The sequence below is a fragment of the Phocoena sinus genome, chromosome 7 (genome assembly GCF_008692025.1).
Source record: "Phocoena sinus isolate mPhoSin1 chromosome 7, mPhoSin1.pri, whole genome shotgun sequence".
NCBI classification, from domain to species: Eukaryota; Metazoa; Chordata; class Mammalia; order Artiodactyla; family Phocoenidae; genus Phocoena; species Phocoena sinus.
The window spans coordinates 7,984,903-8,127,327 of NC_045769.1; the positions used below are offsets into that span (position 1 = coordinate 7,984,903).

The window sequence follows — 142,425 nt, forward strand, 5'->3', positions numbered from 1 at the left end:
GATGGAAGACCACTTGCAACAGACCACAGTGAGAGTGACTGTTTTGTGTCTGGAAAGAATAGCTGGAAAAACCTATAAGGCTGGGAGGTGTTTTTGAGAAATACGTTTCCAAAAATTTCCCCAAAATGTGTTCCACTAAATATTACCAAAAAAGGATTTGGTGGTGAAATCAGTGTTGGGAACAGGCTTCCTCCCCCAGGCCTTCTTTGAGACCTTAACAATGAATTTCCAGTGAGGATATGGGATGCAGGATGTGCCGAATTTATTTAACAACAGAACCCCTTTTCCACAGAGCATCTATCAAAGGGTTTCATGAAACATACTTTGGGAATTAAACCCTCCAGCTGGGCATAATGTTATATGGGGACATAAATCATAAAAAGGGAAACAAGAGTGTTTTGTTAACATTTGATCAATGGTAGGCAGCTGTTGGACATTTTGGAAAAAGGAGAAATCCATTTTTTAACCATGGCACTGAAACAGTATCACATTTTCCCTGAACCACCCTAATTCTAGCCCCTCAAGATCTACCAGCTATGCAACCTCACATTCCACAGTCACATACATTAAATCTACTTTTATTTTGTTTTCTAAAATGTGCTTTTTCTCTCTTTAATATCAGTCCAGAACCTCCACCTCCCCTTAAAAAAAAAACACCACCACACACACACATACACACACCCCACCCTCCAACCAGGTGAAACTCCCCGGCGATTAGTCTATAACAAATATTGACACGAGGGGGGAAAAAAGCATGTTGAAATGTATTAGAATCAGAACCTGTACAAAAAAAAAAAAAAAAAATTAAAATATAACCTGAAACTGTTCAAGTTCAGAAAGGCTAGTCAAGTCCTTTTCTCTTGCCAGGAGAATGCCATCATCAGAGGGCTCTGGGTCACCAGCCAGGGAGGGTGGGAAGAAAGAAACAGAAGCAGCAACAGATCCTTCACCAGATAGAGGGGCCTCAACACCACCATCCCCACCACGGATGCAGCCGGGAAGAATTAAACATCTCGGGAGAACAAGTGTTGGCAGACAGCCCCAGTGGGCGGCCGGGGCCTTCACACCAAAAACCAGTCTGAGTAGTCAGAGGCAGCAGGGAGCGAGGCCAGCGGAGAACACCAAGCCGGAAGAAACTTCCGTCACCCAGCAGACCCGCAGCGACCCCTACGGGTGCTCAGATTCCAGAGGTTAACAGCCCGGTGCTCCCAACTAATGAGAGACTGGAGCTGGGCGTAAGAGGCTGAAAACCCGCAGGTTTAGTAAACATAGCCCAGCATCACATCCCTCCATGGCCTGATCTGAGCTGCCAACAAGGGATAAGGCAGGAGAGGGAAAACAAAGCATTCTGATACCTGGCTAGAGCGCCTGCACCATGGTGGGCACTGTGGCACATGGGGCTGGAGAAGGAGTGCCTCCCGTCACTCAGAGAGGGGCCTCCTTCGCAGTCATCCCTGTGGGCCAGTTAAAGCTGCTTCCAGCTTATGACCAGCCTGACAAAATGACACGAAGCAAAAGAAAAACTAGGAGGGATACAAGCCCTTAGACAGAGACAAGAACCTCCTGGAGGGAAGCTGGGCAGTGTCTGGCCCTGTTGGGATGGCATCCGTGGAGCCCCTGAGTCTGAAGGGAGCAACTGGGGAAGAGGGAGTGGGGGAGGGAAGGGAGTTAATGGTTCTTCTGGAACAGTACCAATGTGGGGGGAGGCGCTGGTGAGGGGATGGGCAGGTCTGGAACTCATGGAAGGTAGAGAGGGGAGGAAATAGGCCCTTGGTGTCCCCTCCCCACCTGACCCAGGCCTGGTGAGTGCCAGCTGCCCCAGCCGGCCCTAGTGGCGGCTGGAGACCAGACCTTTCACTTTGGACATCTTCTTAGTGGGCTGCCTCTGCTCAGCATGGGGGGGACACTCTCGTTCAGCCAACTGTTGCTCCATCTCCTGAGCTGAGGAGGACGCGGTAGCTTTGAGTGTCTTCTTGATGTTGGTAACCTGGAAGGAGACACAGAATTGGTGTGGTCAGCTTGTAAGCGCCAGAAACTCACTGCAACTTGTTCTCGCTATAAGGGGGGCCACTCAAGGGAAGAAGCCAGAATCCTCTGCAAGAAAATCTGAGATTATCTTCAGAAACTCAGATGAGGAGAAACAAGCAGGGGCTGCTCATGGAAGATACATGGAAATGAGTCAAGCAAAAAAGTGGAACTAATGCTTTCTTGGTTGAAAATGGGGAATAAGCCAAGTGGTAGTGGACCATTTGGCAAAAAGGTACAACACAGCAAGTGAAAGAAAGCACTGGTAAAAATGGCCATAGAAAAAGAAAGGGTGACACAAGATGCTATACTCAGCTCATTACTGTTCACATATGAAACCACAGATATTTTCACCAGAATTTTGGGAATACAATTCCCGAATTCCCACGAGCCCTTCTTGAATAAGCAACTAGAGGATAAACTTCAGCCAACTAAGTGACAAATGACGAAAAATGTAGTAAAAGAAAAATGTGACCACAGTACTGTTTTCAGCGTTCCTTTCTTCGATTAACAGGGGACACAGGTTTGAGCCCTGGTCTGGGAAGATCCCACATGCCGCGGAGCAACTAAGCCCGTGCGCCACAACTACTGAGCCTCCACTCTAGAGCCCGCGAGCCACAACTACTGAAGCCCACGTACCTAGAGCCCATGCTCCGCATCAAGAAGCCACTGCAATGAGAAGCCCGCGCACCGCAACGAAGAGTAGACCCAATGCAGCCAAAAATAAACAAATAAAATTTTTAAATAAATAAATAAAAGAGATTTTTGTTTCACTTCAGTGTATTTTGAAGGCCTTGGGGGAGAGATTAAGAAATGTGATTTCTTCGTTATCACTGCTTTATAAAATAACAAGGTTTGTCCAGTTTGATATGTTTTCTAAGCATTCATTCAAATGCCTATTTACCTCCTCAAGCAGCTTTTTCGTATAGAAACTATCAAGCTATTATTTCAGGTGCTCAGTGACCCTGGAAAGCCAGAAAAAGAAATGAGCTTACCCCAAGGAAAAACCTGGTTTGTTCTGCACTTCTGACCCGCCCCTCAAGACCCTGTACCTTCCTTCCCTTCCACAACATGTGCCCTCCACTAGAGCCACGCTAGTCCCCGGCCTCACACCCAGAAGCAGTCATTTCTTCTGCCTTGCTGCCTTTCCTGCACCCTGTTATTCCAGCCTGGGCAAGCCTCCTCCTTCGCTAGCCACCTCTGACCCTACCTCTTCCACAAACCTGTCCTGACCACTAGCCTCCCCTCAACCTATACTGCCTGGCAGTGCCCTCTCACCCTCAGATGGTGGCCTCCTGTGTGCTGTGTCTCCTCTGTGTTTCAGGAGTTCACATCTAGCTTCCAGTAAGACTACGTACTGACAAAGTTGAATCCTCCACAGTCAGGTAAACACGCCACAGGGAAAATGAGGGCTTCTTGGGCAAGTGTCTCTTAGCCTAAGAAATGAGGCCCTTTAACTTAAACAAGGCCTCAGCCTGGATGCAGGGGATGACGTGGCTCACAGTGGGCCCTATTATGGATATGTCATGCTCCATCAGTTTGATTGTTAGCATTTTAAACACAGGGAACTCACAAAGTAGACTGCCGAGCCAGTAACAGACTCTCATAGTTAAAGGGGAGTTAAGAGTCAACTAGCTTTTTGTAATAGCTGTGCAGGTCTACCTGCAGATAGCTCCTTCCGGGACCCAAGAGTGGCCACTCATGTAGGTCCACCAGTTAAGCCCATCTCAGCTTCAAGAAACAATCCTGAGAAGTCTAACTCCTCTTTCACAGAGCCGCCCTTTAAACGACGACTAATATCCCGCAGACTTGTCTTCTTTGGCCTAAATGCCCCTGATCCTTATTTTCTTCCTTGAGTAGTCTGGCTTGCAGGCCATCCCCATCCCATTACCCCAGATGACCTAGAGTTTGTCAAGCCCCTCAAATCATGGGCCTCAGGAATTTTCAGGTGGGACTGCGCCTGCTAACAAAATCACAGCCTAGTTCTACTAGAGACTTTAAATATTCAGGCAAAAGGAGAAAGAAGAGAGTCTTAGGGTAGGAAAACCTCTTTGAGCTATGGGGCAGAGCAAAGGGAGACAACAGAAGTAGAGTGCACAGTGGGGAAAGGGTTACATAGAAGCGAAGAACGGGGAGATGGAGAGAAGCACTCCCGGAAGCACCGAGAAGCACACTCTTGGCGCACCACACAGCCAACAGGCTCAAGATCTGTCACTAACTTAACTCCTGGGGCATTTTCTACATAAAGAAAAACAGAGCTTACTTTGTCCAGTTATGCTCTATTACCTACCTGACTGGAACACAGCCTATTTTGTGAATGCAGCAAGAACTACAGATTGACATTCCAGAGAATATCAGACTTATAAGCACACTGAAATATAAAGAAAAATACACTCCAAAATCAAATGTAAATGAGGAGGTGCTTTGTGGAGGTGATCATTACCTCCCCTCCAGAGTATCTGCTCAGAGGTAATGACACAGCTCATAATGTTATTGTTCTATCTCCTCCAGGTATGCTGGAATTGTAACTAATTATGCACTATTTCTGTGAAAAACTAAAAAGAGAGAATATTCTTAGGCACTTTGTGATAGGGCTGACTTCGTTAAGAGGGAAGACTCTTAAAGCTAATACTCAACAGAAGATAGCTGCTGTTATAAGATTTTGGGAGAAAAACGTCAAGTTTTCCCCTCTGGGAACAAGCAATCCAACTTAAGGACAAATAAAGAAAAGATCAACTCAGTTGAGAAAATGAGTATAAAAGTTAAGTCAAGGGCTTCCCTGGTGGCACAGTGGTTGAGAGTCCGCCTGCCGATGCAGGGGACATGGGTTCGTGCCCCAGTCCGGGAAGATCCCACATGCCGCGGAGCAGCTGGGCCAGTGAGCCATGGCCGCTGAGCCTGCGCGTCTGGAGCCTGTGCTCCGCAACGGGAGAGGCCACAACAGTGAGAGGCCCGCATACCATAAAAAAAAAAAAAAAAAGTTAAGTCAAGAGTAACGGAAGCATAAATACAAGCAGAATAGGACAGAATTACAGCTGTGTTTGTAGTAGATCTGTTTTATTTTCAAGTCAACAAATATTTAGTGACCACCTTCCACGTGCCTTCAGCCGGGGGACGGTCAGCATCCTACACATCGTAGCCAGATCATGCATTTGTGAATGGAAAAACTGTCAAGGCTCTGGGCTTTGACCACGCTCCCACTCTTCTCATACTTGTCTGTTCTAGATTTCCTAGAAGATTATTAAATTAGTAAACTGTTTTAATTGGTAGTGGAGGTGACCTTGGAGGTTTCCTCAAATTTCTTTCTCTCAAACTTAATCAAATCCTTACTGCCACCTGGTGGCAGCATCAGGCTCTGCCAGCTGTGTTTTCCAGCAGTGGGCCACTGAGAGCTAATCCATGTGTGCTGGCTCTCATTTAATAACCATAATCTAGGGAGCTCACACCGCTGTCTACATATTGGTCGTGCCTCAACATTAGGCAGTGTCTTCTTTCATCAGATGCTATTTTTTCTGGAAATAAACTTGAGCCATTCAAAATTCTAAAACTAGTATCATTCAGTTTTGCAAACGACCACAGTCAAGCCCACCACCTGCCACACAATTAGCAACAGTCCAAGCACAATGGGGCAGCCAGTAGCGATCAGACTCCTCCTCCTGGGCCACCAACCAGGTTTAAGAGTGTTTCAGGCTATCCCAGGTCAGGTGGGCGTTTCACCTGCAAATCTACTGTTTCCAGGGTTTGATGTACAGGGAAGAATCAGTGAATACTGTCCTACTTTGCTCAGACATCAATCCCAGGTCAGAGAAGAGACCAAAATATTCAAGAAGGGGATCACAGAGCTTGTTAGAGAAGCTGCAGGCTTACTTTCCTAATTGCATCTGTCTTTGACTAATGCTAAATTAAATATAGTTCACACTTCTTTGGCTAGAAGTAGAGTTAAAAATTTACAGTGGATGGAACATTCACAGAGTAGGTATGCATATATATACAGGGATGTGTGTATCTGAAATAAATGCACTCTAGTTCATGAAAGCAGTGTTCAGCAGTCCACTGACACTTATAGGGTGTGCCTGAAATATAAACACTCATTTGAGCACCTATTATGTGCTCATTAGGCATGGGACAAGAAGCTGGGCTTACAAAGACCACGTTTTATTTTCAAGGAGTACATACAACAGAGCAGGGGAAATCTTCAAATTTTACAAATCCCCCTTAGAAAGGCACAACTACTTATTTCTTATGTTCCTTAGCTGTAACTCTGGGTCCCATTCTGCTACACTCTAGGATACCTGACTTCTAAAATTCATTAAATACCATTAATGCTTCAAGCTCCATCACGCTAGAAAAGGACTTTCAGTGCTAAAATTCTGATCTTCAGGGCTCCAAACAAATTGGGAGATGGCTCCACAGGTGTCCAGGCTATAGGCAGACAAACGCCCACTAACTCAAGGGCTGGAGCCTGCGTCTCTCCCAGAGGCTAAAAATGTCCTGAACAACCAGGCGTCTAACACCACAATCACACACTTTTATCTTCACCTGCATTTCATCCACCAAATCTTTTCCCTTTTTTCCTTTTTCAAGATGAAACATATCATGCATTTTAAAAGGTTACAACATACACATACAGATTAGAGAAGAATACAAGGAACACTGTGCACCCACCACACGACTTAAGAGGCAGAGCAGCACCGGGGCCTTGAAGCCCCATGTGCCCCAGCCCAGCCGCACCCCGCCCTCTGCCCCGCCTGGTAACCACCATCCCTCCATCCATCTTTAAGACCCATCCCCAAACTCGTTTCTTTTGCTCTACAGCTGCAAAGTGCGTGTAAACTGAGGAATTACAACATTCCGCTCTCCGAGCCCGCTCACGCTCTGGTGACCAGGAATCAGAAACGAGACGGACAGCACCAAGAGGAGTGCCTGGGTCACACTCACCTCTACCCCAGCACCTCACCCAGTGCCCACAAGCGAGTGAGTGCTGTTTCATCTACGCCAAGATCACAAGACAAGGGACAAACAGGGATACCCTGGAGTGGGGACAGGCGTTCTCTTCCTCACCTCAGCCTCTACCTGCTGCTGAGTTCGGCTGTGGTTCTCCTTGTACTGGTTGGCTCTCAGAACTTGCTGCTCGATGCCCAGCAGGACTGCCTCGCAGCCATCGCACCTATATAAGAGATAACCAGCCCTGAGCCCCAGAAAAGCCTGGTAGTTGTCCTGCAGCCTCCCAAATCTCCCTCCCTGATTCCTTAGAGACTTCCTGTAACACTCCGTCTGCCAGGGCTCTTGCCCCTTCACTCCTTCCAAAAGACAGGTGTTTCTGAATACATAACATAGGGCATATGGAAACAAACATGGACGATGTGGGATGGTTTCTTAGCATACAGCTTTAATTTCCAACCTTTGTATCCCATGGGAAGGCTTCGCGGACTGTGCAATTAAAGGAATTAGGAGGGACTTCACAGATGGCACTGATCAATCAGCTTTCTCAACAGAAAAATTTACTTTCTAAAAGCATCCTATTTTGAAGATTGCCCTTTTTCTCAGAAGTGTGTTACTTCCCAACTGCCACCCCCTCCTCATTATATCATTTTCCGCACTTTTTATTTTGAAAATTTTAATACGTTAAAAAAAAAGTTGAAGGTATAGTACAATAAATAGCCACATACCCTCCACTTTAGAGTCAACAGTTGGGAACATTCTGCGTATTTGTGGTGCCACTCTACATACCAATTTTGTTTCAAATCTAACTCCAATGCATAAAAACAAGTTGTAGGAATTCGTACTAGTAAACCTCCTGGAATGGGGGCTAGAATAGGCCCTCTGGATGCAAACACGTTGAAGCCAGACTGTGGAGGTGAAAGACGGTGTCAGTCATCTCAAAAACGGGAAAAGACAGCCAACTTTAGTGGGACTGGAAACCTAGATTTTGTATGCCAGACCATTTTCATGTTTGGGGTGTTTTCTAAGTTTATTTCCCATTTAGTCTGACTTCACCGTCTTAAAATCTTTTGAAAGTTCCTGCTTGTGTCAGATGTTGTAAAGGGAAGGGGTCTGGAGTCACACTTGGGACAGAACCTGGGGTAAACGGTGGGCAAGTACATGCCTGGGGATCCAACAGTAGCTGAAGTGAGGGAAACTTAGGGGGCTGTGGGCCCCCAGAGGGTCAAAGCTGGGCTGTACATCCCTGGATACACACCCCTAGAGGCTAAGCCAGAGAGTCAGTCTGTACATCCCTGGATACACACCCCTAGAGGCTAAGCCAGAGAGTCAGTCTGTTTAAAGACAAAATGAACCCCAGCCCTCTGCACAGTCTGCCTACTCTGATTCATGGCCTCCGACGTGCCATGTGCCGCCTGGGAACACACTCTCCTCACCTCCAATTATACTCTCACCCTGGTCCTCCTTCACAACTCAGTCTTGAATCACACCATGACAAATCCGTGTAGAACGTGCAACAGCTCTTGCGAACATCAAATTCCATTAAAATGGAGTACATGCAAATGTTCCACTTCCTTTCATATACCAGAATATGGTTATCAAATATTCTGTATATGAGTCTGTGTTCCAACTTAGAATAACCCATTCCTTGTCTTTAATATCCTTCACAATGTTTTACAAACACTAGCCCAATGTTACTGATGCCGAACTTGGTTCTCTTATCCAAAGAATCTTACCAACACTAATTCCCAAGCTTGGTCAAACACTGAGGGTGAGTCTGCAAAGCACAGGATCAGTGTCACACAGCGAGGCTTCAGAGGCTCCACCTGCCAACTCTGGGCATTTTACAGCCTGCTACTAAATAGCCCCCAACTGCATAGGACAAGAACTATTTTACAACCATGGCACTAGGAAGCCTGAAGTGATTCCTACTGCCACACAGCTGTAGTCACAAATGCAGCCCCACTCCCTAGCTTGCTGTCCCAAGGCCCCAGCTCCCAGGCAGCCCCAGCTGATACCTGGAGACCACATTTCCCCAAACAGAGGCATAGAGGGCATGCTAGGTATCCCCTCCCTAAAGGGGGGGGCACCTCCTTCTTTGAGCCTCACCATTCATGCAAGGTCTTGACAATATTATTGATATCTTTCTTTCGGATGTCACGGCCAATGCAGAAATCCACTTCTAGCAGCTGGTTTCGCTGATCCAGCTTGCCCTGGATGATATCAGTGTAGACAGCCTCGATGATGAGGTCTTCCAGTTCCCGGAGATTCCGCATCTCCAGGTCCTTCAGCAGCACGGAGTAGGGGATACACTATAGATAAGGTACATGCGATGTTTACAAAAACCATTGGTAAACATTAAAGAAAATTCAAGTTATTACTCAGATAGCCAACATATGCCTCAGGGCTTTGGGAAATGCAGTCTAGTGGTAATTATTAACATCTATGGCAACAAGAGATGGATAAATGAGCTGAGACCTGTGGGATCCAAACAAGACCCACAGCATCTAGGAATGTGTTCTCCTCCAACCCCTGCCTCCTGGACTTTACTCAGCTTCCAGCTTTCATGCTCTGAAGCACACTCTTAGAGATCCCAAAGACTCTTTCTAGAGGAAAAAGGGATATCCTCAGTATCTGGCACTCTGCTGCCTTTTGGAAGCTGGCAGAATTTGTATAAGACGCCAGATCATCAAAAAAAACTCCAAAGAATCTCAGACACTGGACACACAAACTGGCTGCTTGCCCAGCAGAGCACAATTAAAAATCTTACAGTCTAATGCATCCACCTACAGGTGGCCAGTGGATACTGCAAGCTCAGAGGTCATCCTGAAGTTTACATGTTTTCTTGGTCTCTGACAACCAATGTCAATTCCCCAACAGTAGTCCTGTAATGGACTGTACCAACATTTGGCACGACTCCAAGACAACTGGATATCTAAATACCAGTTTTCTGTAAATCCTATGACACATCACTATTAGTTTGAAAATTAACACAGCAATCAAATCTGCAGAAACAGGAGGAAGATATATGAGGAGAAGAGGGCAAACATACCTGGGGGGTTTTCTATGACTAAAGGTCTGAAATCCAGGGTTGGTACAGGGGCTTAGAATGACAGGTTGGACAAACGATTAATCTCCAAAATATACAAGCAGCTCATGCAGCTCAATAGCAAAAAAACAAACAACCCAATCCAAAATGGGCAGAAGACCTAAATAGACATTTCTCCAAAGAAGATATACAGACTGCCAACAAACACATGAAAGGATGCTCAACATCAGTAATCATTAGAGAAATGCAAATCAAAACTACAATGAGGTATCACCTCACACCAGTCAGAATGGCCATCATCAAAAAATCTACAAACAATAAATGCTGGAGAGGGTTTGGAGAAAAGGGTACCCTCTTGCACTGCTGGTGGGAATGTAAATTGATACAGCCACTATGGAGAACAGTATGGAGGTTCCTTAAAAAAACTAAAAATAGAACTACCACACAACCCAGCAATCCCACTACTGGGCATATACCCTGAGAAAACCATAATTCAAAGAGTCATGTAACACAATGTTCACTGCAGCTCTATTTACAATAGCCAGGACGTGGAAGCAACTTAAGTGTCCAGCGACAGATGAGTGGATAAAGAAAACGTGGCACATATATACAATGGAATATTATTCAGCCATAAAAAAGAAACGAAATTGAGTTATTTGTAGTGAGGTGGATGGACCTAGAGACTGTCATACAGAGTGAAGTAAGTAAGAAAGAGAAAAACAAATACCATATGCTAACACATATGTATGGAATCTAAAAAAAAAAAAAAAAGGTTCTGAAGAACCTAAGGGCAGGACAGGAATAAAGATGCAGAGCTAGAGAATGGACTTGAGGACACGGGGAGGGGTAAGGGTAAGCTGGGACAAAGTGAGAAGGTGGCATGGAAATATACACACTACCAAATGTAAAACAGATAGCTAGTGGGAAGCAGCCGCATAGCAAGATCAGCTCGGTGCTTTGTGACCACCTAGAGGCATGGGATACGGAGGGTGGGAGGGAGACGCAAGAGGGAGGAGATATGGGGATATAAGTATATGTATAGCTGATTCACTTTGCTGTACAGCAGAAACTAACACAACATTGTAAAGCAATTATACTCCAATAAAGATGTTAAAAAAAAAAAAAAGAATGACAGGTTGCAGAAACGAGGGAAAAAGTCGCTCCTACTCTTTGCTACACTTGAGAAGTTCATGATCAGGACAAAAAAAAAATTCAGGTCCTCATTTCCTAACAAAATAGGCCTCCCACCTGAAGTGCCCAGCTGAGAATCAGAAATTTGTGATTAGGCCAGATAAAATAATTTTATCACGTGAAACAGCAATCCAAGAACAAATATACATCTCTCCAGCTCAATCACAGGGGGGAAATGCAAAAAGCAAACTTTTTCAAAGGCACAGCCCCACAAAAACTTATAGACATTTAGGCTGGGATTGGGCAGAGAGCCACAAATCAACTATAAATTAATCAAACCTGGATCTTCTTTGTTAATGGCTATGAGCAGTTGGTTGCACGTCTTCTTCTAAAAAGAAGAACTCAGAGATATAGTGGACTGGTATCTTACAGAAGGTTAGGGTGAGAAGTTAGCATAGAAGGCAAAAATTCCAATAAGTATAATTAACCTCGAAAATCCCCAGAGGAAGGCAGCATATTAAAAAATCTATCTCTGAGTAAGTTCAACATAGCAAGTTTTTCCTCCAGCATGGGAACAGTTCACTGTGCACTGAGCAACAGCTGAAGCAGTTAACTTGCCTTGAGATGCCTTGCTGTTTGAAAAATCTGTCTCTTGAAACAGCAGTCTCCTTTAAGCATGGCAAAATGCTCACAGCACGTGGGGTACCACGGCATGCCAGAACTGAGACCTGCTGATTCACAATCACTCCTGGGCATACTTTTCCTAAATGGAATGGTGAGTAATTATCTACACTATTTTAACTGTTATGTTTTTCTCTTTTGTCCTTTGCCAGGCAAATTTTATGCATTTATGATGCAACTCTACTGTGTGTAGCTGGGAGTTCCCACCCTGATGCCAATGCGACACCTGCCTCGAGGTAAGGAGGAAGACAGGAAAGGGTTTGGACCGTACCTTCATCCTTGACGCCAAGCTCACGATGGTAAGGTGTTTCAGCTTGTTCTGCTGAGCTGTGCTCAGTTCTGGCAGGCTCTCCTTGTTGGCTGCTCAGTCCCACCCACCACAAAAATCAAGACACAAAATAAAATTAGGATTTCTTCATGGAATAAGCACACCAACTCCCCACATCAAACCTGCTATTGAATCACTGTCATGACTCTGCACTTATTCACTAGGCAAATGTTCCATAAGCACCTCCCATCTTCTCTGAAATACCATGTGCTACCAAAGAAGACAAAACTGAATCTCTACACACAAGAACCTTAGTCTCCTAAGAAGCCAGGCATGAGTGCACGAAACAACATGACAATTCTCTTACTGGAGTACTATTTTCAACATGTCTTCACTGAGCCTGTTATGTGCAATGCACTGTCTTAAGTGATTCAAGGGGAAGAGACGGGGCTTGTCAGGGCTACTACACTCCGCAACTCCAGGAGCACCAACTACCACCCAGAGTTGTGCAACTCGATGGCCCTGGACTTGTCCTCAGTCTTACCATCCAATGTTTCAACAGCTACAAATGCAAGAGAACTACCAGAAGAAAGATACAAACTACCAGAAGAGAACAAGAGGGTGAGGAGGTGGGGGAGAGGCAAAAAGGGAAACAGAGAGAGGGGGAGAGAAAAAAGAGAGAGTGCAAGTGAGTGCAGTCACACTGGGGAACTGGGGAGGTAAAGGAGACAAAAAGAAAGAAAGGTGGACTATGAGATGATCCTTGAAGGACAGGCAAAACTTTAGCAATAACAATAATAGCAACAGCAATGGCACCAGCCAAGGCAACGTACATGGCAAGCTTTACTTAGTGTAAGTGCACACACAGATCCATTCATATACACACACATCCAGTTAGTCCTCACAACAGCCCCACAAGACAGATTCCAAATGTCTTCAATTCCTTATCCATAATGCTGGATTCCAAAAAGGTGAATCCATACTGCTTTTTCTCCCTTGAGCACGGTGCTGAAATTCATTTGGTGGCAAATCATGACCTAAATTGAGTTAGGCTTTTTATCCCACTTGTTGTGAATATTCATTTATTTTGCTGCAAAACTGTGAATGTGATTGACTACCAGTGCCACCCACATCTCTCGAGGGTGTTACATAAAAAAGTATATGCATCATATTACCTTTTTAAAGTCCCCAAAATTCTAAATTATGAAACATCTAGCCCAAGAAGTGCAGATAAGGGATTGTGGACCTTTTTATTACTCCCATTTTACAGATAAGGAGACTGAGGTACAGAAGACCATTTAATTTACCAAAGAACACACAACTATTGAAGTGGACACAGAATATAATGCAAGAATCCTAGTTCTAAAAAAAAAAAAAAGAATCCTGGTTCTGGAGTCTATAAAATGCTGCTCTTTAGTGAGGATGGAAACAAAGGATACACACACTGGAACAAAGTGAAGGTCAGAAAAAGCTGGCAAGTGGCTAACTGTCCAGTCTGGCAGCAGCACCGAGTAAGTAGAAGTGACCATGGAGAAAGAAAATGAGAAAAAAGGGGAAGTCGAGGACATAGTAGAGAAGACCCTGAGTCATACCACTAAAAAAAACTGCCAGGCCTCTGTCATTATCACTAAAATAAACTAGGGAAACCAGACAAAAATGGCTTGGGTGGAAGGTAGGTTAGTGTTTGGACATTCATGCTCCTCGCTCCTGACATTTAAGATTCTAATTTATCAATACAATGACTCAAATGATCCACAAAAGAGAATGGGGTGAGTAGATTATTCGATTATGGAACATTAAAAATGACTACAAAGACTTAAAACATGGATAAATGCCTATGAGATAAGTGAATAAAGCAAGATATAAAATGGTATACATAATCTACTTACACCTACATATCAGAAAGCACAAGCCCAAGGAAGAAAAGCCCAGCACCATAATGCTAACAGTAGTTTAATGGGAGTACACGTGACTTTCTTCCCTGTTTTCCAAACTTTCTTCAATATGCTGATAGTATTTAGATAATATTTACAACGCTTAAATACTTTACAAAGTATTCTGACATTTCACAACACTCCAAGTGTTCTACAAACACCAGTCCTCAAGAATCTCATCTGGAAAATAAACAAGCGCTATGTTTATGGATGAGCATAAACATAGTCCCCATTTACCCACTGGGAAATAAAAGGTGGGAACGAAAGTCCTCATGGGAGGTCACTTACAGAGCACAGTAAAATGAGAAACAGCCAGGTTAGGAAGATACCACCCCATGTTTTATATCCCAGACCTCAGTGACCCTCATGAAGGCAACATATCCAGACAGAGCAACAAAATTAAGAAAAGTCTTTGGAGGATCTTAACCAACTCACCTATGTAATCTGGGTATGTTCCATAGGCAAACAGATTCAGCAACTGCAAATAAGCAGCATTACCTCCTTCTGCAAGCTGAGGAGGAAAAGAAAAAGCAGTTCACAGACCGAGCTACCAATCACTGCAGTGTTCAAGAAGAGGGCAGGTGATCACATGCCACAGTTCTGACCGTTTTATTGCTTGGTCCCTCCCAACTCTTCGAGTCTTCGGGAAAAAATAAATAAGGCCCCAAGTTTAATTTTTCTCTCTCAGGAATACATGCTTTATACTGCACAGAGCATGCCCAGGAGCTACTTTTGTCACACAGACGCACACACACACAAAGCAGTAAGCACTGGGAGCAGTTCAGGATTGCTCAGGATTCCCCTGCCATCAAAACAGACTGGAGGGACTTCCCTGGTGGCACAGTGGTTAAGAATCCGCCTGCCAATGCAGGGGACACGGGTTCAACTCCTGGGCCGGGAAGATCCCACATACCACGGAGCACTAAGCCCGTGCGCCACAACTACTGAGCCTGCACTCTAGAACCCATGCACAACAACTACTGAGCCCGCGCGCCTAGAGCCTGTGCTCCACAACAAGAGAAGCCACTGCAATGAGAACCCCGCGCACTGCAACGAACAGTAGCCCTCGCTCTCCACAACTAGGGAAAGACCCGTGCACAGCAACAAAGACCCAACACAGCCAAAAATAAATCAAATAAATAAGTTTAAAAAAAAACAGACTGGGGCTTCCCTGGTGGCGCAGTGGTTGCGAGTCCGCCTGCCGATGCAGGGGACGCGGGTTCGTGCCCCGGTCGGGGGGGATCCCACATGCCGCGGAGCGGCTGGGCCCGTGAGCCATGGCCGCTGAGCCTGCGCGTCCGGAGCCTGTGCTCCGCAACGGGAGAGGCCACAACAGTGAGAGGCCCGCGTACAGCATAAAAAAAAAAAAAAACAGACTGGAGCAGCCTTGTCAATATACCAGCTTGGCGGGTACAGCACAAGCCACTATCAATCCAAACTGAAAAAAGTGTAGGGTTGACTCCAAGCTTCAGGACTACATGTGGACTGTGAATGCTGGAGATTAGCACAGCATAAGGCATGACAGAACAGCCCAGCTGCGACAGGAAACCAGGATACCAGCCCCAAATAAAAGTTTTCATTAGAATTACTTATTCCTCGCTAATGCTAATGGCAAAGCGTCATCTGGAGAAGAAAAACGAAAGAGATACTGTTCTGCCAGGAACTGCTCTACTCTGCTCTGCTGCCACTTACCGTAACTGGGTGTCTCCCTTACTCACAAATATCTACCTGTTACTCTTCCAATTTACCAAACTCAATAAAGTCTAAACAGGAACCAAGTGGTATTCTGTGGACACTAACAATACCACTTGATTTTAACCATCTTTTAAAAAAAGCTTCCAAAAACTACGTCTGTAATTTCTGACCACTGAAAGGCAGCTAGCTTATTCCCAGCTCACATATGGAAAAAAACAAACTATGGGAAGATAAGGGTGATTTGCTAAGCACTCCAACGAGAACTCTAGCATCTGAATACCCCAGCCAACTGTCCCAGGTTACCGAGAATCTCCTGAGACCCTGAATCATAAGTGGAAGAGACCATCAAATCTAGCCCCCACTTTTCAGAGACGATTACAAAACTAGCCATAAAAGACTATTTTCTCTAAAGCAGACACTCCAAAATTTCTCCCACTGGCCTAAGTCAACAAGGTCTTTCTGGCTTTAATTTTCATCCTTCTCCTCTTACCCAAACTTCCATATGAAACAACCACCTGGCATATTCATTCAGGCTTTTCACAAACTTGAAGAAACACACTACCCTTTGGTCATCTCTTCTTTTGAAAAATGATGAGCTACCAAGCCATGAAAGAGCAGGGAGGAAATTTAAATGCAATATTACTAAGTGAAAGAAGCCAATCTGAAAAGGCTCCATATGTATGATTCCAACTACACAACATTCTGAAAGAAGTAAAAAGATCAGTGGCCAGGGATTAGAGGGGAGGAAGGGATGAAGAGGCAGAACAGAGGACTTTTAGGGCAGTCAAATACTCTGTATGATACTGTAATGGGACATGTCATTATACATTTGTCTAAACCCACAGACTATAAAACACCAAGTGTGATCCCTAATGTAAACTATGGTCTTTGGGTGATAATGACGTTCCAGTGTAGCTCCACACTGGTGGCGGGTATTGGTAATGGGGCAGGCTATTCATGTATAAGAGCACAAGGTATATTAGAACTCTCTGTACCTTCCTCTCAACTTTGCTGTGAATCTAAAACTGCTCTAAAGAAATAAAGCCTATTAAAAAAAACAACTCAGTTTTCTTAAATTTCCCTCACAGGATTCCTTTTCTATCTCTGGTAATTAAATTTTTACTGAAAGCCTACTGTGTGTCAGGCTACATAATAAGCTCTAAGGAAAACAATGGTGAGCACAATTGACCTTACCCTCACAGAGCTTACAGTCTAGCAAGCCAGGCTGACATTAAATAAAAATTTACAATTAAAAAATAAAACCAGGGGCTTCCCTGGTGGCGCAGTGGTTGAGAGTCCACCTGCCGATGCAGGGTACGCGGGTTCGTGCCCCGGTCCAAGAGGATCCCACATGCTGCGGAGCGGCTGGGCCCGTGAGCCATGGCCACTGAGCCTGCGCGTCCGGAGCCTGTGCTCCGCAACGGAAGAGGCCACAACAGTGAGAGGCCCGCGTACCGCAAAAAAATAAATAAATAAATAAAACTAGGTCTTCCTGTTTCCAGCTGTTGCAGGGAGAGGAAATGATGCTACATCCACACATCTGCAATGGATGATCATGGGGAACTGCTCAAGTTTACTAACCAAGAGGAATAAGCAGATGTACAGCAGCAAGTCCAGTAACGTGAAGACCCATACTCCTTCTGCTACAGCAGGCTGATTCACAGCAGGGCTACAGGCATGGAGCCGGCAGCCAATGGCAAAGGTGTCCTAGTGTCATGAAGAAAAGAACTGGCCAGCAAAAGTCAGCCACCCCATATGTGCGGACCACCGTCAACAAGAATGCCTGGGCGACGCTCAGTAGCATCGTGCACATGATCCTCAAGAACAAGTACTGCCCAGATCTGCACATGGTGGCCGTCAGCAGAGCAGGCACCACCCTGGGCAGCCAGGAAGAAGCTGTGATGGTGAAGAGGAAGCCAACGCACCCTACCAAGAGCTCCTGAGCACATCCTCCAAAGTAAAAAGATGTCACCAGATTTTTCGATCAATCAATATAAAAGTATCAATCAATAAATATAAAAATATCCAAAATGGGAAGTAGAGGTTGAAAAAGTATAGGTTGCTTTACATGTCTGTTCCACCTGGTTACTCTTCCACCAGATCTTCTCATTTTTAAGGCACAACAACCAAAGTGATACCCAAGGTTTTAATAACAACATCAAACAAGCAAACAAAGCAAAAAGGACCACTTCCCAGCTTTTCATGTCATATCTGTTTTTTTTTTTTTTGCCAACGTTGGGGGAAGATGTGGAATCTTTTTTAATTTTTTTTTATTTTTGGCTGTGTTGGGTCTTCCTTTCTGTGCGAGGGCTTTCTCTAGTTGCGGCGAGCGGGGGCCACTCTTCATCGCGGTGCGTGGGCCTCTCACTATCGCTGCCTCTCTTGCTGCAGAGCACAGGCTCCAGACGTGCAGGCTCAGTAGTTGCGGCTCACGGGCCTAGTTGCACCGCGGCATGTGGGATCTTCCCAGACCAGGGCTCGAACCCATGTTCCCTGCATTGGCAGGCAGATTCTCAACCACTGCGCCACCAGGGAAGCCCTGTCATATCTTTTTTACACACCTTCTTCAGCACAACACTGCCCTTTTCACAGGAACAATATATTCTTTTTTTTTTAATAAATTTATTTATTTTTGGCTGCTTTGGGTCTTCGTTGCTGCGCACAGGCTTTCTCTAGTTGTGGCAAGCAGGGGCTACTCTTCATTGCAGCACACAGGCTTCTCGGTGAGGTGGCTTCTCTTGTTGTGGAGCACGGACTCTAGGCATGCCAGCTTCAGTAACTGTGGCACGCGGGCTCAGTAGTTGTGGCTCGTGGGCTCTAGAGCGCAGGCTCATTAGTTGTGGCGTACAGGCTTAGTTGCTGTGACATGTGGGATCTTCCTGGACCAGGGCTCGAACCCATGTCCCCTGCACTGGCAGACGGATTCTTAACCACTGCGCCTCCAGGGAAGCCCAACAATATATTCTTTATTCATGCCCATCTCATGTTCAATAACAAACATTTTCTGCTATGTATGTACCTGACCAATTTTCAATGTCTATATTTGCACTGGAGGTTTTTTGTCCCTAAGAATGACTGTTAAACATCAGTCCATGCTTATACTCTACTTTTCTAATTCATCAGGTTCAGTTGGATTTTTTCCCCTATCTTTCAAATTACTAGCAACCCAATCAAGATTTGCCCCAAATTCAGATGAAAATATTGACCAGAAGGAGCCCAGGACATTATCCTTGCTCTCTTCCCCTGCCTCACCAATTCCTCAAAAGGATATCTCATGGGTCCACAATGCTTCAGCACAGAAATTCCTTGGAAACCTGGAGAATCACAGGAAGGCTGAGAACAAAGAAGATAGAAAAATTGTTTAGAAACTGTTCTTACCTCCTGCACATTGGCCAGCTCCAGCAGTTCTCCGAAGACATATACTCCAGGAGCCTCCAAAACTTGGCTTATGAGAGCAGTGAGGGCTGAGCCACTGGTACCTTTGGCTAGTAAGATAAACTGTTCCAGGAGGTTACTTGAGGGTTTCTGTTCACCTGCCATTCTCTGGTCTTGAGATCTGTCCAAAGAAAAGTATTTCGTTCTTCCTTCTCCTTTGCAAAGTCTATGCCTATTTAATGCTGGATCAGACATCAGAATACTTTAATTTTACAGTATTCAAAAAGGAAAAAACAGCTCCTCAGTCCAGATCTCACTTTGTGAGATGGGTAGCGTTTAACTGGGAGTTAAACGGATTTTGTCCTTATTCTGAGGTTTGAAATACATTTAGTAAAAGCCACTTCATTCCATCTGGCCCTTTGCCAAAGGCAGCACCTTCTAAGCCCTTAAACCTAACCAGGACCTAAAGAAACACACAGGAGTATCTCAGTAGGTGTCTAAAAATGAGGTAGATATAGCTACCTCATTTTTAGACTCTGGTTAAGAAGCAGAGAATCTTGCCAAAACACAGAGGCGGCAGATGTAAGCAAAAGCAATCAGTTACAGCTTCGGTGTGTCATTAGAATCCCACCTATAGCCAGATACAGATAAGGAAAGACAAAAAGCAGACAAGAAAGATGGCCCATTTATCAAATAAGTCATTGATCAGATAGAAAAAGAGGAAATCATCTTGAAAGATAAGCAGCAACATATTCAAACTAAGAAAATACACACATACATGCTGTGTAAGTCCATGAGGAAAATCCCTTTATTTGGCCTCCTACTGATATTTGACATTTTACCAAACACGACTTCAGAATTTGTACAAAATCTCAAGAAAACAATAAAAAGATTTGAGAAAACAATGAAGATATACTATTGCCACTCTGAAGGCATTAGGACAGGAGGGTCCCTCAACTGTATAATCTACTTACTACAAGCTGGGTGTGTGAACACACACACTGCGTATCTATTCTACAGGAGTTCTCCATGAGAAAAGATTACTCCTCAAAAAATGATAATATACTGGGCAGTGTGACAAAATGAATAAGTATAGTACAGTGAAAAACACAATAAATCAGAAAAGGTTAGCTTCGTGCAAGAGAAACTAAGTTTTCCTTTGGAGGCAGGCATCAAGAGTGCCAGCCCTTTCACAGTACTACAAAATCAAGTATGTCGCTTCATCCAGGGTTACCTAAGAAGGTCTTGTCGGAAACAGCAAAAATGAAGTGCTAGGGAATAAAGGTTGCTGAGGGAAGGGGAAACTGGGGGGAGAGGGTAGGAAGGAGATGTCGGGGGAAGGTGATGGTTAGGAGAGGAAAAACAACCTCCTTCCAAGTGGACACGTGCGAACACATTGAATGACAGGGCGTGGAGATGGAGAAGGGGTAGAAAAACGGACAGAACTTCGGTCCCTCAAAAAATCCTCGGCCTAAGGAGCAAAGCCCGCGGGGGCAAAGAGATGAGGAAGCGCCGATAATCGCTTTCTTCTGGAGTGGGAGAGCCCGAGGAGGCGGCTAGGAACTCAGGGGAAATGAATTCCCGTCCTAGGGGGAGGCGCTATTTTGATGGACGGCAGAGGGGCAAAGGAGCAGCCTTTACGGGTGGGGAAGCGAGAGCAACCGCGATGCGGATGCTGAGAGTCGCGGACTGGGGTGGACTTCAGGGTGGGTGGCGTGTTCCAAGCAGAGCCGCGGGTGCAGGGTGATGAGCCACGGGTCGCGCTCCCCGGAGCGGGGGCGGGGCGGTGTGGCCGAGGGCTTTTCCCACGGCTGGCGCTAAGCCTGACGGCCCAGACGAACCTGGCACGCCGGGCCCCACCCTCTCGCCGGCCCCTACCTGTCCTCGCCGCCTCTCCGTCCTCTCGGTCGCTGGCTTGGCCTCCCGGCGCCTGCCCGCAGGTTGTCAAGCGTCCATGATCGGCCCGGCGTCCGACGCTTTTCTGCCTCCGCCGACCCGTTGCCCTTGCGGCTCCCCCGGAAGCCTCCCGCCGCTGCATTCGAGTTCCGCCCACACTAGGTTCCCCCGCCGCGTTTGCAGCCTCAGACCTCCAGGGCGGCCCCGGCCGGGGAAAGTGGGTCCCGAGCTGGGCTGTAGCCCAGGACAGGGTGGGGGCCCTGAGGAGAGGAATATAGCCTAGGCAGTACTTGGTCCCCCAACCATCGCCATCACCATCCTGGGCCCTAAATCCATCCTCTTTGTCCGAGCTTTACCCTCAGAAGTTCCGTAGGGCGACTGTGGCTACCCTCGGGGTACAGAGACATACTAAGCCTAATAACTACCGTTTACTGAGCGTTTTTCCATGTGCCAGGTGCTGTACATTGTCTCACTGAATTCTCATAATAACTCTAGGCCTGTCATACTATTCCCATTTTTCAGGTGACATAACTAAGCCTAAAAATCCAAAAGCCAGGGACTTCCCTGGTGGCGCAGTGGTTAAGAATCTACCTGCCCATGCAGAGGACACAGGTTCAAATCCTGGTCCGGAAAGGTCCCACAGATCATGGAGTAACTAAGCCCGTGAGTCACAACTACTGAGACTGCATGCCACAACTACTGAAGGCTGTGCACCTACAGCCCGTGCTCCACAACAAGAAAAGGCACCACAATGAGAAGCCCGCGCACCGCAAAGAATAGCCCCTGCTCGCCACAACTAGAGAAAGCCCTCGCGCAGCAACATAGCCCCAACACAGCCATTAATTAATTAATTAATTAATTATTTAAAAAATCCAAAAGCCGGTAAGTATGAAAGTCTGCTTTGAGGGCTTCCCTGGTGGCACGGTGGTTAAGAATCCACCTGCCAATTCAGGGCACACGGGTTCGAGCCCCGGTCCGGAAAGAGCCCACATGCCACAGAGCAACTAAGCCCATGTGCCACAACTACTGAGCCTGCGCTCTAGAGCCTGCCAGCCACCACGGCTGAGCCCACGTGCCACAACTACTGAAGCCCGCACACCTAGAGCCGGTGCTCCGCAACAAAAGAAGCCACCGCAATGAGAAGCCCGCGCACCACAACGAAGAACAGCCCCTGCTCGCCGCAGCTAGAGAAAATCCACGCGCAGCAACGAAGACCCAACTCAGCCAAAAATAATTTTAAAAAAAAAGTCTGCTTTGAAATCCAGGCTATCTGAAGCCAAAGACCATGCTCTTCATCTTTATTCAGAAAATATTTTAAAATAAGCAGAAGATGGGTTGAGCCAACAATGGTTCTGTGACCAAAATGACATTCGTGGCGTTGCATTTGGTACTTACCAACTCCCCTGGAAGATGGATAAGAATGCCATGTAACTGAACACTTAGGCTGGTTCCTTTAAAGTATACACCACAGACTTTCAGGTCTTGAAGATGAGGAAAAAAACCCTATTTACCTTTCGTGCATTCGAGTGCAGAAATTAGACAGATACAAAGGAGCCGAGCACCAACGCATTCATTTATTTTAAAATTTTCTTTAGCACGTATTATGTTCTAGAAGTTTATATGAAGATAAGACAAGGTTCTTGCCCTCAAAAAGCTTCAATGTGTTAAGTGCTATGAGAGAGAGATGACAATACTTCGGAAGCACAGAAGGGAATGTGTTGGGGAAGAGAAAGTGGGCATCTTATGGGCAAAAAGGGGAAGAAAAGAGGGCAGTGACCATAGTCACAGAGGCCTGCACTGTGCAGCATACACTAATGCAGAGAAGAAACCCACAGTGACTGGAACCCAGGGTTCAAGGGTAAGAAATGAGGGCTACAGAGCTGGAGTCAGGTCATCAAGGTTCTTGGAAACCACATGCACAGCCCTATACTCAGTAAAAATCTAAATACAGCAAAGTTCCTACCTGGGAGAGCTCAAGGTTCCTGGGAGATACAGGTCCATCTGGCTAGGACAGATGATGCCACAAGGAGCCTCAGGGGTACAGATAAGGCTCTCCTGGCTGTGTCCTGGAGAGAGGTGATTTAAGGAAGGCTTCTGGAGGAAATGAGGCTTGAGTTGAGCCTGGAAGAAAGAGCAAACTCTTTTAGAGTTTGTTTGTTTGTTTTACCTTAAGGGCCCTGGGGAGCTATTTAGGGTTTTTAAGCTGTGGAGGGGTCTGAATAATTGCCATTTTGGACACTAGCTGCTATAGGAATGTATTGGATGTGGAGAGAACTGGAGGCTGGGAAATGCTTGAGGTGACTGATGTATTCCAGTTAAGAGATTGTGAGATCTTGAACAAAGGTAGCTGCAGCTGGGCATGAAATAGAAGGGACATTGTTGGAGACAATTAGATACCTCAGAACCTATCAGACCTGGTGACCAGTTGAATGCAGGGATAGAAAAAGAAGATACCCCCCAGGATTCTGGCTGGGGAGGCCAGAGCTGTCTGGGGGTGGTGTTAGAGGACAGGGCTGCAGAGGAGAAGGAGCAAAGTCGGTGGTGGAAGGAGAACAACTAAGTTCTGTTTAAGCTCATAAATATTCCAGCTGTGCCTCCCCAGCCTCCAGAATAATGTCCAGACTCCAAGGCTGCAGTTAAGGCCCTTCTCAGTATGCCTCCCTCCTACCTATCCAGCTTTGTCTCGCCCCACCTCATTAGAGCCCAAACTCCATGCCTTCCCGGCCTAACAGGACTCACATCTTCCCTCTCTGACACCAGGGCCTATGCTCAAACTTGCTCTCTCTTCCTTTTCGCAGTGCTCTTCCCTCATATTTGTCTGTTCAAATTCCACCAACCATGTAGGCAAAGATTTAAACAATGCAAAAAGCACTAATCATAAAAAGGAAGCATTGAACTATGGCACTTGACTAAAATTAAGAACTTCTCTTCTCAGAAGACACGAGTACAAGACTAAAGAGGCAAGCCACCGACTTGGAAAAGATATATACAAAGCATGTATCGGACAAGGAACTCCATATCCAGACTATATAAAGGACAACAAATCAGTAAGAATTAGCCCAATTAAGAAAGTGGGCAAAAGACCTGAACAGGCACTTCACAAAAGAGGACATCAAGTAGCCAACAAGCATATGACAAGGGCTCAACACCAAAGACAATGTAAATGAAAATTATAATGAGATACCACATTTAGCCAAAATGGCTAATATTTTAAAAACTGACACCACCCTCTATTGCCAAGGGTTAAGAGTCAACTAGAACTCTCTTATGTTGCTGGTGAAGGTGAAGATTGGTACAAACATTTTGGAAAACTGGCAATATCTACTATTGCTGATCGTATGCTGTCCACACAAGCCAGCAACTCCTCTCCTAGAAATAAATGCATGAGTCCACAAAAAGAAACATTGAAGAATGTTCATTGCAGCTTCGTTAATAAAAGCCAGAAACTGGTAAATGAAAACCAAAATGCCCATGAACACTAGAGAAGGTAAATGGTGCTACATACATACAATGGAACACTACTTAGCAATTAAAAAAAAAAAGATACTGCTACATACAACATGGATGAATCTCACAAAAATATTGATGAACAAAAAAGGCCAGACTCATATTGTACTTACTGTATGATTACATTTAAATGAAATTCAAGAACAGCAAAAGTGATCTATGGTAATAGAAGTCAGAAGAGTGGTTATCAGGATGGAAGGATGCAGCACTAACTGGGAAGGGGCACCCTGGGAGGGGTGCTGGAAATGTTCAATATCTGGATTCGGGGGTTGGTGACAGGTGTATACATATGCCAAAACTGTGCTCTTGCTGTATGTGTTACACTTCATTAACAAAAAAGATTTACAGATAAAACTTTTTAACAGAAAAAAGTCCTACCCATGCCACTTCCTCCATCAAGTTTTGCCAGCTGAAATATATCTTTCCATGGGGGCCTCTGTAGCCTTCTAATGTCCTTGCTTTTGTGCCATTCATCACAGTTCATCTTGAATTTCAGTGGAGTCTCTTTTTTTCCCTAACTAGATGGTTATCTTGCTTGTGGCAGTGACCATGCCTTTCACCTTCTACCAACAGAGAGTCTGGCAAATAACAAAAGCTGAAAAAGGTGTTTGTTGAATTACATGGAAGGAAAACTTGGGTGGGTGCCCAGATAGGTGAAAGGGGTACAGGAAGAGGAAGGAAGGCCTAGGAAAAGAGATAGCAGATCTCCAAGGAAACCTTAAGCTACAATTTTACCTAGTTTCTGAAATCATATTAAATGTCGCCTTGAGTAAAAAAGAACAAATCAAAATACCAAGTCTTACCTAGACTGAGGATAAACAAACATTGCACTCCTTCACTTGCAGGAAAGCCACCAAATAAATGTTTACCTAATGTCGACTGAAGAAAAACGCACAACCTAAAAGTTGTGAGTTATGTTTTATTTGGGGACCTTACTGAGGACTATAGCCCAGGAGACAGCCTCTCAGATAGCTCTGAGGAACTGCTCCGAAGAGGTAACAGAGGAACCAGGATACAAAGGAGTTTTTGCTGAAAAGAAAATATGTAACTGAACATCAAAAGATTACTGCTAATCAACAAAAAACAGACATCTCAAATAAATGATTTTAGTGCTTTTCTATGTATGGGAAGATGCAAGTGTCTGAGCTCATTGAAATTATTCCTTAGATATGCGTCTTAATTATCTGGGGCAAGTATCCTGTTTTTCTCCATCCTGAATTCCCCTCTGGGCCCATCTTCAAGGGTGGCTTCAGTGGCTGATGGCTTGATGGTGGCCAAAATTTGTTGTTGTTTACTGGAATGGCAGGCAACATTGTTTACTGAAAATGGCAGACAACACCTCTGGGTGTTTCAACCGTGATGGGAAGACTTCACCAAGGAGAGTAAGATCGCATAGCCATGCTGCTAAAAATATCATCACCCTAGTGTAGTGGAAAAAGCCCAGACTGCAGGAGACTTAGAACCGAATTCTAACTCTGCCCCAACTTGCTGTGATCCCTCAACAATCTCTTTGCCTCTCTGGGCCTCAGTTTCTTCATATATAAAAATAACAGGGGTTGGATTAGCAAATTCTCTGAAGTCTAACTGTACTGATATTCTGAGTATACAATCGATATCTCTCTCAGTCCAACGCAGGACCACACCAGAAACCCCTGCAAAACACCTAAACGGCGCCCCAGGCCAACGAACAAGTACGACTTGAAGGAGTCGTTTGTTATATTATCTTTCATAATTTAATCAGTGTTTGTGTTTGTTGTTTCGTCCTTACCATGATTTGCAGGAGATTTCTGAGTTCCATGCAAATAGAAGTTACCTCTCTGTGGGCTGTCATCTTTTGAGGCTGAAGAGGATCTTCCCGCCTGGTTTCAAGTCTAGGGATTCAGAAACCACGAAACCTACAAGCAGGTTTATGAACTTGCGCGCACTGCGCGGCACACTGGAATCTAAGTTACAGAGGAATTGAGTGCAGGGAATGCTGGGATTTGTAGTCCCCGGGCTTTCTGTTGCGTGTTGGGATCTGTGGTCCCCCGGGCTCTCCCCTGGAATGCTGGGAAGTGTAGTCTCCGCCACATCTCACAGGGCAACCTGCCGTTATCTCAGAGCCCTACTGTGCCCAGCGGCAGGAGCGGCCTCGAAGCGAGCCTCTGCAGATCTGAAGCCAACCCTCCGCAGGGTCAAACTCTAGGCAACAACACCAAATGAAAATTTTGTCCTACGGGACTTCCCGGGGAGGGCCCTTCCCATTGACGCTCTCCGTCCCCCTGCGAAGCCGCTGAATGTTTCTATTGGTTGATCAAGATGCCAATCGCCGAGGTGGGCTTTCCATTGGCTTCAGAGCGGGCGCTCCGAGGCTAGAGGGAAGGAGAAGGGATCAGGAGCGGGAGCTGAGGGAAAAGAGGTCGGTCCGGGTCTGGACGCTGTCGCTGCTCGCCCGAGGTCTGCAGGCCGGGCTGCGGCTCAGTCCTCGGCTCCTGGGCACAGTCTACGAGGCTCCGCCGGGCCAGCGTGGGAGAGTCGCAGGCGGCGGCCGCCGCATCATGTCAACCAAGGACGAGCGGGCCAGGGAGATCCTGAGGGGCTTCAAACTGTATCCTCCCGGGAGCGGGGCTGGGCCGGGAGGACTTGGGAGGCGGCCGCTCACTGAGGAGACCGGCTGGGGGCCGGCCGCGCCAGGTGGGCACCCGAGGAGAGGGCGGCGGGAAGGGAAAAAAGGAACGCCGTCCCAGGCCGCCGGCGGGACCGGGCGCGGGAGGCGGGGAAAGGGGCGTCCGGAGGGAGGGAGGGGAGTTTGATGGGGGCCCCGTGGGTAGAGGCGGAGGAGCCGCGGAATTGGGCTGAGAGAGGGGCCGGGCGTCGGAGACAGGTGTCGGGAGGCGCGCTTGGGTCCGAGAAGAGAGGCCGGGAAGGGTCTGCGGCCCGCAGGGGAGGGCCGAGGGGGCGCGGTGGGCTGGCCTCGAAGCCTAGCTGCCTCTTTGGCGGGAAGCCCACCAGGGCAGCAGGGAAAAGTGACTTGGAGCGAGTGACCTTGTGTGGGACAAATGCAGGCGCTGGTGTTGAACTCTCTCGGGTTCTCCCCTCCTATTCCCGCCCCCCAACCCCGGTCTTGTTTCCACAACTTCTCTTGCTCACTTGTGGCTCTTTCCAGGGTTGGAGTGGAGGAAGGTGGGGAGTGAGAAGTCCGAGGTGGACCTCATCGTAACTCTGTCTTGGCCCTTGGAGGCACTGGACGGTCGCTGCTTCTCCCTCAGCTCCTCAGTTTTCTTTCCAGCGAAATGAGAGCCCTAAATTTGTGCGTGCGAAGCCTTGAGGAGTTATTATGGTTTTGCACTGGGACTCCTGGCAAAGGTGTCTGCTCCCTCGATTTTGTGTGGTTGACGCGTAGACATGGTGGAGCTGTCCAGCAATTATTTGATGACGTTGGGGACACGGTAGCATTTAGCAGGATATCGAAATCATTGCCTCAGGCCTGTGGTGGTGCCGCGGGTGCAACCTTCTCCCCTTCCGTAGTGAAGCTTTGTGTTTTAATGGAATGTTAATCTGTGACCATATGATACAGATGAAAAAACGCAATCTCGTTCGTTCCAGTCTTACATTTTCCTGCTGACCTTAATCTCTTCTTACATCCTATGGCTACAATATGGAACACTCTTAAATTTGTCTCTCAGTGACGATGTAGGGTTCCTCTCCTGGAGGTTTCGTCAGGCACTCAGTTCTCTGAGCTGCCAGTGTGTTTCCACAGTGTCCATTTCACCCCTGCAAATTTTAATTGCTTTGTCATAATCAGAAACCAAGTTGGTAGTAAGTTTTAGAACACGACAGCAAAAAAGTTACAGGAAGTTTTGGATGTACAAATGAAACTTTTCAAATGGAAGCTGACCTGCTGTGTTTTTTTTTTAAGGGAAGGCCTTTACATACTGCCATTCATGATGGACTTTCAGTACTTTTATGCAGTGATGTTTAGTAACAGCCTCTTTTATAGCTCCATGTACCTTCCCGTGTTTCTCTTCATAATAGTGCCTATAAGTAGATAGGCATGGCTGAAGTAGTAGAAAAGCTATGACATGGATTTTATTTTTCCCTTAAGTAATTTATATTATTACTTAACGTTTATGCTGTAAACAGTAAACTGGAGACTATGGAGAATTGAGAGATTTCACAAGCCATGTTTTTGTCTGGAGTTAACATTGTTGCTGAAAGTAAGAGTCTTTTTAATGGCTTTTGAACACCCCAAAAAGGTAAAGTTTGAGCTTCTCACCTTCAGTCTTGTCTCTTGAACCTTGTTCAAGAGAAACTTTGGCTCTTGAGAAAGAGGCTAAGGGACAAATATGGAAAAGAATAGAAAGCAGAATCTGTGTCGTTTAGTGCATCAAGAAACAGGTTTTCAGGGAAAAATTGACCTGGGCTGATTAAATCACAAGGGAAGCAGCCACCAAAAAACAGTTAGCATGGGAGCAAAGGAATGCTCATCCTCTGGTGGCCTTTATTGACATCTGAGAATTAAGAGAGAAAAGGAAAGGAGTTCTAGGATTTGTTACTACCTTCAGGAGAAAATAAAATTAACATTTTAGTAAGAAACTACCTGACTACTGTCCACCTTTTATTGCATAAATTGTTTTTCTGAACTTTCACAGCATCTGTTTCTGAAGAGTTTTTACTACAAAAAGAAATCACCATTTTATTCTTCTACCAACAATGTTGATAATACTCATTTGCCACATTGACTATGTTGGTCTTTTTTATTTTTGTCAGTTTGAACAACAGATGACATCTTGTTTTAATTTGTATTTCCCTGATGCCTGGATCCCTGGAGAGGTCATATAGGATAGTGGTTCGGTGCTATACTGGCCTGTAGAGCTATACTCTCAGCATTGGAATTCTAGCCCTGCACTCCTGGTTGTGTGTCCCTGAGCAGCTTCTTTAACTGCTGCCACAATTTTTTCCACTGTAAAAAGGGATAAAAATAATACCTTATCTCCTAGGGTTGTTGGGAGGATTAAATGAGTTGATATTGAAAGCACGTAGCCAAGCTCCTGATGCCTAGTAAGCATTATGTATTAGCTATTATGGTTGTCGTTGTTGTTAGTAGAGAAGTCACAGAATCTTCTGTTTGGCCATTTCTTTTTCTTCATGAATTGCTTATTGATATTGAATTGTTTATTTTTCTTACTGCTTTGTAGGTGTTCTTTCTTGTAGTATCAATCCTTTGCCTGTATTGTACGTTGCACATCTTTTCTCTCAATGTATTGCTTGTCTGTTTTTTGTTGAACAGAAATTTTAAATTATCACTTCAAATTCATCAGTATTATTCATGTGGCTTCTGAATTTTGTGTCTCGTTTAAGAAGACCTTCCTTATCTTCAGGTTAATTAAATAGCCTGTTTTTTTCTCTTTGTAATGTTTAGCTCTTTAATCCATCTGAAATGTATTTACACAGATGGTATGTGGTAGAAATCTAACTTCCTTTGCTATTTGGATAGCCAGTTGTCCACTCTGTGTACTAAGTAGTTAGGCCATCCTTTCCCCTCTGTTTTGAAAGCTATCTTTGTCAAATACTAAGTCTCCATAAGACATGGGTTTATTTTTGGAATATTTCTGTTTCATCGGTCTGTTTATCTCTTCCCATTCCTTTCCTGTACGCATTAGTTCAATTATTATAGTTTTATAGTATGATTTAGTACAGTTTACAATAGGATTGATATGTCATGAACAGAGTTATGTGTTTGAAGTCATATTATAAGTACCTTGTAAATATTCATGCCCTTTTTATACAAATAGAAGCTTGCCCATATGCCCATAATAGATACTCAGTAAGTATGAATAACATACTTCATAAATCAGGGATAGTCTTTGTGTCTGAGAGAATTCAACATAAACTTTTATATTTGTCATAAGTCTTTTCAAAAATAAAATATTTAAAATTTTTTTTTTTTTTTTTGGCCACACGGGCTTGTGGGATCTCAGTTCCCTGACCAGGGATCAAACCTGTGCCCCCTGCAGTGGAAGCTCGGAGCCCTAACCACTGGACCACCAGGGAATTCCCAAGATTTCTTTTTCACATCATCTCCACCCCACTGCTTTTAGCTCATACACATTAAGAATCTTACATTTCTTTCTTGTTTGTTAAAAACATAACATTTTGTAGTTATAAACTAAAGTTTATAAAGTGAATGAAATATTACTTGGGGAACAAATATGATTCTCCTGCAAAGTTTTGAATTTGAGTGTTTTAAGTAGCTGTTATGGAGATTTTGTTTGTAAATCCTGCGTTCCCCATTTCATTCATTCAACAAAGGTCTTTCGGGAGACTTCTGAACAGGCACTGTGCGCTTAAAGGACGTAAAAATGAATGAGTCACAAACCCTTCTTTCCAGAAGTCTAACCATCTTTGTGTCTGTTTAGAAGGGATATCTTCAAGAGCAATGCATTTTTTAAAATAGTATTGAATTTTTCTTTTACAAATTCAAGCTACCTAGAAATGACCTTTGTTAATATTTCAATATAGCCTTCTGATGTACCTAATGTTTTTCCTTTTATTAAAATGGGGGGCTTCCCTGGTGGCGCAGTGGTTGAGAGTCCGCCTGCCGATGCAGGGGACACAGGTTCGTGCCCTGGTCCGGGAGGATCCCACATGCCGCGGAGCGGCTGGGCCTGTGAGCCATGGCCGCTGAGCCTGCGTGTTTGGAGCCTGTGCTCCACAATGGGAGAGGCCACAACAGTGAGAGGCCCGCATACCGCAAAAAAATAAAAAATAAAAAAAAAAATGGAATCATAAGTATTATTTTAAAGCTTTTAAACTTAATAAATTTACCACGTTCATAATTTTCAAAGATAGTTGCTTTCAGTGACGTAGATTTGTCACTAAAAGTCTTCTTATACTAGTTTTCTAGTATAGGCTGTAATGCCGTGTTCGGCCTGTTCAAATTACTTTTTCCTCAACATAAGTCCATAACTTTACTAAATTATACCAAGAAACTGACACATTGCCATAAGAAAGGATTATGCTTTTATGATTTCATTATTTTTGATCCATCTGGAATTTGCTTGGGTATAAGGTATGAAGCAGATTTAATTTTTTTAAAGATTAGCTAATTGTCTCCATTTCTTTCTTTACTTATACTCCAGATATTAATATAATATCCAGAATATAAATGACTGCCTGCAAATCAATAAGATAAATATTTAACTCAAAGTGGGCAAAGGATATGAACAAATAGTTCACAGAAGAAAGATGCAAATGACCAATGAATAAATTCAGAGATGTTCAACCCTATTAAAATAACAGACTATCCCTTTTTTCCCAATTAACTGACAAAAATTTAAAAGACTGATAATATTCAGTGTTGACAACTATTGTGGAAAAGGGATGCTTCATTTGCTCTGTGTGTGTGTGTCTGTGTGTTTGTGTGTGTGTGTGTATGTGTGTGTGTGAGAGAGAGAGAGACCTTTATGGAAAGTAATTGATATCTATCAAAAGTTTTCATGTAAGCTCAGTAAAGCAGAGAGCTGTCACCAGTGGACTCTAGGTTCAGACTTTATTACCCGCACCACTGTGAGCCGAGGCAGAGCACTCAAACTCTGAACCTCACTATCCATTTCATTTCTTTAGAGGGTTGACTGCTGTATTATTTTTTTATTAATACTTAATATTATTAACGATAATAATAGCGTTAATATTTCTGTAAAACCACTTATTTTTCTGAGGTATAACCAATGACTTCATGCTATCATTCTCTTTCTAACTGAGCAACTGTAATATCTGTTTTGCCTCTGAAGAAACTAATCAGTTGAGAAGCATTGTTGTGTACCTACTGTTTAGCTTGTTTTCTAGCAGCTAATCACATTCCAATTTATGGCAGGTGAGCAAAAAAAGAACCAGTTTGGCTCAGAAGGTTTCTGAAAGCACCTTTCACTTGTGTTCTTGCATTTCCTCTCCATAGTTTGCTCCTGGATCTCCCACATTCTCTTTCTCACAGCACCTTGATCTTTAACTTTACCTCCAGTCAAAAATAGTTGGCTTTACATCTTCTATTCACTTAGATTTCCTTGTTAAGAATAGTAGACTGTTGAACTTTTCTTGAATGTCAGTATTGCCTAAGAGGTGCCTTGGCCAAGTGTTAAAAATGAGTCTGGGGTTTATAATTCCTAAAATACAGTTTTTATCTTATCAACTCAAATTTTGGGAAAGCAACCAAAACATACCACCCATACAGCCAATAAATACACAGAGTGTGTTGATCACAGATTGTCTAGTAATAGACTTCATGTAGATTGTGATCGATAGTTTGTGCTCCAGAATCCTCCTGCATGGGCTCCGAGAAGTTGTTATCGTTATCCTGAATGGATTAAATGACTATAACGTCCTATTGATTTTGTTATTTAGGATTTTTAAACAGGAATTGCTGCTTTTGCATTTGGGGGAGGAATTTGGAATATAATTAGATACTTATAGTCTTCTTCAGACCTTCTAAATTTCTTCCCAGGATTGTGTTTCTAGTGAAATATTATATTAACCTCTGGAAAAATGAAACAGAATATGGTAAGACTCTCATGGAAAGTTCTGGTTGTATCATCACTGTATTTGGTAAAGGACTGTCAATAGGGCTGAGGTTTGCCAGCTCTAGGTTCTTATTAGGCTTGACCTCACTTTTGCCTCACAGGCTTCACTTGTTAGCACTCTGCATCCACAAATCCCCATGTTAGAGGAGGCCTTGACTTCTTAAAGTATGGACCTGTCCCTATTCCTGAGCTTTAGCATCATAGGAAGATATTGTAAAGGGAAGGCCATCTTTCTGGTAATCTGACTGTTCCAGCCATTGCTTGAATGTTTAAAACTCAAATTATCAAGATTTTAGGAGCAACATTCTTCTTTTGCTTTTGATCTGCTGATAATTTTGAAGCTGAGAGGAAAAGCAAATATATTTTCTTATAGTCCAATATCCATAAAGATCTCAGTGGATTGGACTAAATAAGCACGCTGTTTATAGAGGAATTTGCTTAGGCTGCTGTGGGGGGGAGGGGTACAGCAAAGTGGAACTGGTCCAGAGGAGAGGCACTTGAAACATGTCAGTGCAATAACTGGAGAACTGAGGAGGATTAACCTGAAGATGAGTTGGGCAAAGGATATGAGTATTCTAAAGTTTAAAAAACTGTTCTAGGGGCTTCCCTGGTGGCACAGCGGTCAAGAATCCGCTTGCCAATGCAGGGGACACGGGTTAGAGCCCTGGTCCAGGAAGATCCCACGTCGCGGAGCAACTAAGCCCGTGCACCACAACTACTGAAGCCTGTGCTCTGCAACAAGAGAAGACACCACAATGAGAAGCCTGCTCACCGCAACAAAGAGTAGCCCCCACTCGCCTCAACTAGAGAAAGCTCACGCGCAGCAATGAAGACCCAGTGCAGCCAAAAAAAAAAAATACCTGTCTAAAGAAGAAAAAGTAAATGTGTTCTGTGTGGCTCTCAGAGGATACAAGGTTAGAAGTTACAGGGGACAGAGTTTAGCCCAGTTTTAATAATTAGAGTTACCTGAAGAAAAAAATTATTTCAGAAAATATTTTAAGCACCAGATGGATGCCTGTCCATCAGGAGTATTGCAGAAGGAAATTATGTATGCATCAGATAAGGCATTAGAGTAGATGAACTCCAGAAGGACTCAAATCCTTTCAACACTGCAATCCTTTGATTTGGTGACAACCTTTCTTAGTTAACAAGGACTCTTTTCAGCAATATTTCTATTAAGGTATGTACTACACCTAAAATAGGCAAAACATTTTTTGTGTGACTTGAAATAATTAAAACATGATATTGTTTCCTTTTTGTTTTTCAGACAACTCTTTTTAGATTAATACTACTCAGTATTAATGATGTATTTTGTTTAGTGCATTGCGGATCCACTGATTTCAAAGTTAGGGAGAGCAATTTTTGCCTCTGAATTTGGATAAAGTCTAGAGAACTAAACATAAATAGCTCTAATATAAATAACACTTTAAATATAGCCACAAGAAGAAAGGGGATAACCTAATAATATTTGACATTCTTGTAGTCTTTTTCAGTTTTTCAAAGCACTTTCACATATTATTACAATATTACAACTCTACACATTATTATCCATACTTTATAAATGGGGGAAATAAGGATTGACAAGGTTGTCACTCAGATGAAGTCAGAACCTTAATTTAAACCTTGGTTTGTCTTTCTACAAACTACTGTTTTGTGTAGTACACCCTGATTCCTCTCTGGAGAATTTATTTTTGTTACCGTATTATCGATTTTGAGTTTAAAATTTTTCCTCAGTGTTTAAGTCACAGATTTATTTTTCACTTGAACATTATTCTCTTCCATAGCGATCACATCCCCTATATTCTTCTTTGTTTTTCCTCACCTCTCAGATACAGAGGGCAGGATTTAGCTTGGGGTAAGGAAGAATTTTCTAACAATTAGCGTTAGCTGAAAAAAAGACATTTTTCCAGAAACTATTGAAGCAGCATGTATTTTTCTGCTAGGACTGCCACAACAAAATACCAAAATACAGCAGACATTTATTTCTCAACAGTTCTGGAGGCTAGGAAGTCCAAAATCAAGGTACTGACTGATTTGATTCCTGGCTTACAGATGTCCGCCTTCTCCCTGTGTCCTCACATGGTAGAGAGTGGATGGGCAAATTGTAGGAGTCATAACTATTATACCATGTGTGGCACCGCTACCTGTCTGACTGTTCTACTTGGAAAGGGTGGTTAATAGATCACTGCAAGGAAAAGAAAAAAAATTTTTTAAGGGACTAAATGTGAGAATCAAGCCTGATCACTTACTTTCATGGAATAAGAAGTAAGAGATTTAAAAGCCTTTGCTTTGGGGCTTCCCTTGTGGCGCAGTGGTTGGGAGTCTGCCTCCCGATGCAGGGGACGCGGGTTCGTGCCCTGGTCCGGGAGGATCCCACATGCCGCGGAGCGGCTGGGCCCGTGAGCTGTGGCCGCTGAGCCTGTGTGTCCGGAGCCTGTGCTCTGCAACGGGAGAGGCCACAGCAGTGAGAGGCCCGCGTACTGCAAAAAAAAAAAAAAAAAAAAAAAGCCTTTGCTTTTGAGCCACCTTCTGTGAGAAGGATAAAGGCAGAGGCCTTACTGCTGCCACTTATCTGGTGGTTCATTCAGACATGTGTTTACAGGGTCTATAAGTGCCAGGTAATTTGCTAAACCCAAGAGATACGAAATGATAAGCCAGTTTCTATATCCAAAGAACTTTTATGAGGGAGGGAGGGAGAGACAGAGACAGAGATGTTAACAATCAAAATATAGTGTGATTAGTGCCTAGTAGTATGAAGTACTGTGGAACCTCAGAAGTAATGTGGGACCTGCTGCTGGAGGTGTTCTGGAAGACTTCAGAATTGTCATTTGAATCGCATCTTGGATGATGAGTAGCTGTTGAGCAGTTTAGTTTTAAGGATACTGGGGAGGACTTCCCTGGTGGCGCAGTGGTTAAGAATCCACCTGCCAACACAGGGGACATGGGTTCGATCCCTGGCCCAGGAAGATCCCGCATGCTGCGGAGCAACTAAGCCCGTGCACCACAACTACTGAGCCTGCGCTCTAGAGCCCGCGAACCACAACTGCTGAGCCCGTGTGCCACAACTATTGAAGCCTGCACGCCTAGAGCCCATGCTCCACAACAAGAGAAGCTACCGCAATGAGAAGCCCGCGCACCGCAACGAAGAGTAGCCCCAGCTCGCCACAACTAGAGAAAGCCAGTGTGCAGCAACGAAGACCCAACACAGCCAAACATACATACATACATACATAAGTAAAAATAAAGATACTGGGGAGTAAGAGAGGAAGGAAGGTGATGGCATGAAAAATGAGGAAAGAGAGGGTTTCAGAGGGGAGTTGGAGTCAAGAATGAGGAAGAATGAGGATCAAAAACAAGTCCTTGGGCTTCCCTGGTGGCGCAGTGGTTGAGAGTCCGCCTGCCGATGCAGGGGACACGGGTTCGTGCCCCGGTCTGGGAGGATCCCACATGCCGCGGAGCGGCTGGGCCCATGAGCCATGGCCGCTGGGCCTGCGCGTCCGGAGCCTGTCCTCCGCGACGGGAGAGGCCACAACAGTGAGAGGCCCGCGTAACGCATAAAAAAAAAAAAAAAAAAACAAGTCCTTGAAATTGCTGGAAATTTCATTCACTCATTGAATATTTGAGACTACTGGAAGTCCCATAATACCTTGTAGGTCACTGGTGATCTTTTTGAGAATAGCAGATTTTGAGAATAGTAGGTGTTTGGGGAAACAAATTAACTATCATTTGCCAAGATTAAAAAATGGATACTAAAAAAAAAAAAAAAAAAAAAAAAAAAATGGATACTAGATGAGGAAATAAATTCAGCAAGAATAGATTACTCTTCCAAGAAATCTGGTGATTTGAGAAAGCAGAGATTAGAAGAGTAGGTAGATTTTACTAAAGGATGGAAGTCACTTATTTAAGCTTATCCAGCTTTGTGCAAGTTGCTTAACACCTGTAAAACAAAGATGCTTGCTCTGTCTGCCTTACAGAGGTGTTATGAAATTTGAGTGGAATAATATATGCCAACTAACTTTAAAAACTATAGCTCTATAGCTGTATTATGCTTACTATAACATTGTTAAAGTTACTTATTTATCTTTGTTTTGAAGTGCAGGGTTGCTTTCTATTTTGCAAATTTGTAGGTTTCAGGTTTCGGGGTGTTGATAAAGCCAGAGTCATAGTGATCCTTTTTTTTTTACTCCAGATTAGACATCTGAAGCCTTTTTCACAATTCTGGGAAGTAATTATGGCTGTTGGAGTGATAGCAAAATAAGCCCCCTAGGGCTTCCCTGATGGCGCAGTGGTTGAGAATCTGCCTGCCAATGCAGGGGACACGGGTTCGTGCCCCGGGAAGATCCCACATGCCGCGGAGCGGCTAGGCCTGTGAGCCATGGCTGCTGAGCCTGCGCGTCTGTAGCCTGTGCTCCACAATGGGAGAGGCCACAACAGTGAGAGGCCAGTGTACCGCAAAAAAAAAAAAAAAAAAAAAAAGCCCCCTACATGACACGTATGTTCCATTTGAAAGCCAAAATCATCTTTGGCTTTGCTTTTTTTTTTTTTTAAAGATGGCTGTAATTTGAGGAAGTTGATTTCTCAGTACTGTAGCATTTTTAAAGCTAGGTAAAATTCAGGATCTCCGAATGTGGATTTCGATAGGATTTAAGGTAATATCCCCATTCCTCTGAATAATGTATAAGAAACAGTTGCTGATCCTTTTGGGAATGCACCTCAGGAAAGTGCCTTCTGTTATCTCTTCTTTGATCAGGTGGTTCTGGGAAGCAAATAAAAATGCAAAGGGAGTCTCTATGAATCTCTTTGGTTATGTCTATTCTAGTTTGTTTCTGAGCAGTTTTAGGCACATAACTGCACATATATCAGTAGAATAATAGACCTACTAGAAAAAGAAAGGTTTGTTTCACTGTTTGACTTTGCTAGTGAGAGGACTGTGTTACGTTTCAAATAGCGATCTTTTTCTCATTACTAAATTTCTTGCCTCCACTGGTTCCCAGACCAGTTTGAATTTTGATTGTATGCTTTCCAAGCATAGTACCTCTGCCAGGGCCAGAGTATCATTTCACAGGCATATCACCACTGACTGCAGTGCTGCATATTATGTGTCAAGGATACTGAAACCAGGTTTCTCAGGGATCCGTTTATATTTTCTCACCTTGTCCCCATAAATAGGAAAAGTACCACAGGGAAAAATCACTGGGAACTTATTGGTCAAAGAAAGATGTTTAACTGCCCATCAATTAGAACCGGTTCTTAAAATATACTAAAAAATAGGATGCTCTGTATAACCAATGCTAGTGCAGGAGGAGCCTAAGAGGAGGGCTTTGATATTTAAGAATTAATGAAAGCGGGAGTAGGAGAAGGAAGTGAGTTCAGAGAGTGAACAAGGAAGAGAGAGTTTGAGAGGGGAGAGATCATAAAGGCAGAGTGTTAAAGGACAGAGAACAAGAGCAAAAAGAAAAAAACACAACCAAAAACTAGGTAAGTGGAGCCAAGGAAGGCATTCCTATGATGAAAATGTTCGGGATACCACTAAACAGAAACTCCCTTTGTTTCCTGCTGGTCATTGCAGCTGCTTCCACCCCAGAGGAATGAGAGGGGGAAGTTTTTCTTCATGCCTGTGACCTTGGTATTGGAGCTTTGCCTCCTATTACTCAGGTCTGCCATAGTAGACATTAGCATATGTCATTTGTGCTTAGTCAGCCATTCTGCCTGAAAATCCTAGCCACCTTGAAACTCCTCAGACTACAGGTAATGAGCCACATGCCCATGTATAATTTACAGGTACTCTGCCAAGTCGTGAATCCAACTTCAGAATGGGCTTTTAAACTCGAATGTGTTTTTACCTGCAATTTAGCTTCCTGACTTAACTGTTCTCCTTAAGGAGAATGGGGGTTTTTTGGTTTGTTGCTTTTTGGTTTTCGCTGAGCTCCATCTCTAATCTGGCCTTTCCATAGTCTGCTGAACCCTGAATGAGCAGCTCTCCTTGTTTGGCTTCTAGACACTCTTCAGTGAGCCTTGATTTCTGGTTGCTCAGCCTGAATGAGAATTCTAATCAGCCCATCTGACTCGCTCTCTGATGCTCAGTGTGGTTCAACACATATTTGAGAGGCAATTATGTGCTGAGCACTGAGAAGAGAAGGATAAATAATATAGTACCAATGGAATTTGACTTGCAGACTTATATGCATGGTACGTTCTGATAAGTACTGTGACGCAAGTATAAACAAGTGTACAGGTGCACTGAGGAGGAATCAAAACTTTGCCTCAGGGTGTACCAGGGAACGTAATCAGAGAGGTTGACATAGCACTGGGTCCTTAAGGAGAGTACTGGAGGGTGGGATGCCCATTCTGGTGGGAGCGGAGCAGCGGTCTGCTAAATACTCAAGCAAAAGAAGATATTGTCTTTGGGAAGTAGAGCAATTAGGGATGGCTGGAGGATAGGCTGTGCCTAGGAGCTAGGGTAGGAGGTGACTGGAGAATGCAAAGGATGGCAGAGACTAGACTTGGTGTCTTCCTCCCTCCAGTAAGCCTTGAGTTACCCTCTTAACTTCTTCACTCCAGACTTATAGCAGTTCATTATACTTGCTACCCTCCTGGTTGCCTGTTGATTTCCTGTTCTTTATTAAATTGTCCTTTCTACTTGACCTACCTTCCTATCTCACCCTTCTCCATTCTTCTTTTAACATATTATTAACTTACAACCTTTTTTAAAAATCAGTATTCCCAAACCTATTTACAAAGCCTGAACTTATATGTTCCTCAGAAATGTGTGTGTCTGAGGATGGAAGGATTTTTTTTTTTTTTTTGGACAGTCACATAGGATTAACCGTGCCCATGTCAAGCAAGAGTAGAGGTCTTTCTGTCCTCTAGAACAATGCTTCTTAAACTATTACTGGTAGCAAACCAGGTTTTTACTTCTAATCCTTTACAGACTGATATTTTATTTTTACAGACTGATTATTTTTATAAAATAACTAAAATGAATTATTAGAAAAATGACATAGAAAATAAAAGTCAAAATTTTTATTTATTTATTATTAGAATCAACATTCAAATTACTCTGCTAAATTGCTATTAAAAATTTTAAATACTTGTCACATATATGCACTACCAAATGTAAAATAGATAGCTAGTGGGAAGCAGCCTCATAGCACGGGGGAGATCAGCTCAGTGCTTTGTGACCACCTAGAGGGGTGGGAGGGAAACGCAAGAAGGTGGGGTTATGGGGATATATGTATACGTATAGCTGACTCACTTTGTTATACAGCAGAAACTAACACACCATTGTAAAGCAATTATACTCCAATAAAGATGTTAAAAAATGAAATTTAATTTAAAATAAATAAATAAATAGTTGTTGCAAACTGGTAACCAATGCCTTCACAAACCAGCACCAGTCTGTGGACCATATTTTGAGTAACACATCTGTAGAATCCCCAGTACAACGTGTGCCTGATACACAGTAGAATTCAGTGCATGTTTGGGGAATAAATATGTGGATGAGATGGTTAGCGTGATTATAGTATAGGAGGGGAAAAATGATAGTGGCAGCTCTCTTTGGAGAGTTGAAGGGAAATGATTTAGTGAGAAAGTAAAGAGTACTCTAGAAATGTTATCCTCCATGTAAAATAAACTTTTTGTCATCACTCTCAGAGCATTGTTCCTTTGGCTCTCTAGTGAGGCAAATATGTACTAGTAAATCACCTGTGTGAATTTATGAGAAATATTAGTTTTGATCTTGCCAAAAAATATAAAAGTTACTCTGAATGTTTGCAGAAAAAATGTCAACCTGCTTATCTGAACTAGGTTTTAGGAGCAATTCTACAGTTGGCAAGGATTGATTTCAAATACTAACCCCTGCTCTTTAAATGAAAGTATTTCTCTGTGTTATAATGTGAACCATACTGCCAGATGCTTTCCCTGCCTGAGATTTTCTCATTTCCTTTTGCATGTTCTCAGAAGATTAGCTGAATAGGATAAGAAGTCTTTATATCAAAAACTTTGTAATAAATAAGACTTCTATGTCAATTAAGGTAATTTCAGATTGCCTATAACACTGCAAATTTTCAGTACTTAAAAGCAAATTGTAAGGTCTTGAATCCCTTTCAAATAAGGAATTCATGGCATCATTCAGGGAATAGAAAAGCAAGAGGTGTACTTTTTAGTATTTGAACACATGGCTGCATTTCAAGGAGATCATTAATTTGAAATATTTAATTAATTAAATGCAACTTATAACAGGGAAGTTTTATTATCATAAACAGAGTTTTGTTTCCATTGTGGATCAGTAAAGTCAGCCCTCCGTATTCGTGGGTTCCACATCCTGGGGTTCAACTGCATATCAAAAATATTCAAGAAAAAAAATTCCAGAAAGTTCCAAAAAGCAAAACTTGAATTTGCCATGCCAGTAACTATTTACATAGCGTTTACATTGTATTAGGTATTATAAATATTCTAGAGATGATTTAAAGTATGCGGGAGGATGTGCATAGGTTGTATGCAAATACTATGCCATTTTATAAATAAGGGTCTTGAGCATCCACAGATTATAGTATGACAGGGGTCCTAGAACCAACCCCCCGCAGATACTGAGGGACAACTGTACAGCATCAGTAACTCAATACATAGTCCTTATTCTCTACTAACCATATCCCAAGAGAACATTGTTAGGAGGGGCAAAAGGACAATTTCTGTGGAATATTTGGGGATCTGCCTGCCTTTCTCATCCTCTCATCAGTTTCCTCAGCTCTTCTAGCACTGGAGGCCTGTCCTCACAAAGGTACCCAGCACCTTGCAGCTGCCTGAAGCCACTTCTTTCCAAGAGTATGTAGTGTGGACAGGCCTCTGCCTGAATGCGAGCTATGTTTACTAGCTGTGAGTTCCTGAGAAAGGTGTTCAACTTCTGAGAGCAGTAGTGTTTCATGTGAGTGTCATTATTAAGTGAGATAAGATTGAAAAATAGAAAAGAGAGGGGCTCTAAGGACAGTGCTTAGCATGTGCATTGAATGTGGGTACTCAGATATTAATTCTTTTACCCTGCCTCCTCTTTCTTTGAAAGACTAGCTTTAAGCAATTAATGTAGCCAGATGCCAGATAAGGCTGGAAATACTATTCACCTTTTCCCTGGCCTTGTGTCTGCAGTTATCAAGTTGAACAAGACTGCTAGGAAGCTAGCTCTGAGAAAGGCAAGAGTTAGGACTTTCTTTATCTGTCTGCACTGGTAATGAATCATAGATTAAGAATTATTTGACCTTTACAGCATTGTTAGGCTACTATAATCAGTGGGGTTTCCCTTAGCCTTTGGAGATTTTATAGAAGCTCAGAAGAGAGACAAGAACCTCAATCTGAAACTGATTTCCCCCAATCCTGACTGGACTGGATTGTCCAGCAATACCCCTTATCATTTGAATGTAGAAGGGACCAACCCCTCAACTAGTACTAAATCTGTTATCTGGACATTCTTGTGCCTTTATTGATTTTATATAGTTAGAGTGGTTCAGTAATTTCTGGAAAGCTTGCCTAAGCTAAAAAAAAACTGTGTCTCTAGGCACAGAGCCTATCCTCTGTAAATATGTCATCTATCCATCAAGGATATGTAAAAGATCGAGAATCAGGGACCCCCAAAAGTAAATGAGTTCTGACCTGTGGAATACACTAACAGCATTATCTGAGCTGGCGTTCCACACCAGAAGGCATCCTGTATTCTGCAGTGTTTGAAGTGCCTTTCTAGCCTTGGGTCCTGGAAGAACTGCTTGTCCTGTACCACAAGCTTAGGGATCATGACTTACTCTTCTTCTGTCCCCCAGTCTTGAGTGTAGTTTCTCCCTGGTACAGACTGGGCATGCAGGAGGCCTGTTTATGTCATATAAATGTTAAGAGAATGGTGGTTGAAATCAGGTACTCAAAAACCAACTTTATGACTTATTGGCTTTGTGACCTTTAAGCATGGTACTTGCCATCCCTAAACCACAGATACCTCATCCATACAAGGGCTATAATAATAATACCTATTTCATAGGGTTGTGAGGATTAATTTAGATGTGGATAAAGCAGTTAGCCGGTATCTGGCACTCAACACATGTTAACTATCACCATTATACAGTAAATAAGTGCTGAATATAAGGATCAGTGGGACTATTATGGTTGTGCGTGATTCTGCCAAAGATTCTTACATCCAAGAGATGTGTAACGTGAATCATCTGGCATCAGAATTCTTGCATTTCTTGGTAAAGTCTTCCCCTATAGTTTCTTCTGTTTATTTAAATAGAGCTTTTCTCAGATACGGCCCATTTGATAATGTCTGATAAAGTGTACCAGCTGATTCATATAATGCCCCAGATAATTTTATATGAAAGTTTTCCTATTTTATTGGTTTTAGAAATTATTTTGAAGGAATAACAGTCTGATGGTGACTTATGAATACTTTTATATTAAATACTTTGTCATTCTAAAAAATATGCTAAACATTTCTAATTTCCATGGGAAAGCCCTCAGGGAAAAAAAAAATCCCTCCGCCGCCTTTTTGTTACATCTCTAGTGAAGTTTAGAAATTCGAAGAAGAGTATTGCCAAGAAGCTGCAAAGAGACCGCATGTTTGAGCTTCCCATGTTCTTTCTGCACACAAAGAGCAGCATTTGGGCAAATAGTCCACTGTTTGTTGTTGGTTCCTAAAGCACTGCCAGGGGAGACTTATGCTCCTGGGGTCTCTTATGTCCCAGGAGGGAGATGGTGGAGGATGATTATTAATCTACACCAACTTCAGTTTATTAGCTGTACTGGTTCCCAAACATGTTTTTGACAATGAAATATTCTGCAAGTCCTCTTGTGGTGTTTCTCTATCCATTTCCAGCACGGCAGCCAAAGATTTTATTTTTTCCATAACAATTTTTTACACATTTGATTTTTTTTTCTCATACTGCCCACCTCTCTTGTCTTCTAAGCTTGCTTGCCCTCCTTTGTGCACACAAACTATATAAGCTCCAACGACTGTTTTCCCCTGAAAAATGTAGTTATTCCAAACTTTCTTTCAGTCCCCTAAAATCTTATTTCCTAGAAACATCTTTTTCTCCTCATATCAATTCTTTGTTCATCCGCTGTAGATTACCCCTCCCTGTCTGGTGGCATAGAATATGGGCTTCAGTGGCTATAATTTTTTTCTTTCCATTCTTTAAAAGCGTTTTCTTTCCCAGAACCCTACAGCTACTCAGAGTATGGTCCCTGAGCCAGTGCAGAATCTCAGGTCCTATCCTGAACCAGAATCTATATTTTGACAAGATCCCCACATGATTTGTATGCACATGAAAGTTTAAGAAAGCACTGCTGTAAATCATATTTTACTCAGAAGGGGGAAAGCTGGCAAGTAGTGGTTCTCAACCCTGACTGTTCAGTGGAATCACCTGGGGAACTTTGAAAAATACTGATGCCTAGGTACCATCTTCAAAGATGCTAGTTTAATTGGTCTGGGGGGTGGTCCAGAAATTGGGAATTTTAAACATTCCCCAGGCACTTCTAATACACAGCCATGGTTAAGAACCACTCTAGTGCATGAATCTTAAAATTTGCCCTAGTTTCCTAGAATAGCATTATATGTAAATCAGTGCAAAACTAATGACTAAGTAAAAGACTATGTTTTTTACATTTATTGGGAGGACATATATATACACATAGAAAAAATTGGAAATATAAACACTAAAATACTAAATGGTAACCTCTGGTTTATAGGATCACAGCTATTGTTTTTTTGTCCTCTATTTTCCAGACTTTCTATAATAGCCATGAATTCTTTTGGTAAAAAATCCTCATATGTGTATATATACTTTTTAACAAATGTGATCACATTATATGTATTTTGTAAACCTCATTTTAAAAAAATGTTTATCCTTTTTCACACATCAGTATATTACAAATATTTTCTCATAGCATTAAATATCATTTACATAGGCTTTTATATTGTTTAAAGTGAATCTTGACCCAGGATGACTGGATTTTTACTTAAAAGATACGTTTATATACTGACTAGAGTCTTTTGAGAGACTGACTGTTTAACTCTTGGAAACCTTTAGTGCTTGGAAGCTTTCCTTGTCCACAGAAGGGAAGATGTTTAAATGGAGATGTCAGAACTGCGGTGAGGTCAGATCAGACCTTCCCAGAGGCTTTTGCAACTGTCATCAATTGAGTACCAGCATTTTTCTGAGCACTTAAACCTAACACATAGAACTTGACTTTACCATCCCAGAAGATGCTGTACCCTAGGGAATCCTTAATGATGTTTGTCTCGCAACCTATGTGTCCTATTGGAGGGCATTATATTTCTGAACTTCCTCTTCAAATCGTTTTTGGTTTAGTTGGAATTGTGCTTCAAGACAATTAATATCTATTACAGTTTGAGTTTCCTCTGCATTAATGTGTACATTTTGCTATGAAGAGCTGGAATATCCTTTGAGCAACATCTTGAAAACATCAGTGGTGTATAGTTGGCCAGGCTATGTTGTAATTAAAGAAAGTCAAGTACCTCTTTTTTCCTGAACTTGGGAATAAATACCAGTCCTCCAGCTTCAAAAAAAAATGATCTGCCTTTTCCTCTTGGCTGTTCTATTCCTGACCCAGTCCAGTTGCATTGTATGGGAAAGGAATAATTTTGCTAGTGGTCTCTTTACAATCAGAAGAAAGGAGATACATTCTACAGTTGGGGAACCTTTTAAAAGATGCACAGTAGCTGACTCTGCAGGGGAAGAGTTCTGCTTGTCATCTTTTTTACTTCATTTAACCTTTTCTCTACCAGAATCTATACATAAAAGGTTCAGAAATGTACAGTTTTTAATTTCAGAGAAATAGGCTTAATGTTTTATTCACAGGTTTGTAGTTCTGACTAACAGGCTTTTAAACTTAGCAGTTCTTCTGAGGAGAAAGATTCCACAACACTTCACAACCTAAAGATTTCAGGAGCTGTACCTACTGACTAAGGTCATGAGGGGATGTGTGTTCCTTTGAGTAGTGTTTGATCTGAGTTTGTGCCTAACCTGAGACAGGAGTGCTATCGACCTTGGCTATCTTGCCTGGTTATGCAAATCAGGAAGAGAGGCGACACCTGGGTATGGCACAGTATTGAAAGATGATACAAGTTAGTGAGTGGATATTCAGCTTTGGAGGCATGTTTTAGACACTGATACTTATCTTATCTCACAAGACCTGATCACAAGCAAGCCATAGACGATACTTTGTACAAGCCTCCATTATAGATAGTACTTCTCACATTGCATTGTAATTATTCTTTTACCTGGTGGTTTTCCCTACCTGGAGGAGAACTCCAGAGAGCATGTACAGAGTCATGTCTTATTAATCATAGTATATCCTAGCCCTGAGCCTAACACTCATAAATGTTCAGTAAATGTTAGGCAAATGAAATGTCCAGTCAGCCATGTTATAATCCAAAACCCTTTGGTCATTCAAATGTGGATTAACATTTTTTTTTTTTTTTTTACCAATTGTAAGTTGATCATTACTTCACACCAGTAACTGTTTAACAACTGTATAGTAGATGACTATTCTGGACATTCTGGAGGGAAAATAAAGAGGAAATAATTAGGAAAACTTCTATCTAAAATTACATCAAAATTTGGGGATTCGATTTTTAGACCACATTTATTTATGTTCAGAATGGCATTGTGTTTTGGAGGATGTGCATATACTGCACTATGTGTCATTATGGTACCTTAACTCTTAAATAAGATATGAAAACACAAATTAAGAAAAGAATATTTCCCTGGCCACTGATGTTAGTATATAAGATAAATTAAATAGATGAGACACATGTTTGATGTTTGGATGCCTAGCAAAATTATTGCACAAAAGCATTATTTTGACTTCTTAGCTATTAGTCAGAAACACTGTAGTAGTCAGCTTAGAATTTGTTCATCCTGAGTAATTGTTTTTTTTGGGTTTTTTGGTCATGCCATGAGGCTTATAGGATCTTAGTTCCCCAACCAGGGTTGAACCTGGGGCCAAGGCAGTGAAAGCACTGAGTCCTAACCACTGGACCGCCAGGGAACTTCCCGAGTAATTGTTTTTTTATTTTTTAAAAACGAAATATATGATTGAGATTAGTGTAGAATAAATATATGTTATACTACATATTAAACTATGTTTCGATATGTACCAAATTGCTATTTCAAATTAGTTCCTAACACTATAAGAGAAAATTCAACAAGAAAAAAAGTGTATTTACTAAAGGAATATTACTAAAGGAATATTCTATACAAAAGAGCAATTTTTTTAAAAATTTTTTTTAATTTTTGCGGTACGCTGGCCTTTCACTGTTGTGGCCTCTCCCGTTGCAGAGCACAGGCTCTGGACGCGCAGGCTCAGCGGCCATGGCTCACGGGCCCAGCCGCTCCACGGCATGTGGGATCTTCCCGGACCGGGGCACGAACCCGTGTCCCCTGCATCGGCAGGTGGACTCTCAACCACTGCACCACCAGGGAAGCCCAGAGCAATTTCTTTATAAACTTAGAAGGTGGCTTAGTAGAGCAAGACCTGGGTTCTAATCTGTCTATACTTCTCACTAGCTGTAAGGCTTTAAGTGCCTGTTAATGTCTCTGAGGCTGTTTCTTCATCTTTAAAATGGGTGTGATACTTGCTTCAAGAGGGTCAGCTGAGATAATAGGTATAAAACTGATTTATGAACTTTAAGGTACTATGCAAATGAATGATGGATTTCATTGATGGCCTTAGTAGATTTGATAGCCTAATTCTGTATTTTTTTATTATTATTAAAGTAATGGTTCAGAAAACATTAGGGTGGAAGGTGGATTTGGCATGAGAAATTACTACTAAGCTTTTCCTATATCTAAAGAGTTCATATGCAAACCAACCCCTTTTTGTCATTTATAAAATAAAACTTCAAAAAAAAGGTAGAACAGGTTGTGTTAGACTCTCCCGCTCGTGTTTTTTAAATTTTTTTCTAAGTTTATTGAGATAGAATTGATATATAATATGTTTTGGTGTTTTTATTGAAGTATAGTTGATTTACAAAGTTGTGTTAGTTTCAGGTGTACAGCAAAGTTATATATATATATATATATATTCTTTTTCAGATTCTTTTCTATTATAGGTTATTACAAGATGTTGAATATAGTTCCCTGTGCTATACAATAGGTCCTTGTTGTTTATCTCTTTTATATATAGTAGTGTGTATATGTTAATCCCAAACTCCCAATTTATCCCTCCCGCCATGTGTTTTTTTGTTTTTCAGAATAGATCCAGACCAAGAATATTTTAACTTTCTGCTAGATCCTTTCTAGTCCTACAGATTCCTTTTCCACATACTTACCAAGTGTCTGATTCTTTTCTGGATTTTTGCTTTTTGAAACATTTTATGACCCTTTCATTAATTTTGAAGGCTTTTTCTGATATCTCTATAGTTCTTTTTAAAGTACGTATTTAATAGCTTTATTAAGATACAATTCATGCATTTAAAATGTACAATTCAGTGGTTTTTAGTGTATTCACAGTGTTGTGCAACCATCAACACAATCACTTTTGGAGCATTTCATCACCCTGAAAGAAACCCCTGTACCCATTAGCAGGCATCCCCCGTTTCCTCTACCCTCCCACCCCAGCTCTAGGAAACCATTAGTCTACCTTCTGTCTCTATAGATTTGACTATTCTGGATATTTCATGTAAATGGGACCAAAGAATATTTAGTCTTTTGTGACTAGCTTCTTTCACTTAAGGTATTGTTTTCAAGGTTCATCCATGTTGTAGCATGTATCAGTACTTAATTCCATTTTAATTCCAAATAGTAGTCCATTGTGTGGATATACCACATTTTGTTTATCCATTCATCAATTGATGAACATTTGGGTTGTCTTCACTTTTTTTGGTTATTATGAGTAATGCTGCTATGAACATTCATGTACAAGTTGTTGTGTGAACATATGTTTTCATTTCTCTTAGGCATATACCTAGGAGTGGAATAGCTGGACCGTATGGTAACTCTGTTTAACCTTCTGAGAAACTGCCAGACTCTTCCAAAGTGGCTGCACCATTTTACATTTCCAACAGCAGTATATGAGGGTTCCAACTTCTCTACATCATCATCCACGCTATGTCTTCCTGAGAATACTTTCCTAGAGGGTATAAAGTAGTATCTCGTTGTGGTTTTAATATGCAGTTCCCTGATGACTAATGATGTTGAACATCTTTTCATGTGCTTTTGGCTATTTGTATATTTTCTTTTTTTTTTTTGAATTTCTTTTTTTTTTTTTTTTTTAATTTTTCTTGCAGTACGCGGGCCTCTCACCGCTGCGGCCCCTCCCGTTGCGGAGCACAGGCTCCGCATGCGCAGGCTCAGCGGCCATGGCTCACGGGCCCAGCCACTCCGCGTTATGTGGGATCTTCCCGGACCGGGGCACGAACCCACATCCCCTGCATCGGCAGGCAGACTCGCAACCACTGCGCCACCAGGGAAGCCCTGAATTTCTTTTTTTAATAAATTTTTTTTGTTGTTATTTATTTTTGGCTGCGTTGGGTCTTCATTGCTGCGCGCGGGCTTTCTCTGCTTGCGGCGCATGGGGGCTACCCTTCATTGCGGTGTGCGGGCTTCTCATTGCGGTGGCTTCTCTTGTTGTGGAGCACAGGCTCTAGGCGTGCAGGCTTCAGTAGTTGTGGCTCGCAGGCTCTAGAGCACAGGCTCAGTAGTTGTGGCACACGGGCTTAGTTGCTCCATGGCATGTGGAATCTTCCCGGACCAGGGATCGGACCCGTGTCCCCTGCATTGTCAGGCGGATTCTCAACCACTGCACCACCAGGGAAGCCCCTTTTTTTAAAATTTTATTTTGTTTATTTTTTCATACAGCAGGTTCATATTATCTATTTTATACATATTAGTCTATATATGTCAATTGCAACCTCCCAATTCATCCCACCACCCCCACCCCGCCACTTTCCCCCCGTGGTGTCCATACGTTTGTTCTCTACATCTGTATCTCTATTTCTGCCCTGCAAACCAGTTCATCTGCACCATTTTTCTAGGTTCCACATATATGTGTTAATATACGATATTTGTTTTTCTCCTTCTGACTTACTTTACTCTGTACGACAGTCTCTAGATTCATCCACGTCTCTACAAATGACCCAATTTCGTTCCCTTTTATGGCTGAGTAATATTCCATTGTACATATGTACCACATCTTCTTTATCCATTTGTCTGTCGATGGGCATTTAGGTTGCTTCTATGACCTGGCTATTGTAAATAGTGCTGCAGTGAACATTTGGGGTTCATGTGTCTTTTTGAATTATGGTTTTCTCTGGGTATATACCCAGTAGTGGGATTGCTGGGTCATATGGTAGTTCTATTTTTAGTTTTTTTAAGGAACCTCCATACTGTTCTCCATAGTGGCTGTATCAATTTACATTCCCACCAACAGTGCAAGAGGGTTCCCTTTTCTCCATATTTGTATATTTTCTTTGGAGAAATGTCTGTTCTGATTCTTGTCCATTTTTTAATTGGGTTATTTGTCTTATTATTGAGTTGTAAGAGTTCTTTATAAATTCTGGATACAATTCCCTTATGAGATTTATGATTTGCAAATATTTTCTCCCATTCTTTGGGTTGTTTTTCCATTTTCTTTTTTTTAAAATATTTATTAATTATTTATTTGTTTTTAGTTTTGGCTGCGACGGATCTTAGTTGCAGCACACGGGATCTTTGTTGAGGCATGCAGGATCTTTCCTTGTGGCATGTGGGCTCTTCGTTGGGGCCCGTGGGCTCCTCTCTAATTGTGGCCCATGGGTTCCAGAGCGCATGGGCTCTGTAGTTTGCAGCATGCAGGCTCTCTAGTTGAGAGGCACGAGCTCAGTAGTTGTGGCACACGGGCTTAGTTGCCCTGCAGCACGTGGGATCTTAGTTCCCTGACAGGGGATCAAACCCATGTCCCCTGCATTGGAAGGTGGATTCTTTGCCACTGGACCACCAGGGAAGTCCTTTGTTTTTGCATTTTCTTAATGGTTTCCTTTGAAGCATAAGAGTTTTTAACTTTGTTGAAGTTCAGTTTATTTTTTCTTTTGTCACTTGTGTTTTTCTAGTCTGTCATATCTAAGAAGGCTTTAACTAGCCCAAGGTCACAAAGAGTTACTCCTATATTTTTTCTAAGAGTTTTATAATTTTAACTCTTACATTTGGACCTATGATCCACTTTGAGTTAATTTTTATGTATGGTGTGAGAGTTGGGGGTCCAACTTTATTTATTTTTTTGCATGTAGATAGCCCATTATCCCAGCACCATCTGTTGAAAAGACTATTCTTTCTCCCATTGAATTGTCTTGGCACCCTTGTTGAGAATCATTTGACCATAAATGTGAGGTTTATTTATGGACTCTCAGTTCTAGTCCATTGATATATATGTCTATCCTTATGCCAGTACCACACCATCTTGATTACTGTAGCTTTGTAGCAAGTTTTGAAATCAGGAGGTGTGATTTGTCCAACTTTGTTTTCTTTCTCAAGATTGTTTGGCTACTCTGAGTCCCTTGATGTCCATATGAACTTTAGAATCAGTCTTTCGATTTCTGCAAAAAAAGCCAGCTGGGATTTTGATAGTGATCAAGTTGAATTTGGGAAATATTGCCATCTTAATGATATTTGAACAGTCCTCATAATTCTCTTTTGACCTACAGGAGAGAATAACAAAAAGCATTGTAGAGAAAGAAGTTCTTTGCCCTCCTTCCACAAGCAAAGAGCCTCTGAGCAGAATTTGGCAAGTGGATGAATGAAGGGCGAAACCTCAGAACCCCTGTTGGTCGTCCATCAATCCCAGTCTCCCAACTCAGGGAGTTAACATACACTGAGCCTTAGCTCAGTGTATGTTAACTCTCCGAGACATGAGAAGTCTGCTTTTTGTTGTTGTTGTTTTGTTGTATGGCTGTTGGTTTCTTTTGTCTGGTTGTTTTAGAGGAGTTCTTTAACCTTTATCAGCCAAAACAGTTTTATCTTTAGTTAGGGAGATAAAATTTGCAGGTTTCATTCAGAGGAAATGCTTTTTCACAGTCTGGAAACTATAGGCTCCTAAAGAGGCCTAATGTGTAATGATTCCACTGGAAATCAGTCTGTAAACATAATTATAGTATCAGTTAATATAATGGTTCATTTTTGTCTTTCTTCAATTCTTACCAAAAAAGAAAAAAGAAATTCTAATTGCATGTACTGGCACTGTCATCGGAGTGAAGAATAAATTAATAGTGAGGTCTGTCCTTCCCTTGCCCTTTAGGGTTTTGTCTTTCTGACTCTTAAGACTCACACTCTTTTAAACGTTACCTTTGGGAAAAGTTGGCCTCTTCTGTACTCAGAAGGCAGAAGGCTTGGCTCTTTCTATTGAGAGCCTCTCTTCTTTTCTCCTCAGAAAGGATGCTTTTTGCTGATGGAAACCTGGTTTTTGTTCTTGATGCCTTATGGCATGATTTCTGACTCTGGAAATGATCTTCCTTTCTTCTTGTAACAAAACATGGGGCTGCAAGTATGCTTTCTTTCTGAAAGTCAAAGGGTCATGGTGGTCCCTGGAGGAAAGCCCAGGCTCTGGCTGTTTGGAGAGTGATGCTGAAGCCGGATCTAGTGACAGTGCTCAGTTCTCCCTGGGAGAAATCTCTAGGTGAGGGAAGACCAGACCTGACTCATTAGGACTGCCCAGCCATCATTCATGAAAATCCTAGGCAATTTTCAATCTTAAAAATAGACCAATCAAAGAATCACCTGCATCTTCCTTCTACTCTTTACTAGCTGTTTAATATTAGGTAAGGGTTTTTTGTGGTTTTTTTTGCGGTACGCGGGCCTCTCACTGTTGCGGCCTGTCCCGTTGCAGAGCACAGGCTCCGGACGCGCAGGCTCAGCGGCCATGGCTCACGGGCCTAGCCGCTCCGCGGCATGTGGGATCTTCCCAGACCAGGGCACCAACCCGTGTCCCCTGCATTGGCAGGCAGATTCTTAACCACTGCGCCACCAGGGAAGCCCTAGGTAAAGTTTTTAATATCTCCAAACTTAGTTTTCCCATCCAGAAAGTGAAGTGATAGAGCGGTACCTAACTCATGTGGTTTTGTGTTTGTAAAGCACCTAACACAGGGCTTGGCACATTGAGTGTTAAGAAGTATAAAAAGTTTAAATATAAGAGAGAAAACAGCAGTGCTCACAAGCTATTACCAGCTAGTAAGAAAAACTTTACACTCAGAGAAAAGAGGGTGTTTGGACAATAATAATGAATACTAATCTAGTGAGTTTCCAGGCACTACTACTAATCTACTCTGTTTCAGGCACTGTATTAGATTTACGTACGTCAGTTCTTACTGAATCTTCACAAAAGTCGTAAAAGTATGTATTACATTTTGGAGTTGAGGCGAACTAAGCCTTAAGAAACTAAGCCCAAGGTCACAAAACCATTAAATGACAGAGCCATGATTATAATCAGAGCTGTGAGTTTCCACGCCTGTGCTTTAACCACATTGTATACTGATGAGGGAATGAAACTGAACGTGAAAGGTTGCTAGACTATGGAGAAGTAAAAAGGAAAGGGTGTTTGAGTGTGAAGTCAGCTTAGGAAAAGCACAAAAAAGGTTTTGGGGGTGGTGTCACATATAGGGACAGGTCTGTGATTGAACCACTTTGGCTGGAGCAGGTGTTTTTGAAGTGAACCGGAGACACCTCAGGGTGGCGGGTGAGTGTGTGTGTCTATACTTGATCCAGTGACAGTAGAAAGCACTGAAAGGTTTTTGAGCAGGGAGGAGACATGATCCAAGTGATACTTTAGAAACAACAGTCTGGCAGTAGTATGCAGATTGGATAGGGGGGAAAAAATATGAAACTGCATTTTAATGGAAGAAAATAGCAGGACTTGGTGACTGACTGGAAAGGAAGGTCAAAAAGGTCAATGCCCAAAGAAACAAAGCCCTTGGGCAACTTTGGCACCAAAATAATTTTGTAAAGTCGGAAACCTTGAGAATAGGCTATAAATGACTCAGTGACTCCATAAACTTCCTGTACCCTCCCAAAATGCAGGCTCCTCCAGGCACCAGTCCTTTCTGGTAGTCTCATCCCCTTGCCTTACACTCCACCCAGTCCTCCCCAACACCACCCTGTCAGAAAACCCTTTTCCAGCCTAAAAACAGTCTCTTCCCTTCAGGAGCTCTTCGTGGAGCCCCCGCTCCCGCCTGCTTGCCTCTCTGAAACCTGATCCTCCCCTAGGGAGGCACCTCCCTTGGAAACCCCGGGGAGACAGCTCCTTCTCCCTCACCTTCTCTGAGGGCCAGGCTCAGGGGGCCCGTTTGACAGGTGAAAACTTGCATTTCCCCCATGTTTTGCCCAGTGTTCTTTTGAGCCATTTTGTCTTTTTCTTACATAAGTGCTCCTTGTATAGTAAAGACCTTGTCCCTTTGCTTGTCATATTATAATTTTCTAGTTTTCCATTTGACTTAACTTTGTTTATGATGATTTTGAGGTAGCAGGTGTTCTATGGTTTTACTTTCTGAGATACTTTTTAAATTAAATTAAATTAACTCAAGTAATAAACAAATATATTCTTCTTGTAAAAACTTAAAACAGTTTGAATAAACTAGTCTGCTTTAATCTCTGTCCCCAACCCTAGTACTCTCCCTCTCTGGCTGAAACCACTCGGGTCTTGAACTATTTTTTTTCAAATTGTACACTCTTTACTCCTTTTATGATTTTTTTTCTTTTGCATGTCTGTTTAGAGGGCTTTTTCATCCTTAGGTCACATAAATATTCACCTATATTTTCTTTATATCTAATTCTTGAGGCCAGTTGTAGTGTGTTATAGTAAAGAATGTGAGATAATTAGTCATTTTTCTTCAGTGATTTGGAATATAGCGTATAGTATAGAAGTTTTAATATACGCTGGGGTCACGGCTATGTTTTCTAGTATATCGGTCTGCCTATTTTTATGCTAGTTCCATAACTAATTATTGTAGCTTGAAGTATTCGTTAGTGTACTTCCCACTGCTACCACCACCTACATGTTCTACATGCTTTTTCATCCTTGAGGTTTTTGAGGGGCCTCCGTGTTGCATCCTCCTTTGCCATACCGTTACCAACTCTTTCCCCTCCTCTCGAAAATAAAATTCTTTTTTTCTCTTAAATTTTTTTATAAGGTACCATTACTTTTCTAGTTACCTGGGTCCAACCACCACCAGCTGTTTAACTCAGCAGCTGGTTAACTGGTTAACTCTTCTGCATCTTTCCCCCACCCCGAAACCTATAATTCTCAGCATGAGAGAGAAACCACAAAGGAGGACAAGAAATCTCCTCCTTGTGACCCTTTCTGCAGTTTCTCTCTAACTTCATTTGGAAATAAGGCCTCTGTTTGCCTTATTTCCCTATTGAAATCTTTGTTATATTACTGAATATCATTTACTTTGTTATCACTAAGGAAGAAAACTAAGTGATAAAGTTTAAACATAAGTAAAGTAAAACAACAATGGGATATCGAAGGCCATAAAGAAAAGCACAGCCTTAGAGTCTTAAATGCTGTCTTAGAAACTAGTAGTGTGGATGTACACATGGGTGTCTGTTTCTTTATCTTTAAACTTCGTTTTGAAATAATTTGAGCTCACAAGAAGTTGTGAAAATAGATCAGTGAGTTTCCTTGTACCCTTCACCCAGTGACCCTCAATGATAACAGCTTACATAGCCACAGTATATTATCAAAACCAGGAAATGGACGATGGTACAGTACCATGAACTGTTGTTTTCCCTGGGTAACATACGTTCTGGGATTACCCTGAGAGTCCATTTGCTGAATAGCCATGCAAGACAGTTGTGGAACCAGCTGCTTTTCAGCTCTCGTGTTTACAGTCAGACTCAGCAATGTGTATTAAAAGAAGTGAGAAGTGGAGCAGAGAAACATAGAGGGTAACAAGGAAGCTAGTGGACCTTCTTGTCAAAGCCAGCTCTACAGAATTTCCTTATTTTCCTTCCTCTGACAGACATTTCCATGTTCCCCAAGTGGCCAACCAAAAGTTTCATGGAATAGCAGATTGCTCGTCCTGTTTGGTATGTTCTGTCCCCAGTTTTACCCTGTTTCCAGGAGAGGAGCCAGTAGTCAAGTTAGGCAGGGGAGGGAATCCATAATCTCTGCTGTTGTTTCAAGTGAAAAGCAAACCCTGTAGCCTCCCCTGTGGCTTCTGTCTGAGACAAAGGAAAATAATGTGACAGGAGCAAAGTGACAGCAGCCTCCTCTGCCAGCGAATGCTAATATAGCAGAGAATTTCAGGTTCTCTTGGTTGTATAAAGTTAGTGCTGCCCTGGAAGTTGTTTCCCATATAGATAATTTGGTCTTGGCCCTTGCTTGAGGCCATAATGAAAGTGTATGCTAAGTATAAGGTGTCATTGATGTGACAGTGATGCACTCCAGGTTCTTTGGCTTAAAAACACGAAAAAAATGTAACTTTATGAAGACATCAAAGGAATTCTTTTTTTAAGAGAGAGGTCTTGTGTGGTAGGGAAAGATATATTACAGTGGTGTGACAAATTAAGTTCTAGCTTTTAGGTGGTTCAGATCTGAAATATGATTGTATCTAAGTGGGGTATAATCTTCAGAAGTTGTTAGCCAATATGACTGACATTCTTTCCTATCACAGTGAAGACGTACCATAGATGTGCCCTGCCTGAAGAAATCACAGTAAACAGAAATTCACTTATAACTCTCAAATTAGGGCTTTAAACATTAATATTACAGAAAATTCATAAGGTAACTAATTTGGTGCATTCCTGCAGAGCGTTTTAAACCACTTAATTTTTTTAATTAAAAAAAAACCCTTTGTTTTCACACAACTGTTTTAAATTGCTAACATTAAATTCAGCTGTATGAAAAAGCAGGCTCACTCTCTGTTTTTCTCTTTTTCTCTCCGCCTCTCCCCCTCCCCCTTCTCTCTCTCTCTCTCTCCCCCCTTCTCTCTCTTTCTCTCTCTCTTCTCTTTCTCTCTTCTCTCTCTCTCCCTCTCTCCCTCTCTCCCCATCCCTCTCCACCTCTCCTCTCTCTCTCTCCCTCTCTTCTCTCTCTCCTCTCTCCCTTTCCATCTCTCTCTCCTCTTATATTAAGGAATCTCACAGGATCTTAGATGTGGTACCTTTTTCTAGTTAAATGTGTGCATTCAAATGACCAGCAAACAGATATTTATCTTTACAAACTATCCAATCTCTAAAAATAGTATGAAAATATAAAGAAGACTGTGCTATTTATTTATAATAATAATTGCCCATTTAAAAATGATTCCTGGGCTTCCCTGGTGGCGCAGTGGTTGAGAGTCTGCCTGCCGATGCAGGGAACACGGGTTCGTGCCCCGGTCCGGGAGGATCCCACATGCCGCGGAGTGGCTGGGCCTGTGAGCCATGGCCGCTGAGCCTGCGCGTCCAGAGCCTGTGCGCCACAACGGGAGAGGCCACAGCAGTGAGAGGCCCGTGTACCTCAAAAAAAAAAAAAAAGAAAAATGATTCCTTATTGTAAAGCAATTATACTCCAATAAAGATGTAAAAAAAAAGTTATTCCTTTGTACTCGATCACATTTCAAGCTAATAGAGCTAATGGTCTTTGTTGTTTTCTCTGGCATAGTTTAGGAATGTGCCCCTGTTTTGACTTTGGTAGCATCTTTAAGAGATTACATTTTCCAAAGTTTATAATTCTAAATTGTTACTACAATGGCAGGAAAAGATTATTTCTAGAATTTGATTATTTTTTAAGGAAGACTGAAAACGATAACCAAGTTCTAAGTGAATAAGAACAGTACAGTAGGGACCCTCCTGGCCGTCCAGTGGTTAAAACTCCGCACTTCCACTGCAGGGAATGGTAACTAAGATCCCGCATGCCACAAGGCACGGCAAAAACAAACAAATAAAAAAACCCCAACTGTACAGTAACTCTAAGATACCTGTTAATAAGTGCCATGAAAAAGAGATAAATTGTACTTTACAAAGTGGAATAAAAATAAAATGCTAATTAAGAAATTAGTCCCTTTTTTGCCTTAATTCAAGCATAATCCTAAAATAAAAATTCTTCCTAAGAAACTGTACCCTATAAAAAACGAATATTGACTACCATTATGTAGAGTACCCTAGACCTAATAATTTGTAAGCGATTTCTTCATTGTTCATCCTTCTTAGCCCTATTACCCCCCCCTCCAAAATAAAATTTTTGCTAATTACTTTTGGCACACTGGAAAGGTACTGATTGATGTGACACAAAAGCCAGGAACTCACAGCCAAAGATTTCCCTGTTTTTGCTATAAACTCAATGAGTGGGGACACTTCTGCCCTCAAGAAACCCATAATCAAATTAGGGAAACAGTAACTAGTACACAAAACACCTGCTAAAAGCCTATGAGAGTTCAGAATAAAGGGAAGTGTAATGGGGAGCAAGTACTAGAAAATCAGACAGAGGAAGACAAAAATAGGCATTGAGGAGGGCCGTTTGGCAAGTAGAAGCTCATTTTTAAATCTTGATTCGTTCGGAGATGTCTGGTTATAGTGTCTGTTGTAGCCAGGAGGTACAAACATGTGGCCTGGTAATTCTGCCCCTCTGTTTAAAGAAGCCGCACACAGTGCCTTTAGTGAAGTGAAACTAGTGACACCAGCGTTGACATGGCAGAAGCTGCTGCAAAGATTAATCTGATCAAATTCAACAGGTCCTACTGGAATTCTCTCCTTCTGCAGAAGTTACTATATATTAGAGTAGTGAGGAACCCAGGTCCAAATCATCACTAAAGAGAAAAGCTTCCAAAGAAAGAAAGAAATTCAAATGACCTAGGGCATGAAAAATTAGGCCTGTCCTTTGGTTAATAATTAGGAAGTGATTTTTACCAAAGTTATTTGTGCTTTTATTTTTAAGTAATATACAGATTAAAATTTTTTCAAACAGTATAAAAGGTTATATAGTGAAAACTAAAACTTTCTTGCAGTTTAAAAGCTGGACTGTTTTTTTTTTTTAAATCAAGTGGAGGAATAAATTATATATGAAATAGGGAGCCTCTACAGGCTTTAAGTGGGAGGAATAAAGCAATGACAGAGGAAGTGAAGATTTCTGGCAGTTTGCAGGTTTGGTCAGAGAAGGAAGAGAATTCCTATAAAGCCTTCTGGATTTTTCATCATATTAGACCTTTCCCACTCCTAGATTATAAAAAAGATTCCCACATTTCCCTCTGTATTTTTCCCCTTCCTTCCTTCCTTTTTTAACTCTGATCTATCTGAAATACATTTTAATGGAAGGAGTGAGTTAGAGATTTAATTTTTCTGTATGGCCACCCTTTTGTCCTAACACTATTTATTCACTAGTCCACCTTTTTTGCCGCTGATTTTAAATGTCTCTATTAATATATACTAAATTCCGTATGGTTTTTTCTATTCTCTTCCATTGGTCAATTTTCTGTTCTCTTCCATTGACCTGCCTAGTCACGTTCAGCTCTACACACTATTTTAATTACTATAGCTTTATAAGTTTTAATATCTGGAAGGATGTATTTCTTGTTACCCTTTTCTTGTTACTTTTCAGGATTTTCCTGATGATTCTCATACTGTCCATATGAATTTTAAAATCAGTTTACCTGGTTTTTTAAAAATCCTATAGTTACACTTATTTGGATTGCATTAAATTTACAGATTAATCTTTATGACATTAATTTTGCCATCCAAAATTAGGGCCTTTCCATTTATTTAATATTTCTTTTGTGCCTCTCAGTTGCATTTAGAGGTTTTTTTTTCTTGCAGAGCTTACAACTTTCTTGATATGTTTCTTCCTAAGTATTTAACTTTTTTGTTCCTTTTGCTTGTGAGATTTTTCATTCCATTATATTTTCTGCTATTTGTTAATATAGTATTAATTTGGGGCCAAGCATCCTTATTTGTTTATTATTTACAGTAGGTTTTCTTTTGATTCTTTTGGGTTTTCCAGATATATAATCATATCACTTGCAAATAATGATAATTTTATTTTCTCTTTTCCAATTTTTATATTTCATATTCTTTTCTCTTATAATTGTATTGTCTAGTACCTCCAGAATAAAGTAAATAATAGTGGTGCTAGAAGGTATCTCTGTCCTACTTCTGACTTCAAAGGGAATGCTTCTGGTGTTTCCCCATGGCTTACTTTATACTAGCATCTTTATTTCTCCTTACTCAACACTTCTTGACCCATTCTCTTCCTTGAAAACAAAATATTTCTTTTCATCCATTGTTAAAAATGTATATTCCTCTTCCATAGCCTAATAGTCACCCTCAACTCTGCATCATCCAAAGACTGCAAACTCAGGATACAGGAGAATGAGCAAACTAAGGGAGACCTGAACTACTAATGGTTGAAAGAATTAAAAGCTGTATTTTACCTGTGAATCACTTCATGAGCAGTCAGCTTCACCTAGAATAGGAGCCAGTGACTGAAACCAGAATTGCCATTGGCTTGAGCAGTTTGGTGTTTCTAGAAGTGCTGAAGACTTAAGAGTTTTTCTGAGTCTTTTTACAAATATGTTGTTTTTCATTTCATTAAGAAAAAAACATGGTAATTTTTAAAGTTGTAATAGAAACAAGGGTGAATTTTAATCTTTGGAGGAAAGGGTAAGAAGGAGCACGAAGACTAAGACAGTTGTTTTATTGTCGCTTTGTTCCCTTTCATGGGGAGGCAGCGGGAACAGTGGAAGAAGCTTCAGCTTCAGAGTCTGACCATCTTTCCAAATCCTGGGCTGCTGCCTCTCAACTGTGTAATGTTGGTTACGGTACTGAACAGCTCTGCTTTGTTGCCTTTCTCTTAGTCCCATCACACGATGAGAAGCTGCCATTTTTGGGAACAAGTTTTGCTCTACAACATTTACGGCATTATATGAAAAGGACAAAGGGTGTTTCCTTCTCTCGATGGAAGTAAAGACTGGTCACACTTGATGTATTTTAGAGAGATTTTCTTGAGGTGATATGGGTGCCTTTGCTCTGCAATTGGTACATCTGGGGCAATTATAGCCAGCTTCTGCCAATGATAATTATTGTGTCTTTGTTACTCCCATTTTCCTCCGTCATGGTTACCTCCACAGGGGTCCTCTAAGCTAAAGAAAGGTTTCTTCCCACCTCCTTTTATCAGCTTGTCTGATGTGGCCTTGTGGTGATCATAACACTTGATTAGGTCCCCAAAAGGCCACTCAACTCTCTTGATCTCTCTGGTTCTTCTCCTGAGAGACTTCAAACAAGTGCCCAAGCTGACCAGAGAGCATAGAGTTGCATAGGGCATAGTATATTCACTGTGCCTAGATGAGAATGGGGTACAGGAAGGGATAGGAAGGGCTGTGAAGCAGAAAGGGAGACTAGAGAGATGTTTGTGCCACAATGTAAAGAATTTTAAATGCCAAGCTAAGAAGTTAGGAAGTTTTCTCTGAAGTGAGTCTTTTGAAGGTTTATGAGGAGGAAGTAATGATATGATCCAGCTCGTACTTTAGGAATGTAACTCTAGTCACAGTGTATTAGATTGTAAAGGCTAGACAAGTGGAACTTCAATTTCATTGCACATAGAATTGCTTTTTTTTTTATTTATTTATTTTTGGCTGCATTGAGTCTTCCTTGCTGCACGCAGGCTTTCTCTAGTTGCGGTGAACAGGGGCTACTCTTAGTTGCGGTGCACAGGCTTCTCATTGAAGTGGCTTGTCTTTGTTGGGGAACACAGTCTCTAGGCACCCAGGCTTCAGTAGTTGTAGCACGTGGGCTCAGTAGTTGTGGCTCGCGGGCTCTAGAGCGCAGGCTCAGCAGTTGTGGTGAACAGGCTTAGTTGCTCTGCGGCATGTGGGATCTACCTGGACCAGGGCTCGAACCTGTGTCCCCTGTATTGGCAGGCAAATTCTTAACCAGTGTGCCACCAGGGAAGTCCAGAATTGCTTTTTAAAATGAGCATCCCCTGGGACTTCCCTGAAGAACAAAAAAACCCCAAAGTTAGCAGAAGGAAAGAAATCATAAAAATCAGATCAGAAATAAATGAAAAAGAAATGAAGGAAACAATAGCAAAGATCAATAAAACTAAAAGCTCGTTCTTTGAGAAGATAAAATTGATAAACCATTAGCCAGACTCATCAAGAAAAATAGGGAGAAGATTCAAATCAATAGAATTAGAAATGAAAAAGGAGAAGTAACAACTGACACTGCAGAAATACAAAAGATCATGAGAGATTACTACAAGCAACTCTATGCCAATAAAATGGACAACCTGGAAGAAATGGACAAATTCTTAGAAAGGCACAACCTGCCAAGACTGAATCAGGAAGAAATAGAAAATATGAACAGACCCATCACAAGCACTAAAATTGAAACTGTGATTAAAAATCTTCCAACAAACAAAAGCCCAGGACCAGATGGCTTCACAGGCGAATTCTATCAAACATTTAGAGAAGAGCTAACACCTATCCTTCTCAAACTCTTCCAAAATATAGCAGAGGGAGGAACACTCCCAAACTCGTTCTACGAGGCCACCATCACCCTGATACCAAAACCAGACAAGGATGTCACGAAGAAAGAAAACTACAGGCCAATATCACTGATGAATATAGATGCAAAAATCCTCAACAAAATACTAGCAAACAGAATCCAACAGCACATTAAACGGATCATACACCATGATCAAGTGGGGTTTATTCCGGGAATGCAAGGATTCTTCAATATACGCAAATCAATCAACATGATACACCATATTAACAAACTGAAGGAGAAAAACCATATGATCATCTCAATAGATGCAGAGAAAGCTTTCGACAAAATTCAACACCCATTTATGATAGAAACCCTGCAGAAAGTAGGCATAGAGGGAACTTTCCTCAACATAATAAAGGCCATATATGACAAACCCACAGCCAACATCGTCCTCAATGGTGAAAAACTGAAAGCATTTCCACTAAGATCAGGAACAAGACAAGACTGCCCACTCTCACCACTCTTATTCAACATAGTTTTGGAAGTTTTAGCCACAGCAATCAGAGAAGAAAAGGAAATAGAAGGAATCCAAATCGGAAAAGAAGAAGTAAAGCTGCCACTGTTTGCAGATGACATGATACTATACATAGAGAATCCTAAAGATGCTACCAGAAAACTACTAGAGCTAATCAATGAATTTGGTAAAGTAGCAGGATACAAAATTAATGCACAGAAATCTCTGGTATTCCTATACACTAATGATGAAAAATCTGAAAGTGAAATCAAGAAAATACTCCCATTTACCATTGCAACAAAAAGAATAAAATATCTAGGAATAAACCTACCTAAGGAGACAAAAGACCTGTATGCAGAAAATTATAAGACACTGATGAAAGTAATTAAAGATGATACAGGTAGATGGAGAGATATACCATGTTCTTGGATTGGAAGAATCAACATTGTGAAAATGACTCTACTACCCAAAGCAATCTACAGATTCAATGCAATCCCTATCAAACTACCACTGGCATTTTTCATAGAACTAGAACAAAAAATTTTACAATTTGTATGGTAACACAAAAGATCCCAAATAGCCAAAGCAATCTTGAGAACAAAAAACGGAGCTCTAGGAATCAGGCTCCCTGACTTCAGACTATACTACAAAGCTACAGTAATCAAGACAGTATGATACTGGCACAAAAACAGAAAGATAGATCAATGGAACAGGATAGAAAGCCCAGAGATAAACCCACGCACATATGGTCACCTTATCTTTGATAAAGGAGGCAGGAATGTACAGTGGAGAAAGGACAGCCTCTTCAATAAGTGGTGCTGGGAAAACTGGACAGGTACATGTAAAAGTATGAGATTAGATCACTCCCTAACACCATACACAAAAATAAGCTCAAAATGGATTAAAGACCTAAGTGTAAGGCCAGAAACTATCAAACTCTTAGAGGAAAACATAGGCAGAACACTCTATGACATAAATCACAGCAAGATCCTTTTTGACCCACCTCCTAGAGAAATGGAAATAAAAACAAAAATAAACAAATGGGACCTAATGAAACTTCAGAGCTTTTGCACAGCAAAGGAAACCATAAACAAGACCAAAGGACAACCCTCAGAATGGGAGAAAATATTTGCACATGAAGCAACTGACAAAGGATTAATCTCCAAACTTTATAAGCAGCTCATGCAGCTCAATAACAAAAAAACAAACAACCCAATACAAAAATGAGCAGAAGACCTAAATAGACATTTCTCCAAAGAAGATATACAGATTGCCAACAAATACATGAAAGGATGGTCAACATCATTAATCATTAGAGAAATTCAAATCAAAACTACAATGAGATATCATCTCACACCAGTCAGAATGGCCATCATCAAAAAATCTAGAAACAATAAATGCTGGAGAAGGTGTGGAGAAAAGGGAACCCTCTTGCACTGTTGGTGGGAATGTAAATTGATACAGCCACTGTGGAGAACAGTATGGAGGTTCCTTAAAAAACTACAAATAGAACTACCATATGACTCAGCAATCCCACTACTGGGTATATACCCTGAGGAACCATAATTCAAAAAGAGTCATGTACCAGAATGTTCATTGCAGCTCTATTTACAATAGCCAGGACATGGAAGCAACCTAAGTGTCCATCATCGGATGAATGGATAAAGAAGATGTGGCACATATATACAATGGAATATTACTCAGCCATAAAAAGAAACGAAATTGAGCTCTTTGTAATGAGGTGGATAGACCTAGAGTCTGTCATACAGAGTGAAGTAAGTCAGAAAGAGAAAGACAAATACCGTATGCTAACACATATGTATGGAATTTAAGAAAAAAATAATGTCATGAAGAACCTAGGGGTAAGACAGGAATAAAGACACGGACCTACTAGAGAATGGACTTGAGGATATGGGGAGGGGGGAGGGTAAGCAGTGACAAAGTGAGAGAGAGGCATGGACATATATACACTGCCAAACGTAAGGTAAATAGCTAGTGGGAAGCAGCCGCATAGCACAGGGAGATCAGCTCAGTGCTTTGTGACCGCCTGGAGGGGTGGGATAGGGAGGGTGGGAGGGAGACGCAAGAGGGAAGAGACATGGGAACATATGTATATGTATAACTGATTCACTTTGATATAAAACAGAAACTAACACACCATTGTAAAGCAATTATACTCCAATAAAGATGAAAAAAAAAATCTACCTAACTCTTATTTAATACATATCAGTGTAAAATGTGAGTGAAGTAGAAAACCAGAAGGAATTGAAGTTAGGTTTTATTTGAAATGCTAAAACTAAGGGAGCCATCCCTGCCTTGATTTTTTCTAGGTTAAGCTACTCAAACCCCTAAATACAATTTCTGCTCTCTGTATATCTGATATTTAGTATATACATATTTGTAAGTATAAAGTAGAATTAGATCTTACCTGTTCTCTTAAACAGATGAAGATGGGAAAAGAAATGCTGTTTAATATATGAGCAACAAAAAGCACTGCAACAGATATTCTAGGAATTCTAAGGTTTTGAGTGAGTAAAACCAAAATCAAACATTAACTAGGGCTTCCCTGGTGGCGCAGTGGTTGAGTGACCACCTGCCGATGCAGGGGACGCGGGTTCGTGCCCCGGTCTGGGAAGATCCCACATGCCGCGGAGCGGCTGAGCCCGTGAGCCATTGGCCGCTGAGCCTGCGCGTCCGGAGCCTGTGCTCTGCAACGGGTGAGGCCACAACAGTAAGAGGCCCGCGTACCGCAAAAAAACCCACAAAAACTATTAACTAATACCACTAACTTTTAATTTTTCCCTATTGAATATTATACAGCGTTTAAGATAATGTGCTTTTATTAGAGAATTTGAAATAGCTCAGAAGAACTTCCTTTTTTTTTTTTTGCTTTTTCCAATCCTGAATAATTATGATATAATAATGTCCTACATTTGTATCATGTTTAACAGTTTATAAACCATTTTTGTAGGCATTTCATATAATCCTGCAATAACCTTAAGGCTTTGGTATTATCGGTAGTTGACAAACTAAAACTCAGGCAGGATAAATGACTTATCTAAGATCACACAGCTATTATGTGGTAGAATTGAACCCTAATCCAGGTGTTCTGCTCCAAACCAATTTTGTTTTCTTCTCTGTCAGCTTTTCCTTGTGACTATATACTAATATACATTGTGGTCTCTATCTTCCCCCCACAATCCAAATGAATCCCTGAGACTTATAGGTGAACACCTTAAATAAATATTTTTAAATAGATCACTTAGTGTTGAAACACTTTCATGTTGCAGATAAAAATTTAGGTATCAGAGCACAGTCATTTGATAATAAAACCAACTGGACTGATATAAATAAATAATTGGATTTTAAAATAAATGGGAGAAAAGACCAATCTCCACTGCATAATTCCAAATAATTTATATAGTTATTCTTACCATGGGGAGGTGGAGTATAACTCCCACCCCTTAATTTAGGCTGTGTACAGCAACTACCTTCTAAGAGTAAAATATGGAAAGAAGGGGAAAAGACTGTTTACAATGGAGAAGACTGACAAGCACTGCCTCAGCCAAGCGATTGAGGTCAACAACAGTGATGTCATGTTGATAGTATGTGCCCTTGACACGATGTGATGAAAATGGCACTTTACATCAGTGATCTTCCTCCCCAAAACCCACAATCATGAGAAAAAACATCAGACAAACCCCAACTGAGAGACTCTCAGGAAATACCTGACAAATGCTCCTCAACAAGGTCATCAAAAACAAGGGAAGTCTGAGAAATTCTCACAGCCAAGAAGAGCTTCAGGAGACATGACAACTAAATGTAATGTGGGATCCTAGGACAGAAAAAGGACATTACATTAAAACCAAGGAAATCTGAACAAACTGTAGACTTTAATTAATGATAATGTATCAGTGTCGGTTCATCAGTTGTGACAAACGTAAATGTTTATAATAAGGGGAACTGGTGTGGGCTACATGAGAACTCTACTATTTTACAGCTGTTCTGTAAATCTAAAGCTATTCTAAAATTAAAAGTTTATTCAGGGACTTCCCTGGTGGCGCAGTGGTTAAGAATCTGCCTGCCAATGCAGGGGACACGGGTTCAATCCCTGGTACGGGAACATCCCACATGACACGGAGCAACTAAGCCCGTATGCCACAACTACTGAGCCTGCGTTCTAGAGCCTGCGAGCCACAACTACTGAGCCCGCGTGCCTAGAACCCGTGCTCTGCAACAAGAGAAGCCACCACAGTGAGAAGCCCGCGCACCGCAACGAAGAGTAGCCCCTGCTCTCCACAACTAGAGAAAGCCCACACGCAGCAACAGAACCAATGCAGCCATAAATAAATAAATAAAGTTTATTTTTTAAAAAAAGACTAGAATAGAATAATACTTGGTAAACCAATTCCCTTCTTGGTGAATTGCTATGAATCAAAATGTTATATCTCTTCCATCCTTAGATTGGTGTCAGAATGGGAGTTAATATCATTAGAGAATTATCTCAATATCATTGCAAATTATCCAGCTTGAGTATGAATTATCTTGAAGGAAATGAATAAAGTTCTTTGGTTTTAAGTAAAGAAAACCCACAAAATTATCAGAATAATGCCCAAATATAAGGTGATCCTGAGTATAAGGCAATTTCTTATCTTTCCAATGAAAAAATATTTTTACATACATATTTAAGATCATAATTTTAATAATATATGAATTTAGAAATATTATTTCCCTCCACTTGTCCCTTTTTATGAAACAATGTTGCCTAAATTTTTTTATGCAACTTTGATGTCAATATTTGGCACCTAGTAGGTTGTCAGTAAGCATTTATTGAGTGAATGATAGTTTGAGATCATTGAGATATATGGAGAGCCCTGGATCACTCTGAGGATCCACTGAAGGTTTTTGACCAGGAAGCTAATACACAAAGGTGGAGTGGTATTTAGCCTTTTCTCAGGGGAAGTGGAGATATCACAAATCTGCTTAAGGGAGGCCAAGGTGTGGCCAGGTGTTGGCCTAGGGGCACAGACGGAGCCCTGACTTAGGAGTCAGGCAGATTTGGATTTAGAAACTGCTGGAAGCTGAGTGGTCCCAAGAGTCTCTCTGAGGAGGTGCCACTGAAGCCAGGACCTGAGGGTGTAAAGAGTAAGGGCAGAAGCTCTCGGACGGGCATCACCCAGGCAGAAGAGACTCTACTGTCTCGGAGACAGAGGAAGGAGCCCACTGTGGCCAGAGGATAGTGACTGGAGACCTTGGAAACCATGGAAAGGACTCCATTTTTTTTTTAATTGGAAAGGAAAAAATGGGATTGACATCTAATTTGCAGTCCTAAAAAACCACTTCCTTCTGTGAGGAGAATGGGTTGGAGGAGGAATCAAGAATGGAAGCAAGGAGGCCAGATTGGAGATGATAATTAATAATAATAATAATAGCTAACACACTGCTTACTAAATGCCCAGGGACCGTTCTAAGCACTTTACATGAACCAACTCATTTAAGTGTGCTTCCCAGTTAGCACCCTCTTTCATTCTCGAAAGTACCACAGATTTTTTTGAAGTCTAGTTGCTGTACAATATTATATAAGTTACAGGCATACAATAAGTATAGTGATTCACAATTTTTAAAGGTTATACTCCATTTATAGTTATTATAAAATATTGGCTATATTCACCATGTTGTTCAATATATCCTTGTAGCTTATTTTATACCTAATAGCTTATACCTCTTACCTCCCCTACCCCTATATTGCCCCTCCCTATTCCCTCTCCCCACTGGTAACCACAGTTTGTATGATAAATTCCAGGAAACTATGAATCAGCCAATTAACGTTTTCAGAGGGGCTGATAGTTGGAGTGTTCAGTCTCCTCTACCCATCATTTTCAAACCATCCTATGAAAGCCACTAACCAAGACAACTCTACAGTACAATATGAAGGTAGGAAAAGCTGTGGAATCTCATCTCTAAACTTCCTGAGGCCCTTCCTTTTTGTTCCCTTCTGTCTTAACCCTGTCTCTTGGTTCTGAGTTTATGTGGGCATTTCTATTTGTCTCTTTTTCTCAGTGTCTTTTTTTTTTTTTCCTTTAACTTTCTCCCTTGAGTCTCTTTCCCTGTTTGTGTGTGTTCTGTGTTTCTTTCCTCTTTACTCTCTTTGCCTTCCCCATTCCCTCTCTCTATTCTCTTCCCTTCCCCTAATCTCATTCATTCTTTCTTCCTCCCTCAACTGGCCGGTGAGGTACTGGCATGTACAGTGAATGTGTTCTGCTTGATATATAAAAATTGATATTGACAATTTCCGTTTAAAACTAATTAAGGCTCCCAAGAGCCAGTGTACTCCTTCCAAAATGCTTCTATAGATGATTGTTACAAAGTATTTTAAATCTTTTTATCCCAGTTCCTGCATTCACATCTCTGGAGGAAATTTACCGAGTACCTCACTCATCTAACTGATTTCTTCCAATCCCCACACCTTCCCTTCTTACTCCACCACCACCTCCCGACTGCCTTCTCTACCTCAGGTCTGTCCCCAGCTCCTGCTCTGGACTGCACCTAAATCATACCAGACCACATGTTGAGCCAAGTGTCTTTCATCCTTCCATAATGTTTGTCTTGGTTTCTTTCCTTTGTTACCTTTCTGAGGCTTGATACTTTACAAACTATTGCTTTTGCTCTGAAGCTTATTCTTAAGCTGCTCTTACTTTTACGGACGAGTGCTTCCTTTGCCTGCCTAGTTCCGAATAGCGGCTACCAGGGACAGCTCTCTTCCAAGCAGAGGCTCCCTTAGTAACGAGCATTCCTTTGTGCTCATCCTGCATATAAATCACCAGGGAGCTTTTAAATGAGAAAAGACCTGGCTGACCCAGAAGGTGGTATTTATAAATAGTCCTCCAGCCTCCCCTCTTTAAAGCTTGTCCACCTAATCCTCTCCTCTCTCAAGATTGGAAGTGACTTGACCTTTGAGTCTTAAAACTCAGGCTCTTTTTCTTGTAAAAATCTGGTTGGCAAAAAGCTGTTAAAACAAAAATGTTCTCGGCAGGATGATGAGCAGTCATCAGAGCTTGCCTTTCATTTCCGACATTTTCAGCCAAATATGCTTCCTCTTCTGTGGACCAGTTTTTCACATTGTTATTATTTTAAGACACTTACCTCAATAATTTATTTCTTCTTACTGATAGGCTATCATGGATTTGTATTTTTATGATTTAGAAAGCTGTTCCCAAATGACTGCATCTCTATCATGAACTAAGAGCCTTCCTTTTCACTCCTAAAATCACAGAACTTGGAGGGGCTCTAAGTAGCCTCAATCCCAGCATCACTGGATAGAGCTCTGTTATATTTCCCTAATGTTGTATTATTTACTGAAGCTAAAATCTCATAGGTTTTTGTTAGGATTATGAAATGAAGCACATGTTATAGACACTAATAGATAGTGTCTATTTACCTAGTACCCCACTCATCTAACTGGTTTTTTCCAATCCCCACGCCTTCCCTTCTCACTCCACCACCACCTGCCAACTGCCTTCTCCACCTGAGGTCTGTCCCCAGCTCCTGCACAGGACTGCACCTAAATCATACCAGACCACATATCTGATTAGGGTACATGCAGGAACTGCCTAATTGTTGAATTGGCCAAAGATTTTTTTTTTTTTTTACTATATTTCCCAAAAAGATAATTAAGTCCTTAATCTGATTATTTATAAAGAGAAAAGATGCTTATATTAGACAAACCATGTGTTTTTAGCAGCCTCTCTCCCTTGTTATAAAATGGAGGAAACTTAAATTCACTATCCACTAACTATCAGAGAGAATACTCTAATTTAAGGCTGTTTTCTTTTCATCCCCTAACAGATGGAAGAGTAAGTCCTGGTCCCAGGCTTTTCTTTGCTTACTTGGGCCAGGGATAGTAATTCTTTTTCTAGAAGCTACTAGGTCTGATCCATCTGTTACTTTGTGGGGAGAACCCCTTCCCCAAGGCTTTTCTTGCAGTAGTTTTGCTGGAATGTCCTACTTGCATGTGAGCCTGGAACTTTAGAAGTAATTTTAGTTCTGTTATTTAATTTAAGAAAGTTTGGTGTCCAGTGTGGCTGTATTTGTACATAAGAGACTATCTGTAGAAAAAGGATAAAAAACGTGTACACAGCAGGTTGAATAAGTACTGTGTCTTCTGAAAACCTTGGGCTTAAGTGTCTAAGGCAGTTCTGTTTAGATCAGCGCTCAGCGTGGACTTGCTAGAGCGTAGTATCTGTTGTTTTATTTCTCCAGTTGGGGAAGCTGTCTCTTAATATATGGACACTCTCGAATGGGTAAGAATATGTGTAAAAAAAAAAAAAGAATATGTGTAGTAATTAGAATTGTAGGACATGGCCTAAGCAAGTATGGATACTTTTGACTTGCCTTTGGATTTAGTTGTTAAAAAAAAGTGGAGTGTAGAAATATGAAACAGAGGAGAGAAAACCACGTAGGTACAGCAGAGCAGCAGTATTCAGCAATACGGTGAGCATACAAGGAGGGTTTATTAGGATTATACACACGGAGAGGAGAGCAGCACAACCAACACAACTTCAAAGCAATGGTGGGTTCATGTCGGGGGACAGTGCACAAGCAGACCAAGGGCATAGGAAGCTTAGGGTACCCATCACATTCAAGGCACACTACTAGATAACCCTTGGTTCTCTTTTGTGACTTTTTTTTATATAGCAGCAAAACTTAGAAAGAATCTCTCCAGAGGGTTAAATGTAGTACCATTAAGTACGTAATGATGCTAATCAACTGTGTTGTTCAGGGTTCTTCACTGCAAGCTACCAAACAGTGGGAAAGGCCCTCAAAGGCTCTCTGGCGCTTTCAGAACTGACTGCAGTTGGAGGAACAGGGGAAACACTGCAGAAAAGGTGGGGTTGGCACTACCTGCTGCCCCACCCTGAAGAAATGCTGACTTTTCCTCAAATCCTTGTGTGACTACAGCTTCAGGGCCCCAGGTGCCCAAGCCTAGGTCACGTGCTTGCCCCCAGCTGCGCCATGACCAGGAGAGAAGGATCTGGATCTTCTGGTTGCTGTAGTGCAAAGCAGTCACTGCCTCCCATGGGGGAAAGGAGGCTGCAGGGTGCTGGTTGGGAAGAAGGTTTGGTTGCTAGACAGCAAAAAAAAAAATAAGGCATGTAAACTGTATCTATCTGAAGCTCAGTGTCTTCACAGATATTAACCATCTTTCTCAGGCTCAGCCAGCATGCATGGAGAATATTAATTTCATTTTCCTTTAATGATTTGTTCATTGTTTTTAAAAACAAAGACAAAATAACTTGGGACTATCTTTTTAAATTCAGTCTTTATCAAAGTTGTATGTGAACATCATTTAGAGTCATAGTTCTACCCAGTTTCTGATGAAGAACAGCATTCCATGTGCTCCCATTCCTATTTTCTACTCCCCAGAGAAAACTATTTTCAATTCTTTCTGGCTGATTTATTTGGTATTAATCTTGATATTTCTAAATAGCACACTGTGGTTATGTCTTAATGTTTCCGTTTTGGGCATTATTTATCAACTTCCCACGATGGAAATGAGTTTTGTTCTTTCTCAACACTTTATGCTTAATCACACATACACTCTCTTCTCCTTCCCCCATCCTCCCAGGATAATTGTATTGGATCCATAGCCTGTGTTTTTATTATCATTACATCAACACTCTTTGCAATGAAGCCATGTAGTATAATGTAACTACTACTTTCTCCCAGTACCACCTTTGATTTTTCCCTGATGTTAATAATTGTCTTGGTTTTTTAATTCATTTGCTTCAATTTTCTATACTTCTCACTGATGTGACCCCCAAATCTCCCCTAACTGAATAAATCCTCTTTCCATATAAACACATTAGATATTCTATGAATTTCATCTTTTTTTTTAAATTTCATCTTTTAATTTTTTTGGGTTTTTTGGCTGCACTGGGTCTTCGTTGCTGCGCGCGGGCTTTCTCTAGTTGCGGCGAGTGGGGGCTACTCTTCATTGCAGTGCGCGGCTTCTCATTGCAGTGGCTTCTCTTGTTGCGGAGCACGGGCTCTAGGCGTGCAGGCTTCAGTAGTTGCAGCAACGCGGGCTCAGTAGTTGTGGCTTGCGGGCTCTAGAGTGCAGGCTCAGTAGTTGTGGCGCACGGACTTAGTTGCTTTGTGGCATGTGTATCTTCCCGGACCAGGGATCGAACCCATGTCCCCTGCATTGGCAGGCGGATTCTTAACCACTGTGCCACCGGGAAGTCCAAATTTCATCTTCTTAAAAAGAAATCTCTTCCTAAGTGTTCTGACTTGCTCCTGTCTGGACCCTGGACCAGTCACCCTCCAAGCCTGCTAAGGAGGTCTTGGGGTCTCCTTCAACATCACTCTAAGGACCCCTTTACCTGTCTCTTATTTTAGATCCCTTCCTTCCTCGATTCAGTGTCATCCTCTTCCTTGGTCTTCCCTGTCATTTTGAAGGAGCATGTTACCATTCGTTTCTTTTTTTTTTTTTTTTTTAATTATTTATTTATTTTGGGGCTGCTTTGGGTCTTTGTTGCTGCTTGCGGTCTTTCTCTAGTTGCAGAGAGCAGGGGCTACTCTTCGTTGTGGTATGCAGGCTTGTCATTGCGGTGGCTTCTCTTGTTGCGGAGCATGGGCTCTAGTTGCGTGGGCTCTAGTAGTTGTGGCCCACGGGCTTAGTTACTCCACAGCATGTGGGATCTTCCTGGACCAGGGATCGAACCTGTGTCCCCTGCATTGGCAGGCAGATTCTTAACCACTGTACCATCAGGGAAGCCCACCATTCGTTTCTTGCGAAAGTAAAGGTCTTTTTAGTTTTAGGAATCATTTCCTTGAGAATTTTAAAGGCACTGCTCCATTTTTTTCTGTACTCCAGAGTCCCTGTTGAAAAGTCTCATTCATTCTGATTTTGACCCTTTGCGTAACAACTTATTTTCCCTCTGGAAGCTTCCCTTTAACCTTGATGTTCTGCAAGTTCACAATGATGTGAGTTGGGCCCTCGCTGTACCTTTTCTTGAATTCATTTGTTTGATGACTTCCTCTCCTTGGTGTTTTCTTTCTCAAATTCCTGCTAGTTAGATGTTGAACCTCTTGTACTGATGTCCAGTTTTTGCATCTTTACTCTCCTGTTTTTTATCCTTGTAGTCTTTTTCTTTTTCTTTCTGAACTAATCTCTCAACTTTGTCTTCCAATGTTGTTTGTGGAGTTGTTTGGTTCTGCCATCAAAATGTATATTTCCGAGAGTTTTTTTTGTCCTCTGAACATACTTTTTTTATTTAATTGGTATTGTTGATGCATTTATTGTATGATGAGCAATACAGAAACAAGAAAATATAAATATGTAAGTTAGAAGGCATTTTCTGACTGAAAGAGATTATCAGTTGACCAGTCTCAAAAGTTGTAACCTTGAGCCAAAGAAAAATCACCTAAAATACACAAAATTCAATGGTATACAATTTTTAGTACAGTATTTATAAGGATTATGTTTTTTTTAAGTTTGTTTTTTTTGTTGTTTTTTTTTTTTTGGCTGCTTCGGGTCTTAGTTGCGGCACATGGGATCTTCGTTGAGGCATGTGGGATATTTTGTTGCGGTGCACGGGATTCTCTCTAGTTGTGGTGCATGGGCTCTGTAGTTATGGCGCGTGGGTTCCAGGGCACGTGGGCTCTGTAGTTTGTGACACTCGGGCTCTCTAGTTGAGGTGCATGAGCTCAGTAGTTGTGGTGCACTGGCTTAGTTGCCCCGCAGCATGTGGAATGTTAGTTCCCTGACCAGGGATCGAACCCATGTCCCCTGCATTGTAAGGTGGATTCTTTACCACCGGACCAGCAGGGAAGTCCCTGTAAGGATTATGTTTTGCTGGTTGTTTTTGTGTTTTTTAATGCTCATTTTTAAAAGTTTATATCTTCCTCTGTAGTCTTTTTTTTCCTCTAAGTTGCTTTTCTTCCTCTTTGTTTTGGTCTGTCTTTCATAGTAAATGCTTTCTTGAGTTTCTAGTGATCCTTGGTTATCTTCTCATATTTAAGAGCAGGCCACTAAAAAGCTACTTGAGAGGTCTGAACTTGTGAGTAAAGCTTATGGACTGTGATCTTCACTGTAGGGCAATCTGCCTGAGTCATTTACTGGAATTTCTCTCATATCTGTTTCTTTAGGTCTTTTATCTTGGCTGGTCATATTCTGTTGGAAAATTTTAAATTTTGCACTGTTCATTTTCTACCTCTTTCTTGCAATTTCTAGATGTATACAGTCTGAGTTCTCATGTTGTAGACAAAAATATCTCCCCTGGGTCTCTGCTTTTTCCTTTAAATGCCTTTTGTACTCTCCTAAACATTCTTTTTTTTTTTTTAAATAAACATTCTTTTTTTTTTAAATAAATATTTTAAATAAATATTTATTTGGCTGTGCCAGGTCTTAGCTGCGGCATGCAGGATCTTCATTGCCGCATGCGGGATCAAACCCGGGCCCCCTGCATTGGGAACATGAAGTCTTAACCACTGAACCACCAGGGAAGTCCCTCTCCTACACATTCTTATTTGCTTTCTTGGCACTTAGCAGTCAGGCCCACTTGCTAAAAAATAAACAAGAGTTGATAGGAGCAAATCTGAAACACCTAGAGTACAAAGGAGGAGTCACTTCAGTGCCTTGTTTTTCCTTAATATATTGATCAGAAATTGGATGAACCTTCGGGATGCTGAGACAGGGAAGATACTCTGGCAAGGAACAGAAGACCTGTCAGTCCCTGGAGTGGAGCATGAAGGTACTTTCCACCCTTTGTCTGCACAGGGCTGATGACGCAGAGCAGGCCTAGGTATCAGGGAACTGAGTTAATGGAGACCCACCAGGGGACGGGCCTCAGCAGGCATAGCACGTCAGTCCACGTGGTGCTGAGATGTCTAGTTTCTTTCTTATGTTTCTTTCTCCTACTTCCCAAAACCCACCTCGTGCTGAAATTTTAGCATTAGAACATACCCAAAGATACAAAGATCTCAACTTTTTTCTGAAAGAAACTTTGTGTTTTTATCTCCCTGAAATAAAAGAAAAACCAAGGGAACAGAATAGAAAGAAGGTTCCCATTCAGCCCCTTTCCTGATAAGAGGAGCTGGGTAAGGCCTTTAGATGCACTAAATCTATTGTTCCTTGAAGATCTTTCAGTCAAATGCACTGGACCAGTTTGGGACCTCTGCCTTTAATTAAAGTGTAATTCTGTTACCAAGGCATTTTATGAAATTTAACATAGATAATATACGCTCTAAATCATCTCTAAGAAGCTCCCAGAAATGCTTTCAATATTTCTTTTTCTTTACCAGCCCGTGTTCCCAAGAAAATCCTCAAGTGCAAGGCAGTGTCTCGAGAATTGAACTTCTCTTCAGCAGAGCAAATGGAAAAATTCCGCCTGGAACAAAAAGTTTACTTCAAAGGGCAATGCCTAGAAGGTATTCTGCTGCCAACATGCCTGAAATCTGGGCTTAGGGACAAAATCTGGACAGGGACAGAAGTCAAGACCCAGTGAACTAAAGCACTGCTTTGATAACATTTATTTTGCAACTCAGTTTGTGATAGGGTTCCTACACGCTGGCAGACTGGGGAGCCCTGGCGAAAAGAAGCAAAAACAAAGCTGGCAACTACAAGGGGCTCTGAGCCCAACAAAAGGGTTACTGACCCTGGAGGGCCTGAGGGTGGTGCCTGCTTTGTCACTGGCGTGGTATTATAACATGGTCACAAGGAAGCTGCTGGTTAGGGCCTGGTACAGTGCTCTCCATACAGTCTTGTACAGATTTGACTGGCAAGGCCACTCTGCATTGAGTTTTTACCGTGAAGTCTAAGAGTGTACATATGTGTCTTAGAGCTGAAATTCCAAGTGAAAAGGCCTGTTCTGTACTTCCATACTTCCTGGATGTATATAATTTACATCCAGCTTACTGCTAAGAAAATATTGCTGGCCCTAGTGCTTTAGATCCCAGAGCATAGGGAGCAGGCCTCTAGTGTGGTTCAGGGGACACAGCCTGAAGGGGGCTTCCATGTCCTTTCTTATGCCTCTGGCCTGGGAAGTTTCTGATGGCTTCAGTGGTGCTTCCTGGGGTAGGAAGAGGCTTGCCCTAAAGGATGGGGACATGGAGCCCTGAGACTCTGCCCAGGGTGCCAGCTCACCTGCTTTTCCTTCTTCCTTCAGAATGGTTCTTCGAGTTTGGCTTTGTGATCCCTAACTCCACAAACACCTGGCAGTCCCTGATAGAGGCAGCGCCCGAGTCCCAGATGATGCCAGCCAGCGTGCTAACGTGAGTGAGCGGGCCGCAGGAACTGTGGAGGTGTCTAGAAGCAGGAATTCCAGGCACGTGGGACTCGTGGTCCCGTTCAACAGGCAGGCAATCTAGGTTGAGAACAAGGGTAAAAGAGTATCCAGTGGTATCCGAAGTTACAGCTTACTGACTTTTGTCATGTGAAAAAGACAGTGTGATAGAATGGAAAGAATTAGAAACTTCAGATTAAACCTTTAGACTAAATTCCTGATTAACCATGACTAGCTGTGTAATCTTGGACAATGTACTTTACCTCTCTGGGCCTTATTCTCCTCCTCTCTAAATCTAGAATTAATAATTATCTCTTACAGAGGTATAGTGAGGATAAAATGAGATGATATGGAAGGAAACTGGCATATAATATATATTAAGTCTATGCTAATTGGCTCCCTTTCCTTACTATCAAACTTCTGCTACTCCGTACTTTGTTTGAATGGCCTTCAGTGGAATCTGGCAAAGTCCTAATTCTGTTTTAGAGGATAATATTTGGTTATAGTTTTTCAGAGACTAGCTTACAATTTTAATAGATATGCTTCCAGCTCAAAGAATAATTAGTTTGTCCTTTGTCCCCAAAAGTCAGTCAATAACTGCCTACCTACCATTTTTCTCTTGGGAGAAGATTTTAGTCTTTTAAAAGTTTTAGCAATATTGCCTAGTAACAAATTATTCACACAGATAATTGTGCAATATTGGATCATCTCTTTAAACAGGTCCTCTATGAAAGCCACATTGAATTTGTAAATAGAGGTTATTTATTTTATAAGTCTTGAATAGATTTTTAATTTGTATAATAGTAGGTATTTTTATATTCCATCAACCAGTCAGATCTTGAGTTCCTTATTTACCTATTTTATAATTAATTACTAGCAAGAAGATATCTGCTGGATATTAATTACCCTGGGAAAGTACAGTGTCATATGTAGAAGGGCATTTTTTTAGATTTGATTAACCATTATTTGACTTATCCTTGTCCAGGCCTGATTTCTTTCAGGTATTAACACCACTAAGTCTGTGATAACATATTTAGTTTATTTAAGTTATGTCTTACTTTTTAGAACCCCAGAGTAGTACCACTCTTGCCTTTAACTTAGTACAAGAGTAGTTTGATTTGGAAACACTGAGATAACCACCAAGAAAAATGAAATTGCACACTGTATACAATACAGGTGTATTGTTTGGGGTTCTTAAGCCATAAGCCATAGAAACTGACTCTGGCTTACAGGACAGCGTTGAAAGGGTAGGGCTGAGACCTGAGAAACTCGAAAGATGCAGGTGGCAGGAACTGTGGATGGTTTCCTCAAGGAGCAGCTGTGGGAAGGATCTTGCTCAGGGGAGAGAGTCTGATTGGCCCAAATTACATCCTGTGCCCACCCCTTTGCCAGGCAAGGGGGGAGCCACTTGGTTGACCCATGGACTGGAGATAGGGTGGTTCCCCAAGAGAAGAACAGAGTGCTGTTACTCAAAGTGAGGAGAATAGATGCAGGACAGGCCAACCCACAGCTGTCCACCAGAGTAAGTTTTATAGGAAAAGATATGTCCGCAGGTTTCCATGTGAATCAGAAAGTCAGTCATATTTATAGGCACTGCTGTGTGCAAAGCACTCTAAGGGCCTTAGGTATACTGTGGATTAACACATGCTCCCTCTTATGATTTCTGAACTTGAAGAAGACCTACCTAGTCACATAGGTTAAATGTCATGTTAGACATCTAACCCCATATGGACACAGATTTCTCCCCAAGCCAAGGTTATAGGTGAGTGCATGTCCACAGGCCCAGCAGCCCCAGATTGAAACCACTTTGTGGAAATGAGATCTGTTGCCTAACGCGCTCACTCTTTCGCCCTCTCTTCTTACTTATAGTGGAAATGTTATCATAGAGACAAAGTTTTTTGACGACGATCTTCTTGTAAGCACATCCAGAGTGAGACTTTTCTACATTTGAGAGAAGAATATGTGTGCATTTCAAGAATTCATTTTTTTAGGGGGAAGGAGGAAACTGTTTACTTTTTTCCTCTATACATTTGATTTTTGACACTTCCACCCCTAATTCCCTCTACGGCAAAACCCACCTGCGGCCACCAGGGGACCAGCTCTGTGTAGGTAACTAGATGGCTTTTTTCTCTCAAGCCACCATCTTCAACTGACCAGATTAAACTCCCAATCCCAGACCAGGGCAGAGGGCATGCCTCAACTCCTTTTTGGAGTAGACACGGGGACAAACACATACCACAAGCTGTTCCCGTCACCCTCCCTGCCTCCTTCTTGGGCCCTGCAGGCAACACATCTTCCTTTGGCCCCTGGTTTTGGAAAAATTCAAGTTCCTGACCCACATTTAGTTTTTTCCTACCATTTCTATTTCATACATTCTCATACATTTAACTTGTAAAATAGACTGTGATATTATTGTTACATAGTGAATTAAAACATACGAATTAAAATATTCCTATGTCTTTAGCATGGCATTGCTTTCATCTCTCCTTTTTTTGGAATGTGAACCTGGCTCCATGATGGGAAGAAAGACATTTAACAGACCAGACAGTAGGATCACAGCTATATTTTACTCCAGAGATCAACTGATAGATCTTGTGGTTCCTGAGTGCTTCAGTTGCTGCTTTCCAAGAAGGTACAACATACCTGAACAAGACCCATGACCTTGACATTTGTCTTTTAGATGTGATATTTCGTGGTTCTCTTCCACAACATACATGCACCCTCTGCTTGTTTGTACTGTTTTTAACTTTTTCCCTTCTTTTATAATGTGCATTTGTTCAAGAAGTTTCCAGAAAGGTTAGAAGTTCTAAGTTGGTAGAGTAAGGACTCTTATTCCTAAATGAGAAACTAGAAGTTACAAAATGAAGAAAAGATCTCCCTAAACTCAACTGGAGAACAATGGGAAGGCATCCAGGATGGGGTGGGATGCTGAGAGGCCTTAAAACCAGTGATCAGAGGAAGCCCATGTGACAGAGAAGTAGTTATATCTGCAGTGCTTCCAAGTCTGACAATAGAGAGAAAACTAAAAAGGGCTCTCTTTCAGGAACTTACCTCTGAGCTACCAGTAGCCTTCACTGTCCTTTATAAAATACCAACAATTAAAAGTTTTCTGGTTCCTCCTGTAGTAAGGTCTGAGGCCAGAGGAGGGAAAATACACCGAGAGGTGGGCTCTCCTTGGTGTAGCCCCTGCTTCTAGATTCCTGCTCTCCTTCCATCTGTTACCTCAAAGGGCCTGTTTGCATATGTGGGTGGGGAGGAGAAGCAGTACATTTTTAGTATACTATCGCCATCTTTCAGTGATGACTCCATTCTTCACATTAGATCTGTTATCTTCAAAAGCTAATTTTTAAATACCAAAGGTTGGATTAAAAAAAAAAAAACAAGGTAAAAGTGAATCAAGCTTTTCTTTTGCTTTCCAAAACTGCCATGTCTTTTCTCAGAGTGAACCTGTCTCCTTCCCTTTTCCTGGACTATATCTTCTCCCCAGAGTCCCATCAGGGAAGGCTGTCAGGGGCCTGGACACATTCTGATGGAGAAAGGACTTCCCAGGGAAGGCTTCTCCACCCGCTTAGACTCCTTCACTGCCATTCTCCACTCACTCACCCAGCCAACAGTCAGGGACACACTTCGTTGCTAGCCGCTCTGAGAAAAACAAAAAGAATCATAGTCCAGTCGTTCTTAGAAGCTTGCCATCTCTCCAGGTACATGTACTCAGGCAAAATTTCTCATTTTATCATGAAACAAGCAAGACAAAAGAAGCGTGTGCTTCAGGCACAATACTGATCAAGGGGTTCCAAGCGTGGGTGGGATTTGAACTGATGGGGAGGATCGCTGAATGCTATGGTGGGAGGAGAAGGGAAGTGGTACAGGCCAGGGAAGAAGTCAGGCAAAAGGAGAGGGAGGACACGGGAGCTGCAGGGACCAGGGCCCTAGGTAGGTTAAGGTCAGCCCTTGTAGGGTGGGTGCTGGTCCAAATGCCTAAAAATCTGGAGGGTTTGTGGATATATTAAAGGCCACAAAATGTTATTGGAAGGAGAAGCGTACAGATCAGGCCTGGCACAGTGTACAGCCATTGGTTCTCAAACATCTATGGCACCTGCCCACACCCAGAGATTCTGACTCAGTATGTGTGGGTCCCAGAAATCTGCCTATGGAAGCACCCCAGGTGATTCTGCTACAGGTGTTCTGTGGACCGTATTTTGAAATACTGGTAGAGGCATTTAGTGAATATTAGAGACATACCTGTGTACACTGGTGGCCATAAGATAAACTGAGATCTCCAAGCATGCTTAAGGAACAAAGGGTGGTCCCAGTTCTGCCCTGTGCCAGTGAGGGGAAGCTTTCAGATGCTCAGGGCAATCAAGAGGAACTTTAGAGTCTTCAGAGGAGAGGACAGAAGAATCCCAGGCAGCATGGCCTTTGAGAAAGACTTGGGAGAACTTAGAGGGTCTGTCAAACATAGATTTCTATTTAGAGAGTTTTGGTTAAGGTTTCCTGTGTGATGTGAATAAACAGTCTCGTCCATCTTCCCATCTGTGTTACTGGCCAGTGTGCTGAGTGACCTCTGTGATGGAGCACATGGGGAAGCACTGAGTCTAGCCCTGGTTGGGCATGAGGGGGTGGAGGAATCACAGTCTACTGAAGAGGATCTAGCCACATTCAGGCCACACTTACAGGCCTGTTATGTGTATCAGTAAGATGTCGTGTGAGGCACAGCCCTGCCTTTCCTGAGCTTTGTCCCTGGTTGAGCAATTGTAAGTGCCTGCCATAAGAGAAGGACAAGGTGGGCATTTAAAGGAAGAAGAGATTACATGCAGTTCAGAAAAATCAGGAAAGCCCTCTCTTCTCTGGATCCTTCAACTCTCAGCCTACAAAATACGTTCAAGTTGCCCTAAAAAAAAAATAAGCTTTTATAAATAAGGCTTTCCTTCAATCCCACATGGCCTTCAGCTCCCGCTCCCTCCTTTTCTTTCTCTACAGATTCAAACCTCTCGGAATTGTCTCCACTCACTCTCTGCACCCCCTACCTCTCATTGACTCCTCAACCCACGGCTTTCTGGCTCTGGCCTGTGGCTTCCTCTCCTTCGAGGCATCAGTGAACTCCACTGAGCCACTGTCCCCATCCAGTCCTTCTTGCTTTATCTGCTGGGACTCTGGGAGCCCCTTTGCTGAGTGTCTGCTCCTTGCCCCTTTGCAGGCTCTTCATTTTCCTCCAGCTGCCTTGTCCCTAAAATGTTTGTTGGTGGATTTGGGATTTTTTTTTTTTAGCTATTATATATTGAGAAAATGCTTGTACAAATTCTTCTCTTTTTTTTTGGCCGCACCTCGCAGCATGCAGGATCTTAGTTCCCCAACCAGGGATCAAAGCCATGCCCCCTACAGTGGTAGCTCGGAGTCCCAACCACTGGACCACCAGGGAATTCCCACTTGTGCAAATTCCTTAAACATTATACATTCACTGCATGCATATTTATTGAACAATTTTTATGTTCCAGACACTTGTTGGACAAGATGAGTGAAGTCCCTACCATTAGATTCTAATGAGAGGAGACAGAAAGCAGATAATTTCAGATAGTAGTCAGTGCTCTGAAGAAAACAGGACAGTGCAAGGGCAGCATGTCTGAAATGAGGAGGTGAAGAAACGGAAAGAAGTCAGCATTCAGCTTTTGACCCCAAAACAGGATTGACGAGTCCCCAGCAAGTCAACAGTCTGGAAAGCCAGGATTTACTCAGAGGAAAAGATTTTTTAAATCCCTTAACCTATCATCAACAAAGTAAGAACCAGATGTGCCACACTTGATACTACAAAGGACTCAGGGTATGACAGGGAAGGCCCTGCCTTGTGGGAGGAGTGACAGCCTCCCCTTCCACCCTGCAAAGGATGGAGAGGAGGAAGCAGGGCAAAGAGGCCCAGTGCTGATGTCCTCACTTTCCTCCACCCCTCAGGCCTGGGTGGAAAGGCTGGATAGAAACATCTGCCCAGGTGTGGGGGAAAGATGAGAACTTCCTAGAGGTTAGTGGGGAGGGTCGGCTGCCCAGCAATCCAGTAGACGGAGGCCTATTCACTTAGCTTCATAACCATCTCCCCTATAATGTCCTCCATCCCTACCACCCCGGCCGCAGTTCCTATATCCATCTGGGGCCAGTCTAGCTGATGGCATGGCCTCCCCTTGTGATTTATCCTTCACATCACAACCAGAGAGCCCCAGGACGTGCATCTGCTCACCAATTCCTGGGTATTGTCGAGTTTATTTTTAGAATTTCTTGCCAGTGACCTGGTAATTGTTTTGCAGCGTTCAAAATGCACTGTTAAAATGGTCCTCAAAGTGAAAACATTAAATGGCTTAGCAGTTCTTTTTGGTGCTTTTATTTGGTCTGAAACTGAGCAGCTTCAACTATAGCTTTGAGTAAACTGAGGGATGCAATGCAGTGGACTGAGAAGCAGAAATCTGGTAAATATACTTGGTTCCCAAACCATATACACCGAGGCACCCCGGGCACTGCAGCAAGTTCACAGGGCTGCCGTAGGATCGTTTAGTTTTTTAAGGACATGCAGTGATACGGGACATCTGGCATATATTGCTCAAAATCAACGTGAACAGGAAATGAGGGGAGTGGTGTCCAATCTGATTCCAGGTTTGAGAAGCTGTGCAATGCCCAACAGGCACACACACTCCATTAGTAAGTCACTGTGATGATAAATGAAATAAAAATATTTTTTTCTCTCAATCTATGTGGCTTTTCTTTTTCCAAAATAATACAACAGCTACTAAGTTAGGACATAAATACTTAATAAGTTGTTTGGACCTAACTACTTAAGTAGAATTGTTAGTTATTTGTTTTGACCTCGTTGCACCGTGAAAAAAATTGCTGAGACACAAAGATTACTGTAAACAGAGAGCGTTCGGGGATCTCTGATAAAGCCCTTAGTTTAAAATTATGCCTTTCAGAGGATTAGAAACACACATGCAGGGACTTCTCTGATTTCCCAGTGGTTTTCTGTGCTCCCAACCTCGGGGGCCTGGGTTCAATCCCTGGTCAGGGAACTAGATCCCGCATGTGGCAATGAAGATCACACATGCCGCAACTAAGACCCAGCACATCCAAATGAATTAAATAAATAAAAAAATTTTTTTAAAAAGAAAAGAAACCACACGCACACAAACATCACTGGCAGCAGTAGCATCAAATGCATATTGACCACCCAGCTCTGAACTCAGACAGCCTTTGGTTCCATGGAATGCTTTCTTTAAAATTTATTTTGGCTACTTGGTGTGGCATGCGGGATCTTAGTTCCCAACCAGGGATTGAACCCAGGCCCCCTGCACTGGGAGCGCAGAGTCTTAACCACTGGACCACCAGGGAAGTCCCCCATGGAATGCTTTTATTTTTTTAAATTAATTTATTTATTTTTGGCTGTGTCAGGTCTTCGTTGCTGCGCACAGGCTTTCTCTAGCTGTGGCGTGCAGAGGCTACTCTTCCTTGTGGTGCGCGTGCTTCTCATTGTGGTGGCTTCTCTTGTTGTGGAGCTCGGGCTCTAGGCACACAGGCTTCAGTTGTTGTGGTGCATGGGCTTAGTTGCTCCACGGCATGTGGGATCTTCCTGGACCGGAGATCAAACCCGTGTCCCCTTCATTGGCAGGCAGATTCTTAACCACTGCGCCACCAGGGAAGTCCCCCACCATGGAAGTTCCCCACCATGGAATGCTTTTAAATTGTTGCACTTATTGAAGGAAATGTATTCAAAGTTAAAAAAAAAAAAGGCATTTACTCAAATTTCTTAGAATGACTTCATAAGTGACTTGGTTTATTCAAATCATCCCCCAAATAACTCCTCTCAATTACAAGAGGATAAGCAAGATTATTGTCACTTGAATGTTTCATATATATTATAATGATTGCTTTTGTGTTGGGCTAAAGTGTGTATTTTGAGCTATACAGTACGCTCTCTGAATGGTGCACAGGACACCCCTGTATAATCAAGCCGTACATGATTGGTCTACCTATTTACAGAACTGGAATTTCATTTCACTGTTTTGTGTTATTACAGAAGCTGATAATAGTCATTGGTTTTCTTTCATGGTACATTGTTGGTCATACGTATTGGTTACTTGGGGCCCAACCCTTGGCCAGAATTGTAATCCACATTATCTCTTCTGGCAGATTGTCTACTGATTATTACTCTTTTAATTGGCTTGTATTCAGCAACGATCTATAATGCATCTGGTAGAATTAGGCTAAGGTTTTTCTTGGAGGGTTCACATTTACTTAAAAGTAGACGTTTTATGATACTGAAATGATTTTATGACCATAGTGATCCTCAAGCATTTCCAGGCTCAAATGATATCATTATGGCACAGAATTCTGGGAGCTCAGTTGTGGATTTGGTGGCGTTTTGAAGGAGGCACACAGTCATTTGCAGAGGAAAACCTTGCCTCTGTCCACAAACACCTTCTCTGCCTCCCAGGCAGTCAAGTAGCCACTGGGAGTGCCCACTGAAAAATGTCATTGCATAACAAGAGACTGCCATTCAGAAGTCAAGGGACTTCCCTGGTGGCGCAGTGGTTAAGAATCCTCCTGCCAACGCAGGGGACATGGATTCGATCCCTGGTCCAGGAAGATCCCACATGCCGCAGAGCAACTAAGCCCGTGCGCCACAACTACTGAGTCTGCGCTCTAGAGCCCACGAGCCACAACTGCTAAAGCCCACGTGCCACAACTACTGAAGCCCGCTCACTCTAAGGCCCGTGCTCTGCAACACGAGAAGCCACTGCGTGGGCTTCCCTGGTGGCGCAGTGGTTGAGAGTCCGCCTGCCGATGCAGGGGACGCGGGTTCGTGCCCCGGTCCGGGAAGATCCTACATGCCGCGGAGCGGCTAGGCCCGTGAGCCATGGCTGCTGAGCCTGCGCGTCCGGAGCCTGTGCTCCGCAATGGGAGAGGCCACAACAGTGAGAGGCCCGTGAACCGCAAAAAAAAAAAAAAAAAAAGCCACCGCAATGAGAAGCCTGCGCACCACAACGAAGAGTAGCCCCTGCACGCCGCAACTAGAGAAAGCCCGCGACTAGAGAAAGCCCGCGCGGAGTGAGGAAGACACAAGACAGACAAAAAAAAAGTCAAGTCACTGTTGGTGATTTTGGCAGGCTCCCCGAGCAGAGCAGGAAAATAACAGAAGGCCCACCCACCTAATACTGGGACATATTTGGTGCCAAGATCAGTTAATATTCTTTCTTTAAAATAGATTCAGGGGGCTTCCCTGGTGGCGCAGTGGTTGAGAGTCCGCCTGCCGATGCAGGGTACACGGGTTCGTGCCCTGGTCCGGGAAGATCCCACATGCCGCGGAACGGCTGGGCCCGTGAGCCATGGCCACTGAACCTGCGCGTCCGGAGCCTGTGCTCCACAACAGGCGAGGCCACAACAGTGAGAGGCCCGCGTACCGCAAAGAAAAAAAAAAAAAAAAAAAATGGATTCAGACCACACTGTCTCCAAGGAAAGGAATTCGAGCTCCTGGGGAGACATGCTCACCGCGAGGCTGACTAGTAGAGCAGCTCACCAGGAACAATGTTGACAGAGGGGTCAGAATTGTAGAAACCACTGTCACTTCCTCCTGCGACTGGAACCCACCCTTCCTCAGCCCCTTCAAGGCTAGGTGACTGCCCAGCATTGCTATCCAGCAGGTCACGGCCCCGGGCTCCAGTGGAAACCACAAGAGTCAGACTTGGGACACTGGAGGGAAACTGGCAAAAAGGACCCAGAGAATAACTATGTGAGAAGGGGTAGAAGTTTTCCTAGGATACAGAATGGCATTGAAGCTGAATTTCTATGTCAGAAAAGTACGTACATATTTTGTGAATCTTGATATATAGGGTCAAATGTTTCTAGAAAGGTTTGTATCAGTTTCCACCCTTTGCTGTCCCTCAACCTACTGATACCAGTCACCTCCTGGGCTGTGTTGACAAAGGGCACTGCCATGAGCACAGGGCCTCCAACCACCTGACCACCTGCAGCCGAGGGAGCCTCATGCAGGCCTCTAAGAGCCAGGCTGTGGAACCGCTTCCCAAGAATCCTTTCCCAAAGTCTGCTTAGTTCAGCAAATATTCCCTGAGCCCTGGTGATGGTCCTTGTGCAAGATCAGCTTTTTCTAGACATGACTGTCCTTCAATATGTTAATAGGCTTTCTGTGAAAAACTTCCAGGTCAAAAAAACTTGGGATGAGCTGCATGCTAAACCTTATTCTTGGCAACTCCTTGGTATATTAAAAACCCAGTGAGTTCCGTGGAAAGAAGACACTTTTTAACACTGTTTAGCCCAGCACTTTTCCAAACAGGGGATCTCACCTCTCAGGCACAACTTGGGGCAGAGAGACAGTTGGGAGGCACCAGGCTGCATAAAGATGACGGGTCTCACCTCTTATCCAGGAGCCTCCCAGAGCAATTGAGTTAGTTCAATGAGACTGTTTGGCTGTGAGGCACAGCTGGGAACACTGGAAGTTCAATGAGTCCCTGGGAGATCAGAGGACCAGAGAGTACTGGGGTTAGAGATGAGGGAAGGGGGCGCTCCAGGCTGGTGATGCAAGAGGGGCAGCTCAGATGACCCTGGGCCCTCCCTTCCCCCCTGGCTGGGAATGCGTGGAGCAGTACTCTGCAGTCCTGCTGAGAGATGGACAGCTAGCATCATAGCCTCTTCTGAGGCTGATTCACCTCCCTCTGTTCCCTCTCAACCTGGAAACCACACCAGAGAAGCGATCCCCCACACATATGTGCTCCTCCCTCTTCAAGCTGTCTTTGTTCATGGAGGCCTGTTTGGCCTTGGAGACTGGAACCTGGAGCCCTGTATTCTCCCGTTTCCTAGTATGACTCAGAGACCACAGAAAACCCACCCTGAACCAGCCCAAGCTGGGAAGAAATTTACTGACTTGTATAATTAAAAAGTCCAGAGATTGTTCTAGCTTCAGGCATTGCTGGACTCGGGCTCAAGCGATGTCATCAGAACTCAGGGTTCCTCTTCCTCTTGGCTCAATTCTGCTCCTGTGTGTGTGGGCTGCAGCCTCAGCTTCTCACTCAGCTGCCTAAGTTCAAGGCTCAGGCCCGAGTTTTTTCCCTTCCCAGCAACTCAATCAAAGATCTCAGGGCTCACTCTGATTGGATCAACTTGGGTCGTGTGCCAGCTCTGAGCCAATCAGTAGGCATTGGGGGGTGGGAAGGCTTCAGGTATTGATTGGCCAGGACTGAGTCACATCCTGCCTGTGGGGCATGATTATGATTGGGGGAGAGGAAATTCTCCAGGAGGCAAACTGGACAGTTTCAGGAAATTATTGCCAAGAGAAGGGTGAAGGCTGCTGGTGGCAAAAACAACAGATGTCCCGGGTACCTTCTGGAATTCTCACCAGCATCTGCTTCCTGCAAGGGATCTGCTCCCTGCCAAGAGCCTCACAGCTGGGCCCCAGCATGGGTGCCTGTGAAATGAGCTTGTCTCAAATGACCACCTGGCACTTCTTGTTGCCATGGGCAGCAGGCTTGATGGAGAGCTCATGAGGGCATACACCCTTCCAAGCTGGGTTCTTGGCTAGGCCCAGGACTTCATGGAATCCATACCAGCCACTGGCTGCTAGGCCCTCTCCATAAATAATGCACACATCATTCACCCAGTATATAAGGTCAATGTCCCAGGCAGCCGCATTTCGTAATTTGAGCTTTCATCATCTCTCTGAGCTCAGATCAGACCCAGGCTGAGGTCTCTGGAGAGGAGGTACCTGAGGACAGCCCTGCCCTTGCCTTAAAAGGCTTGAGGTTGGGAGGGACAAGCAGCCACACCGCAGAACTGGACTGCCCTAAGTAAAGCTGTTACCGGGCTTTTCATCCTCCTGAAGCAGCTTCCACCAGGAGGGAACCACAGGGTGGCCAGGGGCCTGAGGCAGGGCAGGGCTGGCCTGCATCCGGGACACAGGAAGCCACAGCGGAGGCTGGACATCAGGGCCCTGGTAGGACTGGGTCTAGGAGGGCTTTGGGCCCCTGGGCCAGCAGTGGAGCTGTGGAGAGGTGACCCCAGATGCTGACACTCAGGTCTGGGGCAGACTGGCAGGCAGCTCAGAGTTCCAGGGAGTGCAGCTGGGAAGCCCCGACCCCCACCCCCAATTCCAAGCAGCTGAAGGCCCTAAGGCTGCACTCAGGGCAGCAGCCACTGTGAGCCGTCCTACCATAGGGCCCAGAGACAGCCAAGAGCTGGGCCTGCCCAAGGCAGGTGTTCTGCACACGAAGCCTTTGAACAGAACTAAACAAGAGGGAGCCCAGGGGTCCAGAACCCAGGGAAGGTCCATGGCTCCACAGGAGCCAACCCTGGCCTCAGCTCTGGCTCTGTCTGGGGAGGCCTGGGGTCTCCCCTCCAGGAAAAGAAGGACCAGGCCCCTGAGATGGGCCATCAGATGCCCAGAGGGAAGGCTTCGGAAATGAGCACTGACTTTCATGTCTGACTGAGGTGCCAGCAACAGAGAGGGAGGAAGATCATGTTGCTGGGGGCTGGGAGTTGCTGTGGCTGCGTTTCCTAGGTCCAGGGGCCACTGAAGGGCTCTTTCCTGGACTGAGCAGAACGCAGGGGAGCCGCATGCAGTTCCCTATGCCCACCAGAGGGCGCCCGTTCCTCACAAATCTTCCAACTTGGGCTCCTTGGGCGCCCTGTCTTTGCCCTTGGAGGGGACGTTAGGAGTAGGATCAAGGTGACCCTGGGCCCTGAGGGTCCCAGGTAGTGATAAATTATGTACTAAGCTCCGGACTAGAGAAAAGTGGGTTCTGCTGAAGGCAACAAGGGCTGTTCCAGACCAAACCTTTGGAGGTATGAGGCAGTGCAGATGGGAAAGGGGAGCCTTCCCGGGAGCTCAGCGCAGACGTGAGACCCTCAGAAAGGCATCTCTGGGCCATGGCACATGCCTCATGCTATTATTCCCTTCCTGCAGAGGAGGAGATAGAGGCCCAACAGAGTTCAGTTGCTTGCTCCATACGAACATGGCTGCATGTCTGTGTCTGGACAGGGCTAACTAAGCTTCTGTCCTCCTTTCTGGGGGGTTTGGGGGTTATAGTTCCAAACTGGGTTACACCTGATTCCAGCTCCATATGTCGTCTGTTATGTGGTCTTCCTAGACCCCTTCCCCTGCCTTGGAGACCACCTCTAGGCCCCCTCTAGGGCCTGGGGAACATCCTCAGGACGAGCCGCCCTGGGCAGCAGGACAAGGAACATCTGGTCTTGCCTCGAGGGGCCAGCAGCCCAGCCTGGCAGGGCACGTGGGATGGGCACACAGGGTCAGAGGGTCCCTGGTACCAAAGCCTTGGTCTGGCCTTGACTCAGCAGTTAGGGGATAGCTCAAGGGGACACAGGCAGCCTGGGGCCTCCACACTGCATCCTCACTCCACACTCCACAGGCTCCAGCTCCTGTGAAGGGCGAGGCCCTCCCAGAACACGGGTGCCTGGCAGAAACCACAAGTGTGGGAGAGACGAGGTGTGGAATGCCATCCCACCACCAGGAGGTGTCCTGCTCTGGCTTTCCTGCTCCTCTCCGCATCTCTGGAGCCTAGAACAGTGCCTGGCACAGACAGAGCATTTGGTAAATAAGCGAGTGGAGGGATGAATGAACAAGTGAATGGAATGGACAGAATACTTACCATGTGCAGGAAAACTTGGTGAGTAAGAAGTGGCCCCTGACCTCAGTGGCGGACAGCCAAAAAGCACACAAACAGGTAAATATACAAGCTCACATTGCTTGTATGAGAATTGCTGTGCGGCCAAGGGAGAACTGGGGACTAGGGAAGGCCTCTCTGGGGAAATAACGTTAGTACTGAGGCCTAACACGGAGCAAGTAGTGAGAAGTCTGGGAGCAGGCATTCCTGGGGCGGAAAGAGCAAGTGCAAAGGCCCTGAGGGAGGACCAAGCTTGCCACGGGCACAAGGAGGCTGATGTGGCTGGTGAATAAGGGAGGCCGGGCACCGGGCAGAGGGAGAGGTGGCCCTGGTGTCGGAGCTGTCACTTACTGGGAGGGACTGTGCCCAGGTTGGTGGGCTCCCTGGTGTGACTAGGCTTGTCTCTCCTGGCTATACCCTCGCCCTGGCCCACTGTGTTCACACCTCAGCCTTGGTTACTCTGGCCTGCCCAGGCCTCTCTCCCGCCCTCCAGACCTGTGCACACAACAGCCTCAAACACAGTGAGGCCACCACATGGCACCAGACCTTCAGTTCCTGCCCCTTTCAGGTGTGCCAGAGGGCTCAGGCCTGAGCCTGGGATCCTTGGTGGGAACTGCGTCCAACGTCCAATTATGTCATCCCTGAGTCTAGACGCTTTACCCCACCTGATGACCCGGTTCTCTCCCTCCCAGCACCTTCCCTTAATCCAGTCCCCTCCCCAACACTACCTCCGCAGATGTCACTTCAGTGCTTCCCAGGGAGTTTTCCTATTTAAAATCTCCATGCTTCCCCAAATCCTACCTCCGTACCTGGCTCAGATTGCCCGTCCCTGCCTCTCCCTTTTGCCCATGTGCCCTCTGTGGCCTCCTGAATCAGGGCTGCCCACGCACTGCTCCTCCCCCACAAAAAACCACCCCCACACGCATCTTTTTTTCATCCTCCTGACCCTTCCAGTCTCAGCGTCAATGCCACCTCCCCCGGGAAGCCCTCCCTGCTGTCAGTTCCTCCTGTCCTTGTGCTCAGAGCACCCGTATCAATAGCCCATCTTAAGGAGTTGTAAATGGATACCTGGTTATTAACATTTGCTCCCCCCCCATTCACACACCCTCACCAACTTGTCTTGAAGACAGATGACTCCTTAATGCAAATGGTGGGGGCCTGAGAGGGAGGGAGGGAGGGAGAAGGGTGTAGATGAAATACCCCACAATGTCTCCTTCCATCAGGAGGCGCTGGGGTCCCAAGGCTATGCAAGGAACGCCACGTGGCCAGTGTCAGAGGGCAGGGGTGAGGAGGGAGACTGCGCAGCTTCTGGGTCCCTACCCCATCCTCTGCCCACAGTCAGCCCCCCTGCAGGACAGACTCGGGTACTCCAGGCTGAGGAAAGTACATTCAGGAGGGACAAGAGGCAGCCAGTGTCATCCAGCCGGCAGAGGTGGGTAATGCAGCCTCTCCACCTTAAAATCAAAGCAAATTCCAGGCTCCCCCAACCCTGGGGTTTCAACCCTCCCTGACCCCTAGAGAAGGCATACCACACACCATGGGTGCTTGCAGGGAGCTTCAGCCCATGAAGCTCATCTGTGGACCCCAGAAGTTTCTTAGAGTGCTCTCAACAGTCACCTCTCTCCCTGAGGGCCTGAGTTTGAGGTCACACTTCGTTTGCTCTGACTCACTGCTTACCTATCAAAACAGCTCACCTACCACCCCTGTATTTAAGAGGTAGGGTGCTGCCCCCTGCCTGCCCCACCCCACCAGACACCAAGGTATTTGTTTCTCCTGGAGGACAGTTTGGAAAACGAGAGCAAGGCTGCATTATTGCCCTTGGAACTATATCCTAAGGGACCAGAAGGTACCACAAGGTACCACGTCACCACCAGGGGGAGCCATTCTGTGGCCAGGAAAATCCAGTAAGGCCTTTGAGGTGAAGGAAGGGCCAGCTACCATCTGCCCACACTGGAAGGTGGCATCTCTGGGATCTTTGGCCCTGGGCTCACACACACCCCATCCCACCCCCTGGTTCCACAGAGGGCAGCCCCACTCGTAGCCCGTTCCCCCAGAGTGCCTGGAGATGTATACACCTCCTGCCAGGGCAACCGGGTTAACGTGGCAGCACCCAATGACAGGGTCCTGAGAAGAGGCTCCCAGTACAAATCGGTAGGAAGGGACTAACCTGGTAAGTGGCTCCCCCTGCAGCCCAAAGCCCCAGCGCTCCCACATCCCACCAGCCAACTGCAGCTCAGTCTTAGACTAGCATGGCCACCCACCAGACCCTGCTGCCCAAGGGGCACATCTCCCCGCCCCCCCGACTGGTGTCTTCAAATCCACTGTCCCCAGGAAGGACAGCTGGGCCAGAGAGCTCAAGATCCTCCCCTCTTCTCCTTGCCCCTGAAACCAAAAGAAGAAAAACAGAAACCAGAAGAAACCAAAACAGAAAAACCAGGCTTGAGACAGCTTTGTTAGAACAACTCAGCAAAATAAAATTCCGGTTTATTGTTGGACAACATTGTTTCACACATACATCAAACAGGCCAAAAAAAATAAACAGCAACTTCATAGACAAAAAAAGGAAAAAAAAGAAACCTTTTATCTTTGGCCTTTTTAACCATCTCATACAAACCAACTACTTATAGTACAGCTAAGTACATACACAAAAAAAGTTACTGGAATGCTCGGAATAAGATTGTTTTTTTGTTGTTGTTTTTGCTTTTTTTACAAGGTTTTTTTTCTCCTTTGAGATTATAATGAACATGGTCACACCACAAGTAAAGTCAGAAGTAGGACAGAGAACGCTCCGAAGGCTGGTTTGGTCATCCGAGATCATTAAAAATGGCTGACCCCCTAACAATATGTACAAAAATATAAAATGTAAATAAAAAATACAAACAAATTTTCCTTTTTAAAGTACTTTAAGAAAAAAAGCAGGGCCTTGGAAGTTTTGGTTCTTTTTCCCTCCCCTGTTGCAAATTCGCGTTGTGGTTTTGGTTGGGTGGTGGAGAGCGCGTGTCATCTGCGGTGGCACTGCCCGCAGTGGGCGGGCGGGCAGGCGGGACTCTCTACTCGAAGGTGACCACGTTTAGATTCTGAGACGGGAAGTGGAGGGTGAATAGGTCACGGTGGCCTTTTAAGTTTAACTTTTCCTTTTTTGCTGTCTAGTCATCCTCATCGGTCTTCTGCTTCTTGGTGTCAACATCGTCATCCTGGGAAGGGAAAGATGGTCAAGGTCCCTTTTCAACCCACCAGGCCCACCCACCAACTGCCTCAGCTCCTGCTGGCAGAGCCAAGACAGGCACAAGCAGCCCCAGACGCCTCCGGGAGGCTGGGCCCATGTTGCTTCCTGTTCCTGCTCAAGATGAGAAGGGAAACCACTTGGGACCACCCACCACACCAACTACAACTACTCAAGTCCCATCAGCCCCTCCAGTTTTAGTGCCTCAGATCCCAACCCTCTCACCGTATCAAGCCAGACCAGACCCACCTCATCATCTTCAGCTGCCCGTTTGCCTGTAGCGGCCTCAGCCTCCTCATCTTCATCTCCATCCTCTTCCTCACCTGGAGAGAATAAAGCCCAGGTAAAGCACTCTGCCTTCCTTAGCCAACCAGGGAGGGTCTTGGTGCTCTCCCACGCAGTGGCAGCCAGAAACGGGGAGGGGGACAGCAAAACTACAGCTCCTTGGGCAACCTCCCAGTAACAGTCTTGGCAGGATGGGGTGCCCCTGATCCGTCTCTGCTGCCTGACACACTGGGCCGTCAGGGTACCCACACTGCCCATCGCAGACATCTTGTCTCCAGAGAAATGAAGGCGCAAGCAAAAGCCAGAGAAGCCGACCAACCGATCAGTGTGTGGACGGCACTCTCCAGTGGGAGTGTGACCGTGGTGTTTGGGGCATAGCTCCACACCACTAACCTAAAGCAAGGGAAAAGATGCCAGCTCTGCGGGTGCAAGCCCCATCGTAGGTGGTCCATTCGATCTGCCCCCCTGCGGGGAGCCCCCAATCCCTCCCCATTTGCTAGAGAACAGAAAAACGTACCCCCCAAAAAAGAGACGAAGCTACTCACCATCACCTTCCTCCTCCTCCTCCTCTTCCTCCCCACCTTCCTCCTCTTCTTCATCTACCTCATTGTCGGCCTCCTGCTCCCCATTTTCCTCGTTCTCCTCGACAGAAAACAGACCAGCTTACAGATGAGGACAGAACATCACTCTGCCCCATCCCTTCTTCCAGACCCTGCCCAATGCTTCTACAGACCAGACCACCTAAGACACGCCCCCTGAAGCTCCACCAAGAGTTCCTGACCCGTACCTGTCCAAGGCCTCAGCCCCCTCCCCCCACCCCGGATTAAGCCCAAAGTCTAAGTAAGAAATCTTAGCCAGGAGCTGCTACGGGGTCATGTCCAAGGTAGACACTCACAGCATTTCCGTTAGCAGGTGCCTCTCTCCCATTCTCCGCCTCCTCCACAACTTCCTTCTTCTCTTTTAAGTCCTTCAAAACGGAAAAGGAAGCCAGTCAGTCTTTTGGGCAACCCAGGGCTGCCAAAGAAGCCCAGGCCTTCAAGTACGAGGGATGCGGTGCTGATCTGGATGGCCAAAGCTAAAACCTGAATGTTACAAGTTTACGGATCACAGGATACCGAGTGTCTATGGTCAGGATTTCGTCCTACTTCTCAACCCTTAAAAACAAACACACTTTAGGGCTTCCCTGGTGGCGCAGTGGTTGAGAGTCCGCCTGCCGATGCAGGGGACACGGGTTCGTGCCCCGGTCTGGGAGGATCCCACATGCCGCGGAGCGGCTGGGCCCGTGAGCCATGGCCGCTGAGCCTGCGCGTCCGGAGCCTGTCCTCCGCAACGGGAGAGGCCACAACAGTGAGAGGCCCGCGTAACACATAAAAAAAAAAAAAAAAAAAAAAAAACAAACACACTTTAAAGAAAGGGCCCACCACGGCTGTTCCCCCTGCGGCTTTACTCATGCTTCTTAGGAAAGGAGCCATGTGGCACCACAGCCCGAAACCTGTCTGGCCGGGCGGACGAGCCTGGGAACACTTCACTCACACACTCATCACGTACGTGTTTCCAACCAGAGGGAGCTCCGCCTCTCACAAATCCTTCTTGGAAGACACCAGGTATGTGCCGTAAATAAATAAGGCAATGGGGGGGGAGGGCCCTGACACTGCGGGAGGACTCCCGTGGGTGGACTAGCCTGGGAAGGGGATGGGAGGGAGCTAACCGGCAAAACCGGGGCAGCAGCCTCACCAGCCAGAAGCCCCGCAGCCGAGCTCGAGCTCCAAGCCCTCGGCAGCGCAGGACCTGGCAAGCGCACGGGTTTTTTTTTTTTATCTGAAGGAACCGGAATCCCACCAATCCCTCCATACCCAACAGCTGTCCCAGGAGGTGGCAGACCGATGCCTGGAAATGGGCGCGGTCTCAGGGGACGCTCTCCTGGGCCTGAGAGAGGCCTTTTGGCACTCAGAGGCGCGCCGCCCGCAGCGCCCTATTTCCGTCCCTGCCTCTCTCGCCCGTCCGCGGGTCAGCTCTGTGTCCGTCGGACCGCGCCTCGCAAGGCGGCCACGGCCCGGGTTCCAAAGGGCAGCGCCGCCACGGACACTCCGAAACCCCTTAACTTTTTCAGTGCGGCAGACTCCGCCGCCATCACAAACAAACGTCGAACGGCGCGGGAGCGGAAGGCGCTCAGCCGCCGTCCTGCGAACAGCCCCCGGGCACCTGCCGGCCCCGTCCTTCGGCTTCTCCCCGTGCAGTCCACAGCGGACCCCGGCGCCGCCCGCTCCCGCCCCCTGGTGGCCGGAGCCCCGGGGAGCTGTGGGGGCGGGGAGGTCGCGGCGCGCAGGCGCGCACCCCCGCCCGGCGGGCTTTGCGCGCGGGCCTCTGCACGCACCGCGCGCGCGGAGCACGTGGCCTGGAGCCGCCGAGTGCGCCCCTGACCCCGGAGACCTGGAGCCCGCGGGAGGCACTGGCACCGCCGAGCGCGCGCCAGTTGCTCTCCTGTCTTTCCCGGCCTGTGGACGCCCCCGTCGCCTCCCCCGCGCAGGCCTAGATGCGCGGTATCTAAGTCTCTGCATTTGGCGGGCAAAGTCCCGCGGGAGGCTGCCCCGAAGTCCGCGGGGCCTTTTCAGTCCCACAGCCCGAGGCCGTCGGAGACGCACTCCACAGGACTGTATTGCTCTTAAGGGGAAATCACCTTAGAGGAAAGCGAAAGCCCGCGTTGGGTAGGGCTGACCCTCCCCTCCGAACTAGTTCCCCGGCTGGGCCCAGTGAGGGCCGGAGGGAGCCCCTGCGGAGATCCGGGTCCCAATCTCCGCTCCTTCGGGGGAGTCGCTCCTGGGAAAGAACCAGAGGTGACGCCAGGGGTACAGGGGTTAAGGAGACGCCAAGGTGACTCGCGCCCGTCCCTGCAGGGGCACGAGAGGCGCGGACAAGGGCCGAAGGATAAAAAAGCGATCCCTCCTGAAAGTACCGTGGTTCCGCTGAGGGCGGAGACACTCCCCGGGGCAGGCAGCGGGACCAATGCGGCGCGCAGGAGCGGAGCTGCGCCAAACGCGCAGGGCCTCAAAACCGAGGGCAGTGAACCCGCAGCACCGGGCCCCAACAGCCTCTGGTGCCCGGTTCGACTCCGCAACAAGCCAGTCGTGGCCGCAGCTTTTGTTCGCCCGCGTAGCCTCCGGAGCAGCCGCAAATACGGTGCCCCCGGGCAGCCGCGGGGGGCGCCCATCATCGCCCCGGCGCGCCGCTCCTTCACTTTCCGTTTCCTCCCCTCCGGCGCGTGGGCTCGCCTCCTCCTCAGTCAAGCCCGGTATTGCCGGAGAATTACTGAAGCTGGGGGGCTGCTCCCGGCACACTGCCCCCAACCCCGGGCGCCCACCCCCACCTCCCCGAGGGCACCCAGGGCGGAGAAGACCTTCACACCTCCGCGGAGACAACCGACGTCGCGGCCCGCCGGCCCGCCGCCCCACTCCGTCTTATCAGAGCTTAGTCCAGATAAGCCTCCTCGGACCCACTACAAGGCGCGAAACGCGGCGGTCCGGCGCCGAACAAAGAGCAGCGCCGCCGGCGGGCGCTCGCCGCGGAGCCGCCACTTCCCGCAGCCGGTCTGCGCCCGCACACGCGCCCCCCCCCAGCACTTCCGATTCCAAACGCGCCGGAGTTTCAAAGTTATTTCCGTGCGCCCCGCGGGCCGACGACCCCCAACCCGGCCCCTATCCTCCCGCCGCCACTCAGACGAGTCACAAACAAGTTTCGAGAGCCATGGAGCAGCCTCCCCTCGAGCCTCTCAGCCTCCGGGCCAGCCCCTCCGGGTCCCTGAGGGCCCCCGGCCCACTCCCCGACGGGCATCACGTTTGCCCGCGGTGCTTCCCGCCCCCTCCCCCGCAAGCACAAAGAGTGGGCTGCCTGGGGGCCTAGGCTGGGGGCGGGCGGGCTCCTCGCAGAAGGAAGCAATAGCAGGCTCGGGGTACCCAGGTGCCGCGCGCCAAACACCGCTCCGGTGGTGGCGGCGCGCGAACCCCAAAGGGGCGGGCGGCGTCTAACCTCACCTTGGTGGTGATTTCGGAGCTGGTGTCCACGGCCGCGTCTGACATGATGGGGCACGCCGGTGATCCGATGCACGGATTGAAAAGAAAGCGGGAATTCGACGACCCTGGCGATAAAGCTGCCGGAGTCCGCGGCGGCGGAGGAGGCGCGCGGCGGAGGTGGCTGCGGCGAGCGCGGAGCCGGACACAGGAACAATGCAAAGATGGCTTTTCAGAGCAGCCAGTGGAGAACTCACGCGGCGCCAGAACCTTTAATATAGATTAGTGGGCGGCGCTCGGCCTCCCTTGCCCGAATGCTATTGGCTTGCAGCAGGGAGCGGGCGCTCACTCATTGGCTCGATTCCGAACAATGGGCAAGCATGCTTAAAGCGGCAGTGCCTTCGTGCGTCCCGCGCTGCGCAGTCGCCGACCGTACTGTCATTCAAGGCCTGAGTTTGCTGGGTCTCATCGGCACCAACGCCGTGGGGGAGGGGCGCGCGCTCGCGCTCGGGGCACGCGCTCCCGCCGCTATTTTGCTTGGGGCTGCTGACGCAGAAAGCCAAAGCGCGGCAAAGCTGCGCGCCCAGCCCCCGGTCCTCACCCCTCCCCACGCTTGCTCGGAAGAAGGGTGGGAGGAAAGAGGAGGAGGCTGCCGGCCCACACGACGGCTGCCAGCGAGGGGGAGGGAAAGGCCGGGTGCTGGGCTGTGCTCGCCCCGGGCGGTGCCCTGCGCATTGCCCGTATGCCCACCCCCCGCGCCTTGGCACATCCCACCATGAGCTGTCCCAGCGCAAGTCGGCGGAAGCCCCACGACGAGCAATGAGGGCGTGAGGCTAAGACCCGCGTACTTGGGGCGCCCCGTCTTCTACCACGTCCACCCCCTCTGCCCAGCTCCCGGCGCCCGGAGTCTGGGGAGGTGTGACCCCGTCGTCCACTCCCAGCCCCGGCGTCTGCCGCCTAAGCCAGCCTACGAGTGTGTTCCGTGCCAAGCACGCACACTCGGGGATTCGTGCATCGAGGGGACTCGAGGGCCTGTGTAGGCTCTACCCTCGAACAGGACAGCCCGCGGGCGTCGCACCACACAACGGTCCCGCACTTTAGATTTCTGGTTTGCGCCTGCCCCGAGCGGTCACTGCCGTCGCGACAGCTACTGGGATCCTTCCAGGGCCCGGCCTTCGAGTCTATCGCTCTCCCACCCCGCTTAAGACTCTGCCAAGGGCACATGAACTTATTCTTTGCGGGGTTATTCGAGGGAAAATAATCGTCCCTTAGACCAGTTGATCTAGTCCTTGGGGGCTCCGTGAAGTTTGGGGCGCCATTTAGGGAACACGCGGAGCCCAAAGAAGGGAACCATTAAGACGCCACACTCAAGATGGCGTTGGACTCGGTAAGCCTGGCGTGACGTGGCGACCAAACCCACTCAGACTATCTGAAAACCGTCGGTGACACCCTCCTTATCACCGTCGCATTTGGCTGTCGAACTAAGAAACCAGCTGTGTGGGAGGAAAGGCTAGAATAACTGGAAAAACGTCCCAGGAAAATACCTGTGCCACACACAAGATGGCGACAGATAGGGTTCATCCCCGTGTTGCCAGAAGGGGGCGCCCGACACGGAAGGCGGGACTCGGGAGAAGCGAGTGCACACTGGCTGAGAGTGGCGGGCGAACACAAAGTTGACGCTTTGCGTCCTGCCATTGGCAGGTTCCGCTGTCTGTCTCTTGGGGCCGCCGATTTGGGAATGGAGAAAACCCGGAGTCTGGGATTATGGAGGAGGGACGGATGCCAAGTCCTGCAGTGCTTGAAGTCGGGGGCGAGAGGAGAGGCTGAGTGGGTCGCCCTTCTTGGTTTTCTTAGCTCAGGGGCCAACTGGCCCCATTCCCACCGCGAGACCCCGTTAACTGAGCTCACCCCGCACTCTCCCGGCTGCCTCCCCAGGCCCCGGACTCGGCTGCCCAGCCGCGAGCAGGCGCGTAGGGCCACCCGGATCTGGGCCCCCTCCCACTCCCCCTGTCCCTCGCGCCTCAGGCCCGCATCCCCTTTACATCTGCCAGTCTGGCCGCTGGCCTGTGGGGGCTTTCCCAAGCGAATTGTCCTTTAGGGAGAGAGAAGCCCGGGCTCCCTGTCCTTTGGCGGGGAGAAACGTGGGGCAGGTGCTGGTCAGGGCAGGGGCACGGCGCCACCTCCCGCTGCCTGGCGGTCGCCATCCCGTCCCGGTTACGCAGCGGCGGAGGGGGCGCCCTCCGGGTCCCCTCCCTGCCCTAGGGCGCCCCAATGGCTATAGGTGGGATTTTCCCCAGCGTGGGCGCGCGCCAATCCAAGGGACTCGCAATGGTGAGGACCACGAGTCCAAACCTTTTTGTTCGGTCCACTCCCGCCCGCCATCAGTTGCCTTCATTGCGACGCGGACCTGAGGCCGCCCTTCGCCCCAGAGGAGGAAGGTTCTCCTTGGCTGCTGCAGCCGCGACCCTTCCTTTGTGTCACATTATCCGAGAGGTGGAGGGATTGTGCGGTGTCATAAATGGGGTAGAAGAGCGCCTTTTACCTGCGGCGCAACCATTAAACTCTGGTTACCCTGGAGGGGATTGTTTGGTCCACAAAACCCAGATGCATTGAGAGCTTGTTCTGTGCTGCATTTAAGCGATTGAGCCTTCTTCCCTGTCTGGATAGTGGCATCGGGCAGTCTTCTCTGTGTCCACGGCTGAAGACTGGACGTGACTCTTCTGGATTCTGGCCATTATGGGGGGGCCAGGGGTGGGGGTGGATCCAACTGGATGAATGTGAATTTCCCTCGAAAAACTGCTTTGCCTGGCCCTGTGCCTATGCAGCTGACTTTGCTAGAAGTGGATAAGGAAGGCTCATGTCCACCTGGTTCTGGAGCCAGCATTTACCTTCACTGAGCACTGACTGCCTGGTGTGTACATGGCAGTGAGCCTTTGGCTCATGCTTCAAGCATTTTCATTTATTCTCCACACCTTCCAAAGTAGGTAGGACAATTATAGGGTTGAATTATATGAAATTGATGTTTTTTATAGGTCAAAACCAGTTGAAAATCGGCAAATTTATAGGTTCAGCCTCTAATATTATATCACTCTCCTTTTAACAAGTCAAGAAAGCCGACCAAGAGGGTACTTCCCTGGCAGTCCAGTGGTTAAGACTCTGCACTTCCACTGCAGGGGGCACGGGTTCGATCCCTGGTCAGAGAAGTAAGATGCCTCATGCCAGGCGACTGGCCAAAAAACAAAAAAAAAAAGGAAAGCAGACCAAGGGACCTGGAGTAACCAAGTGAATCAGTGACTAAGTTGAGGCTAAAATCCTAGAATGGAGGAATCTGCGTTGTTAGATGAGCGATGGATCAGAAGTGGCCTTGGAGGACTTCCCTGGTGGTGCAGTGGTTTAGAATCCACCTGCCAATGCCGGGGACACAGGTTCGATCCCTGTCCCGGGAAGATCCCACATGCCGCGGAGCAACTAAGCCCATGCGCCACAACTACTGAGCGTGCGCTCTAGAGCCCACAAACCATAACTACTGAGTCCGTGTGCCACAACTACTGAAGCCCGCGCGCCTCGAGCGTGCTCTGCAACAAGAGAAGCCACTGCTATGAGAAGCCTGCGCACCGCAACGAAGAGTAGCCCCCCCGCTCGCAACTAGAGAAAGCCCACGCACAGCAATGAAGACCCAACGCAGCCAAAAAAAAAAAAAGTGGACTTGGACCTCCATCTTGCCATAGAAGTGTGGTATTTGACAGCTCATAAGTGAAGGGGTTATTTAGGCTAATCAAGAGCCTCATTCCTCCAGTGACACGCAACCCCTCCCCTCCTTTGCTGTTTCTGAACGGGGTGTTCTTCCTATCCCCTATCACTTTCACTTACTGGATGCATCTCTGCCCTTTGCTGCTTCTGTAGCCTTTCAAACTCCCCCCCACCCAAAGACAAACTGGTATGCCCTGGTAGCCCACATTTCCTGTCCCTGGTCTGTTTACAGCCTGAAGTGCACTGGGCTTAGGTTAGAGCTGCTCTAAGCCAGGGGACCCAAATGGCCTCCAGGCAAGTTTTGTTTTTAGGGAATTTGCATTAGGGACACCTCTGGATTGGTTGCCTATACACTCTCAGTTGGACAACAGGCCTCTCTCTGCAGGCCTGAGGCACACATTTATTTCACTTGCCTGACCCTGTAGGCACATATGTTTGCAATTCTCGCTCCTAAGCCATTTCCAACATATTCCTAATTGTTCATCTCACAATTTTGATTCCCAAGAGACCAGAAAGAATATAAATGCTGTTAAAGCTGCCTGGGTTCAAATCCCAGCCCTGCCACATGCTAGCTGTGTGAATTTGGGAGAGTTACCTCCTCACCTCTAAAAAAATGAAGATGACAAAAATAGTACCTACCTTCCACAGTCATGGTGGGAACTGAACAAGTTAATATTCAGAAAGTGCTTAAAATAGGGTCTGGCACATCCAGGAAAACTGTCAGTGTTCTCAGGATTCCATCTTCCAGCTGCCATCTGTACCTAAGTGGGCTGGTTTCACAGTTTTTGCAGGACTCTGGACAAAGGAACAATGTCTTCAGAAAATTCTTCCCATACTCAGTGGGAAATGAGGGCACCAGCCTAGCTGAGTTTCTGGAAGCCTATGATTCGGTGCCCAACATGCTGGCAGCCCCTCTGGCCTCAGAGGAATGACAGAGTCTGAGAGGCACCCTGAATGGAACAGGCCTCGAAGAAATCCCGCCTTTAGAAACCCAGGACTTTCAGGCTGTGGTTTCCTTGCCCAGGCATCAGGGCCTGGGGAGCTTCCAGGGGCCTTTCAACTCTCCCGCCCTGCTGAGCCCAGATGGGATTGTGTAAGAGCACCCCGCACATGCCTGCTCTCTTGTGCAGCACGCCTGGGCCTGCCCGTTCTCCTGGGGAGCTCGGCCAGAAGGCCCTGGTACCCACACAGGTCTGGCCACCCAAAGGCTCCTTCCTGGCAGGGAGAGGGTGGAACATCTCTTGAAGTTCAGGGCCTGCTCCCAAACTGATGGCAAACTGGAGTCCTGGTTGGAGGCGTGCTAAGGACGCAGGGGGAGGTGTGCGTGCTCTGTATAGTGCCACTGCCGCCCCCTGAGCACACTCATGCCATGGTGTCTCCAGGAATCTTCTGCTGGCCTGTGCCATTTCCCGGTCCCTCTTCCCTGCATCTATCGAGCGTGTGTGGGCCTATCTGCATAGCTCGAGTGGGTGTTTTGCTTAAGCTCTGGGTACCGTTTGTGAGTGCGTGGGCCCAGCATCACGGTGGCAGGTGAAGGTACCAGCTGGGGGAGCACGTGTGTGGGCGCACGCCCTGTAGCCCTGCCTGGGAATGCCTGTGAGAGCAGTGCACCTGAAGAGAGGTTAAACACGTACGAGGAGGCAACCCTGTGCGGCAACACTCAGTGTGACCACGAGGAGGCATTTTACGAGGCGTCTCCACACCTGTCCCTTCCTGCCACCCAGCCCTGCATGGAAACCCAGCAAGACAGGAGCCAAGAGTGGGCCCCAGCTGAGGGTCTAGGTGCTCTAGGCCAGGCCAGAAATCCCAGTCCAGTTAAGCTTGAAGTTGGGAGAGGCAGGCTCTTTGACATCTTGAAACTTCCTCTTTCCTCTTCCCTGTTAAACTCAAATGGGGGTCTTCCCTGGTTGCGCAGTGGTTAAGAATCCACCTGCCTGTGCAGGCGACACGGGTTCGAGCCCTGGTCCGGGAAGATCCCACCTGCCGCAGAGCAACTAAGGCCGTGCGCCACAACTACTGAGCCTGTGTTCTAGAGCCCATGAGTCACAACTACTGAGCCCACGTGCTACAACTACTGAAGCCTGCGTGCCTCGAGCCCGTGCTCCATAACAAGAGAAGCCACCGCAATGAGAAGCCCACGCACGACAACGAAAAGTAGCCCCCGCTCGCCACAACTAGAGAAAGCCTGCGTGCAGCAACGAAGACCCAACGAAGCCGAAAAAAAAAAAAAAAAAAAAACTCAAATGGGTCATTTCCACCTTTCCTTCACCCCTGGCGGAGGAGCCCCCCCAGTCTTCTTTGGGAGGAGAAGGTATGAGGGATGGAGGACCGACCACCAGCCAGGAGTGGCTCACTGTCTTACACCAAAGGGGGGTACAGACAGGGTGACCAGCTCTCCAGGAGGCAGAACTCTCAGTGCTACAACTAGGAAACTCCTGGATGCACCACCGGACACACTGATTACCCTGGTCGGGTCCTTATTCACACACTGGTAAGTATGGCATTTCTCAAGAAACCTATGACGCACCGTCAGGAAGAAGGGTCCTGTAGCCCTCAATCCCAAAACAGCTTCCCGCTTGGATTCTGCTTCTCTACCGTGGAGAAGCCAGGGTGGCGCTGGGAGCGTTTGGTTTGCACATGGTAGAGCAGAAGGACTGAGGGGCTTAGGGAAGACCACAGAGCAAGCTGGTGACGCTGGGACCAGGACTTCCCGCACCCTCCCAGGAGGGCTTGCAGGTGCCACGTGCAGTGATGGTCGCGAGCATAGGAATCTGTTGGTTTCCAGATCCAGGTGGGAGCAAGGGTCTCTAGAACTGGGGGAGGAGATTTCAGTCTCCTTTAAAAAAATTTTCTCTCCTCCAAGAGGTTTTCTGAGAATTTCACAGGGGACAAAAAGTGAGGCTCGGGCTTCCCTGGCGGCGCAGTGGTTGAGAGTCCGCCTGCCGATGCAGGGGACACGGGTTCGTGCCCCAGTCTGGGAAGATCCCACATGCCGCGGAGCGGCTGGGCCCGTGAGCCATGGCCACTGAGCCTGCGCGTCCGGAGCCTGTGCTCCACAATGGGAGAGGCCACAGCAGTGAGAGGCCCGCGTAACGAAAAAAAAAAAAAAAGTGAGGCTCTCACTTGGACAATGCTATAGGAAAATCTCAAAACAGATCGAACCATTACCCCAGAACTCAAACCTCCCCAGGGAAGGGAAAGAAAGTTGGCAGCACCTTTTCTAGGGAAGTGCCAGCCCCACGTGCATTTAAAGCCTGAGAGGAAAGCCAGAGCTCACGCACCTGAACTGAGAGCTCTCCAGGCCTCCTCAGCTGCAGTGTGTTCTCACCACGCTGCATCGTGGCCAGGCCTGGAACTGTACCGTTTACTGGCTCTTAGCAGCTCTCTCCAGGGCAGGCCACTCTCTCTCGCCACTTAGGTGCTTGAAGAGTGTTGCCTCAGAAGCATAGGCCAGACATCTCTGCATCCACCTGGCTGCTGGCAAGGCCTCCGTTTTCCCACTTGCTAAGTGGAGGGAAAATTATGACGCAGGTCCCAGGGAGGCAACAGCGTGGCTGTTGGTCCCCACCCCGTCCTGGCTTGTTCACAGGGCCACAATGCTCTGAGGTGCAAAGTCCTTGGCCAACACATGGTTTTGAGACCCCCTGAAGTATTTATCACCTTGGTAGTAATCAGTCTCCTCTTGGGCCAAATGTGATAGGTTGGAGGCTTCCTCAATTAAGATTTTCGGGATGATAAAATGTATTCCAGAATGTTCTTCAGAAGCCACCAGTACTATTAAACAAGGAGCATTCCATGATGGAAGTAAAATGTGTTCTGAATACCTGTAGAAACAGATAAAAGGGAAATTAGAAATTAATGATTAATGTTAATAAGTGAGCCTGCATGAAATGAAACAGCTCTAAAGCAGAGCAGGACAAGCCTTAAGAAATAAGCTTAGCTGAGAACCCCAGCTTCTGGTTACTTAAAGCTTTCAGCTTCGTGGAGGGCCGTCACCTGGCAGTGGTGGGGATTCTCCATGATTCCTCTCCTCAGTCCTACCTTTCTTCCTCACGGGGCTACCAGTAGGAGTGGGGCGCACCAGGGGCTGGAGGATTTATTCCTAGGCTTGATGGACACTCGTTCTAAGCAAGCCCCTTTACCCTTCCCACCTTGTTCACGTCATCTGGGCTGAAACGAGAGGGGATTTCTGGGCGTATTGTGTAAGCATTCCCCTCCCTGCAGGCTGGGGGTGACAGGGGCAGGTCTGGTTGTGTCCTCGCTCGACATGGCCCTGTGCATTATACATCTGTCTATACTTCAAGAAATGACCGTTCAGTTGCTCTGAATCAAATGGAACTATGCCCGACGACCCACTGAGCCAGCCCCGATCCTGGGCGTTAATGCCTGCCCTGTGCCAGAGGAGAAGAGAAGAATTGAACCCGCTTCAAACAGTTATGGCAAACGCCCCTGCAGATGGAAAGGATGGGAAAGAGCCTCGTTTTATAGATGGAGACCCTGGGACCCAGAATAGGAGCCCGATTTGCCACCAGCGTGGCCCCTGGCCAGGACTAGAGCCCCCTCGGCCCTGGCTGTCAGGGCTCCAGGCCACCCACCCTCCTTCTCGATGAATGACGGGCCCTGGCTGACACCAGCTCTAAAAACCCAAAGGCCGGGGCAGACCAGAGGGGTCAGGGGTGCTTCCTCGAGCAAGTAGGGCTTGGCAGGAGCCTGAAGTCGGGGTAAAAGGTGAGGGAGAGAGCCCGGGCGAGACAGTCTGGGCAGCTCCAACATGGAAACAAGCCAGACAGGCACACGAACAAGAACGTGGGGCAGGAGGGTCAGGGGGAAGAGGGTACTTCTGAAATCTGCCTTGCTTCAACCAAGCAGAGACATTCCAGATGTGCCCTTCCACCTTAAGGCATGGCTACTGGGCTAGAACCCTGAAGACCTGCCACACCGGGACTGAGCAAGTGACAGCTGCAACCCTGGCACACTGAGGTGTAAGTGGTAGAGAGGCCACGTGAGAAAGGCAGCTCCTGTTTACTGAACAGTCTGGGTCAGACATTGTTCTGAATTCTAGACCCACAGTAACTCATTCAATCCTATCTGGCTTGTTATCCCCACCTCACAAAAGAGGAAGCTGAGGCACAAAGTGGGTGGGTGTTGCCCAAAGTACATGGCAGAGCTGGGCTTTAAAACCAGGTGCATATATGGGAAAAGAATTTTTAAAAGGGTGGATACATGTATATGTATAACTGATTCACCTTGCTGTACAGCACAACACTGTAAATCAACTAGACTCCAATAAAAATTTTAAAAATAAAGAATACAAGTGCCCTCTCTCTCTTTCTCTCTGTCTCTGTCTCTCTCTGTCTCTCTCTCTCTGTCTTTGTCTGTCTGTCTGTCTGTCTGTCTCTCTCTATTACATATATATATATATATATATGTAAACAGGTGCAGCCCCAGCTTTCAAAGGGAAAAGTCACTGGTCACAGGCAATCCTATCCTTATCAGCCTGTGCCCACCCCGCCATCCTCGAACCGTGGACAGGATCCTGGGCTTTCCTCTGCCGATGGGTAAGGAGTTTATTTTCACCAGCTGAGGTGCTCGCTTATATCCCCCAGCAGATGCCTCTCAGGTTGCAGAAGGAGCAGAGAAGCCTCTGCTTTCTGGTTGAGGCAAGATTCTTTCTGGTGGGATATGATAACCCGGCGGGGGGAGGGGGGGGGGAACCGCGTTTTGCAACTGTTTGCTGCTGAGGGCTCACCAGAAAGTTAGCCTGCTGAAAACTAAGTACTCCCAGGCTGCTTCATTGAGCTTTTTCGTGACATCAGTAGACAATTGGCAACAATGCCTTAAACATTTCTCCAGGCTGCCGTTGACCAAGGCCTTGCTCTGGGCTGTGGAAGCACAACATTGCACAATGTTCCTTTTACAGGAACCCACGGGACAAATTCCTCTCAGGCCTCAGCAGGGCAGTGTAGCCCGATGGTTAGAAGCACAAACGCTAGGTCCCCCCCGCTGTCCTCTTGTGGGGGGCAGGAGCCCATCAGACCAGGGTTCCTCCTCTCCTGCCTCTGTGGCTTAGCATGAGTTCTTGGACACGATTTAACCTCCGTGAGCTTCAGTTTTCTCACCAGTAAAATAGGAATCAATTACACCCTCCTAAGGCTTCTCCTGGGGAATTCCCTGGTGGTCCAATGGTTAGGACTCCTTGCATTCATTTTCGAGGGCACGGCCAAAAAAAAAAGACTTCTCCCGAATAACCTGCTTCAGTTTTTCTTTATAGATCCTCTGTGTCTTACAACTAAGCACATTTCCTTCTCTGTCTGGGCTGCCAGAAGCCCAGCACCCACCTTGAGGGCACTTCTGGGTCCCACCCCGAGGTTGATGGGATTAACTAACCCTACCCGCTCTTACTCTTACCCTATTTTCCCTTAGCCCAAATTCTTCAGTGATTTTTTTTTTTCCTGTTGGCCTTTAGGTATTTTTATGAACTTTAGAACCAAGGCCTAAATTAATTAACATGATAATTAAACAAGCTGGAGCCCTTTATACCAAAGCACTTTCTCTCAGGTTATGCCTTTTAAGCCTCACACCATCCTCACACCAATCCAGGTAGGTGCCCCATTATACAGAAAAGGAAATGGAGGCCCCCGGAGGGAGCTGGTGGGGTAGAGGCAGGTCATTCCACGTCACCCCAGCCGCCCAGCGCCGGCCTCCCTTGGCCCCTGCCCTGGCCCCTGAAGAGGCTGCCCCCAACTCTTCCAGCCCTTCCCAGCATCCCCTACCTGCCCCGACGTGGCTGGGTGATTCTGCCCCTCCCTCACACTTCCCTTCCATCCCACTCCATTTCCCTGTTATCATTCTTTTGTCTTTTGGGGGACTTTCCAAGAAATGGCAAAATTCATTGCATTATTTAAGGATGAGTGAAAAATCAGCCACCCCTCTCCATGGCCCCCTCTATGGCACTTACACCACATAATTCAGATTTGGCTCTCTCGTGACGGGAATGTTCCGAATGCTGGCATGCTATTCAGCCCAAAGAAGTGTGGTCCAACCCTGCCAGGAACAAGCCGCAGGAGCCCAGAACAGGAGCCACCCACAGCCTCCTGCCCCTTTCCTGGGAATTTCAACGTGGATGCTCCCTGGCTGAGCCTGGGCTGGTCCCTCAGAGAACCCAAAGGCAGGCTGGGAAGACCCACCGCCCCACCTGGCTCCCCCTCACTCCCTGAACTGGCTTCCTGGGGAAGGCCCAGGACCCCAAGGGGCTCACAAATTCTCAGTGAAATGCAGAGGGGACACTCTTCAAATTCAATTCCCAGCTGCCGTCTGAGGCTCAGAACCTTGAGTCCAGTTGAGCATGTGAAGCCCTGGATGTGCCCACGTGGGCCTGGAGCTGAGTTGGGGTCAGATGGAGAGAGTGGAATTGCTCGCAGAATATGGGGAGGGGGATTTGAGCTCTTCCAGGACACTGGGCAGTGGTCATTTTGTTCACATCTCAGTAAGAAAGCAACCCATGCACTTCCCTGGTGGTGCAGTGGTTAAGAATCCACCTGTCAATGCAGGGGACACGGGTTCGAGCCCTGGTTCAGGAAGATCCCACATGCCGCAGAGTAACGAAGCCCGTGCGCCACAACTGCTGAGCCTGTGCTCTAGAGCCCACGAGCCACAACTACTGAGCCCGTGTGCCACAACTACTGAAGTCCGCGCGCCTAGAGCCTGTGCTCCACAACAAGAGAAGCCACCGCAATGAGAAGCCCTTGCACCACAAAGAAGAGTAGCCCCCGCTCGCCGCAACTAGAGAAAGCCCGCGCACAGCAGCGAAGACCCAATACAGCCAAAAATAAATTAATTTAAAAAAAAAAAAGAAAGAAAGCAACCCACAACTTAGAGCTTGTTGGTAACTTTTATTATTATTACTTGGTGGTAATTTCTGTTCTCAGCTTACACAGCTCATGATTGTTGCCTTTCAAGAAACTGTGGCCATGAGGTTGATGGTGTTAGCCCCAAGGTCACCCAGCTCTGCCCTGAAGGCTCTGATCCCTGCCCTGGGGTCCCGCTCCCAGGGGACCGCAGTTCTTATCTGTCCACGGTGGCTGCAACCGTGTGTAAGTCACCAGGAGCCAGGGCTGCCTGCTGCCTCCAGGCTGCTGGAGGGGATAGGAGGCAAAGGGGCCGACAGGAGAGGCCAGGAAGTGTCACAGTCTGAAACCCCAGAAATAGGGTCAGGGAGCCCCAACCCTGGTGCCTTACTCATGGGCTCCCGGTGATGGGGGAGCCTGTCTCGCCTAACAAGACAGAGGCATGGGGTGAGAATGGCAGCCGGGGGCAGGCCTGGTGCTGGCCTGGAAACCCTCTGCAGACAGGCACACCCCTGGCCTTGGCCCAGCTTCTCTCTTCTCCGGTCCAGGCCCCGTTCCAGTCCTTCTACCTCCTGATTACGGGTGTGCACGTGCCTTTATGTGCAACCGTGAACACGTAGCCATGTCTGGTGACATGTTTCGTGAGTGTGAGCCAGACGTGTGTGTTCACGCATGTGCAGACATAAGTGTGTGCTTACAATGTTTGTAGTCATGCAAGCATCCCTCCCATCTAGGGGCTGGAGCACAAAGCCAGTCTCTGCAGGTACACAGGTGTTGGCTTTATTTTCCTTTGTACTTTTCTGTATTTTTCAACCTTCCCGATTGTTAGCATTCACACACACACACACTCCCTGCCCTGGTCACCACCCAGTGAGGGAGGCAGGCACAGAAGGGGAGGTACACACTGTGTGTGACGAAGGCCACAGCAGCGAGAACCTAGGGGAGAGAGCAGACAAGCTCTTCCTGAGCAGTTAGGGAGGGCTTCCCAGAGGAGGCATCTTCTGAGCTGGGACTCAGAGATGAGGAGGCTGCTCCGGGTGGGTTGGGGGCCTTCCCCGCTGATCACTCCTCCCTGCCCCACCCCCTTTCCTCCAGCAGAACCCTCCCTCCTGTGGCCCCTTGCTTTGCTGTCTCCATCTCCCATTCTCATTCACTGTGCCTCTGGGACAAGTCCACGTACCTCCCTTGTGCCTTGGTTTTCTGACCAAAACGACAACAGCAAACAAGCAAATCAAACAAACAGCTAATAATGCAGCGTATCTGGGTGAGAATGGATCCTCAGCTCCAGTGGCAGCATTTCATTTGGCCCAGTCTTTTTCTAGAAGGTGCCGACTCACCTAAACCTAAGAACAGAAAGGGACTGTGGAACTAACCTAGTTCCACATCTCACCCTGGGAAGCATGATCCCTAAATAAGCCCCCTTTGGGGGTCACCTGGTCTCAGCCTGAATGCCTACCTGCACACACAGGTGAGCACACAATCCTGCACGGATGCCCTTGCACCTAGTGAAATGCCCACCTCCCCACCGGCCATCAGATCCCAGGCAGCCTCCTTGCCTCCTGCCAAGCTCCCTCCCGGTGCCTCCCTCCCCTGCCCGGAACTGAGGACAGAGTGGCCTGGGGACCAGTCGGCCCTATAGCCTGGGGAGGGGTGAGCTAGGCCGCCTCCTCACAATTAACTTCTCTGAGCCTCGGTTTCTCGTTGTAAAGGTGGGAAGGGGATGAGGGAAGGTTACAGTTTGCCACTGGAAGCTGCTCTGATGATGCTATTTATTACAATTAGACCATTTGAGAGCGATTACAGAGCGACCACCAACGATTATAGAACAATAGAGGGGAAATTGCACACATATGTGCTAGAGAGGCCCCCCAGGAAGAGCACTTTGAGCGAGTCCTCTGTGGCTGCCTTTGGGTGGTATCTCTTGCACTGCACTCCCTGCACAAGATAAAACGCCTCTAATCCTCACAGCCGACCTGGAGACGGACCAGCCCCACGTGACGACGGGGACCTGTTGGCTCAGAGGAGAGATCAGCTAGCGCATGGACAAGAGGCCGGCCCCGGAATGCAGGTTTCTGGCCACGAAATGTGGGTGCTTTCCACTCTGTAGCTGCAGTAGGACAGTTTTCAAGCCAGAGAGATTTGACAAGATATGAGTCACATGCGTTGATGAAGAGAAGTGGCATTTGTGGTGAGGGAGGGCAGTCATTCATTCAGCAACACCTGCTTCTGAACATCTATCTCCTGTTGAGTAAATGACAGCGAGGAGGGGGGCCGTCAGAGGATGCGTGTGGGCTCCTAAGGGCTTCTGTGGCAGAGACCAAGCTTGTGCCTTCCCCGCCCGCCTGAGCTCTAAGCAGGGCCCCGGCCCGAGGCTGGCAGGGACTGGCCCCAGGCAGTTACCAGGAGCCTCCTATACATGGGCAGAGCCTCTGGTTTTCATCAAGACCAGTTAAGTGGATCCCAGGGCTTCGGTTGAGGGGGGCAGGAAGGCACAGAGGGAGGAGGAAAAAGGATGAGGGGGCCTCCCTTGGGTCACTCAAGGTGCCCGGGGGACAAAGGGAGTGGGATACAGAGCCTGGTGGGGTGGGCCAGGTTGGCGGAAGCAGGGCCGGGCACAGGTCCAGGGCCACCAGGCCTGCGTGTGGGAGGGGCCCGCTGATGGATGCAAGCACCACCCAAGGGAGTGGGGAGCAGCCTGATTAATAGGATGGTGGGGCAGACGGATGGGCAGCCTGGGCTGCTCTGGGCACCAGCCTCCTGCCCCCCAGTCTCCGGTCTGGCCGGTGGGCTGGGGGGCAGGGACTCTGCTGGCCTCTGGCAGGGGTGAGGCTGTGGTGAATGAATCACTGGCCAGTGCCAGGAGTCTGCAGGCCTCAGCGCGCACTCCCCGAGGACCAGCTAATTCACTTGGAGCGAGGCCGGCCGCTAATGCTCGGAGCAGCCTGCCTGGGCCCTGCCGAGCCCCACGCACGGCTGACTGCTGAGCAAGGGGCCAGGCAGCAGGGGACAGGAGGGCCCACCCCTGCCGCAGGCTTGGCCAGGGCTCCCCACCTGCCTGCAGAAGGGGCAGCACTGCCCTTGAGGGAGAGGAGACCCCTTCTCTGGGCGAGCCGGAGTCTGGGAGTGGAGGGGAGGCACGGACATCCTCTCCTGAGCTGCAAAGAGCCTAATTATGGTGGACAACTGGGAAGGGAGTGGGGAGGAGCGGATGGGGAGGCCCAGCGTCGCCCTCCCCTCCTGGAGAAGAAGGAGGAAGAACCAGGTTGAGAGCTCAGCCGCACCAGGAATAGACGTTCACATCCCCGAGAAACCAACGGCTTGAAACACATGGCCTGGCGTCTCGCCAGCCTCTCCCTGACATGTGCTGTTTGCTGATGGCACAGGTGCCGCATCCTCAGGCTGCCCCCATCCTGTTCACGTCCCAGGGTTTAGTGAGCACATACTGCGTGGCCCTTTGCTGGGCATCCTAACGCTGCCCCAAAGGCTCGGCCAGAAGATGGGTCAGCACACAGTGATCACAGCAGGGAGCCAACTTCTACACACTGTGTGCTGGGCCCCAAACCAGGGCTCTGCTGCCTTTTTTGTGCTCACATCCACCTGCAAGGAGGTATGAACTGTTAAGGATGCCCATTTTACAGATGAGAAAATCGAGGCTCAGAAGGGTAGAGTACTCACCCAAGGCCCTTAACTTGTAAGCAGCAGAGGCAGGTCTTGAATGACTCCCGTGTGTAATCTACTTAGCACAACTCCAGGATTCTGGGTGGGAGGTGAGGGAGACCTCAGGCGTCTGTCCTTAGGAGATCAAAGGCCTTACCGGTGGCTCGATGGCACTGGCAAAGGGGGATGTTGTACGGCTTGCCTTTGGGATTCTTGCTCCCATTTCAGTGTTCCTGGGCAGTCCCCCTCCAGTGGAGAACACTTAAACACGCAGGGAGACAGTGGGGCAGGAGGAAGGGCTGCAGGCCTGTGAGGGGTGTGGGCTTGCCGGGCCCTGGGGGCTGCATGGTCCTGCCTGCACAGGCAGTGGGTGATGGGCTGGCTCTCCCTCCTTGTGGTCACTGCTGTTCCCGTGCCCGGCACTGGCCTTGAGCCTCGGTCCTCCCACTGCCCGGTGGCCCCCCAGGCTCATCTTCGGGGCCGAGATGAGTGCGAACGATCAGGGCCCGGAGGACTCTGTGGCTGGGTGCTCCCCAGGCACATTGGCCTCCTTCCGGGTGGGGGAACAAAGGGGACCTAACTTGGGAGGGTGGGTGGCAACCGCGCACTCTCCCTCCTGCCAGGGCTGGGTCTGGAGGGAAGAGCCCTCGGGCGCCCTCTGCCGGCCTGGGGGCTCTGGGAGGAAGGAGGTGGCAGCTGCGGCCCTAGATCAGCAGTCCCTCCTCCTGCCCTAAGGCCTGGCTGTGTGTGCACTGGTGAGTCCCAGTGTGTGCACGTGTGTTCTGTGTGTGCAAGTATGTACATGTCTGTGAGGGTCTTGTGCACGTGTCTGCAGATGTGTCTGTGTGCATATGTGTGTAGGTGTGTATATCTGTGTCTGCATAAGAATGTGTCAGTGTGTGCACACCTGTGCTTGTATTTGTTTGTGTGTGCAGGTGTGTTTGAGTGCCCGAGTCCATGCCTGAGTGGGCCTGTGTCTCTATGTCTGGTGGGTGCCTGTCTGTGTGAGGGTGTGTGTCAGAGCACACATCTGTCCCCCTGGGCTCGGGTATGGGTGAAAGGAGCCTGGCTTGCCTTGAAGCAGTTGCCTGTTCTGAAAGCACTCTGGCTAGGTGGTCCCTGGAGTGGACAGCTCATGTGGGCTTCAGTGGAAGGCTGGGAGGGGCAGAGTTGACCACTGGCCACTCTAATGTTTATTCGGTGCTTACAAGGAGAAAGAGAGGAAGATACTTGAGCCCTCTGTCCCTAAGGAGCTTTGCATGTGAGCAATTATAATCTAGCATAATAATTAAGATGATAAGGACACTGGAGGTGCCTGCAAAATGCAGGGAGAGCCCAGAAGGGCCTAAACCGGCCTGGAGCAATCCCAGAAGTCTCCATGGGGAGGGCAAGCCTGAGCTGAGGCTTGAGGGGGAGGTAAAGCCTGAGAATTGAACAGGCAGGCAAGGTGGATGAGGCTATGAGGGCCCAATGGGCTCAGGGCACAGAGAGCAGAGAGTCAGAGAGGGAGGCGGGGGGCGTGCCGGGGAGGCGGAAGCTCTTCTGGGAGTCCAGTGGGAAAAGCAAGACCTGAGAGGTGGGCCGGGCACAGGTGCCCTGATTCTGCCTGGTGGTGGAGGGTCACTGAAGGAGTCTAGGCAAGGTTGAGACTGTCCATTATGCGTGTAGACGGGGGCCCTCTGCCTCCCAGCAGCACCTGGAAGGAAGGTCCAAGGGTTCTCCTTCCGGGGTGTGTGGGCCCGGAGTCAGGCACCCCTGCCTGCCACACGGAAGCATCTCAGGATGAGGGTGCTTGGGGCACACACACTGACCACAAATGCTCAGACTTGGGCCCCGAAGTCTGATGGAGGTTGAGTGCTGCGGGGATCATCCTTCTCCCCCTCCAAGGCCCAGCGGTACCCACGTTGCACCAGCTGCAGAGGCCTCCGGGTGCCTCTTTTGCCATCAATGCCTCCTCTGTGGCCTGGGCCTGGGAGGGTGGGCCGGGTAAGGGCTTGGGCCGCAGCCAGCCTGGTCCCCTCTCGGGGTGGCACTGGGCCGGCCTTCTCAGCACTGGCCTCGGGGTCTTGTGGGCATTCTCCATCCTTAGGGCTCGGTGCCCCTGAAGCCCCCTGCCAAGGCTGGTCCTGTGCTCACTTGTGAAATCCCTGAACACACACTCATTCAGGCTCAACAAAACGGGCACCTGTGCACACACTTGAGATGGGAGAAGAACAGCTTTATTTCTCTGCCCTCTAACAGCCTTTGACGTCAAGCCCCGCTCACCATCTAGAAAATGGTGGGGTGCTGCCTTCGTGATCCCACCCCACCTTTTCCCTGTGGCACCCAGGCCTTGCACGGGGGCCCTGGAGCAGCTGGAAGCCATTTGCTCTGCAGGCCGCCACCCCAACACCCCTTGTTCTTACTCAGCCACGCCCCTGCTCAGGCTGAGCTTGGGCTCAGGGACACATCCTGAACTTCTGGACTGCCCCCTGCCTGCCCGCAGCCCATCAGCGTTCTCACTGTGTGCGCCACCTCTCCCCACCCCCAGGAAGGGCAGTAAGCAATGGCGTGCTCCTCTGACCACGCGGAGGCCGCCGTGTGACTCAGGAGCCCGAGCCCCCATCCAAGCCACCCTTCCCTCCCACTAGTGACAAGAGTTCGCTTTTGGGAGAGCTCCCGCGTGCGTTACATCATCCAACCCTCCCAACTAACCTGCCAGGGAGGCCTCATCGTGCCCCCAAATTACAGCTGAGGGAGCTGAGGCCCAGAGAGGCTCAAGGTGTGGATTGGAACACAGGCCTGTGTGACACCCAGGACCCCTGCTGTTACCCCTACACCAGGCCCACCGCCCCCGCACATCCAGAGCCACCTTCCCTCCTCTCACTGGGCTGTGGTCACGGTCTCCCCACTGCCCTGTCCATCTCATTGCTCCTTGCTCAGCATCCTCTGTGGTTCTCACGGACTTCAGGATAAACAAACGCCTCATTCACCTTGGCATTCAAGGCCCCTCTGTCGCCTGGGCCCAAGCCTCTTGCTGGCTGTGCTCCTGGGCCCCTTCCAGTCCCATTGCCAAGCCTTTGCACTGCTATCCCGCCTCCCTGGACCTCCCTCTCTTCCCTTCCACCGCATCCATTCCCATTCCAGCCTTGAGAGGAGAGTGAACCGCTGAGAAGGAAACTGAGGGGAACAGTCCTCTCCCCAGCTGTGTTCTGGCCACAGGGTGGACATTTCCTCGAGGCTGCTGCCCGCGAAGCTTGGCCCCCGGCTCCTTAGGGACCGGCCCGCAGAAGCCCAAGGCCCCAAGGCGTGCAGTTTGCCAGATCCTGCCTCTGTCTTTGGAGCCTGGCGCCAGGCTGACCCTCTTTTGGAGCAGGTGTCGACAGGGAGCTCAAGCATCAGGATACAGAGGAGTGGTGAGTGAAGGCGAGTGCATGGGAGCTGCCATCCCCTCCTGGCGCTGCCTTTCCCAGCCCCTGGGAGCTGTTGCTACACTGGCACACACTCCTGCACAGGCACAGCATGCCAGCTGCACCCACAGCCCGCATAGCACGAGCTGGCTGTGGGGAGAGGCCAACAGGCCAGCCAGACCCTGGGTGCCGATGGAGCAGGGACCTTCCGTGACCCTTCAGGCGTGCGTCACCGGTAGGCGTTCCCACTCCTGACACCCAGGGTCCCAGCTGGTCTTCCTCGGGCCTTGTTTATCTGCACCCTGTCTGATGGGCCACCCAGGGGCCCTCCTGGCATTACTGGGGGCCAAGGAGCTGCCAGGAGCCTCCCAGCCTTCCCCCCAGCCCTGGTCTACCATTTGCCCCTGTGGGGAGGCCCCAGGGCCAGAGAACTCTTCCAGGCCTCACGGCTGGGAGCCTCCTCTCCTCTCCAAGCTCCAGGCTCTCAGAGCTCCTCTAAGGGCCTTCATTCTGACCAGGAGCTCAGAGACTGGGGGTCTGGGCCCGCTCTGAGTCCTTGGGCACCTTTGGGCTCCCCTGAGCTCCAGCCCTTCCTGTGGACTTCCCCAGGGCTGCTCTCAGGATGTGTGTGGCCTGACGGGGAGGGTTTGAGCCTTGGGCTGAGGGGCCCAGATCACCCACATTGGGCCCTTCCTCCCTCCCCTGCTGCAGTCCTAGGAGCAGATGTACAGCTGGGTGCGAGGAGCGAGGGCCCAGAGTGGGGGGCGGTGGAGGGAGGGGCACGAAGATGCAGGGCAGACTCCTCAGCTGGCAGAGGCTCCTGCCAAGACATTTCCCCGCCCCTCCCCGCCCCTCCCCCGCCCCTCCCCTCATTATCAACTTGGGGTTTGTGTGCAAACAGCAGCTGGTCTCTTTTGTCAGCCTCCCCTCCCCCCATCTCTCTCCCCTGCCCCTTTGCTCCTCCCCCAGGCCTCCCGACTGGCTCTGCCCTCCCAGGCCCTGCCCAGCCCCCAGGTGATTTAGAAGCTTAGGCTCTGAGGAGTACCTGGGAGGCGAGGCAGCCTCTGCCCATCCTTGGCCCTGGGTCCTAAGTTCTCCTCTAGCCCTTCAAAGACACGATATTAAACCCATCTGGGACATGAGAGCCAGAGAAGGTAACAAAGCCAAAGTCACAGAGTGGGCAAGTGCAGAGCCAGAACCCAGACCCAGGTGTGCCTGTTTGCAGAGCCTGTTTGCTGAGCCAGTCTACTCCCCAGCCTTAGCTGTTCCTCTGGTCGCCCCAGTGCCTGGCATCACTCCTTTTAGGGGCCCTGGCAAGGTGGACCCGCTCCCAGCCTCCTGGCTGTGTCAAGGGCTTCAACTGAAGTACTTCTGTGTGCCTGGGGCTGTCGCAGGAAGGCAGGGCCCCGTCAGTTACACCCAGGATTTGAGACTGGATGCTGAGGGCAATGGGAGGAGGAATCTTGCAAGCAGTGGGCCCTGCAGACTGTGGAGGCAGAGAGCAAGAGGCCAGTTAGGAGAAACAGCAAAAGGAGAAGAGCGTGGGCCAAGGCACTGGCCCTGAGAGAGTGGGGCAGCCAGACCTGGGGCCACAGACGTGGTCACAGTGGATGGTGAGCAAGGGGGTAGGGTGGGGATGGCACCTGGGTCTCTGGGCTGGGCAATGGCAAGGATGTGAGTCCTTTATAGATATAAGGGCAGGTGTGGCGGGATGAGGACCTTGGGTTTGCGACAAACTGGGTTCGAGCTGCTTGAGTGATGTCCAGGTGGAGGTCTCCAGGGGACCCAGGAGACAGGTGCGGGCAGGGCAGGTGGAGTTCTGGGAGTGGATGAGCTCACGGAAGGTGGAGGAAATGAGGGGCGAAGGGGACTGAGGGTGGAGTTCACGGGAGGGGACTGAAAGGAGGGGGAGGAAGAGCAAGAGGAATGTCCACTGTTTGGGAATTCGGAAGTGGCAGGGACTCCGGGAGGACAAGTCCATGGCATGGCTGGGGCTGCAGCCTGTGTGGCGACCAGGCTGTTCTGCACAGATTTTAGCTCTTTTAATCCTTACAGCGGACCCGGGGTAACAAGCCTCAGCCTCAGGTGGAACCAAGATTAGGCCTGAAGGTGCTGTGTGACCCCCAAGTATCTGGGATGAGGGCTTGTTGCTGCCGAGTCTGGGATGAGGGCTTGTTGCTGCCGAGTCTAAGTCCCTCAGTGGTTGATGCAGATGCCACAGACCCAGACTAGAGGGGACACGTGATGGGTGAGTGAGGGGGACACGGGAGGGAGGCATGTGCCACCCCACAGGCGTCACAGAGGATGCAACCGCCAAGGTAGGTCTGGAAGGAAGGCTCTGAGTTCATTAGGTGCAGGGATCTGAAAGGCAGCAGTCAAGGAAGCAGCCTGAGCGAAGGCAAGGAAGCGGGAGAGAGCGAGGAAAACCGCGGCCCAGGAAGGAAAGGTGGGGCCTGAGCTGGACCACTGCCCAGTCCTGGTGCTCACTCGTAGCCCCCAGCCCATGATCAAACTCCAGCCTCTCCAAGGTGCTTTTCTGGGGCTTTGACCAGGCCAACTAGGGGCAGCTGTGGGCACACGAGTGTGCAAGGCCTGCGCTTGGCGGCCGGGCCCCGAACGCTCCTGGGGCAGGCAGGGCAGACCCGGCACACACGCGCATGCACACACCGCATACACGGACACTTGCATGCAGCCCGGTCCGAGCTGGGCGGAAGTCTCAGGGATGAAGGCCGTAGGGGCCGCGCCGGGGCGCCGGGGCTAGCGGGAACAAAGGACGCCGTGGGGTGGGGGGTGGGGGGGGGGTGGGGGCGGCCGGGCCGGGCCGTGATTGGCTGCTGGGGTCGTGGGGGGGCCGGGTCGGGCGGTGATTGGCCGCGGCCTCAGCGGGCCCCTCGTGGCCAAAACCCCGAGCACCGAACTGTGGCCCGGGACAGCTTGTACCCCTCCATCTGCGCCGGGGGTGGGGCGCAGGCGGGGGTCGGGTTCCTGCCCAACCCCCCCCCCCCCCCCCCCCCCGGCTGGCCCTTCTCAGAGCCTCGCAACCTGTGCACGCAACCCCACCCTCACCCCACCTCGCGCCCAGCTGCGCGCGGGGTCTCTCGGGACCCAGGCCGGGAGGCCCTGGGCCACCGCCCCGCGGGGACGCCCGAAGGGCAGGGTCCCCAGCACCGGAGGGCCGGGGTGCCCAAGTGGAAAGGGGCTAGGGCCCAGGAAGCTGCCCCTTACGAGAGGCTGGACTGGGAGAGGGGTCAGAAGAGAGAACACTCAGAGAGGACGAGCTGGGGTTAAAACGAGTAGAGGCGGCCGTGAGCTGAAGGAGGCTCAGAGGAGGGTGTTTGGATGACCTGAGGCCCGGGCACCGAAGCCTGGCAGCTTGGGGAGTCGCTGGGGCTGATAGCGCCGCCCCAACGCCAGGTAGAGTCCCGGCAGGGCTCGGAGCACGGGAGGGAGTTAACTGAGCTCACTGCCAGCCAGTCCACCGCTTGGTGCTTAAGGATTTAGGATGAGGGGACTTCTCTACTCCAGCCCTCTTTCCCAGCTGCCTGGGAGGTGAGAGAGAAGGGGTGGAGCGAGGGAACCAGGCCACCAATCACAGCCTCGGCTCCTCTTTGAATCTGGCCTGGCGGGCTCGGGCTGCCGGGCGCCAGGTGTGCTGCCGCCCTCTGTGTCCCCGCTTGCCTGCCCAGGCATGTCCCACTCCACCCCCCACCCTTTGGGAGGCCCTGTGCCCCACCCATCTGGTTCCCCTATCTGGGACTGAAGCTGGACCCTGCTTCTGTCCAAGGACCTGAGTGACTCCAAACCATGCCCCTCTCCCAGCCCCATTCTCAGCTCTGCACAGAGTCTTAAGCTACAGGGCACAGCTGCCTCCATCTCCCCAAGATGGCCACCAAGGGTCCAATGGTGCCGGGAGTGGAGAGGGTCAAACCCCATGATTTGCAGCAAGAGTTCTGGCAGAGGGCTGGTTCAGGCACAAGCTGTGGGACCCAGGGCAGGCCCCTTACCTCCAAGGTGGCTCCTTCAGCCACCAAGATAATAAGGGCCTGATTCCAGGTTGTTGTGAGGATTAAATGAGAGCCTGTGAAGGAGGGGGCTTTGTGAGCCGGAAGCCTCAACGTTTAGGAGGGGAAAGGGATGTTAGCACTCTGTCCCGGTGCTGGGGAACAAGTAGCCAGACAGGGTGGGTGGGACTCCTGGGTCCTGCCCTGTGGGCAAGGGCCAGGGTGCCAGGTAGCATGGGAGAGACCAGTGCAGTGTCATCCCCGTGGAGCCCAGAGCCCCAATGGGCCCTAACCAGAGAGGGAGCCAGAGTTGAGGGTTCCTGGCCCCCACACCGTTCCCAGGCTCTCTGGGAAAGATGGGGCAGAAGGATCTGGGGTCTGCTTTTCCTTTACCTTCAGCCCCAAGGGTATGGCGCCCTCTCCTAGGTCAAGGCCAGCAGGCAGGTGGGGGACCCACACGCCCCTATCCTCTCCCCACTCTGCTTCCCCATCCACTGCTTTCTGCCTCCTCCTTCCCCCAACTCGGGCATGAAATTGGGCACCAAGACCCTCCAGGCTGCTTCCTTAACGTCTCTCAAAATCTGTCTTCTCCTTTCTCCCCTCCACTGCCATCCTAGTCGTATCTGGGACCTTGCTAACAACCTCCACCTGACCAGTCCCCCTCCCACCAGGCTGCCCACCCTATGGCCAGCATGAAATGCAAATTAGGTCTTGTCCCTTCCCTGCTAAAATTCTCTCTCCCCAGGAACCCCTGATTGGACCTACCAGGGAGTTCTGGTAACTGGGTAAGTCCACACTCTGGAACCAGCCTGCTTACGATTGCCTCCTTGTTAACTGGGCCTTATTTTCCCCATCTGTAAAATGGACACGATGATATGAACAACTGGGCAGCGTTCCAAGTGCTTTGCACATAATCATATCGATCCATTTACTCCTTATAGCAACTTTATGAAGTAAGTAACTATCATTATGCCTGCTTTACAGCACCCACAATAAAAGTAGAATAACGTAGTACCTATTTCATACAGTTATGGATTAAATGAGTTAATGCATATCAGAATTTCCAAGACCTCGGAACACAGCTGGTGCTCAGTACAGTCTAGCTGTTATTCTTGACCCAGCCTCTTCTGCCAACACCTTCCCCATCTAATGCCAGTCCTCCTGAAGCATAGGTACCTGCCTGGTCCCTTGCCCTAACCACTCCCCCCCACCCCGCCCTTTCTTCTCTGGGTCCTTTCACCTGGCACAGAATACGTGCTTAATACATATTTAGGAATGAATGAAAGGTTTTGGAAAGAGGCTGTGCTGAAAAGGATTAGTCAATGCTCGTGCGCCCCCTGGTGGCCATCCTGGGCATTCCGGGCCTTGGCCCTTTTTTTTTTTTTTTTTTTTTTTTTTTTTCGGTACGCGGGCCTCTCACTGTTGTGGCCTCTCCCGTTGCGGAGCACAGGCTCCGGACGCGTAGGCTCAGCGGCCATGGCTCACGGGCCCAGCCGCTCCGCGGCGTGTGGGATCTTCCCGGACCGGGGCACGAACCCGTGTCCCCTGCATCGGCAGGCGGACTCTCAACCATTGCACCACCAGGGAAGCCCTGGCCCGTTCTTTAAAATAAATGAGAAGGCAGAAAACAGTCTCAAACCCGGGAAGGTGGGAGGCCATGCCTGAGAACAGACTGCAACCTGGGGGGTTGATCCCAGGGCTTAGGCACAAATGTCTGTGGCTGCAAAGATTCCCAGCCCCTAGCCAGCTTGACCTTTCTTCCCCTTCTCTGAGAGCTCTGTGTGTGTGTGTGTGCTTGTCGGTGTGAGCTGGACTGTGTGCCCAAGAGGCCAAGAGTTCAGCTGTGTCTGCACAGAACAGATGGCGGCAGCAGGTTCTGTCTTCAGAAGATATATGTGTTGGTGGGGCATGTGTGACCAAGCCTGTGTTCATGTGTGTGTCCCCTGCTTGTGTGTGTCTATCACCAAAACCTGTCTGGGTTGAGAATGCTGGGCCTCAGCCGCCACTGAGCCGAGGGAACGCTGCAGCCCATCCCTGGAACTTTCTGGATCTTAGTGTACAGCATGGTGTCCAGGTGACACAGTACCCAATATTGGGTCACCCTGGGCCTGTCTGTGCACCTAGGAGGGAAGATGATTTAACGCTCCCTTTCTCTCATATATGTGTATTCACTGTGCTTGTATAACTGGCCTGTTGTAGTTCCACTTGCTTCTGCCGAGCACCTGCTGTGTGTGCTCCTGGGGTAGGAAGGAGTTGTCTACCCTCATTCATGAGCATCTCATGAGTATACTCATGTCTCTCCTAGTTATTTTGCCAGATTATCTTCCTGTGAATAGGCAGGCTTGCATAAGAGCAAGGAATTTGGAGTCAGACATGTCTGAGTTCAAATTCAGACTTCACCTAGCTGTGTGATTTTAAACAAGGGATTTAAACAACTTCACCGAGCCTCAGTTTCCTCGTCTGCTAAATGGGGATATTAATAATGCCACTTCCTAGGTTGTTGTGAGAAGTAAAGAGTTGAAGAATGGAAAGCCTGGGGCATGGTGACAGGCACACCAAAGGCTCATGATAAATGGTAGTGATTATTGGTGCTGGTGTGCTTTTGGCTTCTTAGCTGGGCCTCTATGCTCTGCTTCCTGTCCCCATGTCTGCATCCTGTCACCCATGACACAAAGAAGAGTGTTAGGACAGGTCTTGCAGACAGTCCTCTACTGGTGTTCAGAATGGCTGCCGGCAGTTGCCTACAGCCCGGATAAAAGTATTTTACACCCGGACTGCACTCATTGCTTTTTTCATACAGCCGTGAATACACATCCAGGTGACCTGATTTTCTGAACCCCAAACTGGAACACCTGGTCTGACCATGCAGATGTATTTATACGGCTGAAGGGGCAAGATGTCTGAAGCGAGTCCTTGCACACTCCCCAGATTCAGGCCCTGGCACATTTGGCCACCTGGGGGAGCCCTGTGCCCCCTTCGGTCAGAGGGAGTGGAGGGGGGATGTGTGAAGAGGGGAGGGGTGCCAGCTGCTTTGGGGACCAAGGAATGGCCAGGAGTGGGGGTGGGGGAGCTGTGTGCCCTAAGAAGCATCCCTTCCAGGACCCCAGCCAGGAGTTAATCCATCTGCTGCCAGCCTCCACCCCTTATGCTCCAGGGGCCTCCGGCTTCGTGGTGGTGTGGGCTGGGGTGGGGGGGGTGACCTCCCTGGGAGCAGTGGCAGCAGAGGGGAGAACCTGGTATACTGTGCCAACGACTGAGCCCCTCAGTTGCACCCACTCCTGTGGTGGCTCAGGGAGAGTAAAGCATGGTGTGTGTGTGTGTGTGTGTGTGTGTGTGATTCCCAGGTCAGCCCAGGGAGAGTAAAGCATGGGGTGTGTGTGTGTGTGTGTGTGTGTGTGTGTGTGTGTGTGTGTGTGATTCCCAGGTCAGCCAAACTGTCTGCCACCCTGGGACAGCCTCAGTGAAACTTCGCCAGGGTCCGGCAGGCAGAGCTCAGAGCTGGTACTCCCTCCAGCTCCTCGGAGAGGCAGCTGTCCAGGGCCCGCCCAAAATGAGGGAGGGCAAGTGCTTCTAGACCCTCATGGGACCTGGCAGGTCACCTCCATGTTGTCCTCCCACTTTACAGCTGAGGAGACCGAGGCGCAGAGGGTGAAGGAACTTGCCCACGGCCACCCAGCTGGTAGGCAGCGAGGCCCCGTGGAACCCAGGGTGTCTGATGCCAGTGCCCTTGTCCGTCCCCCAACACACACACCTTATGCCACTCTAGCACCGAGACCCAGGCAGGCAGAGGGACCCGCAAGGAGGACAGGAAGGGCCGGGGAAGCAGGGAAGAGGAGGGAAGGGGAGCATGGCGAGCGGGACATGGCCCTGCAGAGACAAACCTCTGAGTGGTCCCAGGGCGGCCTCGGGCTGAGGAATGAGGCGGCCGGAAGGAAGTAGAGGTAGGCATGGACAGCTCTTTCAGGAGGGTGGCTGAGAGGAAGGTGAGCCAAGGGGCAGGCTCGGGGCACTCCCGTTAACATGCAGGGACTTGGTGGCTTCAGTGTCGACGGGAAGAAGCCGCCATTGAGATCGACGTGGAGTCGGTGCCGGAAAGGGGTGGGGGAGGGGAGCCAGCGCAGTAGCAGGGCCAGCTCAGCTTCCTCCTTGGGGACAGGGATCTGAGCTGTGTGCAGGTGACAGAGGCAGGAAGTGGGATGCCCTGTGGGGAGGGGTTCTCTTCTCTGGGTCCTGGATGTTGGGGACAGGGGACGGGGCGGGGTGGGGCTTTCTAGCTGGGGCAGGGCTGGGGGGCGGTCAGAGGTGAGAGCCCTGAGGGGCAGTGCCCAGAGACAGCCTCCCACCCCCTGTGCCTCCTTCCTCTGAGGCTCTCCAGAGACCCTCAAGAACTAAGGCTCATTGATTTGGGTGGAAAATAAGAGTTTCAGTAAAATGGGGACCCCTGTCCTTGTCCAGGGCCTGAAGGGGCTTTGAAAATGCCAGGTGGTCTAGGTCCAAGGTGTTTTTGGTGCCTTCTATTAGGCAGGGGGAGGGAAGGAGCTGGGGTGGACCCCCCCATCTTCCCATGGGGACTGACCCTCCTCTCCTGGCCTCATTCCCTCCCTCCCCCAAATTCCCAGGGGCTTGCTCTGTGCAGGTCTTGGAACATATCTCTCAGCCCCTCAATCCACTGAGCCCCCAACCATGACCCCCTGGAGCCCATTCCCAGAGGAATGAGGCCTGAGGGGCAGCCCTGCATGCTGGTGCTTGGAAGGCCCTCCCTGTAGCCCATTCTGCTCCCTGAAGCCTGCAGCCTGGGGAACAGATGGCCCCTGCTCTCCCTCCCCGACTCTTCCTCAGTAAACCCTGGGGGGTCCTTTGGTTCCTCCTTGTGGCCTACCCAGTCTCCTCCTGCCACTTCGGGAAGCAATGAGCTGAAAACAGACAACATCTGGGTCTCCCCAGTGGCCCCAGGGGCCCAGCTGTCTGACCGGCCAGTAGCCTCAGCCAATACCACCCCCTCTCCCAGTGCCGGTGTCACCCTGCCTAGTCTCATGTGACTGCCTGGCATCCTTTGAGGCAGGGTCTCAAGCTTGGCCCCAGGGAGACCGCTGCCCAAAGCCACAGCTGTCCCTGCTTTAGTGGGTGACCAGCCAGCTCCTCAAAGGTCTTTGCCGTATGAGCCCCCAGACCCACAGGGCCAACTCAGCCCCAGACTGAAAGACATTCCACTCTGAGCCTGGGGTGAGGACAGATGCCACCCACAGTCTGTGGGATGACACAGGACACAAGTGACTGCAGAAGGGGCAGAATGCTTGGGCTGGGGACCAAGGACCGTGGGCTCAGGGAGCCGAGGGATGGTCAATGCCACCATGACCCCAGGTGCCCAGCCCACTTCTCTCTGCGAGGACACCCAGGTGAGAGGTCACAGGCACTCTTTGAGGCATCTGGGTCTCCCTGGGTCTTGTCAGAAGAGAAGGAACAAACACTGACTGATTTACATATTGGGCTCCCATTTGCTTTTCACCCAGGCTCTGACCTTGACCTTCTCCACCCTGCTCCTTCCCAACTGGGCAAGGCTCATACCGCCCACCCTCTGAGAATCAGAGCAATTACACATTGGCCAGCAGAGCTGGGAGCCAGGGACTGAGGGCCAATGAGCAGAGTGACCTGCCCGAGGTCATCCAGCCAGTTAGGGTCAGAGCTGGGCCTCAACCCTGGCCCTGAAAGCCCATCCAGGGTTCTTCCCCACCGCTGCCCCACAGCCTGCCTTAGATGGACCACCAAAGGTTCCAGGGTGCTCTCTCAGGCTCTCTAAGGCCTGGGGCAGGACCAGAGGTCTGGGCCTGAGCCTGTCTGCAAATCCATACCACTGTTAGCAGGCAGGGAGGGAGGCGCCTGCCTGCACTGAGTCAGCCCAGTGGAGAAAGGTTAACAGTGTCATCGAGAGGGAGCTGGGTGGCGGGCAGGGGATGAGAGGAGGCTTCTGGGTGAACTCCTGCCCGCCCTGGCACATCTGGCCCCCCACCGAGCCCGGGGGGGAGGATGGGCTGAGCCGTTGTCTTCCTGGAGCTAAGCTGGGCCCGTGGCCCCAGTGCCCTCCCTGCCCTCTGCCAGGACAGAGCTGGATTCTGCTGACCTGTGAGGGGCCTCCCCCAAGCCTTCCTTTCTCAGACTCCGGTGAATTTTATCTTCCTTTCGGTTGCCCTGCACTGACCTTGTTGGTTTCCGGGGTTTCCTCTCTGTCACAATGGTCCTGCAGTGGGTGTCCGCAGGAGAAGTGATCTGCCCCTCTGCCCTTGTGCCCTCTCCCGCTGGCCAGGCCACCATTAGGCTCCTGGTGATCTGGAATGCCCCCTCCCTGGCTGACAGTCATTCTAGAGGGTGGGCACTCTGGGTGGCATAAAGCTGCTTCAGGGGAGGAAAACCCCTCTGCGCAGAGCCTGCCCACGCCCACGACCCCCCCCGCCCCGAGTCCTTCCTGCGGGGGCTTTGTAGACCTTCACCTGCCTTCCGTCGCAAGTTCAGGCCAGGCCTGGTCCCAGGAGGACTCCCAGTCCACCCGAGGCAGCCTCAGGGCCAGAGCCTCCCCTCTCCACCCTTCATCAGATCCACAAACTGAGGGTAGGAGGTGTGCTTTTGGCCTGGCCCCAAACTGCAGGGGTGAGGGAGGGCGGGAAGGAGCAGGTGTCCAAGGTGTGGACACTGACCCAGGACTGCTCCCCACTTCCTAGCTATCCAGGAGTCAGTCAACAAACACATACTAACCCCCAGCTGTGTGTTGACAGCTCCCCTGCACCTGTTCGGCTTTGTGGGAGGGCAAAGCTGAGCCACGGCGTCCAGAAGCCCTGGGGCCCTGGGGGGCTCCACCAGTCATGCTCAGGGATCTGCTCATCACCTGATTACGGGTCTTAGCTTGGGGTCTTGGGGAAAGCCCCAAACCTTGCTGAACCAAAGTCACATTCTGGCATCTTCTCTGCCCACAACCAGAGTGTCGGCCTCACGAACAGGTCCCGCACAGGGGCACCGGGGCTGCCGGTCCCCAGCCCTGCCCCCTGAGATGCCAGCTGGGACAAGGGGCCCTTCCCAGGGCACGGCACCATCGCCGTGTGCAGCAAGCAGCCCTCCTCTTTGTTAAAATTGTGAAAGTTAAAGTTATAGCTGTGCCACACAAAGGACAAGTCTCGGGCTCAGAGAGAAGCAACCACGGCAGGTTGCTGAAAATAAGGTCTTCCAGGGGCAGCCTGTGTGGATGACAGCACGGAGCACACAGTGAGAGAGACATGCCCCACTCCACTGCTGCGCTGCTCGCTTCGGGGGCGCACAGCTGGGAAGAAACACTGCCACCTGGATGCAGCAGCTTGGTGGGAAGGAGGAAGAATGTTCTGGAACCCGCATTACATATGGGACGGGGGAAAAGCTGGTTTAGCCCAGAGTGGAGGGTTTCAAGGTGGCACTTGGGCAAACATTCAATATTGCTTCATCATTCATTCTGACAACACATTCACTGCACACCACTGTGCTCCAGACTGTGGGTGGCAGCAAGACTCACAGGGACCCTGCCTTCACAGAACACACAGTTCTGAAGATGGATGTTAAAGAAGGCATATTTCAACTCTGTATAAGATAGAACACACTAGAGACCTCCCTGGTGGCGCAGTGGTTAAGAATCCGCCTGCCCATGCAGGGGACACGGGTTCAAACCCTGATCCGGGAGGATCCCACATGCCATGGAGCAACTAAGCCTGTGCGCCACAACTACCGAGCCTGTGCTCTAGAGCCCGTGAGCCACAACTACGGAGCCTGCACGCTTAGAGCCCATGCTCCGCAACAAGAGAAGCCACCGCAATGAGAAGCCCGCGCACCACAACAAAGTGTAGCCACCGCTCGCCACAACTAGAGAAAGCCCGCATGCAGCAACGAAGACCCAGCGCAGCCAAAATTAATTAATTAATTAAAAAAAACAAAACAAAACACACTGAAGTAGTGAGTTTCCTGCCACTGGAAGCAATCCAGGAATTCAGTAGAAGAGATTTCCGCTTCAGGTATTTGGGGTGAATGGGGAGACTACTAAAATCCCTTCTAATCTAAGACTTGGCCTTTTCATCCGCATACGGATTACAGAGTGTCTCATGCTTTTGAGTATCCATTTCCCCATCTCCCTTCTTCAGATTCCATAGGGATCTCTCCCCGGTGTGAAAGGAGAGTCTTAAAACTGGACAGTCTATCCACTGATGTACTGTTTCAGTGCCTTGGGAAAGGACAGCCATTGCCATCCTACTGACAGGATTCTTTAGCTCCTGGAACCTAATGTCCCACAGAAGAATGTTCCTCTAACTGGGGCGCTTGGATCCCGCCCGGTCCCACTGAGCCAGCACAGGGCTGGAGATGATTTTCCCAGTGTTGGGTAGTTAAGGCAATAGCTGGGGAAGGCAACTTGGGCATGAGTGCCCCGAGACTCCTGAACAGAGCCCAGGGAGCCAGGGATCAAGGGGCTGTCGGAGGAGGGATGGGAGTCACAGGAAGCTGGTGCCCGCGCAGCCTGGTGGGAAGGGTGCAGAGCAGGCAAAGGCCTCCCTGGCTGGATGAGGTTATCTCTCAAATGCAGCCTCAAATTACAGTCCCTGAAAAAAAAAAAAAATTACACTCCCTGAAATTAAGCCTATTAGAGATTCACTGAAGTGAACGTCCCACTAAAAGCCCCATTTGAAAACTATCCCATAGGGAACTTGCCTTGTCAGATATCAAAGGCTGCTCAAAGGCTGCAGTACCGGAGAAGTGAGATACTGGCCCAAGAATCCAGGATCATTCAGGGAGTCAGACATCCCAGAACCTGGCCTGGGAGGTGTCAGAGACAAGGGTGCACTAATCAGGCTCTGGGAAGCTGGGGTGCTTGCGCAGGTCACTGTCCCTGTGCCCCCAGTGCAGGGACCCTGGAGTCCTGCCCTTGCAGTGGGAAGGCAGCTCCTTCTCCATGTTTATGCTAAGCCCTCTTGTTGGGCTAGAGCCTGAAGCCCACCTGGAACAGAAACGAGGAACAGAAACCAACGGCGTTTCCAGGGACGCAGCTCATCTACTTCCCACCCCCGGGCTGTCCCTCCCATGAGTCACCCTGTTGTCCCCCCATGGCCAAATACAGCTCCCAAGGCAACGGAGGGTGCTGCATTGTGGGCATTGTGTGGACGGGCCTGGGAGGCGCCAAGGTGGTCCCTGCACCAGGGGGGCAGGCAGTCCACACCACCAGCGCCCAGGGCCGAGGTCTCTGCCTGAACCTCAGCCCTCAGGGACACTTTCCCACAAACGCAGGGGAAGCTGGGGAGAGAGAGGGTCCGGCCGAGTAGCAGTGACCACTTCCTCCTAGGGGAACGTGGGACGTGCTCCAGCGGAAAAAAGAACAGGGCAGGGGTCCTTTCCTCTCTGTCTAGTCCACCGGACGAGGCCGAGATCCCGAGAGCTGCGATCACCCGGGGCGTGTCCGGCCGTCCTCGGCAGCCCCCCGGGCGCCGCCCTGGCCCTCGCAGCCACCACATAAGGCAATGTTTGTGCCTGGGCGGCGCGGCCTCTGGGCAGTGGCTCGGCTCACCCTCTCCTTCCGCCCCGCCCCGGCCGCCCGCCTGCCTCCGGGACGGGCCGGGCTGGGGCGGTCTGACTCCCGGAAGAACCGCCCTGAGAGGGGCGGGGGGACCCGCCCAGCCCCCGACTGGCCTCGGCGGAGGGCGGGGAAGTGGGCGGGCAGGGGCCATGATCGGCCGTCTCCGTGCCTGGCTGCCCGAAGGCGACACCCCGCCCGGCTGGGAAGAGAGCCGCCGGAAGCCTTCTCCTCCGCCCTCTACCCCCAGCCAACTGCCTAGAGCCCGAGGCTGCCTTGGTTGGGGGCGGGGAGAGGGCCGGACACCACTGGGACCACCAGGACCTGGCTTTGCAATCTGAGAGGCGCCACACCGTGGAGTCTCCACCCAGACCCGCCGGGGGCGGCGAGGACCGATGGTCTCCCTGAAGAAATCCACACAACCCCCCCCAAGCTGTCCCTCCCCAAGAGCCCAGAGTTCTGTGTTTTATTTCTGTGAGTTGTGACTGAGGCATCCTGACTCCCAGCCACAGCTTAGAGAGGAAACATTTTATAACCTGTCTGCTGGCTGGCAAGGTCAGGCTCATATGGGCTGCGTCCCCTTCTGGAGTTTTCCATTAAATTATTTACACAGAACAGGCCCACAAGCCTCTGCAGGAAGTTGGCAGACACAAGGTGGCATTCATTCTTCTGCAAACAGTCTCATTTTTCTGAGGGATCCCTCCTCTCTCAGATGTGACCCTTTGGAGGAAAGAAGCTGCCCAAGGATGGAACCTTCTAGGTCCTTGTGGTTTATTCTTGGAAAACTAGAGAAATTGCTCACCAGGTGTTTCTTGGGCACAGACTCAATGCCCATCACAGAATTCTGAGGGGGCAGCACTGGCCCCTGGTCAGGGGCAGGGGGGCGGGGAGACCACTTCTGGAGCCCATGCTCCAGGAAAGGGCCATTGAAGGAGGGTGACATCACCCAGATCTTTGGGCCTTTGGGAAGAGTGAAATGTAGAGCAGTGATCCAGTACAGCTTGCCCGTTCGGCAGGAGAAGAGGTGGGGCTACCTTACCTACTTCCAAGTTACACAGTTTACTGAGATCAGATCTCGGGCTTGGAAGCTCCAGCCTGTGGCCCTGCTGGTAGATTAAAATGGTGGCAAAACTCGCCCCAAGCCTGAGTGACACAGGAACAACAAATGGCTGCTGATCCGCAGGCCCCAGCTCCCAGGCAAGCAGGGCTGCCCAGAAGTGGTTGCTGAGAGCGCTCGGCAGAGGCAGCCCATCCCACCCGTAAGGACAGCCGGGGGTGTTCTCCGTGCCCACAGTCCCCGTCTGAGGAGGGCCCCTGCCGGTTTTTTCTGCATAAAGTGGCTGGTGCTTCCGAGCATGCGTCAGCTCCCCTGACCCCCAGTAGCATGGACTATGGACTATGCCCTGAACAGGGTGGGGGAGAGGGAGGCTGTGCTTGACAAGGTCACTCCCCTTGTGTGTGTGTGTGGGGGGGGGGGGTGCATGTGCCCATCCAATCCCCACCCGCACAGCCCCCTACAGTTTAATTCAAGGTGCATCGGGCAGCCCAGTGTGCTGTAGTACACACTGCATGGACTTCCAGCATGAGCATATCAAGTATGATGCAGGAGACATGGGTTCGAGCCCTGGTCTGGGAAGATCCCACATGCCACGGAGCAACCCCGTGCGCCACAACTACTGAGCCTGCACTCTAGAGCCCGTGGGCCACAACTACTGAGCCTGTGAGCCACAACTACTGAGCCTGCATGCCACAACTGCTGAGGCCCACATGCTTGGAGCCCGTGCTCCACAACAAGAGAAGCCACTGCAATGAGAAGCCCGTGCTCTGCAGCGAAGAGTAGCCCCCACTCTCTGCAACTAGAAAAAGCCCGCACACAGCAACCAAGACCCAATGCAGCCAAAAATAAATAAATTTATAAAAAAAAAAAAAAAAAAAAAGAGCTATCTGTCTGCTCTTGGACCCCGGTATCCTGCAATTTGGGTCTATAAGCTCCTGGAGGGAGGAACTGTTTGGTTGCTATATTCCTAGCCCTAACACACAGCATGTGCTCAGAAAGTACCTTTTGGGTGATGGGGAATAAAAGCCTTCATTTCAGATTGCAAAGATCTGGGTCTCACTAAAAAGACTATCCTGTGAAGTGGCCCTTTCTCCACCATGAGACATTCAATGGGGGGGCGGGGGGTGGGTTTGTGTGTGGGCGCTCCATGTTGTAGCAGGATTCTCAATGGGAATGTTAGAGGTATGTTAGAAGAGATGGACTTTTATACCCTTAAAATGTACCTAGGGGGCTTCCCTGGTGGTGCAGTGGTTGGGAATCCGCTTGCCAGTGCAGGGGACACCCATTCGATCCCTGGCCCGGGAAGATCCCATGTGCCGCGGAGCAATTACTGAGCCCCTGCACCACAACCACTGAGCCCGCGCTCTAGAGCCCGTGCTCTGCAACAAGAGAAGCCACGACAACGAGAAGCCCGCGCACCGCTTGCTGCAACTAGAGAAAGCCCGTGCACAGCAACGAAGACCCAACACTGCCAAAAATAAAAACAAACAAATAAATAAATTTATTTAAAATGTACCTAGGAATACTGAGCACAACAGGAGAATATCCCTAACCATAGGAAAGATGCACAAATGAGGTGGTTCTCTGATGGAAGGGAAAGGAGAACCAGAGAAGGGGACTTGTAAAGTCGGTCCAGTTCAAGTGCTAACATCCCATGTTCACTGAACACTTCCTCTGTGCCTGCACTGTCCTCTTGCAAGCAGTATCTCCCTCCATCCCCACTGACATAGATGCTTGCGCAGGGGCCCAGCTGGTAAAGGGCAGTGCTGGGGCTTGAGTCTGTGCCCCTCCCCTGGGGAGAAGAGTGTGTGCAACACAGAAGCAGCAGGAGGTGTAAACCAGAGACCACAGTCCCCCATCCTGCTTTCCCTTCCCATCTCCTCCCTGGGGAGGCCACGTCCCTGCTGAGCTGGGTCCCCAGGTCTTTCGCCTCCTGGGCTCCACAAAGAGGCCTCCTTTTCCCACACACTCTCCTCTCCATCACCTACCCACTTTACTTCAACCCCCTGTGCTCTCTCAAGTGCGAATTTGATGGTATCTCCGGTCGAAATGCCTCCTAGAATAAACTTTTCAGTCCTGAGCCCGAACTTGGGGCTTGACCCCCGATACCCTCTTCAGCTAAGGCCTGACCGGCTAGGCTGGCCTTGGTTCATGACTTCCTCCAGGAAGCGTTTCTTGACCTTTTTGGACCAGGCGCCTCCTTCAAAGCTGCAGCATGATGCCCTTAACTGCCCATTTCTGTTTCCCTCACTAACCCTGCATCATTGTCACCACAGGCCCCCAGCGCAAAGTCAGGTCCACAGCAGGAGCCCAATAAACGGGGCGGAAACAACAGAGAAAAGGTTAAGAACGGCATAGGGTAGCGGACAGGTGGTTATGTGTTGCGTATAAACTCAGCAAAAGAGAAAAGAATCTAAAACAGGCCATAAACGGGATAGTTTTCGCGGGTGCCCCAGATCGCGGGAGGCTGGGATTGCACTCCTGGGTCTGAAAACATCCTGGGCCATGCAAACAGGTTGGTGAATACACAGATTCAAGAGTCCACGCATCTATACACATACCGGGTTGGTGCAAACACGAGTCCGTGCACACCCGGACCTGTGTAAGCAGCCAGGCAGTTCAAATGCAAGAGTGCGCATACTCAGGTGCGAGCACATTCTCGAGGTCGTGCACACAATAATGCGTGGAAACCCACGGGTTCGTGCATGCCAGAGGGTGCAAACACGAGTTCGGGCATACTACGGCTGTGCAAGCTCCAGAGGCTGAGCAAACACGGAAAGGTGCACACTACCGATGGTGCACACACGAGGCCATGCGTGGCCCTGACGCCAACCGAAAGAGGTAGAAGCGTCCATTTCTCCCCCTGCTCGGGCACAGCTGCAGTCTCCGAGCGCCATCTTCGCCCGGCGGGCAGCGGAAGGACCTGCAGCCCGCGTAGCCCTGGCGCTCGGGCCTTTGTTGTCCTGGTTTCCGGGCATCCATCACGCGGTGTCCGCGCGCGCCGGAGCACGAAATGGCGGCTAGGGGGCGGGGAGAGGGCGGGGCGTCCGGGAATGGTACTCATTCCCGACTCCCGGCAGGGCGCGCCATCCGCCCTCCGGCGCAGGCGCACAGCGCGGCGCGCGTTCCCGCGTTTCCTCCGACGCGCGCCAGGACACAAAGGGCCGGAGGGAAAGCACGGAGCGCGATAGCGCCTACGGAGCGGCTGGCGGGCCGGAGCGGCCTGGAGCGGACCGCAGGGCCGGAGCCGGACTCGCCGGAACCGCGCGCTCGGGCGCGGGGTGGGGCGTGGTGCGGCGCTCCTGCCCCTCCCCTCGCCCGCCCTCAACAGCCGTAAGGGCCTCGCGGGCCGGGGTGGGCGCGCAGGGCGCAGGCGCTGTGCTCGTGGCTGCCGCCGCCGCGGCGCGGGCCGGGAGCCTCCATTTTCCCTCGCGCGTCCTAATGGCGGGAGCTGGCCACCTTTCCCCAAGAGTGGAACAAGGGCTCGCCTCCGGGAACGCCCGAGGCCTTCTCCAAAAATTGTTTCTTCTGTCCGCGCTGAAGCGGGGCGACGTAGCGCTTCGGAAAGTTTTTGAGATGTGACTCGCATAGTTTTTCATAAAAGAAAAGCACCTTACGCAAATTACTATAGTTTGCAACTTGTTACTTCAGATTGGGACTGTGGATTTGGGGGAAGGGTGAGGACACTGATGAACAAAAAGTAAATTTTTTTCCATTAAAGAGAGGTTTGTTAAGAGCAATAAAACATTTTAAAAACCATTTTTCGTCATACAAGGAATACATGTTCTTGGTAGAATATTTCGAAAGAAATAATAGCCGGCATTCACCGACTACTTATATGCCAGGTCCTGTTTTTAAGTGGTTTGATTTTCATAACCAGGTACAGATGGAAAAAGTGCAGCGCAGAGAGGTTAAGTACACAAAAGTACTTAAAGTACAGGAAAGCAGGAAAAGTAGTGAACCCACCTTACAAGACAACCGCTCTTTAACAAGCTCCCGCCAGTGTTTTTTTTGCCTCAAGAAGTTTGGTTCATGTTATACATGCCCAGTTTTTGATTAACTGGGAGAGCTGTAGGTGGGCAAATGGAAAAGGCTCCGAGGCCCGGAGGGGCCGCGGAAGTTCCTGTTGCCCCTGTTGCACGGTGTCTGGGGCTTCTTGGTCCTGTGAAATTCGGAGACAGCAGTAGGTGTTTTTTTTTGGCCACAACTTGTGGCATGCGGCATCTTAGTTTCCCGGCCAGGGATCCGGGCCGTGCCCCCTGCGTCGGGAGCGCAGAGTCTTAACCCCAGACGTGGGACCGCCAGGGAAGTCCCTGCACTAAGTGATGTCTGAGGAGACCACCGGCTCTAGAATGTTGGCATCCGGTGATCCCAGAGAATTCTCGTGACTCGTGATCATTTCTGGGGCTTGGGAGGAAAAAACCTGCTTATTCCCGCGTCCTTTCTTTCTCTGCTATAGCACGTTTTCAGGTCATAACTTCCTTACTTGAGTTTCCCAAGCTCGTTTGCCCCTGTGAGGAATTTTTTGCAGATCAGAATAGAGTCCTTTCAAGGTAGAGAGGGCAGGGCAGGAATGATTCCTCACTTACAGATGAAGCAGCTGAGATTGAGGGTTATGAGTCTCGCCCAAGTTCATCAGCTAATGGACAGTGGAGCAGAGATGCTTCATCCAACTTGAGGCATCTGCTTTGCAACCTCAGTCTCCAGGTCCGCCACGTCCATAGGACCTATAATTAAGTCCATGCTTATTTGTCTAAACTTTCACAAGGTGGGGATCCCAACACCCAGCATTACTGATCAATGGTAGGTGCCTCTCTTGCTTAGTGAAAGATTGTCTATTCTTCTTTTTTTTTTTTTAAGATGTCGGGGGTAGGAGTTAATTAATTTATTTTTGCTGTGTTGGGTCTTCGTTACTGTGCGAGGGCTTTCTCTAGTTGTGGCAAGCGGGGGCCACTCTTCATCGCGGTGCGCGGGCCTCTCACTGTCGCGGCGTCTCTTGTTGCAGAGCACAGGCTCCAGACGTGCAGGCTCAGTAGTTGTGGCTCACGGGCCTAGTTGCTCCGCGGCATGTGGGATCCTCCCAGACCAGGGCTCGAACCCGTGTCCCCTGCATTAGCAGGCAGATTCTCAACCACTGCGCCACCAGGGAAGCCCAAGATTGTCTATTCTTAACAGTTGAGGGGAAGGCAGATGGCTCTTCTCTCTTAAGAAAGTAGCGGGACTTCCCTGGTGGTCCAGTGGTTAAGACTCTGTGCCCCCAATGCACGGGACCCGGGTTTGATCCCTGGTCAGGGAACTAGATCCGGTGGGCGCAACTAAGATCCCGCACAGTCAAATAAATAAGTAAGTAAATAAATAAAAAGACCTGGAGCGGCCAAATAAAAATATTAAAAAAAAAAAAAGCAGGATCAACCATCTGGTCGCCTTTGAGAAAACATTACCATAGCTCCCTGCAGATCACAGCTGTGTACCCAGCTCTACCCCAAACAACGTCAAGACAAGGAAAGAGAAGTTTTAAAATTCACTTGAGAAACAAGTCAGTTGCTTGCTTGATGAATCAGGCATGTGTGTTATCTGGAGTAAATAACAAAAGGGCTATGTGAAATGGAGCCATTAAGGATGGGGCTCAAGGTGAATTGCAACCCTGAGAGGGAAGGCCCCCTGCCCTCTCAAAGCAGTAGGGCTCTCTGAAAGCCACAGAGCTCTCTCTGTGACGGGGCCCTGCAGTCTCTGTTCAGCAGATTTGTAAGTGCCTCCTCTGTTCGGGTGCTGGTGGCAGGGGGTAGAATAGTGAACAAGACAGCCCATCCCTGCCCTGTGGTAAGTGTAGGATGAAGAGGCTGTCCACAAGGTGGCGGTGGCCCTGACTTAGGCAGAAGGCCAGGGAGGCTCCCTGGAAGCAGTGATTCCCTTAGACTCTTAAGAGGGGAAGGGCAGATCAAAGTTGAGGAACTGAAGGAGTGCAGAAAGGCTGGGCATGGGAGGTGGCATGGGGGCGGATTGTGGTGGGGGGGCAGGGGGGGGAGTGACAGGAATTGAGACAGACAGATAGGAGCCAGACAGTAGAGGTTTCTGCAGGAGTAGGAGAAGAAACAAAGTCTTTTTCTTCTACCCATCCTAGGTTCTCTGATGGGAGCCCTGTACACTAAACTAACAAAAGACAGATTACCAAGGGAAAAATAAACAGAAGTCTATTAAAATGTGCATGGCACATACACATGGGAGCACCCAGTGAGGAGTAACTCGAACGGGGGTGCTTAGAACTTGGGCTTCTTATATAGCACCTAACACAAGACCAATAAAATTTTAGAGAAGTGGCAAGAAAAAGGAAAAGGACTTTTGAGTTTCTAGGGGATCAAATTGTAGGAAGGTAAAGATACGGGGGAACTAATAGTAGATAAGGGCTGGTTTTAACAAGGTTTGTCATGTAGCTTCCTCTGTTGCCATCTCCAGACTGGTAAGTGTCCAGAGCTGTCTCCATTAATTAACTTCTGTCCTTCCACCTCTGCAAATTTATGTCCAAACAGGAGGAGGGCAGAGAGCTTTTCTTGTATCTGCTTCTTCTCAGTTGCCTTTAGCTCAAAATAATCCTTATGCCCAAGTGGCATATTTGGGGGTGGCATATTTCGCCACCCTTCACCAGCTTTGGTTTGCTAAATTGTTAAATATTCTCCTCATTGGATCCGATTCTTGAGAATCCTCAAAAGACTTTTTTTTTTTGAGATATAACTTACATACCATTAAATTTACCCGTTTAAAAGTATATGTAACTCAGTTGTTTCTAATATATTCACAAAGTTGAACAGCCATCACTCCAAAAAGAAACCCAGCGCTGCTTAGCGGTCATCTGTCATCTGCCCCTCCCCTCAGCCCCACCAGGGATCTGCTTCCTGCCTCTGTGGAGTTGCCTATTCTAGATATTTCATATAAATGGAATCCACAATATGTGCTCTTTGTGTCTGGCTTCTTTCTCTTAGCGTAATGTTTTCAAGTTCATCAGGGCTGTAGCAGGTATCAGTACTCCATTCCCTTTTATGGCTGAATAATACTCCGGCGTGTGGATATGCCTCAGAATACTGTAGAGGGTTAGGCTTTCATATCCGCGTTGGGACAAGTGCCCTGGGGTCCAGTATGAAAAACACTGTTCTTAAAACAGCAATGGACTGCCCAGGCTCTCCTCCAACTGGCTCTGTGACCTCGGCAAGTCACTTTCTTTGAGCTTCATTTTCCTCTCGTAAATGTGAATAATAGTAGTAACTCTTGTAGGGTTGATGAATAAATGAGTTAATGCATTTAAAGGGCTTAGAAAAGTACCTGCTGTGAAAGTCCAGTGGTTCCTATGCGGAAAAAAAGGCTGGCAGGTGCAGAGCTCCCTAATGACTACTTAGCACGTTGCCCTTTATTCCAGAACCTTCCAAATGGCTACAGGGCTACTTTATAAAACTGGAAATTACAGCTAGGTCTGATATAAGAGGGAATGAATTGAAGATAGCAGTTTCTATGCCTTCCTTAAGCATCTAGGATTTTGTAGTTCTTCAGACTTTCAAATTTGTTATGAGTGATGATGAACCAAGAGACTTTTTCTTTATATGTACTTTTAAGGTCATCTGCCTTGAGAACAAACTGCTTTAAATTGTAAAAAATTTATATAAACTTTCATCAAATGAAAAAGTAGAAGAGTATGATTCCCCATGTACCTTCAGCAACATTTATTCCCATTTTTCAATTCTTGACTAATGACTTTTGTTCCACAACTGAATGGGGGAGACACACCCAATAGGTAGGAGCCATCTTGCAAGGACCTGGGGAAACTGGTTTGAAGGGCAGGTTGAGAAATGTATGCTTGCCTAGGCGCTGAGGCACTTCATGGATGGTAGGGATGGAGAGGAGGGCTGCAGTCTCCATACAGCCCAGACCACTCCGTGGAACCAGGCGTGGGATGAGGAGGCTCCCTCTGGGGAGCTGGCACTAGTAGCAGGATGAAGTTGTCTCCAAACTCTGCCGATCCGTCAGGAGTAAGGGACGTGGTGGTCCAGCTCAGACTGATTGCGCCAGGGACTGTCTAGCAGCCACATTTTAATAGATATTGACAGGCTGTGGAAATGCAAAGGAGCAAGATCCGGAGGGTAGGGGGCCCTCTAGGTCAAGTACTCCAGACCCTCCCTACTCAAGTGAGGCCGTGGGCCTGGGAGCTGGTTAGGAATACAGAGTCTCGGGCCCCACCCCAGACCTACAGAATCGGCATTTTAACAAATTTTAACAAAATCAGCTAAACTCATTAACTGATTTTCAAAAAGTGGTTGAGTCCTTTGGATCTAATGGCTTTAAGGGAGGGATGCACAGAAGGCAGCATTTTGTAAAAAGAACTAATTCTGTCCTAAAATCTGTGTGTGTGTAACTCACTAATCCTCACAGCCACCCCATGAGGTACAATTGTTATCCCCATTTTACAGAGGAGGAAAATGAGGTCCAGAAAGGTTAAGACACTTGCCCAAAGTCACCCAGCTAGTAATCAGCTAAGCTGAGGTTTGAACCCAAGCAGCCAGTTCCCAAGTATGTACTCAGGATACCCAGCTGTATTCATGGAAATTCATAAATCTTGGACCGTGCTTCACCAGTGTGTCCTTTCCAGAGAGGACTTTTCAACCTCTGAGTTCCCAGGTCCTGAGGTGGGGGACCCCTTCCACGTGCAGCCTACCTGCCCCACCCCTTCCAGGCCTGCCTGTGCTGGAAGATCTGCTCCATAACTCTCTAGCTGGATGAATTTAGTTAATGATTACTAAACTGTGTAGAATGGAAAATAGTACTTACCTCCTTGGGGTGATTAAATGATCAAATGCACATAAAGTGTCAATAAATGGTAGCTATTGATTTTATTATGCATATGTGTTTTAAGGGTGGGAGAAGAGTGCAGGGGGAGGGGCACATGAATTGACATAAAGACATCTGGGAGATTAGAATTAATATGTTAAATTCCAGCCCAGCGATGGATACGGAAAAACGCGTGATGAAGCAGAATGCTTCTGCCCAGGAGATCTTTTCTTGGACCTTGGAATTCTCAAGGACCCTAGACCCCTTTATGAAAAGCCGAGTCGATGGTGAGGGCGTGGACAGTCGGCTCTTGTTCTGGTGGGCATCAGCGTTCTGTCAGTGAGGTGCTGGGATGCTGCCCAGCAGGAAGTGCTGCAGACCATAGCACAAGCGCCAGGGCCCTGGTGTCCCCCCAGCCCTGTAACAGGGACTGGGGGAATCGGGCTGTGGAACCCCAGCACTTGAGGGCCTCCAGGACTGGTACTGGTGGGGAAAAACCTGGGACCAAGGAGCTCTATCCTATCAGGATGGCCCCCAAAGCTGTCCATCTGCCCAAGGGCCACATCCAGTCTCAGGCCCCTGCTGCCCTGGGCCCAGGGCCCTTGCTCAGTAACAGCGCCGGTTTTATGGGTATTTTCTGTAGGCTCTCGTACAGATGCAAATGTTTGTGGGGCAGAGAATAAACACGGAACTGTGAAAGCAGAACTCCTTAAACCCCTGAATCCCAGGACCCACCTCCCAGTCAAGCTGTATTGGCCACTTTAGACTTTAGATGAGTCCTAGGTAGGATGGTTGTAAAATTTATTGCCCATAGCAGTGCTTCTCATTGGCTTGCTAATATGCTTTTTGGTAAGTTTTTCTGAAAATAATTCCAAACCTAAAGAAAAGTTGCAAGAATACAAATAGTGCAAGAACACTCCTACGTCTCTTACTCACATTCACCTATTTTAACATTTTCCCTATTTTCAATCTTTCTCTTTCTCTCTCCATATATATACACGTATACAATATGTGTATACTCACATATACATACATATGTTTACATGTACATATGTGTACACACACTTTTTTCCTGAAACATTTGAAAGTTGGTTACATACATCATGGCCCCTTACTCCTATTTATTTCCTAAGAGTAAGGAAACTGTCTTATATAACCACAATTTAAAAAATCAACTTGAGTAAACATAACTTTGACAAAATATTTCTATCTGCTCTACTGTTTATATCCCAGTTTTATCAATGGACCCAAAGATGTCCTTAATAGCATTTTTTTCCCCTCCAGTGTAGAATCCAGTCTAGGATCAGATATTCCATGTAGTTGTCCAAGCTAGGACTTTTGGGAGTGATAATTATTATGCTGGAAAGGGACAAATAAAGCCAGTATTGCAAAAGGATGATAGTTGTACAATATGGGAGTCCATTTTAGCTACTTATATGTATGTTTAAAATTTTTGAAACACAAAGTGGAAAAGAAAATCAAATAAACAAACTAAAAAAAAATATATATATAATATATATTGGCATATATATATATATATATGCCAAGCCCACAGATCCACAGATGTAAATGTCTGGCCTCCCTGTTTATAGATTCAGACTCTCAGCACCTGCTCAGGTGGAGGCACAGCAGAGGGGAAGGACTTCCCCCACTTCCTTGTTGTTGGCCCATTATTGAGGGGAAGTGAACCACCTTCTGAGGGGAGGAAGAGAGGCTCTGGGCTTTTTTTTTGTCTCCCCTGAAGTGAAGTGAACTGGGGTGGCCTTGGAGGGGAGACAGAGGAATGAGAGGGATGGGAGCCCTGATTTCCTTTTGTCACCGAGGGCCTGGAGGCTGGGGCAGAGCATCCATCCATGCAAACTCCACATCTGTTTCCAGCTGGGGCAAAGT

The 142,425-nt window shown here is 47.7% G+C and overlaps 3 protein-coding genes and 1 pseudogene across 9 annotated transcripts; 2 read left to right on the forward strand and 2 right to left on the reverse strand.

The window, feature by feature from the left end:
• Positions 1–240: 240 nt before the first annotated feature.
• Positions 241–26,459, reverse strand: COPS7B (COP9 signalosome subunit 7B). Of its 5 annotated transcripts, none has more exons than XM_032638128.1 (9): positions 26,271–26,459; positions 22,959–23,116; positions 20,978–22,476; positions 19,103–19,280; positions 14,465–14,540; positions 12,099–12,187; positions 9,076–9,278; positions 7,087–7,192; positions 241–1,987 (listed from the first exon to the last, which is right to left on the reverse strand). In XM_032638128.1, exons 4-9 carry the CDS (start codon positions 19,262–19,264, stop codon positions 1,829–1,831), a joined length of 795 nt encoding a protein of 264 aa, XP_032494019.1. In that variant the 5' UTR covers positions 19,265–19,280; positions 20,978–22,476; positions 22,959–23,116; positions 26,271–26,459; the 3' UTR covers positions 241–1,828. The 5 variants fall into 5 exon arrangements, 4 of the variants coding, with proteins under 4 accessions (XP_032494019.1, XP_032494022.1, XP_032494020.1 ...); XM_032638131.1 differs by lacking the exon at positions 19,103–19,280 and adding an exon at positions 18,977–19,057 and having other exon boundaries at positions 20,978–21,255; positions 22,391–23,116; positions 26,271–26,431; XR_004350797.1 differs by lacking the exons at positions 22,959–23,116; positions 26,271–26,459 and having other exon boundaries at positions 241–780; positions 1,356–1,987; positions 20,978–21,255.
• LOC116756753 lies at positions 16,623–17,962 on the forward strand (annotated as a pseudogene).
• A 373-nt stretch (positions 26,460–26,832) lies between the features above and the next one.
• Positions 26,833–79,743, forward strand: PDE6D (phosphodiesterase 6D). The gene is made up of 5 exons (XM_032638531.1): positions 26,833–27,089; positions 75,661–75,749; positions 76,300–76,425; positions 77,163–77,268; positions 79,149–79,743. The coding sequence occupies exons 1-5, from the start codon at positions 27,040–27,042 to the stop codon at positions 79,228–79,230; spliced, it is 453 nt and encodes a 150-aa protein (XP_032494422.1). The 5' UTR covers positions 26,833–27,039; the 3' UTR covers positions 79,231–79,743.
• A 13,649-nt stretch (positions 79,744–93,392) lies between these two features.
• Positions 93,393–98,722, reverse strand: PTMA (prothymosin alpha). 3 transcript variants are annotated; one of them, XM_032638239.1, is made up of 5 exons: positions 98,480–98,722; positions 95,347–95,418; positions 95,033–95,090; positions 94,416–94,489; positions 93,393–94,137 (listed from the first exon to the last, which is right to left on the reverse strand). In XM_032638239.1, exons 1-5 carry the CDS (start codon positions 98,522–98,524, stop codon positions 94,090–94,092), a joined length of 297 nt encoding a protein of 98 aa, XP_032494130.1. In that variant the 5' UTR covers positions 98,525–98,722; the 3' UTR covers positions 93,393–94,089. The 3 variants fall into 3 exon arrangements, with proteins under 3 accessions (XP_032494130.1, XP_032494127.1, XP_032494129.1); XM_032638236.1 differs by having other exon boundaries at positions 94,997–95,093; XM_032638238.1 differs by having other exon boundaries at positions 94,997–95,090; positions 98,480–98,721.
• Between the last annotated feature and the right edge of the window lie 43,703 nt (positions 98,723–142,425).

Bases quoted from the DNA above. Each gene is read 5' to 3' on its own strand.
- PDE6D (XM_032638531.1), top strand. From the start codon at position 27,040: ATGTCAACCAAGGACGAGCGGGCCAGGGAGATCCTGAGGGGCTTCAAA. The intron at 76,426-77,162 runs GTATTCTGCTGC...TTCTTCCTTCAG, and splicing joins CAAAGGGCAATGCCTAGAAG to AATGGTTCTTCGAGTTTGGC. The intron at 77,269-79,148 runs GTGAGTGAGCGG...TCTTACTTATAG, and splicing joins ATGCCAGCCAGCGTGCTAAC to TGGAAATGTTATCATAGAGA.
- PTMA (XM_032638236.1), bottom strand. From the start codon at position 98,524: ATGTCAGACGCGGCCGTGGACACCAGCTCCGAAATCACCACCAAG. The intron at 95,419-98,479 runs GTGAGGTTAGAC...TCCGTTTTGAAG, and splicing joins GCTCCGAAATCACCACCAAG to GACTTAAAAGAGAAGAAGGA. The intron at 95,094-95,346 runs GTGAGTGTCTAC...TTTTCTGTCGAG, and splicing joins CACCTGCTAACGGAAATGCT to GAGAACGAGGAAAATGGGGA.
- COPS7B (XM_032638130.1), bottom strand. From the start codon at position 19,354: ATGTCTGATCCAGCATTAAATAGGCATAGACTTTGCAAAGGAGAAGGA. The intron at 9,279-12,098 runs GTACGGTCCAAA...CCTTATCTATAG, and splicing joins GCTTGGCGTCAAGGATGAAG to TGTATCCCCTACTCCGTGCT. The intron at 7,193-9,075 runs GTGAGGCTCAAA...TCTCTTATATAG, and splicing joins GTCAAGACCTTGCATGAATG to GTGCGATGGCTGCGAGGCAG.